The sequence below is a fragment of the Daphnia magna genome, linkage group LG3 (assembly GCF_020631705.1).
Source record: "Daphnia magna isolate NIES linkage group LG3, ASM2063170v1.1, whole genome shotgun sequence".
NCBI lineage: Eukaryota > Metazoa > Arthropoda > Branchiopoda > Diplostraca > Daphniidae > Daphnia > Daphnia magna.
This window is the reverse complement of record NC_059184.1, coordinates 3,064,593-3,199,608: the sequence shown is the minus strand read 5'-3', so window position 1 is coordinate 3,199,608 and position 135,016 is coordinate 3,064,593. Positions and strand designations below refer to the sequence as shown.

Below are 135,016 nucleotides of genomic sequence, written 5' to 3'. Positions count from 1 at the left end.
AAAAGTTAAATTTGTCCGGTTAAACATATCCGAATTAGAAGAAAAGTTAAATTTGTCCAGTTAAACATATCCAACATGCAACAAGTATTCGGTAGGCAGACCTGCCGTTCGATCAGCAAAATGTGATCGGTGATCTTGATCTCGATCAGCCTCAAAACTTGATCGATCGATCGTTCAATCGATCAGTTTTCGATCAGGAAATTTTTTAAAATCCAAGCTTGCCTTTTCTATTCCCACCAATTATATGTGTTTGTGTATTTCATGAATCAATAAGAAGAGTGTTACAAAAAAATTACTTCTTGGAAGTTTTAGCAGGATCATCTGCCCAAAATCCCCTGTTACTTACACTTCGTCTTCGACATCTATACTTGATAACGAGGTAGCTTCAGCCATAATCAAAGAATTAACCAAAATGATTGTAGTGAACTCTGAACTATTCCTGAATCCTGACGGAGAATTCAGAGCTTTTGACAGACTCTATGGCTTCTTCCCAATAAAAAAGAAGAAGTTCTATTAGCGAATCATAGATGGCGCTGCGGACGCTGATCGAACTGATCAATGCATTTTCGATCTCGATTTCGATCTCGATTGAGGGAGTTGATCGATCTATCGTTCACGATCAGTAAAAACTGAACGGAAAAGGTAATACTAGGGGCCCTCACTCCGTTCAGGAAGTTCCCGATAGGCTCCGTCCTGGACTCCTGGTCGCCAATTCGCCATAGAATCTCGGAAACCGTTTGCTCTCCGGCAAAACTGACTCCGTAATCCGTATCCATGTACTATAAAGCGTACCGTGAACATCTGTGCCTTCATCCCACCTTGGTGGTTTTTAACGTTTAAATCAAAAACTATAAGACCAATAGAAAAATAAACCTGATTTTCGTGATTTTCATTGAATTCTGAATCGAAATCATGTATTTTAAGCAAAATTTGAAATTTGGCCAAAAATGAAAAAGTGGGAAGGGTATAGCCTTCCCACTTTTGTCAAAATCGGCAAAAAACGACATCTCTTGAATTTCTCCCAAAATCACATGGCATATTCGAAATTGAACGCTGATTTCGATTTAGTCATTGGTTTTCCTCCTTAAACCAGCCGTTTTTTAAATTAATGAAAACAGTGCTGTTAGCGCATCAACTTAATTTGTGGTTTTTTACGTTTAAAACAAAACTACAAGACACAAAGAGAAAAATAAACCTGATTTTCTTGATTTTTATTGAATTCTGAATCGAAATCATGTATTTTAAGCAAAATTTGAAATTTGGCCAAAAATGAAAAAGTGGGAAGGGTATAGCCTTCCCACTTTTTGTCAAAATCGGCAAAAAAATGACATCTCTTGAATTTCTCCCAAAATCACATGGCATATTCGAAATTGAACGCTGATTTCGATTTAGTCATTGGTTTTCTCCTTAAACCAGCCGTTTTTTAAATTAATGAAAACAGTGCTGTTAGCGCATCAACTTAATTTGTGGTTTTTTACGTTTAAAACAAAAACTATAAGACCAAGAGAAAAAATAAACCTGATTTTCGTGATTTTCATTGAATTCTGAATCGAAATAAATGTATTTTAAGCAAAATTTGAAATTTGGCAAAAAGTGAAAAAGTGGGAAGGGTATAGCCTTCCCACTTTTTTTTGTCAAAATCGGCAAAAAACGACATCTCTTGAATTTCTCCCAAAATCACATGGCATATTCGAAATTGAACGCTGATTTAGATTTAGTCATTGGTTTTCTCCTTAAACCAGCCGTTTTTTAAATTAATAAGAAAAACGGGCTGTTAGCGCATCAACTTAGTTTGTGGTTTTTTACGTTTAAAACAAAAACTATAAGACCAAGAGAAAAATAAACCTGATTTTCGTGATTTTCATTGAATTCTGAATCGAAATCATGTATTTTAAGCAAAATTTGAAATTTGCAAAAAATGATTAACGAAAAAGTGGGAAGGGTATAAGCCTTCCCACTTTTGTCAAAATCGGCAAAAAACGACATCTCTTGAATTTCTCCCAAAATCACATGGCATATTCGAAATTGAACGCTGATTTCGATTTAGTCATTGGTTTTCTCCTTAAACCAGCCGTTTAATTTAAATTAATGAAAACAGTGCTGTTAGCGCATCAACTTAATTTGTGGTTTTTTACGTTTAAAACAAAAACTTTAAGACCAAGAGAAAAATAAACCTGATTTTCGTGATTTTCATTGAATTCTGAATCGAAATCATGTATTTTAAGCAAAATTTGAAATTTGGCAAAAAATGAAAAAGTGGGAAGGGTATAGCCTTCCCACTTTTGTCAAAATCGGCAAAAAACAACATCTCTTGAATTTCTCCCAAAATCACATGGCATATTCGAAATTGAACGCTGATTTTGATTTAGTCATTGGTTTTCTCCCTTAAACCAGCCGTTTTTTAAATTAATGAAAACAGTGCTGTTAGCGCATCAACTTAATTTGTGGTTTTTTACGTTTAAAACAAAACCATATAAGACCAAGAGAAAAAATAAACCTGATTTTCGTGATTTTCATTGAATTCTGAATCGAAATCATGTATTTTAAGCAAAATTTGAAATTTGGGGCAAAAAAAAAAAAAGTGGGAAGGGTAAAAGGGAAGGGTATAGCCTTCCCACTTTTGTCAAAATCGGCAAAAAACGACATCTCTTGAATTTCTCCCAAAATCACATGGCATATTCGAAATTGAACGCTGATTTCGATTTAGTCATTAGGTTTTCTAAACCTTAAACCAGCCGTTTTTTAAATTAATGAAAACAGTGCTGTTAGCGCATCAACTTAATTTGTGGTTTTTACGTTTAAAAAAAAACTATAAGACCAAAAAAAAATAAACCTGATTTTCGTGATTTCATTGAATTCGAATAAAATTTTTTAAAAATTTTAAATTTTTCAAAAAAAAAAAGGGGGAAGGGTATAGCTTTTTAAAATCAATCTCTACAAAATATCGATTAGCATGGTTTCTCCTAAACCAGCCTTTTTAAATTAATAAAAAGTTTAGCCACAACAATTGTTTTAAAAAAAACAAAAAATAAACATTTTGATTTTCATTAATTAACAAATATGTATTTTAAGCAAAATTTAAATAAATGAAAAAGTGGGAGGGAAGCCTTCCCACTTTTGTCAAAATCGGCAAAAACGACATCTCTTGATTTCTCCCAAAATCACATGGCATACCAAATAACGTTTTTTTTTTTTTTTTTTTTTTTTTTCCCTTAAACCACCCTTTTTTAAATTAATGAAAACAGCTGTTAGCGCATCAACTTAATTTGTGGTTTTTTACGTTTAAAAAAAAAACTATAAGACCAAAAGAAAAATAAACCTGATTTTCGTGTTTTTTATTAAATTCTGAATCGAAATCATGTATTTTAAGCAAAATTTGAAATTTGGCAAAAAATGAAAAAGTGGGAAGGGTATAGCCTTCCCACTTTTGTCAAAATCGGCAGAAAACGACATCTCTTGAATTTCTCCCAAAATCACATGGCATATTCGAAATTGAACGCTGATTTCGATTTAGTCATTGGTTTTCTCCTTAAACCAGCCGTTTTTTAAATTAATGAAAACAGTGCTGTTAGGGCATCAACTTAATTTGTGGTTTTTTACGTTTAAAACAAAAACTATAAGACCAAGAGAAAAATAAACCTGATTTTCGTGATTTTCATTGAATTCTGAATCGAAATCATGTATTTTAAGCAAAATTTGAAATTTGGCCAAAAATAAAGAAAAAAGTGGGAAGGGTATAGCCTTCCCACTTTTGTCAAAATCGGCAAAAAGACAATCTCTTGAATTTCTCCCAAAATCACATGGCATATTCGAAATTGAACGCTGATTTTGATTTAGTAATTGGTTTTTCCTTAAACCAGCCATTTTTTAAATTAATGAAAACAGTGCTGTTAGCGCATCAACTTAATTTGTGGTTTTTTACGTTTAAAAAAAAACTATAAGACCAAAAGAAAAATAAACCTGATTTTCGTGATTTTTATTAAATTCTGAATCGAAATCATGTATTTTAAGCAAAATTTGAAATTTGGCCAAAAAAAATGAAAAAGAAAGGGTATAGCCTTCCCACTTTTGTCAAAATCGGCAGAAAACGACATCTCTTGAATTTCTCCCAAAATCACATGGCATATTCGAAATTGAACGCTGATTTCGATTTAGTCATTGGTTTTCTCCTTAAACCAGCCGTTTTTTAAATTAATGAAAACAGTGCTGTTAGCGCATCAACTTAATTTGTGGTTTTTTTAAAACGAATTTTAAAACAAAAACTATAAGACCAAGAGAAAAATAAACCTGATTTTCGTGATTTTCATTGAATTCTGAATCGAAATCATGTATTTTAAGCAAAATTTGAAATTTGGCCAAAAATGAAAAAGTGGGAAGGGTATAGCCTTCCCACTTTTGTCAAAATCGGCAAAAAAAGACATCTCTTGAATTTCTCCCAAAATCACATGGCATATTCGAAATTGAACGCTGATTTAGATTTAGTCATTGGTTTTCTCCTTAAACCAGCCGTTTTTTAAATTAATGAAAACAGTGCTGTTAGCGCATCAACTTAATTTGTGGTTTTTTACGTTTAAAACAAAAACTATAAGACCAAGAGAAAAATAAACCTGATTTTCGTGATTTTTATTGAATTCTGAATCGAAATCATGTATTTTAAGCAAAATTTGAAATTTGGCCAAAAATGAAAAAGTGGGAAGCCTTCCCACTTTTGTCAAAATCGGCAAAAAACGACATCTCTTGAATTTCTCCCAAAATCACATGGCATATTCGAAATTGAACGCTGATTTAGATTTAGTCATTGGTTTTCTCCTTAAACCAGCCGTTTTTTAAATTAATGAAAACAGTGCTGTTAGCGCATCAACTTAATTTGTGGTTTTTTACGTTTAAAACAAAAACTATAAGACCAAGAGAAAAATAAACCTGATTTTCGTGATTTTCATTGAATTCTGAATCGAAATCATGTATTTTAAGCAAAATTTGAAATTTGACATGACAAAAATGGAAGAAAGAAGGTATAGCCTTCCCACTTTTGTCAAAATCGGCAAAAAACGACATCTCTTGAATTTCTCCCAAAATCACATGGCATATTCGAAATTGAACGCTGATTTCGATTTAGTAATTGGTTTTCTCCTTAAACCAGCCGTTTTTTAAATTAATGAAAACAGTGCTGTTAGCGCATCAACTTAGTTTGTGGTTTTTTACGTTTAAAACAAAAACTATAAGACCAAGAGAAAAATAAACCTGATTTTCGTGATTTTCATTGAATTCTGAATTGAAATCATGTATTTTAAGCAAAATTTGAAATTTGGCCAAAAATGAAAAAGTGGGAAGGGTATAGCCTTCCCACTTTTGTCAAAATCGGCAAAAAACGACATCTCTTGAATTTCTCCCAAAATCACATGGCATATTCGAAATTGAACGCTGATTTCGATTTAGTAATTGGTTTTCTCCTTAAACCAGCCGTTTTTTAAATTAATGAAAACAGTGCTGTTAGCGCATCAACTTAGTTTGTGGTTTTTTACGTTTAAAACAAATACTATAAGACCAAGAGAAAAATAAACCTGATTTTCGTGATTTTCATTGAATTCTGAATCGAAATCATGTATTTTAAGCAAAATTTGAAATTTGGCCAAAAATGAAAAAGTGGGAAGGGTATAGCCTTCCCACTTTTGTCAAAATCGGCAAAAAACGACATCTCTTGAATTTCTCCCAAAATCACATGGCATATTCGAAATTGAACGCTGATTTCGATTTAGTCATTGGTTTTCTCCTTAAACCAGCCGTTTTTTAAATTAATGAAAACAGTGCTGTTAGCGCATCAACTTAATTTGTGGTTTTTTACGTTTAAAACAAATACTATAAGACCAAGAGAAAAATAAACCTGATTTTCGTGATTTTCATTGAATTCTGAATCGAAATCATGTATTTTAAGCAAAATTTGAAATTTGGCAAAAAATGAAAAAGTGGGAAGGGTATAGCCTTCCCACTTTTGTCAAAATCGGCAAAAAATGACATCTCTTGAATTTCTCCCAAAATCACATGGCATATTCGAAATTGAACGCTGATTTTGATTTAGTAATTGGTTTTTTCCTTAAACCAGCCATTTTTTAAATTAATGAAAACAGTGCTGTTAGCGCATCAACTTAATTTGTGGTTTTTTACGTTTAAAACAAAAACTATAAGACCAAGAGAAAAATAAACCTGGTTTTCGTGATTTTCATTGAATTCTGAATCGAAATCATGTAGTTTAATAAAATTAATGAAAACAGTGTTGTTAGCGCACCAACTTAATTTGTGGTTTTTTACGTTTAAATCAATAACGGCAATTATGAAAATCGACTTTATTTTTACGTTGGATCTATAGTTTTAAAGTTCTTTTAATTCAAAGTGGTTGCGCACGAAACCACTTTGATTGCGTTTTATTCTAAAATTGCAATATTAACGAGAAAAACTAAGATTTTATCCGAAATCAGCGTTCAATTTTGTTTATAATTGGTTAGGGTTGATCAATTTACAAGTCAATGATATTTTGTTATATTTGTTGTTCTTAAAAATAAGTCTGACAAGATAAGCCCGACATTTTTGCCAATCTGAATTTTTTTCCTATACTTCAGAATAGTTCGAAAATAGGTGAATCAGATAAAGAATTTATCGAGAATCAAGAAATTTGACTTTGTTTTCTCGTGGGACTTAAAATTTCTGAATTAAACGTAAAAAGGAACTTAAAAGAACTTGCAGAGGAGGAACCGGAACCTATAGACAATAAAGGGAGGGCCCCTGTTATAAATGGTTCTTTACGAATTGTGTGCCGAAACGAGATGTTACTTTGCCTTCTAGCGGGGTAAAAATACACTAGATGAAATATGGCAGATACTGTTGGCGAGTTGTTTTCTTATTTCCCCAATTTTGTAAAATATTGTTTACGTTTTCTATTGACATGGAGTGTAGTGTTGATGTGTTTGTAGGAAATACAACCGTCATCGACCCAGAAATATGTAACTTTGACACACCCAAATTTTTATGTCAAACATTAAAATTGGTATTCATTTTCAGATCAACTTTGGGTTGATGGCAATTCCGCGCATGAGGCCGCTGATGTTTTACAAAAAAGAGGAATTCTTCAACAATGGGGAGCAAATATGGATCTGTTAATGTCAGATGTCCTTGATCATTATCGAACATTTCATATGTTAGAAAAGACCTTACATACTCCACTCAAGTTAACAGCTACTGGGGAATGGACATTCCAGATTGACGGAGATACTCAGCAGCTGCTCATTGAAAAGTACACTGAAATTCTCTTATTTCTGTCTGGCTTACCATTTTATGTCTCCTCTGGAATTCTCAGATATTACGAATTGGATGATGTAGTTGTTAGAGAAGTACTTGGAAAGAAACTCTCCTCTAGGCATAGAAAAGATCTGGATGAAGTAAGGAAATGAAGAAATAGCACAAACATGATAAAATTTAGTATATATATTCATACCTAGGTGTCAGAGAAAACGGCAATATCCCTGAGGTGTGGGTAAAGTTATTATCCAATGGTTCCAGGTTATCATTTATGTATTTGTCTCATCAGGTCATGCAGGAGGCAGTTTGATAATGTTAAACGAATTCACAAGCTTGTTGAAGAATTACCAGGCCATATTGTGAACAATATTCAGCATAATTTCCTTCTCTCAACTGAACTGTCAAGGTGAACCAGTCAATATACATTTTACCTTTCATTATTTATTTATTTTAAAAATCTTTATCACTATTTTTCACAAGGAAATATGCTGCAGTTGTATTTATAGCTGTTAATCGTTTCGAAACAACCAAGAGAAAACTACAGTATTTGAATTTTTCCGATTTTTACCACTGTGCTCATCAGATGATTGAACACTGGTCTTCGACCTCTTGTCATGCTACTTCGATGAGAAATCAGTCAGAAACAGAAACGGAGATTGAAACCGATCTTGATGTTGATAGAGGCTTTTTGCACGACTTAAGAGAAGTACGCATACTGCTTGACAAAGAAAAAGAACTCAAACATCTAGTTTGTTCTCAGCTAAAGGTAATCCATTTATTGAATTAGACTCCTTGTATCTTGTCTGCTTCTGATGTTATAAAATATCATTTTAGGGACGCCTAACGGACAAGATTTATTCCGATATGGAGTCGTCTTTTAAAACCCATTCACGTTCACTAGTTCTGTTGGCTGGCAATCTCAATCGATCAAGAGAACTGCGATCGCTCTTCGTAGACTTGGTGGAGCGCTGTGTTGAACCACTTAGGCAAGCCAGGTGGACATCAAGAGATTTGAGACTATTTCTTGATTATTATACACCCGCCGGAGTCCAGCTGTTTAAAAGGTTTTTTACACCATGGTGGTCGTCAAATTGATAACAGTTTACTCATTGTTTTATGTTGATCCATCTAGCGATTCAGCAACAGCGTTGGTGTGGGAGCGTTATATGAAAGTAATCTCCAGCTGCCTAGTCAAAATCTATCATAATTAGTTGTGTATAAATGCAACGCTACCTCTTTTTATTATGCTGTAAACCTGTGAAATAATATTAACTTCTTCATTTTCTTTCGTTTTTTTATCTCACGAAACTCTGTAAAAGAAAACCAGGTACATTAGCAAACAAACATTTTAAACTGTGGCGCTCACTAAAACCACGATCAATCAACGGTTGAAAATCGCGTAGATAGATAGAAACTTGTATTGCTTGTAACTGACTAGGTCGGGTATTATATACAAAAGTGAAACGATTCGTAAAGCAAAAAGTATGTATGTAGTACGGAAGGTTGGGTAGAGAATGTGTTAAATAACCGTGTTGTAGTAAATAATGTTAGTGTTTGATCGATAGGCGAGGATTTCTAAACAAAACATACCCGTCAAGTATTGTTCTTTTTTGTGCGGGTTACTTTCAATACGCGATTCGTTATGTTAATTTTTTTTTTTTTTTTTTTTCAACATATTTTTTTATTATAATTATTTTTTTGTTGTTGTAATATTTATAGATCAATTTGCGCTTTTTTTTTTAATGCGACATGTTCACCGCTTCTTGACGAGGCGGGAACAAGTGCTCTCGGGATTAGAGAAAAAGACTTCACGTTTTTTTTTTTCCTTTTTTTCTTTTTTTACGATTACGTGTGTGGTTGTGTGTCTGTTTGGCAAAGTAAAATAATCTAAATGTCAATTACAAAGGAATTGCGCAGTGTCTTTCCACTGGGCAGTCGACTTGATGTCATCAAGTCAAACGCAGAGGAGGAAGGGGATGATTCGTTGAGGTAAATAGTAAACAAAAAGATTGCACTGGCTTATTCTCAAGATAAAGAAGCAACAAAATTAGTTTTCATTATTTTTCCCCCCTTATTTTCTAAAAGAAATGAAAACGAATAAGAAAAAAACAAAACAAAATAAACAAAAGAAGGAAAAAGCTATTTCGCGTCGCCTTGCAATTTACCGATTATATGTTTGACCCACCCTTTGGGCAACGGAACAGCGTTGGCCGATTCGGAAGTTGTTTGCGGTGATTCCATCCCTTTCCTCATCTGCGGCTGAATCATCCCGGTGGCGCCCATCCGACGTTGATGAATGGGCGAATGAGGGTCAATGGAATCGTCAGCAAGGCCGCCACCGGCTGGATGGACTTCCACCACCGTGTTGACCGTGGACGTCGAGTGCTGAGAGCTGGTCTCGCTCTCGTCTCCCGGTTTGCCGAGACGACGTAAACGCCTGGGTTAGCTCCATACGACGTTGGCTGATGGATTTCAAATTTTCCAGCGACGCGCTGGCGGAAACCTCTTTGCCGGAACACTTAACGCCGCCATTTTCTTCGAGCGATCGCATCCGATCTAAAATGGCCATACCTCGATGGCGACTGTGCTGCTGTTGGTGGTGGACTCTTTGCGATTTGGACGCAACAGGGGGCGGTGGCGGTTTGGTCTTGACGATGGCCGCTTCAGTCACACTGCCCGTTTCGTCCCTGTCGCTAAAGATCGCACTGTCACGACAGCACCAGTCGGCTGCAGCTCCATCCAGCAATTGTTCCACGGCCTCAAAAGCTCTCTCGTAAAAAAATCCATCCATGCCCGTAGCAGAATCTTCGTCGTCTTCTTGTTCGCTGCCGGAATCGTCAGAGTCCATCATCATCATTTGCATGGCGGCATCTCTCGTCGATTCTAGCGTCCCGTACCAGGTCGTCTTCGACGCCAGGGATACCGTTGATTTGGAAGACGATAGATCCGAGCGCGATGTCGAATAACAGCTCTATTAAAATGTGACACAAATACACATTCGATTAGAAACATGGTAGAGTCTTTTTGATTTGATGGACCTACGGGGGTTGTGGGCGAGCTATACTTGGGGATGACGTAATCGGCCGAATCTGACAGATTAGCTATACGAGCCCCAATGACGGCGCTGTGAGCTGCCGCCGCCGGATTGCTATTGTGTTGCAGACTATTGTGGCGCTGTCTCAACAACAGCGCGTAGCGGTTGGCAAGATAGTGAATCACTTTGCTATGTTGCCGGCCGGCGGAAGAGGGCGAAGTGACGGCACTATCGTCGTGACTCAGACTGAAGAGCGATCCCCAAAAATGCTCCGATCCTGAACGCAGTTTAGAAGACACGGAGGACAAAACTGTTTTCAACGACGATTTCGATGCACTCCTTCGGTAAATTTTGTAATCAGGATGGACGTGGATGTTGTCTGTACTGACACGCGGAGTACTGGGAATGTCGGTCAAACTATCGTCGAACCTAGCGCGAAAAGGACGGAACATTTAAAATCAAAAGTCTGTCTTGAACGATAGAGATATATTTTACCCTTCGTTTGCCGAGTGCTGGTCAGTCTGATCGGATGGACGTTCTTGTTGTGAGCGGATGTACAGCTCTAAAGCGTCCGTTTGAAGGTCTATGGGAGCCGGCCTATCAGAAGCGATGGTGATTGGTCGATCCATCCAACGCGATTTCAAATCGGGCGGAGTCTGCTCAGATTGATCATCACAATTCGTTAGTTATCGATCATTGCTATAAGCATATGCCTCTTATCCAAAGTTTCAAGAATGTGTACCTGGAAACTGCGAGGAAGTGAACCGGATTTCTTGCCCGGCTCTGCTAGATGCTCGCTCTGCAACTGCAGCCATACGGAAGGCACGCAAGGGCTAGTGGATATGTTCATCGGATCAACATCTAAATCGATCGGATCTCTCCTGGACCGACTCCTGCAGCTGCTGGCATCTGGTTCAGCGGGTGTAGTAGTGCGACGTTGCGGTGGCGACAAGGAACGGATCCAGTTCGACCAGTGATCTGGCGAACCGATGTGGTTCAAAAGCTTTTGAATGCGACCACCGACTGCCGCCAGAGATCTGTTGCCACCAGCACCGGAGCTCTCGGAGACGGACGCCTCAGATTTCTTGACCACTCGAACGGCTTGCTGGCCACGCGCTGGACAGGACAGCGAGCGGCTGAGGGTGGCCTTCTGCAGCTGTTGCTGGGATGGAAAAGCCCCACTGCCGGCCAAGTGTGACGAGTCGACCATCCTTTCTGGTGTCTTGTTACCAAGAGAACGGCGTAAATGACATCGACTAAAATGTCCGTCTCCCACGTTACGTATCATGACGTAATCTCCGTCAATGTCCGAGAGGACCCCTTCAACAGCGTCCATCATGCCGGGCGCGGAGGGTGACATGAGCGTGTCGTAGATGCCCTCGTCTAACGTCGTCGATTCCGAACGGATGTAAGGGCGAGAAGAGGACAAGGATGAAGACGAAGCAGACGGCTGGCGTTCGGCTGCCCTGCGCTTCTTGCGCTGCAGGATCCGTTGGATTTCGACATTCTGCAAAACTAGTTGTTCGACGATGCGTTCCAGGCTCTCCGGTACCATCCGCTGCGGTTGCTGCAGTTGTTGCGGTGAGCATGTTGGTTGCATTAAAGGTTCCGGGTCGACTACCAGCGCCCTGGACGATGACGGACTGGCAATTTCAAGCCTCCCGCTCACTTCCCGTGGTTGTTCGTCACGCACTTTGCCATCGCCAGTAGCCGCATTTGTACTCGTTGGTTCCGCTTCAGTCTGGTCCACCACCAGACTCGTTTCCCGACAGGGTTCGGAACGACGCCGCCACGCTCCGAATTTTCGAACCTGAAACGAAGCGGTCGGGCAAATGAAACGAGAGCCCCAGGTATAAACCACGGCAAAAAGAAAACGCCGCTAGAGTGGGTGATATACCTTGTTTTTAGCTGTTTCCGCCGCCGTCGGACAGCTATTTGTGCTAAATTTACGTTCATGATCGAGATCGCTCCTATCTTGACTGACGCTCCTATCGCGAGAGTCCAAACTCCTGCGCAATCGTCGTGGAATGAGCGGCGACTATATGGTAGAATACGGCGCAAAAATGCCATCTCAATCAATTAAAAAAACAATTCACGAGAATTGGATTTTTAAAAAATTTATACTTCTCGCGGACTGGATCCATCATGGCTCGATTTGCGGCCTTTGCGACTCCTGCCTTTGGCCGTCAAGCCTGCGGTCGAGTGTTTACGCCTTTCTAGGTACTCAGGAGCCGAATGTTGGTGTCTCTTAACGTGGTGGACAGCCGACGATGTATTGCTGTTGCTTCCAGCGTTTGCGGTGGCGCTGTAAGCGTAATCTCCGCGCTCAAAACTCTGACCGCCGTTGTTGCTAGCCGGCCGTTCTTGGTTGCAGCGCTGATCTTGGCCCAGCTGAAGGACCAGCTGACGAGCGTGATGAGGAATGACAGCATCGTAATTTTCCAGGATGACACGTTTCAACTGGAGCGCCCATTCCCTTTTTTGCTCCAAATTCCTAGCCTGTTTTTTTTTTTTTTTTTTTGGCAATGCAAACAACAACAATGTCAATGACAAATACTTATCTAAGGCAAGCGAACCGTAAAAGGTTTGTTTTGCGTGCGTGCGTGCGCGCGTGTGTGTGTGTATAATTTGCATAGAAAGGCAAATCATTTGCATTTTTCGCTAGGGTGGTCATCAAACGAGATTGGTCAACTTGCTTTTTTTATTTGTTGACCTTTCATGTTCATTTACGTACCTCCAGGGTGTATTGCTGGCGCGGGTTGTCAAACGGGATGACGTGGAAACTAAGCGGCTCTCCTGGAACACTTTCAATCAGCATGAGGTTGGAACACTGCATTGCAGAAAAACAAGTATGGTAATAAGATCAAATCAAGCCGTAAAGATACGAAAAAGAAAAAAATTTAATTCATTAACAATAATAACAATAATAATGGCCAAGACTGACAGTGAAAAAGTAGCCCCAAACGTACCATAATGTGAACTTTGTAGCCCAGGGTGCCGTCCTCTTTGCGTTTGACGATGAGTAACATGCGATCGAGTAGGAAAACGTGGCGGGGAGCTTTGGCTCCGTACATGCGAAACGAGCCTTCGGCCACAAGTTCGCCGTAGGTGGTCAGATCTTCGCCTGGCCATCCGTCCAGTAGACTCTGCACTTCTTGGACCCGCACGGCATGTTCGTGTTTTCGCTTCATGTCATTGATGTGATGAGCGATGCCCGTCATGGCAGACAGAGCCACGATTATGTCCGAATAGCCGGGCGTTTGCGATCGGTCGCAATGTTTGACGATGTTCTGCAACAGCAGGTGGTACTTGAGGATGCGCTGGACCGGTTTGAGCAGGTACGAGCCAAGCGGCAACGTGTGTTGCAATTGCGTCTGTCTCTCCCGACACGCCCGACTGGCCGCCTCGTTCCTCATCAGATCTGTCAGCACCGACACTTTCCTAATTTGAATCAACAAAATGAAACCCCAATGAATGAATGAAGAGGGGAATTTCTTTTTTGATAAAACGAAAGAGGCGTTGCGAGGGAAACGGGGAAAAAAATAAATAAATAAATTGATGGATCGGCTATTTGTTATGATGCGGTTGGTGAAATGGGTGGGCATCGGACAAAAGAGATGGGATGTATTCTTGGTCATGGTTTATTATTGTTGAATGCGGGAAAAAAATATATATATAATAATAATCTAAGCAAGAGAGAACGGTAGCCCACCTGGGGTAGTTGGTGCAGTAGTCGGTGTAGATGGTGAAGCCGGAATTATTGCGAACAAAACAGCGGGCTACCTCGACGGGATCGAGTCCGCACGACTGCAACTGCGTCAGGAATTGGCTATTGAAACGGTAAATGTCATCAACGTTGCCAAATAGGGCGGTCGCTTGTTCAGGGCTCAACGGCGCTCTCTCGCCTTCATCCCGCCAAAAGTACAAATATCCCTGCGAATCATAATGAAAAACGATAAACATTCAAACCAAGAAAGCAAATATTTCATTTCAAAGTCTTTTAAAGAAAAAGAATAAAAATGAACGAGCGCTCAAGTCGTCCATCTCCAATCTGCTTACTAAAGTAGCCAATCATTTGTTTCCATTATTATTTATAGGCCGTGTAGTAATTTGTTTTTGTTTTCGTGATTGTTCTTTGTCGCCCCGTCAGATTGTTTCGACAATAGAGGGAGGAGAGCAAAGCAGAGGAGGTGCTTTTCACAAGATAAAAAAAAAAAAAATACATTACTGAGAGAAAACATGATTCATTATTATTGGGATGTGTCGAGAAATTCCCTGAAGAAACGAGAGGAACGATTTACGACATGTTGCACGTCTTGTCGTTGTGAAGGGGAGGAGAAAAAAATGGGTGGGCCACACACACCGTACAACACACACCTGGATCATCAACACTAATCGCCATAGGCTAGGGTTGGGTTGACTGTAATTTCAAAATTTCTCTTTTTTTCTTTTTACACTAACACAGACGAGGCATTCAATGCGTTTTGTTACTTTTTACCTCATTGCTTTTTTTTTTTAAAGCATTCCCCTCCCCCCCATCTTTTTTTTTTTTTTGTGTATCTCCATCGATTTCGTTTGAGCGCTTTAAACCTTTGAGTTTGTGGTGGTGGTGGGGGGGGGGGAAGGAAGTCAACGAACTCGAAGAGAACAAGGGACCTCGTTTTCTTTGGAGATATTTATGTGTTGTTGATCCGAAGAACTGAGGGGAAAAAAAATGCATCGTGATGTGCTCAGACCGTAGAACGAAAGATAGACGATGAATAAATGATCAATTCCATTCTCCCCGCTTTTTTTTTTGAAACGTAAGAAGAAGAAGAAGAAAAACGTACGTAATAGCGGTGGCGACGAACACGGATGTACGGAGGATTGTTGAAGACAAGTCTTGTCGACTTTTACACATACGTTTCCCCCAACTGTGGCATCTACTTTCTCGTCGTGAATAATAAATGATGATGGAATAGATCTCTACCTCCGAACCGTTAGTCTACCGCTGTATATGGGCATGTGGTGCTCAAAGAAAAAGACGAGATACATCACCAAATACGGATAGGCCCATAATATACTCGCTTCGGATTTTGATTTCTTTTTTCTAAGAAGAAGGCCATTTTTTTTTTTTTCTTTTAACGGAGAGAGCAACTCGGAGGCATTTTTACTCAACTCTTTTTTTTCTTTATGTTAAAATGTCAGAGATGAGCGTTCAAAAGAAAGAGAGAGGTAGACCAAAGAGAAAGCGACCGTGATGGCTATATGGCAAGATGTAGTAGCATATTGTAATTTTCTTCTTTTTAAAGCTTCAGCCAATGACTTCATCAACGAACGGCCTTTGAGTCGGATGTTTTGAAACCCAAATTTTGTGTTTTGTTTTATTCTTTTTTCCTTCCCCTTGAGCTCATATTCCACAAACAGCGTTTGTTAAGCAAAACAACAAAAAAATGGCTGTTCTAACTCTCTCTCTCTCTGCTCGTTTAAACGCTCATATTTCATCTAAATGTTTGTTGTGTATGTGTAAGCGGCATTGTGCCATGCAAAGTCACGTTTCTTCACTTCCGGCCGGATGGCAGCACCACCCCCCTCAAACACCGGTTGTCCGTTAGTGTTTAAAAAAACTTCCTTTGTTCTTATCCAGATGATGAAGGAAAGCTTATGGTTACATGATGATGATGACGGTAGTGATGAATAATTACACGAGGAAACGCCCTATAGATGGCGTTGGGTGTAGCATCAAAACACAAACAGAAAAAAAAACAAAAAAAAAAAAACAAAAAAAAGTTTGTAATATTTTTGTTTACCTCCACGACTTGTTGCAAGTCACGAACGTAAACAGCTTCAGATTCGACCACTTCCATCACGACGCGGTCCATGTAGGAAAGATTGTCGCTGCATCCATCGTCGCCATCGTCTTCCTCCTCCTCGCCAGAATGCTTCTGCTCCGATGCTTCCGAGCTGGGCGGTCCGGGACTGCTCACGCCGCTGTCGCCCGAATCGCCCGAGTGCCTCAAGTGATGGAGATCGCTGTTGACGGCGTTGCTCCTCGCTCTTCGGCTGGGTGAACCCGAACCGGCCCCGACCGTGGCTGCACCACCAGTCGATGCGGTGGCCGCCGCCAGCGTGACGCCAACGCCACCGGCGTCGTCCAGACTTTCAGCCGAAGTCAAATGGCAGGAGGAGGAGGCAAACGACGAGGTCAAATGGCCCGACGAAGTTGACGATGTCGACGAAGACGAGGTGGCCGAATGGACACTGGTCGGCGCCGCCAATGACGTCAACGACGACGAGGAAGACGAACTGCCACACCTGGACGATGCCGTTGATGTAATCGTCCCTGTTCCAGCTCCGCCTCCCGCCGCATTGCCTGGCGCCAATTCAGACGAACGGAAAGACACGGAACGGCGGGGAGACGAAGTCGTCGTTCCATTTCGAACGCCGCCAGACCGTGTCACGTTGTTATTGATCGGACCTTTAGTGTGGGGGGGAAAGAAAAAGAAAAAAATACGTACACAAACACATTAACGGAGAAGGCGATATGAGGTGATTAGCGAAGGGGATCAAGTTGAATGAGAAAAGAAGAAGAAGAACGAAGGGAAATAGAAGAAGAAGAACGAAAATAAAATGAATTTGACTAATTACCATTGGTGAGTGGTGGCAACGGATCGCCAGGCTCCACGATTTTCAAAACGGGAAAATGGCGCGGCTGTGGATTCGATGAAAGATGATTATTATTAGTAGCGGCCGGTTGGGCTGTCATTGCCGGTGCACACGAGGAATCCGACGTCGGTGAGGGCGGCGACATGTTGTGCTGTTGGTTCCCAATCATCGAGTCAAAGATGTCCATTAGCGTCGGAACCAAATCGCTAGACGAACCTGTAACGTAGTAGAACGAACGAACGAAAACTATGAAAATAATGAAGGAAAATGTCAATCAAAAGTTGATTCGTCCAACTCAAAATTGTTGGAAGAATGCCCCTCTTTTCTTCTTCTCTCTCCATCGCACAGACACACATTTTAAAAATAAAGAATAGAACTCCATCACATTTTCATGATGGATTGTTGACAAGTTGACGGTGACTGCTGGTTGGCGTGTCACTGTACTAGTAGTACCCAACATTCCCGAATTATGAACAAAACAATTTTCATTTTTAATTTATTCTTTCCTTTCCCCTTTTTTTCTGGTTTCGCGTCATGTTTTTTTTTTTTTCTTCTTCTTTTGGCGCTAAACTAAACACTAAAGTCTAGAAAGACACGAGCTAATCATTTCGTGACCGGCATGCTAATGTCAAAATCAAACACGAAAAGGAAACGCCCAACGCTAGTATATAGTGTCCTAACGTTTGTTGCAATGGGTGTTGGAGCTGCGTACAGTAAATATAACCTTCGGCTCTCTTCAAACAAAACCACACAACACAAAGAAGAGGTCGTAATGTATTTAGAGAATTTAAAAAATAAAAAGAGCCCAAAAAATTATAAAAAAATAAACTCTCAGTAAAGTTCTGAGAACCCCTTCGTTTTTTTTGTTTTCTTTTGTTTTCCGTTTGAAGTGGATCTTCATTGTTGGAAACGGAAAAAAAAACTTGTCTTCAAGAGCTTGTATAACGTGTTGGGAAGAGTGCCCTGGACGAATGGATTCGAACGGATGAGTTGGGGTTGAGGGGGGGTAGATGAGTGTACAAGGCAGAAAAAAAGGGAGAGAGACTAAAAATAACGGTGAATATTACTCTACTAGATAGAAACTGGTTGTGTCGTCGGGAAGTCTGTCTCCAACACACAACATATAGTACCCCCCCCTCGAAAACATTCGAAAATTAACGGGTTTTTCTCCTTCTTCTATCCCCCAACATTCTCTAGAAAAGACCTAAAAGCTGAGCCTTTATTATTATTTCAAAACAGATATACCTGAAAGAAAATAGCTGCGCCTTTGACAACATTCATCTCTAGCCGTATTTTTGTTTTTTCCTTACAGTTTGTGTTTGGGTAATCTTCTTTTCTGATATTCAAATTTCTCCGTCAATGCTGTGTCGTCGCCCGAGTGATAGCGAGCCCCTTCCTCAACTATAAAAGAAGCAGGTGAAATAAGCCAGACCACCCAATCACCCCTTTACTGGATTCTTTGCTTCCAAAATCTTGAAATAGAAAAGAAAAATCATTTCAAGAGACACTATTATTTCGATCCTGTTCCCATTGACGTCCCCCCTGTCGGACGTCGGACAATCAAGTCGTTTCCGCTCTCGACAAATTTCTAGTGGCTCCGTCATTTGTTTCAATGTTCGACAATCGTCCGTCACCATTTCTCTCCATTATTTAACGGAAAAGGTGTTAAAAGAAAACAGGATGGCCAAAAATAAAATGTTCTTTTGTTTCTTCAAATATCTGTCGGCACGCCAAAAGTATCGACAGCGCCAGTCCAAAAGAGGTAAACAAAAAGCTCGATAAAAAGAAAAAGATAAGCAACGCAGATTTCAAAAAAAAAAAAAAAAAAAAAAAAAAAGATTTAAATCGAAAAGCCAACATCCAGTCTTGACGAGGTTGGCTTTTTTCAGCGGGATGTTTGAATCAAATAAAAAAGAAAACGTGAACCAATCCAACAAGCATCAAAGTTGTTTTTTTTTTCTTCTTCTTTTATCCAATCGTGCCATCTAACCATGAAAAAGTTTTACAGAAATGGCCTTTTTTTTCGTGTTTTTTAAGAAACACACACAAAAAAAAAAACCGGGGAAAAACAACTGCCGCACGTTTTTTTTATGTTAAAAAAAAATTCTTTCAAAGGATTTTTTTTTAAACGTCAATCTCTAGGGCAGTTTACTAGCAGTACATTTTAAAAGAGGAAAGGTCAGTCAACACGTCCATTTTCGGACAAGACCGGGTGAACGAGCGTCCGTTCAAAGTAGACGCCCAACAACAACCAGAAAAAAAAAATGAATAAATTCAAACCTTTTTATTTATTTTTTTCTTGTTCTTCCTACTTTTAAGTCCCGCTTGTGTGTGTTCCCCTTTCACATTGAGATTGTTGTTGTAGTAGTTTGGGGTGTTATCAGTCGATCGAGATCCCAGATGCGTAACAGAAAAGCTCTTTAAAAGTGACATACCCCTCCCTGACCAAAAAAGAAACAAAACAACCAAAAAAAAGACGACCAGAAACTCGTTTTTCTTTTCCTTCTTTCTCTCGTCAAAGATCTACTTAAACATTATACGACAGCTAGCTACTTGAGATAGCGCATTTTTATTCTATTCCTGTTGTATTTGAATGCCTTTCTTTTTTAATGAACCCTGAAGAACAAAAAAAAAAACTTTAACCAAATGCATACAGACTCTACATCTTGAACTATTATCTATTATGTCATGTTTCCTGATGGGTTCGCCCACTTATTGCCCAATGCGGTGGTGTGGCATGGTCAGGAAAATGGTTCTCTTTTTGTTTGGTTTTTTTACTTGCACTTCCTACTAAAATCACGTACTGGGAAAGGGAACGACTTTTGGATGTGCGATAAGCAAATAGAAAATGAAACCAGGTGCGAGGACGTTGTTTTATCTACTTGCCGTAGTTGGCACGTTGCATTTGTTGTTGTTTTTTTACTTGATCATAAAAATCGCGCCATATTCGAATCGAGCACCAATTGCATTGAAAAAAAAAAGAACTGGTAGAAGCGCACGCGTGCGCCAGGCGCAGCAAAAAGAATAGACACAATAGCCTTTTTAACCTCTTTGAAATGTTCGATGGAACCTCATTTTTTTGTGTGTGTTGTGCGTGTGTGTATAAAGTCGAAAATCGTGCCGTCGCAATCCAAATCTTCAAAAACGCAGACACACAAAAAAGAAAAAAAAAAATATGAAACAAAGTCTTCCACTATATTCATCGGAATCTTCACATCCATGTGTGTCCTGTTACCGAAGAGAAAGAAAAAAAAAAGCTGCACGTCACGACCGACACGTGTGTGTTGCGTGGAAAAGATAATCGGTGCCTTTTGTTACGGGCGACGATAGAAAGAAGAAGAGAAAAGAAAAAAAGACGAAACGAATCATTGTCTTTTCTTCTGTTGTTGTTGGCTCTTCCTATCTTTAGATTTCTATTTTATCTTTGATTTTTTTTTACTAGCCCAAGTGCGTCCGATATCGCATTTGAAGATTATCTTCTTCATCCCCCTGGAACTTTCAAAAGATCCAGGACTCACAGGGGGGGGGAAGAAAATCAACAAAAAGTTGCAAAGGCCGACGACGCAACAGGCGGCACAGCAAAGTTACGATTGATTGTTATTTCCTTTGCAGTTGAGGGGAGAGGTTTAACATTTCCAGCGAATCCCGAACAAGGCACGACACACAAGATAATCTACGCATTTGGGAAGTTGCTTCCCCCTACTCCTCTTTTTAACGATTCCTTTCCTTTGTTGTTATTGGTTTCGTGACACGAGCCGCCGTGAAAGTTTCGCGCAGCCCCGTCGCACAAATAAAACAATTCGATAGTCAAATAAAATAAAGCAAAGAGCATAAAAATAAACGAAAAAGACACAAAAAACAAACAAAAAAAACGGAAGAAATCTTGTTGAAATCCTCGCATTAACTGCATCTATTATTATAGATGTATATTTCTTATTAATGACGGTCGGATAAAAGGAGGGACAGTCGATTACGGGAGATTAGGGGGCCATTTAGTCGCTCGTTCACGCTTGCTCCTTAAGCATTTTGAATACATAAAAAATAAAAAATAAACCTAAAGGGACACAATGTGAAATTCAATCACGATTTTCCGAGATTGTTATATAAATAACCTCCTCGTTGTGTTTCGTTTTGAGTCGTTAATCGTTTTTCAGTGGGACGGAAAAGACACGTGCGTATAGCGGTGTGCCTATTGAAAAATAAAATGAAAAATAAAAGACAGTCGGGGGGCGAGAGACCCGACATGCAGCCGAAATGAAAACACGCACGAGCAATGGATGGTTTGTTTTGTTAGTTTTTTTTTTTTACATCCCCCCCCCCCTCTTTTTCGGGGTTGATTGAAACTAGTGATGCAATTCGTGTCGCTTTAACTTTTACACGGCGTGGCGAATGACCGTGAAATCTCATCGTTTTTTTTTTTTTGCTGTACGACTCTTCCACACCCCCTATTCCCTTGGAAGAGAAAATAAAAACTCGTATTCATCAAACACAAATTAAGGAAGTGAACATTTTTTTTTTTTCAACGTGTTGACTGTATGGACTCGGTGGAGTTTTATTTATTTATTTTATTAGAATTCAACTGGAGAAGAAGCTTCAACCATCCAGGCACATCATTCCCCCCCTCCCCTTTTATAATTTTCTGGTTGTAAAAATAAGAAAGAAATCCTTAAAATAAATAAATAAAATAGTTGGCCCTGAAAAAAAAAAAACGACTGAATGCAGAATCAACAACAGAAAAAAAAAAAAAAGAGTCACGTCAAATAGATGGAACGTTGCTACCCCTGGCGCGTCAGACGGAGGTGCTAGCCCGTCCACACTTTCTCTTTCCGTCAATGCTCATCAAAACAAACACAAAACGCAAACGGAAAAGAAAATCGAAAAGGGCACAACAACACAAAAGGTGAAATTCTACGGCCGTCGTCGTCGTCGTCAAAGAGATCGATCTTCTATCGTAGAGATTCATCAAGTCACACACTTTCCAGGTCGTGTTATCTGAAATGAAAAGTGGCTGGTCGTTGTTGTTTCTTCGCCCCTCAAACTCTCCCTCTTAACAGTTTTAACCCCTCACCCCTTAAGAAACAAATCCCAAGGTAGAAAAAGAACAAAATATCAACAGCCAGTTTGGCCGCGTGTCACTCGACAGTGTCAGTTCAATTCATTTCCAATTCCCCCTGCCGTTGGCTACGCGTGTCTCTAGTTATATCACGACTACCCATCTCTCTCCATTCTTCTGTTTTCTCCCTCATCTCATCCGCCTTCCGTCCAAATCCAAACCAACGGAGGTGTGTCTCCAAATCATTTCCTCTTTTTTTTGTTTTTGAGTGTGCCGAACTTAAGGCAACGAAAATGATTTGATGACCACAGGCATTCGGGTTTTCTCTTCCCGATTCGGCCCCTTTTTCCATTTCACATGGTGGACGAAAAGCCATCGATTTTAACGCCCATTTTTATGGCTGTCTCTTCGACGATGACGGCAATGGAAACATGACACATACACCTGGGCTCATTGGGAACAATCAACCACCACCGATGATGAAAAAAGAAAAACGAGTTCTTTTTTTCTGGTACCAAGGTGGTAAAAGGATTACGTTGTCTCTTTTGTCATTTAAACAACCGCCACTAACAGCATTTTCCCTTTTTTTTTTTTTACGACAACTAGAGACCAAGAGATTTGTGCTCTCAAACGAGAAAAAAAAACTCTTTGGAACGGGTTTCGGCAATTGGATGAAGACCGGAAGGAACGAATTCGGTCGTGATCATTCGATAGCCGCTACATTATGTACAATAAAAGAGATAAAGCCTTTTAACACACATATGGAGACGTTTTCTTTTTCAACGTGAAAACATCGGGCCCTCACAAGACGAAAAAGAAAAAAAAAAGGAGAGACAGTGACAAGGCGCATCCCCTTTTAAGGTGGAGAGATGAGCTTTAATTGATACATTGACACCGCGCGTCCGAGGGCGGATGTTCTGCTCCCGTCCGCTCCTGCGGCTGGAAATAACTCTCCGCCTAGTCCGAGTCCCCGTGTGTCCTTTTTGGCCTATCCTCATTTTAACTTTTTTTTCTTTTTCTTTCTCTCTTTTTGGGCCTTTGCCTCATAAATAGACGAGACCGAATATCCTGTCTCACTCGTTTCCAAGTCTCTCCGACGATGTAACTCAAAGGAAAAACAACAACAAAACGCACGACGCTGCGAGAGTTGGATAGGAAACAACAAAAAACCAATAAAAAAAAGAAGTAAAGGAAACCAAGACGGAGAAAAAGAGAGAGGACTGGATCATCAGCCAAAGTCAACGGCCTGTGCTTATCCATCCACGCCGCCTTCATTCTTTTTTTTTTTTTTCGCTTCTTTCTTTCCTCATTCAAAATTATCTTATTTTTTTTCTTTTCTTTTCTTTTCTCGGCCATCCATCGCCGAGTCTTGTTCCCCTTCTTTTCATGTGTAAGTTCCGTGAACTCTCGAAATTAACCTGGAAATGGATCGGTTTCGACCAAAAAAAAAAAAAAAAAGGGCCACGAACTTTTGTTTGTAGACGCACGGAAGATGAATCGACATGTTCACATAAAGCTCCGTTTGCCATTGCTATTAACGGCAGAAGAGCAATGGGAAAAGAACATATTTTTTTTTAAATGTGTGGGGGTGGATGTATCGTCCCACCAGAATAACGGCTGCTGCTACTGCTGTTTTATTTTTCTTTCTTTTGTTCTGCAAAAGAGAATCCCAAAAGTGTCCCCAAGAAGATGGCCGGCCTAAAATACAAGAGATGGGCTTAGTATCCAAGGCCGCAAAGAAAAAAGTAAGCGGCTTCTCTTTCTCTCTCTCTCTCTAGTTGGATGCGTTCATCCGAGCTGCAGCTACGCCGAAGGAGGAAGAGAAGGAAGTGGTCGGCCGATCGGAAAATTAAAAATAGACACACAGAGAGAGACAGTACTCTAGCCTTCCATTGGTTTTTTTATCCTCATCGAGAATTGAAAGGGCCTGAAAGAAACTGTCCATTTTGTGTGTGTGTGTGTAGGTCGTTCCAGCTCGACACAAATAACAGCCCCTCGGAAAGAGATGGGCATTTCAAATCTAGGCAATATTCACAAGGCCTACACAATTTTTTTTTTTTTTACAAAGTGATGACAAGTCAGTGTCAAAAGGGCCCTGGCTCTTGTAGTTTCATCGGGGTGGCAGTTTCGTGGGCGGTCTATATGTGTGACGGAACACTGAACCACTAACCTACCACCCACAAGAGGAAAACAATAAAACAATATAAAATCAACAACAAGCACAACAATTTGTTGGTCGGGTCAGAAACGTAGAGAAACCGAAGCAACAGCCAGTCCATGTTTATTGCAACAACAACAAGCGAAGGCCCAGCTTCGTTTTCTTTTTGATTGATCTTCCGTCAACGGCAAAAGATGCGAGTCGTGGATTGCGAGAAGTTGATCGATTGACCACACACCCAAGGCTCGCGCCCAAACCTCATCACACACATCCAGAGGGGGTGTGTGTGTGTGTGTGGTGGGTGCTTGCGGCCAACGAGCCACCGCATCCACCACACGACAACAACAACACACAAAAAAAACGCCATCGAGTCAATGGACTTTGTGTAGATAATGCGATCATAAAGACAAAACCGAGAGAAAACGGCAAAAGAGAAGATTGGATAGGTGGGGACGTAGGGGGGGGAGAAATCTACGAAGTCCACGACTCTCGGACACACCTGGACATGAGGACAAAGAAAAGAGAGAAATATGGATAGCTTTAAGAGAGGGGGATTGTGATGTTTGAACGCGTCCCGGGTGAAGGAAAAAAAATGATAAGATAACAAACTATTTCAAGTCTCCCCCTCCCGCACAATTCCATCCCCCTCGGTATATCCAACACGGTACGACAAACACAATCTATGCGTTTCAGGTAATAAGAAGAACGAGAGGGCTCTGAAGACGAGCAACGTACATTCTTAATCGGCTTAAGTACAAAAAGATAAATGACTATAAATTCCAACCCTAAACACACACACACACACACACGCACAAAAGGCTAACGATATACGATACATTGAACGCTGGGTCCTTCATTTTTTTTTGGACTTTTTTGAAATTTATTTATTTATTTTTTCTTAAAATGTATCGTTACTATTGTGCATATGTGATGTAACTCGATCACGTCATTTTTTGTTTTTGAAAGCCACCCTCTCTCTGAAAGACTTTCCAAGGGCAAAAAAAACAAAAACAAAAGGAAACAAGAAACATTTGAAAAGCAAAGACATTTTACACACACACAAACAAAACCGGTCATGCTTGCTGAAATCGCCCTTTTTTTGTGTGTGTGTTTCTTTCGTTATTTGCATTTCCTCAACAACAACAACAAAAAAAGCGAGATTTAAAAAAAAACGAGTTTTCCCTTTTCTTTATGAATTTTTGAGCCAGGGCCGCTTGTTGTTTGCCAAGACGGCAACCAACGTTATAAACTGGACACCACCTGAGAGATGGAGGGATCACCGCAAGGCAAGAAGCCACTTGATCAATCGACAGCCAAGTGTTTTCGGTTGACGTGACATCGGGGAATACCTTTTAGCCTCTTTTACATACCAAATTGGGTGTAATCAATTCCAATCCATGGGGCCGCCGCGTTCCTTCCACTTTGAATATCGTCCAAATGAAAAGCCGATGATTTCAAACGAAAATAACTGAAACAAATCTCTTGATCGTCGTGTTCAACTTTCAAAATGGCACGTTTAGCACCGTCGCACTCAGAACACAACACAGTACACACACACACACACGCGCAGACACACACGCACACACCAATGCAGGTATAAAAATATATTTTTGAAAAAATTGTGCGGTGTGCTTGGTTGGAGCTACCAACGTCGACTGAGCTGGCTGGACCCAGAAATGTTTAGAAGAACCCCCCCTCTCTCAATAGCCAACTGCACTCTCTCGTGTCTCTCTAGTTAGTCCCTTCAAAGTCCGTCTGTCTTTCTCTTTGCCCCCACATAGTGGTGGGATTGGCTGTGGTGGCGAACGGGCCGCGGTCGGGATAAAGCCGTAGAAAGGAAGAAAAACTGATGGATGAATGGAGTTGTTAAAGAGGAAAAGGCCAGATGAAACGCGAGAGAAAGAGGGGAGGAAAAAGAAAAGAGAAGAAGAAAGTGGTTCGAAAAAAAACCTGGGAAATGTGCCCGTCTTTTTTTTTTTTTTTTCTTTGGGTTCCTTATTTTTCTCTCCCTGTGAGCCCGGCGCCTACACCTCAACCACACAGATGGCATTTCGTCAAATGGGGGGGAATGGAAGAGAAGAAGAAGAAGAAAACAAAAAAATTGGGCAAAAAATAAGCCGGACCACACGACACGCCGGGAGAGAGAAAGAAAATCCCGTTTTATTTTTTTCTTACGCAATGAATTTCGTCTCTTATCTTCAGCTGACACAATTTTTAAAAAAAAAATGACGGTTGTTATTATCTTATCCTATTCTTACTTTATCAAATGATTGCATCCAATTTATGAAAAAAAAATAAAATTAAGAGTTTCCTACGTGTTCACAATCGTCCATGTTGACAAATCAGCACAGACACACTTCCGAATAAGGTGGAGGAAACAAGTTCGGGGAGGAATGTACGCATGTAGACCATCTTTAGAAAAGATGACCACCATAAAAATGAGTTTTAAAAAAAGGAAAAAAAAAAATTATGTACTAGAGAAGAATGCACCCAATAATATTAAGATGCGTTTTTCTTTTATTTTTTCCCTGACTTTTAGACTTGCGCGAGGTTTACCGAAATAAATAAATAATAAAAAAAAAGGACAACCTCTTTTCTTTCTCTCTCGCCTCGGCTAGAGAGAAAAGAGCTTTCTTTTTTTTTTTTTTTTAGTGCGAACCCTTACAACAAAAGGCCAGCAGGCGGGCCGGCTCTCTCCCCATTTGGGGCTCTTCCTCGTGCGACCTGTGGCCGGTGTGTTGTTCGAACAGGCCAAAAGGGAAACAAACCCAACCCAACCCAACACACACACACACACGCCTTATAAATATTATACACTTAAAAACATATCCAACATGCAGACAACTACGGGGAATCTGTTCCCGATAGTCATCGTTTCTCCCTTTTTTTTTCTTCTTCAAACCTTCGGCTGATGAAAAGAATCTCATTTGAGGAAAAAAAAAATGTGAAAATAGAAAAATGGGAAAAATAACATTTGAAAAAAAAATTTAGTTTTACGTATGAAAAGAAAAAGCGGAATGAAATCAAGTCTCTCATCTCTTGAAATTGCCTACAGCCCAACATTTAGAAAATATATCGTAAACCCCCGCGTGTGTGTGTTTCACCCGTATATAGGGGGGGGTCGGTTTTGGGTTTCTCTTCTAACCAAAAAGGACAATTTGACCCCAAGAATAAAAAAAAAAAAAAGAGATACAATAATAGATAATCGTCGTAATGGCATTACGCTAAAGAGAAACAGAAAAGGGAACGTCCAACAGATTCAAAAAAAAAAAAAGACGCTCGAGAGCGCGGCGCTGATAACAAATCTACCGTGAGATAGAAAACATTTTCAAACGTACACAAATATCACGTGACTGCATAAATAATACCAAAGATTCTTACTCGGTCTCGCACTTCCCAAAGAATCCCCCCCCCCACCCTCTCTTGTGATCTAGAAGAAAAATCTCTTTGGGTGCGGTGTCACACAAAACAGATTGATAGATACAAGAATATAAAGGAACATTTCAGTTCAAGAGTTCGCGATAAACATCGAAATGGAACACGAAGAAAATTAACGCACCGTGTGTGTGTGTGGGCGAACCATTTTTGTGTGCGACCTTTCGAACTGGTGCGACCCTTGCACGTCTGTACATTATTTTCCCCCTTAACTCTACCCTGACATCTTTCTCGACTGCATCTCTCTCCCCCCCTGACTATAAATAGATGGATGGTGTGTTTCATCCTGCACCTATAGGTTACACGGATACAGCCAAGGGTGTGTGTGTGTGTGTGTATCATCGGTGTTTCAACGTGACAAATGACTCGGCGCCAGCTGTGTTTTCTAGTCGCCTATAGGATCAATGGCGGCAAAGGTATGCAAAGTCTCTAGGTCGCGCATAATGCAATTTGTTATTCTAATTGCCTTTTTTGTTTTTGTTTTTTTAAATACATCCCCTAAGGCAAATGAACATGAAAAATTCCGATAACGTTGCGAACGTTAGTCCGAGATAATCAACAATAATTCTAGAGGCCAATAAAAATGAATTAGTTAGCGAAAAATGCGGAAATAACGATATGGTTTGCAATTCGCAATGACATAACGGCCATGAATGTATTTGTTTTTTTGTTTTTTTTTACTGGAATTTCAAAACGAACGGATCGAGTGTGAGAATAAAAGCCACTGCGGGGATGTGCGCGATTTTTTATTTTGGAATCCTGGAACGCGTGAACACTACAGCTATCGAAAAAAGAAAAAAGTTCCAGGACACCGGAGCTTTTACAACCCCTTCATCCTCATAAAAATGAAATGTTTTTGGGGTGAAAAAAAAAAAAGATCGGAATTTCCTTGCTAGTTTACGGTATGTTTTTTATTTTATTTTATTTTACTTTAAATATAAATAAAAAAAAAAAAAGGGCGCGGGCGGAATTCTTCTTCTTTTTTTCCTGTTACCTTGCGGAGAAAGAAACCTTCCTCTCTTTGTCAACCGCTTTTCATTGGGGAAAAAAAAAGAGAGGGGAGAAAAAGAAATACCCCGGCCATATAACAAGGTCCAATACGTCCAGGAAAACTAAAGAATTTGGAAAATAAAATAGAAATAAAAAAAAAAAAGGACACCCACCGCACAAGTCTATCGTTTCTCCTTTGTTATGGTTTTGTGTCAACCCGAACCAGTCGTCCTCGTCTACCAATCAAAGGCAGCACAAGGTGATATATATACACTCGTCAGAGAAAACAAACAAAATAAAAGCGAAAAGAAAAAAAAGAAGAAGACCGCCAAGTTGGATCGACCACCTCAAGTACAACTTCCGGCTTCAACTGGAAGAAGATATCATTCCAATCAAGTGCTCCTCACTGACTATATAAGCTCTCACAGTTCTCTACATCTCCATTTCATTCTTCTTTTTTTTTAAATCATATATTTTAAGTAAAATAAATAAGAAACCTACCAACAACAAAAAATTTGTATTTAAAAAAATATATATATTTTTTTTTTGTTAGTTGTCTGCACGAAACGCCGGAAAACATGGTCGGCTTGGTTCTCGTCACACCCAAGATAAAGAGTGGGGGGGATGTATTTTAAAAAATAAATGAAAATTTTGGAGAGGCAAAGCGGGTGGTGCATGTATTAGATATATAGGAGAGGGGGATATAAATAGGCCTATTATGTTTCAGGGTGGAAATATTTTCTTCGCTTCGAAATTTTATCTTTAACGAGGCCATTTTCTTTGTATTTGAAAATGATTAAATCATTTTTTGTTTCTCGTTTCAATCATTTAAAATGAATGAGCATGTGGGAAAGATAAAAAGGTCACGTCAATGTCAGACACAAAGAGAATGGTAGAAAATAGAGTGCAACAAACGCCGTGAAAGGAGGTAAGACGTGATCGTGTCACGGACGATCAATTGCATTTTTGCAAAAAATAATACCCTTCCCCCCCCCCCAGAAAATTGGCGGCAAACACACACACAAAAAAAAGAGAGGCTGTCCATCAGCTGAACGAGACGCACCCGAATAATAAAAAAAAACGTCGGGAAACAAACGGTACACAACAACAACAACAACAACAACAACAACAAAAATACCGGCTATGTTGTTTTTTTAAGAGCTTTTGCCTGCCGGTATTAAGGGGTGTGTGTTTCTTTTTGTTCCTTTTATTTTCTTTCAAGTTTGTTGAACCAGTTTCGTGTACTGCCTTGTGTGTTAATCATCGAGATTGTTTGGGCTCTTTTTTGTGTGTGTGTGTGTGTGCTCTTACAACGGGTAAACGGCGGAGGCTGTTGTTGGTCGAGCGTGTGAAAACTATCTGGAAGAGACAAGAGAAATGGAGAAAGACAATGATTGGTGGTTATAAGAAGAGAACTGAGGTTTCTTCATCTTTCCCAAGACACGCGATCTGCCAGCCCCGTGTGGTGGGTTTGTAACGGCAGATCGAATGGCTCGCTCTCTTCCTCAAAACAACAAAAATATGTGAGCTCACACCAGCAGTTATTCAGTTCACCACTAACCGACACATCGGAAATAAGGGACGACGTCATGTTGAGAAAACCGGCATCAAACAACAGAGGCTACACACAAGCAGAACACACCGCAGCCGGCAATCTTCTTCTTCTTCTTTTTGCACACACATCTGTCTACTAGTTTTGAAGCAGCAACACACAAAAAAAAAAGAAGGTCGCACAAATGAAAGGTCATCGGGCGTCGAAGAAAAACCTCCCGTCTTCATCATCTGCTGGAACGTGTAATTCGATGCGGCTTCAATGACTAAAAAGGGCGTGTTCTTTTAAACGAAATGTTTAATTTTTTTTCTTTCTTACGACTGTTTTTCTTCTTACAGGAAATTAGGAAAGATGTTTCCCCTCCAAAAAAAAAACGTATATACTCGGCCGCGATTGATTCAAGGCAGCTGTTGAAAGATTCCCAGAGTAACTAAATCTGGCCCACGGCTTTATTTGATCTCAATCTTCTTCTTTTTAAAAAAATTTCAAAGGAGAAAAAAAAAAAATGGACCTCGAAGAAAGAAAGAAAATCGTCAGGGGCCATCAGAGGTTACCATCTTCTTTACCTGTCGGCGGGAAAAATGGTTCCATTCAAAAAGATCCGCCAGAGGGGGGTCAAAACAAAGTCAACAATTACAACAGACGCGCACACACACGCGCCCATTTACCTCCCTTAGTTTCTTTTTTTTCTTAACAGGTATAATAACAAGGAGAAAAGAGGTCATCAGTAGTCGTTGGTGTAACCTAAGGTACACTTGCTGCAGTTCCCATCTTCACTTGTTAACAGTCAAAATGAGACTATAATAAAAGAAGGGCGGGCCTTTAAGAAAAAACCGTGTAATTGCTGTTGAAAAAAAGAAAAGAAAAGAAGTCCCCCCTCTTTTCTCTTTCCCAATCTGAAAGCTGATCATTTTTACCTGCGCCCCCCTGCACACACACACACAAAATGCTACCACCAGAGGTAGAGAACTAGGAAGGTCGATAAAAAGACGTTTTGCTTGGGAAACTTTGTGTTGACAACAGTGCAAGGCCAACTGCTTGCCGTAATTTCAATGTTTGGCATTGAAAACAGCTACAAAAAAAATAAATAAATAAAAGTGAAATTCAAGGAAAAGAAAATATGGAGGGAAGGGAGGTGATAGGCAAATTATATCGACGACCTGACAGCTCCGCGGTCGTGGGTTCGGCTCCAACGAATACGATTCATCATCATTTCAAAAAAAGTTTTTTTTTTTTTTTCCTCTGGTATCTTGAATTAATTAGGTCGGCGCGCCAATAGAAGAAGAAACAAAACCCCTCCAAAAAAAAGACAAGGATGGAACTCTAGCATTTTTTACGTTTGAGAAACACAGCAACTCTCGCTCTCACGTGAACTCCCTCCCTCCCAACCAAAAAAAGAAAGAGGGCAGGCCCGAGCCTTTTTGACTCGACTGTCGTATAATTATCGTAGAAAACGATTCACACCGAACATGTGAATCGAAAGTTAACACAAGGTCACGAAAATTTCTTCTTCATCTTTTCTCTTTTTTCTTTCTGCCTGTACAAGAAAAAAGCTCAAAGAAGAAAAAACAAAGATACAAGTCTCACTGCATATCTTAATGCCTGTCTGAATTGATCAGCTGCTGGAGGGTCACCATTAAAAGAAAATGAATTTAGAAAAAAATATAGAAGAAAAACGCACCACTGGCTTCATTTCGACAAATCAGAATGACGATGACGAGCGCTGTTACATCACACATTTTTTTTTTTAACGACATTTTTTTTTCTCCGCTTTTTATGCACGGTTTCTCTTCCCTTGTTTTGTTAGGGCATTTAATAAAAGGAGGGGTGAATGTCTCATTCGTTTTGCTCGTCTGTCGCTGCCTATGAGGAAATCAAAAACTGATTTGAAACGTTTCAACAGATGCACAGAGCAAGTACTACGTCAAAAAATCAGTTGCGCCATTAAAAAAAAAAAAAAGAGGGTACACACACACACGTACACACACAAGGACAGAGCGAATAAGAAATGATGAACGGACCAAAAGAATAGGCACGATTAACTTCGGATGTCACGCGGGTTCGTTCCACTTTTTCATTTCGATCTTCCCTCCCTCCCCTGAACTGCCCTTTTTTTTGTGTTAAATCCCGCCTATGCACACAAGTTGTTTTATTCGTTTTTGAAAATAAATGTATCCTATCTGATCTTTTTTTTTAAATAGTTATCGTTTTGATTTATTTTTCTCGTTTTCTACTTTTGAATCTCTATCCCCCCCCCCCCTGAAAATAACAGATGAGGGTGTGATTAAGGAGCATCTCCCTTCGAAAAGAAAACACAAGAAAATATAAAAAAAGGTGGATAGCATTTCCAATCAGCATCTTGTGTTACATCAACACACGGATGAAGGGTATATATCTATAGGGGCGTTTCTTCTTCTTCGTTCATCTTCTCTTTTTCGGCAACCCATCCCTCCCTTTTTTTAAACCTTCCCAACCATTTTTTTTCTCTCTCTCGTGTTGAACGGAAAGCTCTACAAATATATTTATTAACTATTTGACTGAAAATCATCCATTTCCCACGTGAAAAACACATAAAAACAAATTTAACAGCCCCCTTTACCAAAGCAACTAAATAAACTGATATCCCCCCCCCAAAAAAAAATATATAAATATAAATTAGAAAACCAACACAATAAACTACCAGTTTACTGTTCACGGCTAACTAGCTTAGCAAACTAGACGAGACGAGACGGGAATGTGTTTTGACGCGAGTTCACATCACCGGTGATGTGTCGTCGGTGGCGCGCGCGCGCGCGCGTAGCGGCGAGTCTTTTTCAATGAGAATACAAAATAAGAAAACATCAATTTTTCTGGTTGTTGTTTTCGAGAATCAATTATCAGTCAATGAGGACAGAACGGAATGTGACCGTCCAAAAGAAACCTGAGATCTGCTGATTCATTCACAGAAGAAGAAGAAGAAGAAAATAAAAGGAAAAATCCTTAAAAGTGTTTGGAAATGGAAAAAGCAGCTGCTCCATCATCTCTCTCTCTCTCTCTCTCTCTCTCTTTTCTTGACTCTTGGGGGGCTTTTAACGGATGCGGAATGCGGTTTATCCTCTGCACGATACCAAAAGCTCTCCTCCCTTATTTTTTTCGACAACAACAACAACAACATGCGAGTCCTGCGAGTTGTCAAAGTTTTTTGAGAAACGGATGTTGTCATTAGAGAGAGCTGAAAACCTTTTGGATCACAATCCATTAGGTGTGAACACACGCTTCAAGTGTTTGTGTGGGAATCAAAACCACATCAATTATCAAGAGCCTAAAACATGGCGGAGGGGGACTATATTATTCCTCCAGCTCCTATGGGTGGGGAGATCTTAACTGTCGCGTTGGCAAAGACTACAACATCCATCACTTGAGGGACACAGCCAGACAGAGTTCAAACGCACAAGTCACCCCCTTTGGTTTTCTGGTTGTAGTAGACAAGACACGCGGCCAATTTCGTCCGCGAGGGGTTCAAAAACTTCCAAAGAACGAGAAAGATTAGGACCCTAGAAGGAGAAAAAAAAAAAAAAAAGAAAAAACCCAACACCCCGTGGATATGGTACCCCCTGAAACCCCCCCGTCAGACACATTGGGGCTAAAAGGAAAGAAAAAAAAAAGTAAGCACGTTCCTTGTTGAACCGGAACACATGGCCGACCCTTCCGCAATACTAACAGGAGCCTCAATAACAAGTTATCGGTGCAGGCAACAATGAACATTTTTTTTTTGGTGGAGGGTGGTGGATGGTCCCTTCCCATCCAAGAAATCAACCCAATCAACTTTTTTTTCATTTCTCTCCCCTCGACTTTTTCTTTTCTGATGACCTACTACTGTGTCGGCAACTGATTGACTTTGGGCCAACCTAGTCAATAAACAAGATGTGGTCTCAATAAATAACGCAATTTCGGTTGGCTAACATGAAAAAAGTTCAAAGTAGGTCGCGTGGCGGCGCTTTGTTTGCGTGTGTGTCTGGGGGCAGAGGCAAAAGTTTGGGAGGGTCGATGTTAGACCCGTCGTTGCGTGTGCTTCGCGATGATGGATGAATTTGTCCCAGAGAAAGTCTACATCAATGTAATATGCATGCAATTGTATAAACCCCCCCTACCCATTCTTAACCTTCGCGATGGTTTTTATTCTAGACGACGTGCTTCGCACAAGAGTTTCCAGACGGCAAAAATGTCGTTCACCCGAGGATAGGGAAAATACACAGAATGAGAAGAAAAAAAAAAAACGTGACGTTGTTGCTTTTTCAAAGATATTCCCTTCTTTATCTCGCAAGTATTCCAAAGATTCAGCCCACCTTCCTATTCCAACCTGATCTTGTATCGTAGGATGAAATCAATAACAATAGAAAGAAGATTCGAGCCGACGATGAGCCTACAACAATGACACATCTTTCTTTTCCTACTACCATATAAAAGTCGAAGAATTTCTGTTTCAACCATTGAATTTAAATTATTGTTTTCATCCTATTCTTTCTGTTGGCATAGAAATCGAGACACGAAGATGACTCAATCTGTCAAAAGTCCATATTTTTTTTCTCTCTCTTCCTTCTGCTGCCGATACCGTCCCGCATCAAACAACAACAAACTGATGGATGCCAGAGGAAAATCAAAAGGAATTCTGTTTTTCCCTTGTATTTTTTATTTTTTTTTACTTTGGCCCACAACTTTATTCGTCAACGACCTCAATAACTATCCAGTAGGGGGGCATCTTTTAAGAAGAGGCTACCAATTCAAGGCTGCCTTATGATTGAAGGCAATAAAAAGGAAAAAATAAAACTAAACGAATGACAACGTTTAGCTATGGTCAACTCAATTGGTCAGTGGGGCCAGCAGATGCTCATTTTATGGAATGTGTTCCCTTTGATTTTTGAAAGATTTCAGAAAAAGGAAAAACATTTTCAATACATCACGATTCTCTTTTAATGACCTATTTGACCAGTTGGATGGAAACACACTTGTCCTAGATTTCACAACTCCGGGACTGGACAATCAATGTCTTGTAATCAAGCGTGTCTTAAGTTTTCTGGGGAAAAAAAAAGAAAAACAGTGAGGCAAGTTCATTGATCCGTGAGAGCTTTTAAGAGATTGTTTGGGAAAAATCATTAAAGGGCCATCAGCAGACATTGCGTTACGAGTTTCGGGTTGATGGTAACACAAGGACAAACAAACCACACAAAAATTAAGGTCTGCCACTGGTTTTCTTCTTTCGGCGCTCGTTGTAACACGACTCGACTTTTAGTATACACACAAAGAATCGTCGGTCAAGTCAATCATTCAGCACATAAAAACCGAAAGAAAGAAAAAATAAAGACTTCCCTTACAAACAACGAAGCCATTTTTTGTTCATTGTCGCCAAGGCTTTCAAGGTCAATCAACTCATACACGGTTTAAAAAAAACTCAATGAAAAAAAAATGGCCGAAAAATCCGGGGGTTTCACGATTTTTTCGGCGTATGTTCAATGAGAGCGTGTGACTGTTGGGATGCGGTGCCCAAATAAAATAACAAGAAAAAAAAAACTGGAAAAACAACATTTTTGTTTGTTTTGTTTCCCTTTTTTTTTTTTTACTGAGAGGGTTTAACTTCCGGTCGGAATAACATACACACATTGGAAATGGAAGAAAAAAAATTTTTCGTTCGCGCGTTTGAATGCAACCGCCAGAGGCGCTCATCGAAAATCGAACCCCCCCTTTTTCTCTTTGGTTTTCTCTCTCGTTTCCCAAGAAAAAACCTGACAAATACAAATTAGCGATAGAGTACGTGTGCAACCGGCCTTCACATGTTTGGATAAGCTGAACAGAAGGTTGAATTCTATCACATCTTTCATTAAATCGAACGTCGTAAACGAAGGGAGAAAAAATGTTGGTTTGCCTACCGTAAAAGTCGTCCCACGAGGCGCCGACGTCTAAATGGCCACCACGCGGTGGCTTCTGCACCGATTCCATTCCAGAAGGAAACTTTTTTTTTTCTTTTCGTTCAGGTGTGTAGATTAGTGGCAGTAAAAAGAACAATTTTTTTCCTTCTCACTCTTTCACGAACACACTTTCACTTCAGCACATGGTAATGCAACATCAGCAAATCCTCTTTTCAACTAGAATTGAAATGTACAACAAATAGAAATAATTGCAGCAGAGTGTTTCATTTGGGACTGTAGAAAGTCCGAAATTGGAAGAAAAACACAACAAAAGACAACAGATTGCAAAGCGAGGAAGCGATTGTTGGAAGCACGTCCGTTCGCTTCGCTTGCCAGATGGGTTATGGCTGTTAGGTGGTAGGTGTGTAAGCCCTGCCCCTGCCTTCAAAATGGACGGCGCGCGCTCTCTCGGTAGCACAGCTGTTTGCCCGCAGGCAAATCCGAAAACAGGGTGCTCTATGTTCTCTTGCATCCGCAACGTGAAACAAATGTATATGTGTACGTATGTAACACAGCGAAGTATATACAACGAAGAAGAAAAAAAGACTGTCGGAATGAAAATGAAACCATCAAATAAAGGGCCTAACCCGTTTGAAAGTCAAAGATGACAGATGTCGCGGTGAGAATGTGGAAGCTCATTGTCGAAGCTATCTGAAAATAAAACAAAGATGGCCGACTAATCAAACCGGACTCTTGCGACTAAGAGTCAAATTTAGTCGTGAGAAATTTAGAAACTCGGGTACGACGTCAATGGACGTCAGGTGCCGATGCACGTCCTTTTTCTGAATATATTCGTCGTGATGATCGTGGTCGACATTTTTCATCAAACATTTCCTGATAATCAGCCGCTGCAATCGTGTTTTTCTTTTTGCATTTTTTTTCTGTGGGTTTCGTCTTTTCGTTTTTAGAAAGTTTTAAATTTTTCTACTAAAGACTCCATGAAACCGAGCAGCTGTATCAGATGACTTTCTAAGCGACAAGGAGTGGTCGCCCGTTCAAGTCTCAAACGCTGCCTACATTTTAAAAAAATAAGAGTTTTTTTCGTCTGTAGATGATGATGATGATGCAGCCAAAACATTGTAATTTAACAACAACAAAGGAGGAAAAAGGCTCTATACTGCTGCCAATTTGTCCAACACTTTTGTTCGTCATCAGCATAGAATTAAAGAGGCAATAGCAGTAAAGTTTGGGAAAGCTGTGGGAGAATTCAGTCTTTTGCCACTACCATGTTTTGATTGTTTACCATCAAATGAACCGAAACAAAAGTTTTGTTGTTGTAAAGAAACGCTATTGCAAAACTAGTAGTTCTACTTGGAGAGAAATTTCAAAAGTCATGAATAATTCAGATGAAAGTGTGAGTGCTTGAAATGTCAAAGAATCATCAAGTGTCAGTTTCGAAAGTACGTATATGCACTAAATTGGCGCCTCTTTGCTTTGTCGATTAAAATCATGGCTATCGATTAGGTCTAGCCAGTTGGCATTGCATACATTTCAATGTTACAAGTGTGAATAATTTCAAAGCAGATTAGAAAAAAATGATTTATAGATTCCACCTTCAACGAAAAAAATGTCAAATTCGGTGAAAGTTGCTACTGTGGAAATGTCGTCTGTCTCGTCGAGTTTTGTTTTCACAATAAACCAGAATGGAGGTTAATGGTAAAAATAGGTAGTCTGCGTGAAATTTAAATGATGATTGAATAGAAAAATGAAAGTGTCTTTGTAATCCTGAGAATCGTTAAGTGTCGAACAAAAAGCCACCGAATGCAAAATGCAGTCGGGTCGTTGCCTGTCACGCCTCATTTCCAGTTTGCTTCAACTATTTTACAACAACAAAAAAACCAGAATGTTCACATGGAATCGGTTTTCTGAATCCAGTGCTAACAAGAGAAATGAACAACAAACGGCGTAATAAATGTGTAAAATCTGGTTTAGAAAATTCAAATTGGCTTACGTGCAAAACTCGTACCTTTTCATATGACGGATCGTACTTTACTGTTTGATCTTCTTAACTTTAAATTTGATGTTGATAAAACAAAGAAAACCACCGTGCCAGATAACACACACACACCAGGCTCCCTGGGTGTGAACATTCGGACGTTGTACTCTGTTACGATATAGGATGTTGCAACATATATCCATCGAGCCGGATATGCTGTGCACGTGTATCAGCATAACCTGGACGCCTAATGATTTGTCAGTATTGAATTCAAAAACTGTGCAACGAGTGAGAGTGCAAGGAACTTATTTTTTTTTATCGCTTTCTTGGAATCCACTTGACCAGTTCTTATTTTAGCGGCCAGTGAAATAGAAAAGAAAGAGGGAAACGATAAATTGGGAATTTTTCTTTTCTTTTTCTCCTTCTTTGGTTTCCGCGTGTACTAATTTCCCGACCGCAAAATAATGCCGTCGTAAATATCTTAGACGAAACCAACCATTTCCAAAGCAGGAGCAGGTGTACGAGTTCACGCGAGATTTCGACCATGATGCCGCCCCTACAACTGATAGACCCTATGCCCCTGAATTCAATTTGGAAAATACATCAAAACACGAACACATAATGAATATCTGGAAAAGAACGGATTTTGACGTCGCCAGTGCCCACGTGCACACCATCAAGCACGCTTCATTAATTCCTGCTGCCGGTTCTGAGAACCAAAAAAAAAACTGCGCACACGGCGCCATGCAAGATTTCAATTAAAATTTTTGTAGAGCCTGGCAGCGTGAAAAAAAAGGAGGCATATGAATCTGATGAATAATGCAGATATATTTCGCCTCAACTGACTCAAGCCTATATGTGTCTGAGTGATGCAATAAACAGCGACAGGCGTGTGCGCTGACACGTCCTGCCATCTCCACCCGAACACATAATTCACTCCTTCTGAATTATACTCGACTAAAGATGATTTCGCAGCTCATTTGACTACGCTTAGTAATAGCGTTAGAGGCAAAAGAGCGTGAGAAAGCGCGTCTCCCATCGGGCTCCAAATCGGCGATTCAAACTTTGACGTCGTCAGCCGCCACAAAAGATCAAAAAGGTCGGCAGACGGAAAAGAACTAAAATACTAACCAAGACGTTAAAAGCCTGACTTGACCTAATTTCCCAAAGTTGTGTATAAATGGTTTCTCTTTTTTCGGATTCGTTTGGCAATCAGCAAAACAGGATTTGATTGTTCTTCGACTTGATAAAGGCACAATCACGACTCAGTAGATTCTATACGGATATAGTTAGTTCATAAACTCACTGACGATTTTAGCAATCAATCGTGACGGCGACAGTACGGCGGCAGCTAAAAGATCGTAGCGATACACATAATAATGTATTATATCCGCAGCAGCAGCACGTGAGTTGAAACAGACCGAAACATGGCTCACGCCACTCATGCCAGCGTGTATACTATTTTATGAGATGCATATGATTGCTGACTTCGTGTCGGTGCATCAGCCAAGCAACTCTGAATTTCTTTGCTCGTTAAACAGTAGCGTCATTCAAACAAGGAAACTAAAAACAACAACACAAAATTGACGTTGCAGAAATTCGAGCGACAACAGCTGCTGTTCTCAGCTCTCCAAAAAGAATTATAAAACAGAATTTATCTATTAACAAGAAAAATATATAAACAGTGAACGCGAAACCGCCGCTATACTTGTGCGGTCACCGACTCTAGCGAGCCGCTCCGAATGGCGGATAATGGATTGGCAAAAACAGTTTCAAAGAGGAATGAACTAGTTTATTCGAATAATCCCTTCCGGTTAAAAACGAACGTGAATTTTCCCATCAGTTCAAAATTGTGTATCTAGTATTTTTGGCTCATGAAAGCCAAATAGCGTGAACGTTATAATGATGACGAACGATGTTCCAAACAAAAATGACTGCTACACCTAAAACGGATCAATGTTACCATCTAAATTAAGACTGCAGGCGAAATAAGGTCCCCCTCCGCTCCCAGCTCGTAATTATAGCGAAAATTTCTAACAGAAGCAATAAGAGTCCAGAAGATGAAAGAACTGTAAACAGTTGGAAAAGTAGCAATCTTTTATTCAGCAGTAGCAGTCACCGCGACACGTAAGACTGTGATGGATGGATTAAAATTAGATTGGCTTTTGCGTTCTCACTAGCTGCAATATCACCCATGTTTTCATCACAGGGGAAATACTAAACCACAGGCGAGGATTGCTTCTTCTACGAGTTCTACTTGATTTTCTGACGACTCTCCCTCTCCCTCAAACAAGAAACTTCAAGGTTAAATAAATTTAAACAATCAATCAAAGTGTAAGCTGCTACTCTTCGTCATTATCCTTCTAATATTCATCGACCACATCATTTACAATCGATAAAATGAGAGCGAAAAGGTCACAGACCTTTTTTTGACAGATATGCGTCTGCGCAAGCACTGGTAATTTTTTAAGTAGACTAGAACCACCGCTTAAATTTGTGGCATTTATGCGTTTGGGTGCAAGCGACTGTCAATAGGCGTTTTACATCTTTTTGTCTTTTGTGAAGTTGGTACGTTTTCTTTTACTTATAGAAACACGTACGAGGATTTACAAATGAAAATTAGCGACGAATCGCCACCTTCCATGCTTCCGGAAGAGCTGGCTAGTACCATGCCTCCGGAAATGGTAATGCAACTCATCCAGGTCTCTTCGGCTTTTCTTGTTACTCTCAACTCGTATGTCGCGTCAACCCGCGAGATTGATCGACGATCGCGACGCCTCAGACGATCTAGGATGCTGCTACTCATGAGATTAATGCAGCTTCGCGAAGATAAATCTCAACGTTTACTGGCTGCACCACCTCCAGTTCCAATCCCGCTTCCAATCCCTCGAATAGTGAAACCACCACCAGCTGGCAACAAGTAAGTCTATTGTGATAGTCCTCACTGCTGGATACTTACCAACCCATTCTTTTCTCATTGACAGGTTCTGGGAGAGAGAAGTTCCTCGCTTTTCAGAAGCTCAGTTTCAAAAAGAGTTCCATGTCAGTAAAAGAACCTTCAACTACCTTTGCAATGCTCTCAGACCCACACTGTCAAAACGAGATGCCAATTTAAGAGCTCACGTACCACTGGAAAAGCGTGTTGGTGTGGCCCTAGGATTGCTGGCTTCCAAAAATGAATATAAGAATGACTACAGTGTCATTGCACACACCTTTGGCATTAGCAAAAGCTCAGTTGCCATTATATTTAAACAATTTTGTAATGCAGTTGTGGATATCCTGTTTGGCAAGGTTGTCCAGTTGCCATCGGGACCAGGTTTCCGAGAAGAGGCCGATAAATTTGAGCTCAGGTGAGTCATAACGAAATTTAAAACACATGTTTTTGCTGTTCTGTGATAGCTTTTAAAAACAATGGTATGATGTTAACGGGTTTTCCTTGTCCAGGTATTTATTCCCGGACACGATCGGAGTTGTCGGTGCCACTCATTTACCTGTGGCGACGCCGCGTAATTGCGGAGCAGGTTATACAAATTCATCCGGTTGGAATTCCATCGTCCTATTGGGTGTGGCTGGGTATAATAACAAACTTGGCTACGTTTGCATCGGCCAACCGGGTAGTACGGACAACACTGCAGTACTCAAGGCGTCGCAATTGTACAAAACTGCTCAGAAAGGCAAACTTTTCCCGGCTGACGAAGATCTGCATTTCCTTGCCGACCACACCTTCCCTTTGCAGAATTGGCTCTTAACGCCCTATCGAATGGATGAAGTCTGCGATAGGGAATCATACAAGACACTCAATCAACACCTAAAAAATGCTCACAAATGTGTGGAGACCAGTTTTGAAAGACTAAAAGGTTTGTTACTAATACTCATCCACTTTTCCACTCTCCTTTAATCTTTTGATACGTTTTGATATGCAGGTCGATGGGGGCTTCTGCTTAAGGGTTGCGATTTGGCCATGGACTTTACCAAGGTGGTTCAGGTCTGTTGCGTCTTGCACAATTTGTGTGAGGAAGCGGGTGACATGTTTTTCGAACACTGGTCAGTCGATTGGAAATCCTGTTTTGGTTGGAGACCACACCATTTACATATTTTGCAATTCACACAGGTACGGAACAGTGCGGACTTTTGATGCAGCGCACCCGCAACCCAAATCGAAGGCAGCACCTGCGCACATTCGAGACGAGGACGATGAAGACGAAGAGGACGAAGAAGAGTATGAAGAAATGCTTGCGGAAGCAGGTGCCAAACGTGATCGTCTATCGGAACGTCTCATTGTAAGCGCCGCCGCTGCTGCGGCCTCACAAGCTGCAACAGCTTTACCTCCTTTGGCGCTCAGTCGACCGGATGACAGGCGGAATTCTTTCCCGTCTCCATTAACGGAGCACAGCTTCTCACAAGACGATTCGGATATGTATTGAGTAGACCTGCTGAAGAAGAAAAAAAGAGAACAGAACAAAAGAGAAAAAGAAACTTTTCTAGTTTGTTTCTAATCTGCCATTTGAGATTGTGTTGTTTTGTTTGAGACGTTTGATTTTTGGTCAGTATGGTGACGATTCATTGCAAACATAAAAACCCTTTAATTTAAGGAAACATGTTGTTCTGATTTGGTTGTTTTTGCGTGTGATTGTGTGTGTGTATAAATTTCAAAAAAATGAAACTTTACTTGACGGAAGCAAAATTTTATCAATTTAATTTTTTTTTTCTCTTTTTCTTTTTTTTACAAACGGGTTTATTTTCGCCTTTTTTATGCTGTATCATTCGTATCGTCCGTACATAAATGACAGCAACACTTTTAGCGCGCACAGAAAAAAAAATTTTCTTGATTTTTTTCTCAAAACAGGTTAGAATTGAATAAGGGGTAGGGATTTTGGGTGGGGAAGAGACGATCTGGCCTTTCTTTAGTTTTTGTTTTTATTTTTTTTTCAAAATTTTGTTCACTTTTCATCTTAAATCTTTTTAAACGACGTCACAGTACAAACTTTCCTGTCTAAACAGCTAAATGGCGGCGTGTTGTGTGTTTTGGGTGGTGGAGGAAAAAAGAGGAGCGAAAGAGGTCAAGTTGCGGGGCAGTTCAATAAAGTTTCAAGAACAAAAAAACGTGGAGCGATTAAATGATGATGATAAACTGAAAAATAAAAAATAAAACGAATGATTCAAGAAAAAATACAGTCAAACAATCCGCCAAATTGGTAAGATAATAATACTGCACACTCCATTGAAATCTTGTATCAATGAGAAATGAATCAAGAAAATAAGACGGCGAGAGGAAAAGGGATCTTTTTTCTGCCTGCGTGATATAAAAAAGAAAAACAGGATGGCATCAACATTTTCTGTTTTGTTACCAACGCAAAAAAAAAAAAAAAAAAGGCGAATTTTTCAAAAATGATTGGCTGATCGACGCGGTTGGGGGGGATATTTACCGAAACACGGAAGTTGAAAGAAAGAGCCGGAAAAAGAACGGAACGGAGGGGGACGAGGCGGTTCAACAAGTCAAAAATTGCACGCTGTGAAAAAAAAAATTAGGTATAAGAGAAAGAGTAGTAGTAGTAGTACATGGGTATACAAGAATGATCAAACGGAGGTCGGTTTTTTCTCATGTCATCGCTAGAAACCTGCTGCAAAAATCAAAGGACAGACTTGAAAACAAAGAAATTTATAATGGGACACGCGGTAGAAAAAAAAACATGACGAAAGATAATATAACCATGAGTATTCCTTACATTAGCGTTTGGTTAATGCATGCGTGAATACACGAGATATTATTGTTAATTATGGTATGGAGGGCTAGGAGGTGAGAATCGAATCAATTGGAGGAAGAGAAAAAAAAATTGTGGTTCGTGTTGGTGGCAGAATGGCGTCAATTTTTTCACGCAGCACAGCGGTGGCTTGAATGAAAAAAAGGGAGGGACATTAGAGTAAAGAATTGAAAGTGACACAAAAAAAGGGAGGAACAAACATCAGCAGCAGCAGCAGCACAGTGAGAAAGGACATAAGGAAAGGACAATTTTTGCACTTTGCATAGTACATTACACAAAGCCGATTGTTTTTTTCTAAAATTTAAACAAAAAAAATTGTTTTGTTTTAAACTACTGCATCGATATAGAGATAGATAGACGAGGGCGTGGAAAAGACAAAAGAAAAAGAAAAAACAATCTTACATAATCGTTATAGATCCACGGCCGAAACACACGCACACACACATTCTTTGTGTCACCTCCTCCTGTCCCCTCAAATTGAACCTCTCTCTCTCCTCCTAAAAAAAGGAAACCCTTCCTTTTTCCCCCAATAAAGACACACAGATAGAAGAAAAACACATTTGGTTTGATCGGCTTCGAAATGAAACGTCAATGGGACAAACAATAGCAGCTGAGTTGATTTTTTCGTTTGAAAAAAAAAAAAAGAAAAGAAAAAGGAAATCGACGATTACTTTAAAGCATATCCACGTTGTTCTGTTTAGACTGTAAATTCAGGAGACACACAGGGGCGAGAAAAATTAATTTTAAATTATTGTTGAAAATTTTGTGTGTAAATGTGTGTTTCCGGAAGCGATGGATAACGAGGGAGGGGGAAGAACTAGGTGCAAAACATTTTGAACTAACCGTTTTTTCCTCTTTTTTGGCCCTTTGGATCTTGGCGAAAAATAAACAAAACTTCGGCTCTTTACGATATAAAAAGCTGCCTCTTAAATTTGACACAAAAGTATCGCAAATCAACGAACGAAAAATATTAATAATAATGATAAACGGGAGGAAAAAAGGAACCAAGAAAAAAGAGACGAGAGTACGAAGCGGTCGAAAGTGATGGACTTTGGTTACGGATTCAACTAACCAAAAAAAAAAAAATGGGATAATAATAACATTCAAAGTAGACTGAAGGGGTGGGGTGTTTAAATTAGAAAATAATTTTAGGTTACATAAAAAAAAAAAAAAAAAAATGACAACCCATCCAGGCGGAGTGTGCTGTTGTGTCCAACAGGCCAAAATAAAATACACACACACTCACACACGGAAACAAAAACAGAAATTTGTTTCGGAGTCCCAAAGACACACAAAAGAAAGAGAGATGGATAGAAATTAGAACAATAGTACGAAGGGAAGAGTCCGGACACACTCCACACAAAAGAAAATATTAGTTTTTTTTGTTTTTCTTTTTGTTTTTCTTGTTTTTTTCTGTTTTGTTTCTCTTCATATGCTTTTTCATACTTGTATCGTCGTCGTAGTGTAAATTCATCATCACCTTCCGGAAGCTCCGTGAGTGTGAGGCTGGAAGGGTTTTTTTTTCTTCATTTCTTGTGGTATCTTTTTTTCACGGTGTAGTCTATTTTGTAGTATAGTGGTGGTAGTTGATGTTGCTGGAGAGAGACGAGATGGACCACACACACACGCACACACACGCAACAACTGGAGTGGGAGATGAAGAGGCGATGGTGGTGGTGGATGTAAAACAAAATCCCCTATTTTTTTTTACATGGTATCGTGTCTGCTCTTGGGAATGCCCAGAATGTCGCTGGAGAAGGGATGAACGGCCATTGGGGCATTGGAAGATGAAGCGCCCTTGCCGGATGAACCGTTATTATACCAACCTCCTCCACCGCCTCCCGTTCCGCTGTTGCCTGCGCCCATCATCGTATTGACGACTCCTTGCTGATAGGCCGGTGAGAGTGGATAGGAAGCAGGACTGGCCATTTGTCCGGCACTGGATGGCGATGGTGACGGCTGGTTCATGCCGCCGTAAGGGTAATGATGGCCGGCCGAGGCTGAACCCATATTACTGGAAGCGCCTGGCCCATCCACCATGCCATGCATCTTGTTCATCCCCGAGTTACCCACCATCGGTGGATTGCTGTAGGAGTGTGAGTATGCAGGCGAATTGGAACACGAAGAAGACGGGTTGGATGGCGTCTTGGAACCAGTTGCCTGGTTGTTGTTGTTGCCACCTTGTGCCCCTACTCCGCCAGAATGTAGACCGCTACTTCCAGCTGTCGTTCCACTTCCTCCCGCTCCTCCTTGCGAACCTGCGCTGTTGTTATTTTGCACCTCCGGCTTGGAAGAAAAACTGGGCATGTGTCCTCCAAACATTTGCGTCATGTTTGAAAAGAATGCCGTGACGGCTTGCATCATGGCTGCTTCACTGGCCGCTCGCTCTTGCTGCAGTTTCAGGTGCTCCTCTTCGATCTTCAGCATCGCCTACACCGTAAAAAGAAACTAGGATCAAATATTTGGGTAAATTGAAAATAAAAATCCGTCGTACCTGCATCAAAGAGAGGAGCATGGTGCTCGTTCCATGTTTCGGTCGTTTTGCTGGTCGACGAGGATCATCGACTGGAGAAACAGGTCTGCGTTTCATTCCGGAAGGCCCGAGTAGAGGCGGATGGTGGCCACCAAGGCCATGAGGCAGGTCAGAGGGACCCATAGGGCCCGCCATGTGTCCGTTTGGAGGGGCGTCGTTGTGCTCACTGCCGGCCGATGAGCCCGACTCGGGCATTGAAACAGAACTATCGTCATCGTTCGATCTTGAAGATCCACCACCACCTCCTCCACCCATACCCCGCCGACCACCATCTACGTTGCAGGCGAGTGGCTCGTTTGGCTCTTCCATTGACATACTAAGAAACATACCTGAGGGCAGAAAAACAATAACATTAGAACCATGGATGAAAAAAGGAAAAAAACACACAATAAAAACAACAAATAAAACAACTCTCACCTGGGTGATGGTGAGAGGCTCCAGGTCTTGCTTCTGGTTCTGTGTAGGAATGGGATCCTGCATCATAAGAATCCCCAAACTCTGTTCTTCCTTCTAGGAATTTGGCTAGGACTGGGTAATATGGCCAATCTGGTACTCCTTCACCTGCAGGGTAAGTTGGGATCAGAGAATGGAAATAAAAAAGAAAACCAACAATCCAATTTAGTAATAATCCACAGATATTTTGTTTTTTTTCTTAAAAACAGAACTTCGAGTAAAACAGAATCAAGGGTTAGGAAAGCAGAAGCATTCTGTCTCATCTACAGATTCAAACAGCCCTGCCAGAATGGAAGGAATTGAATGAATCGAACTTCAATCACACTGTCACTCTTTGCTCAGGTCGGGCATGTGTGATTTGTCTCAGACAGCACTTGTGTATGGCCGTTACAGAGAGAGAATGGATTGTAGAGTCCATGTGCACTGAAAACTTCGGGTAGGATGATGTTGGGAGTGAGAAACTGTGAGATGCAGACACAAAGGAATCGTGGACTAGGCTCTCTGTATAGGGGGTAGCCAACACAGGAGGTGCTGCGTACAGATGCCTGGATGGAGGGAAAAAATCACACGAGTTGATAGATGCTAAGTCTTCACCTGAAAGATATCCTCTCTTGAGTTTGGTGTATTTGGCTCTGAGGTTTCCGACGCGCACTTTGCATTCCTCGGGCCCACGGTTGTAGTTCATGGCCTTCATTCGTTCACTGATAACGAGCCACAGCCGGCCAGTTCTGTGGCCTTTGCCCAGTTCGGGGTGCGTCCCACCGTTTGTGTAGTGAGTCCATAGTTCCAGCAGCCGGATTGTTTCTTCATAACCGAAATTCTTCTTGCGCGGGCTGTGTTGCAGATGCATTTGAAGGGAGGTGGCGGCAGCCATTTTTCACCTTTGGCTGTGGCTGCGTGTGTCTGTATGTGTGTGTGTGTATACTCTTGCTCTATGTATGTATGTGTGTGTGTGTGTGTGTGTGTAGTGTGTCTGTTGTATACGATTCCTTCCCCTTTCAACTCGCCACTTCTTTTATGTGCTTGCCTCTGTGCTTGCTGCACAGCGCTCTCAAGCGCACTCAAGCCAACGCCAACTCGGCGGCGTTGCCAAGTTCCCAAACGACTCCACCTTGGTTCTCCTTTCTCTTCTCCTTTATTCTTTCTTTCGTTCTCTTCGGTTTCCCCCTTCCCCTACTACTACACACACTCTCACTCACTAACACACACACGCGCGTTTCCCAGAAGAAGAAAACCACAATGGCACACAACACGAAGGCTCACAAATCTCTCCTCCCTTGCTCTCAACACCAGAGCGGGAAACGGCTAGACGAAAAAACGAGTCACAACAATAGCAGATTGTCACTTTTTCTAAATTTTTCGGGTCTTTCAATTTATGTCGAGTGTTTTAAACAAGACCAGCTGAATAACAAGCGAACACCAGTACACACACAACGTTTTTTTTTTTTTTTCTGCCGTTAAAGTTTTAATCGGTCGTCTGGTTCAATCAAACCAACTCGGTCGGGATTTTCTCAAAAAACTGATGAAGATCATGAAGGGTGATGGCTGGTTATATATTCGAGGGCTCCAGACGAGGCTAGCAGCCCATAAGCTACGCGCGGTTTTCCATCTATCACATACACGCGAAAGCAGCAGAAGAACGAACAAACGAAGAAGAGAGTTGGCGTTGCACGCACACTCAGACCACCCTCTTTTTTTTGCCTTCCACCCTCTTGACACTCCTCCCAATCCCACACGCACACACAACAGAGTTTCTTCGTGTTCTCGTACGCTTCTCTCTTTTCAAGTCTCAAAAAAAAAACCTTGCCACACGCACTCTTTTACAAGAGCTTTTCTTTCTTCGTTCATCGTCCATTGATTACATCATTCGATAATGACAGACATTGATCGGAAAGGATGTTTTTAACGCACTGCAACGACGAAACACGGAAATCTATGAACAAAAAAACAAAAAGGAGAGCCTGTACAGGCGAAAAGGAAAAATAAATGTACTTTACGTATACGACTTCAAAAAGCTATGCAATATACATCCAGTTGCTGGCCCAGTAAATACACGACAATGTCATAATACCTTATCGAATTATCTAGATACCTTTTGCAAGCGGCCAAGAAACGTAAGCTCCGAACAATATGAAAAAGTATACCTAAATCGATTATCATCTCAACCTATCTATCCTATATATTATATGTGTGTCTCCTTGTTTGGTGTGTTGGTAAAACTGCGTCTCGGCAAGAATAAATTACGTGCGCGGTTACATTTGTTGATTGGGAAAAACAGAGAAATAATGCACTGAAAAGATAAGAAAATGGGGCATTTTTTTTTAAATCCGACAAATGACCTTTAGTTTTATTTGTTAATATTCAGACTTAGGGTATGTGCCAACATTATAGGCGTCATATCCTTAAAGTAACAAACACTTTATCATTTAGAAAAATTATGCTCTATACTGTAATATTAGTGAGTAAAGAAAATAAGGAAAGGACTCTGTACTCGTATCATCACCCGACTCCTTCATTACTAGGGAGGAGCCAAAACTTAAATGATTTCTCTTGCCGGTCAAGTGAAAAACGAAACAATTACACAATACTCTAAACATCCGAAACAGTTTTTGTTGAGGATAGTGTGCAAAAAATCATGTACATAGCAAATCTCGACTCGATTTCCTGGAAGTTCCATTTTAAATTGAATACTGGGGTCAAAGCTTGAATTACACCAAACTCGCTAGCAAGCTTATTCTTATTGTACAGACTACATTCTTTCTACAGCAATAGTACAAGGTACATTATTTGACCATGTTGGGTGGGACTGAAAATCAGCGTCTCTCTTTCGGATTTCTTGAAATTGACTCCCCGCAAGTCGGATACAATTGGAAACCCCATTACCAAAATATACTTGTATCATTGTTTTCCAGAACAAAAAAAAAAAACAAAAGCGAAACAAACAGTTGAATATCGAAAACTCTTTTCATCTTTGTCGTAAATGTCACAGTGAGGATGTATCACAAATGGAAGCGTTAACCTTTTCTGAAACGTCCGGATGATACATGTTTTAACAAGTGTACCGCCATCACGGCATTCACGGGGGCGATTTGCATACGCAAATCGAGCAAGTTTGGAGTATACCAGCAGATGCTAAAAATTCCCAATTCCATACAAACTCATCCACTAACTAGACACAACGATGCATCAATCAACCAACACACTTTGGAAGCAATGGGTTTTCACCGGGATCCGGAAGTATCGTGTTCGGGACATTGAACTTGAAACAACGACGCTGTCTATCCTTTCTCTCTCTACCTTTTTTTTGTGATCCATACTCAACGAGTTGCGACCTTTGACAAACGAAATTCACCTGCAGCTATACATCACACATGACATCACGATACGGGTTCAAACGAAGAAAAACAAATCCGTGCTGCTGCGCGTCTCCTAAGCCATAATTAGGAAGCAGGTGTATACCTACCACCAGGTGCTCCGCGGCTAACAGCACACGCTTCATTCTCTAACTCATAGTGGTTACACACAGCAAGCAGTGAGCGCACAATGTCTATAAAAATACTAGAGGAAGACCGGATGCTTCAATCATTCCATCGTTCATTTCACGCTGTGTACCACCATGTTTACACTTGTTCCCATTTTGGTTTTCATTTTCCTTTTATCGCCTGGTCAAGCTTCGTTCCTCAATGGTAGGTAGATTGTTTTAATTCAGTGGTATGGATTACCTGTTAAAAATTTGTTTCATCACAAATACCATCAGCAACTAAGGTGGCGTGCGGACGGAGCAAGTTGTTGACTCCTCTGGCGGGCGGCAAGATTGTTGGCGGAGTAGCGGCTGATTGGGGTCAACTTCCGTTCGTAGTATCTCTGGAATCTCCTCGAGGACAGCAACTCTGTGGGGCCGCCATCCTCAACGAACGATGGCTGGCTACGGCCGCTCACTGTATTGGCAGGTACAACAACCGAATAATTACTTGAATGAATTTAAGGTCTAGTGGGAGGCGAAGTTCATTATACTGCAAAGGCCTGATTTGGTTATATATTGGGTTCCTCCTTCTTGAAAAAAGAGTAATGTTTCGATTAAAGATATAGATATGTCTAGCGAACTCTTTTGGATATTTAGACCTTTAAAACAAGAAAAAGAAGATGAAAAATTCAATTACTTTTTGCGTTCGATGATGCACGTTGCCTATAACTAATTTACTAGAATTTTTTGAAATGCGTGGCGGGGATAGCAGTATTTTTGTAGTGCACGCCCGCTTTTTCACGAACAATGGAACTTTGATTGTAATATTGACAATAAGTCGGTCGCCATTCCAGGCATTATTTTATTAACTGAAAGAGAGTAAAAAAAAAAAGGAAAAAGCTTTCCTTTTTGCTTAGTATTTAAATGATTTAAGAGAAAAAGATGAACGTTTTTCCCCCCCTTTTTTCAGCCCATTCCTCAATTTCCCAAGTTCAAAAGCTAATGAGCTTTTTAATTCTGGATAGCAAAAGAGAAAAAAAACGCAATTTTTCTCATGTTTTGGGGAGGCGCAAGACGCAAAGACAATCGACTTGAGCGTTGACGTCAATAGGGACCGCCGCTTATTCGCTCGTCTCTTCTTCTTCTACGCAAGTTGTCGAATGAATTCAATTCCTCCCCTTTCTCTCTGCCGGCGTCTCTTCCGTCCCTCTCTTTTACTCTTTTCTTCCACCCTTTTCATTCGCTCTCTTTTTTTTATATTTTTTTTGTGTGTGCTCCGGTACACTGAGAAGAGACAGACGAGGATAAAAACGAGGACGTACAGAGAGAATGTTTAAACAAAAGAGGCGGCGGCGATGCGGTGCGGTCGGGAGAGCCGGAGCAAACATCAACTCCCGCTGTCAACCCATGCACCAGTGTTCCACTGAGATCTTTTTTTTTTTTGCTCTTACGTTTTGAGGCTTCTTTTATCCGATCTATGCTTTATATTAAACAAAAAAGGGGATAAAAGCTTCCCATTTTTTTTCCCTTTTCTTCAAAGACCAGTTTTTAGGGTTGTACAGCGCAATGAAGGACTTTTCATTGCAGGACCCCCTCTGTCTTTTCGTCGCCAAACGATTCGCCAAAGTCTGGCTTCACTTCGTCCGTCTTTGTCGTTTCCAGGTGAACGCATCAACACTTTTTATTTGTTGGTAGAACTTCTGTGTTGTTGTTTTTACACTTGAACGGGGCATTGATTTCCATTGGGCCGTATAGAAAGTCCGTCAGTTTTTTTTTTTCTTTTCTCAACACTGCGTTAATATTCACGTACGAGGGATATGCACAAGATAACACCATCCATCTAGCCGATTTAAAAGCGGAAGATTTTCTTGTTTTTTTGTTTGGTGGTGTACAAGCGTCAAATCGCAGAAGCGAGTCGAGTGGCTGAACACAAGAGCGCAGAGAGAATGAGAGAGGGGGAGAGAGAGCAATCAAACTCATTTATCGATTTTTCGCTTCCCTTCCTTCTTTCTGTGCTACCATCAACACCAACACACACACACACACACAGAAAAGGGAGGGGAAAACGACGTCGCGGCTGCGGTGGTAAAAAAAAAAGGACTTACGGTGTCGGGTTTTTTTTCCTTTTTTAAAACTCCCGCGCGACCCTTTTCTCTTTGCCCTTTTTTTTTTCTTTTAGATTTGCATTCTCTTCGTCATCAAAAGTCTCTTTCTCTCCGCGAAAAATAAACGCGATGGGATTTACGTGTGTTGGTTTTGTTTTCCAACTTTTTTGTTTCTTCTTTTTTCGTTTCTTGGGTTTTTTATTATTCACGTTCTTCGATCAAGGATGTTGGGCGAGCGACGAACTATTACAAACGGAAGCTTCTTCCGCTGTGGTTGCGAATCTATTGATATCTGCGCCTCTCCCAAGCAGTCAAAATGGAGCGCTACATAGCGGTTGATATGATAATGAACTTTCCCTTCTTCTTTTTTATTTTGTTTATCGATTCAACCGAGCACAGCGTGCGGATAGCAGCTATTGCTGAGAGAGATGTGCTCAGATAACATGTGTAGCTGTAATGTAGCGAACGGGAATCCTACCAAATAAAGAGAAAGAGATGAAGCATGATGTTTATAAAAAAAAAAAAATAAAGTCTAGAATTATTGATTAGCTAGAGCTACCGGAAAAAGTGCTTCTAAAAAGGCTTGGTGGGTTCTCGTGTCACTCCCGTGATTGTGGCTCTTTCGTTCAAAGACTCAAAGCGAGAGCGAGAAGAAGGCATCTTATTTTCCAAGAGACCAGGCATCTCCACACACACACACTGTTGCGAAGCGTTTTCTTCTTTTTTTTTCCCTATGCGTCATTGTAGAGTTTTTTTTTCTTATTTTTTCGGTTGAGCGAAACCTATGTCGTTTCACCATTCGGTAATATAATTGGCTGCTATTCTTTCGTTTCTTCGTCCTCCTGCCTGAGTGGAGAAGTGAGGACACATCTTAGACATCCATCGTCTATTAGGAAACGACGCATCATTGAATCTATAATTTATTAAGAAATCAATGCGCCCAATTAAAAAATCTGGCAATCAATAGCGAAAAAAAAATCGACCGGTCAATTCTTAAAAAAAAAAAAAAAATTTCATTTGTTTTAACGACTTACCGTTTATATGTGCAGTAACAAAGCCCACCAAATTGTGGCTATTGCGGGTTCACTGGATCCGTCGTCGGCTTTGCAAGCGTCCAACCGTCAAGTGTCGGAGGGCGCTGAGGTTCGATTGGCTCCCGGCTACATTGAAGGAACGCAACTCGATCTGGCTTTGATCCGGCTCAAGCGACCGTTCAAGTGGCGCAACGGCTTCGTTGAGCCCGTCTGTTTGCCCCATCTTTCATCTTCGGTTGCTTCTTCACGTCATCTCGTAGCAGCGGCTGTTAACGCCCGCCCCAGCAAAACTCTTCATTCAAATCAAACAGGTAAAGCTACTACGCAACATTCTAATGCACCGGACCTGGCTTTTTAATTGCGCATTTTTCTTCTTTCAATGAAACAGGTTTTCAAAACAAGTTGGCTACCGTAGAGGAAGGCGATTCACAGGTGAACGAGGATCGGATGGGCCATCAGGAACGGAGAATGGGCTTAGTGGCCGGTTGGGGCTGGAATGACGAGGGCGGTGTGAATATGAGCACGAAATTACATCGAGTCCAGGTGCCTTTGATGAGCCGATCCGAATGCGAGAAACGTTTTCTTACTGCGGGCTATTCCGTCCCCATTGACAAGACGAAAGTATGCGCTGGATGGCCGGAAGGCGGTAAAGATGCTTGTCAGGTACGTTCTTTCTTTTGTGTACTCGTTTAAACTTTATGTTTTCCACCGGTTTCCTTTCGCTGATAGTTATTGATTTCCTTCTTTATGAATACTGGAAACATGGTGACAGAGAGAAACTTTTCTTGATTAAATAATATGCTTCAACGTTGTGATTGTTGGATCGTCTACACTCCGACTCTTTTGTTCTTTGAAAAGAAAACTTTACCAATGAGTTTTCTTGTCGTCAAAAAATCCGTGAGCTCTTTAAGCCGTCTAGTCAGTCAGAAAAAAAAATCTATAAAAATAAAGTTGGGGTAAAAAAAAAAAAAAGTAAGTGCGATGTGGGGATGTTTTTATAACTCATTTCGCCCCTGCAACGGCGTCTGAGAAGTGCCATCAGGTGTGAAAAGAAAAAAGAATAGCTCGCGAGATTTTCTTTTTATGAAGGGCGGCATGTGCAACTGTGTTATTGGGGTCGCATTCTTCATGAAATACGGTTATAACTATGCAATCCTCTCTAGGCAACAAGAATTATATATCATCTTAATTGCCTTCTCATCATTAAATCGTCAAAAATGTCTATTGCTGAAAGTAGCGCTGAATAATAAATACGTAGACGGGATTGCAGTTAACATTAATACCGATTTCCGTGCGTGCGTGTGCTGACGATTTCAAACCATTGATGTGAACTGATTTCTTTTTTCTTCCTGGTGTGGAAAAAAACAAACAGGGCGACAGCGGTGGTCCCTTGGTTGTGGAACAGGATGGTGTCATGGTCCTAACAGGTGTCGTTTCTGGTGGAATAGGTAAGCATCTTTCTACGTACAATTTTATTACCTTTTTTTTAAGGAATGATGTCCAAATTACGACTTAGATCAAATAAAGATGATTTTTCATTTAATGAGGTTGCGCTCGGCCTGGCTTGCCTGGATTGTACACTAACGTGGCACACTTCCTTCCCTGGATGCTGGACATTATCAAAAAGAGGAAGTGAAACACTTCCTCTTAATCATTTACGAGTACAATAAATAAATAAAATAGAATGTTATTGACATAAAAAAGTGTGGGGGCGGTTTCAGACACGGTGGGAATATTGTCAGGTTTTTTTCCCCCCTCAATACATTCAAATGTTAATCGTTTTCTTTTTCCTTTTCTCTCTTGTCCTTACTATTATTATTCTTTTACGTCTTCCAGCTATGCTGTCCAGTCAGCAGCTTTTGTGAGATGACTACTTTTTTTTTTTTTCCTCGTCGGGATAACAATCGGAATCGATAAGTCAAACGGGTCCGAATTCAAGTTTTCGGGGAAAAGGAAGAAAGAAAAATCACCTGAGAGTCTAAAGCGGTGACGTATTGATCGATCGTTGTCGTTCGTATCACATAAAGAGTAAAATGTGTGAGAGGACCAAATGGATATCTGCTACGGGTGACGAAACTGACTGGCCAAAGTTCTATTCTTTTTCCAATGGATATCCGGTCGATAGGATGTACCATCGGCGATGGTACTCTGTGAAAGAAAAAGATATATAGATACCGTGTGAATATCGGGTCACGATACACTTCACAGTGACGTCAGTTTCGGTCCTCTGCTTTTAATGCTCCTTAAAAGAAAAAGAAACAAATATATATAAAAAAAGAAAGACTGTGCGGAAAGAAAAAAAAAAGAAAAGGGCAAGCAGTTGTGCGTGTGTACTTTGGAGGGCAGTCCCGCCGGGACCAGCTCACGACTCACGCAATGTTTACTCAATCGATAAACGACAGACACAGTAGAAAGAGGAAGCCGTTGTCGTTGTCGACAAGGAAAGTGAGTGGAGAGGAATCACGTAGCCTCTAACTAATTGGACACAGCCCCTAAAGGTGAGGCCGCGACGTCTCCTCAGGAAAGAATGTGCAACCGCAACCGGTCATAACAGACACCCCAATGTCAGCCCATTGGACCCAGCCCACACAAAAGAAAAACAACATAAAGAAGGGAACCAACAAGTTCTTGAGAAATTTGTTCCCTACAACCGTCTCAACACTGATTAGCTACTGTCAGCGACGCATGTAATGAATAAATAAATGAACTGGAAAATCGGAAGAATCAAGTCTCACTAGAGGGCGAAATCAAATCGAGTTAAATTATTCAAGTGTCGCATTCGACGAACTTCCAGGGGGAAAAAAATCGCGCATTTATAGGTTCCGCGTTATTCAAGTTGAAATTGGCCTTTTTCATTCCTCGAAATCGAGCATTTTCTTCTTTTAATGTTCGTCGGCAATAAAGAGCCGCTTTAAAATCCGGAAGGCAGGGACGCAGCAATTTCGGTTTTTTAATCAAGAGAAAATTCATCGCGATGGCGTTTGGACCCGACAAACACACAATCAGCTGATTATGAGCGAGATCACAAGAAAGAGATTCGTCAATTTCTCACCAGAATACATAACCTTTTCTTCTCGATTGAAAAACGCTGGCAGCCCGAGCACCCGTTTTCCAATTAAGAGAAACGTTTGATCGCTTCTAATCAATCTGTACATTGTAGATACAAAGCGAGAACAAGGCATATATAGAATAAAATGATGAGACAAGACACAAAAATGCAAACAACAGACGAGAAACGTATAGGAGAAACAAAGAGTAGAACGAAAGCCCAAATGGATTCCACGCGTCAATGTTTCAATCGTTTGCTCATCCAAGCGGAATACAAAAGCTGACGAGAAAAGTCGCGATGAAAACCAAGAAAATTTCTATCGACAGAAAGAACGTTTCGAAAAGGAAACAAAGCAAAAGCTAATCATAAAAAGAAGGGGAGGACTCGTTTTAAACTGCGCTCAAGACCCCAAAACGACGTCGATGTAAATGTGAAGAATCCAGGGACTTTTGAGGGCGTGCGGATGAGAGTCATCGCGTACCACCCAACTTAAAATTAGCTCCCCTCCTATCCTCAACTGCCCCTGGTAGTAGCCCAGTTCGGTCACGATCTTAACTCGTGCGTGGATCGATGAACCACGAACAAACGAAGAGAAAAGAAGAAAGAACGTGAGGGAAGGGGGGAAGTCATTCGATTAGTTGACAAGAGAAATTCAAAAGAAAGGAGAAAGGAAGAGAAGATCATTAAGAGAACACAACAATTAAAATAAAAAGAAGAGTTTCACCCCTTGGTCGGTATTGATCGCTCTACTTCGGACTTGCTCGTAATTATCATAATAAGGCAGCCAATCATCGCCTTTCTTTCTTTTTTACTTAACTGATCAGCAACTAATTCTTCTTCCCCCAAACAATGGCTTCCTATATTATTAGTCTTCAAAAAATGCTCGATTGAAAAATAGAAAAATGTAATAACTTGTTGGAAATTGACAGGAAATTATTTTGTATATTGTCATCTTCTTTGCCGCGTCGTTTAAACTTTACCTTTGAATTTGTAAAACTTTTCAAAATGTTCGTACTCGAGTCGGAAGAGCTCGTGGATGCCGGATGGCAAGACGGACAGCAGGTATCTGTTAGCGTGATCGTCCAACAAATCCATCAGGTGGTACAGCGCGGTCGTGAGCTCCTGTTTGACGGTCGGGTACAGCGGTTGCTTCTTCAGGTCGTTGAGCAGGTCAACAATGATGTAGGCTGCAGCACGACGATACCGCAATTGTTGCGTGTTGATCACTGACGCAAGACGGGCCAAACGATTGGCCGAATCCGTTAAACAGGCCACTTCCGAATCGCCGGCTGAACGCCGCGAGTCAGAGCGTGAGCACGTGCACGCCATCAATCGTCGGTAAACTTGGAGCAAAACAGGAACACGATCCGCTGCCACTTCCTGATGCTTTGTCAATAGATAATGAAGCGTTTTGTAGATGACGGTGAAAATCGAATCAAAATGCTCAGCGGACATTTCCACGTTCATCGGCAGGGCCAGACAGGCATGAAGGGATGATGTAATGTCGTGCGGATAGGCTTCAGAATCGTTCTTGTTCAAGAGTGCCAGGTAAATACCCATGGGTGGTAGGCCCAAACGGACGACACGATCGACGGATGTATTTGAATAGTTGCGACAAACGGACAAAATCAGATGCTGGATCACAGGCAAGACCGTCTGAATGACTTGAAGTCGAACACCGAAACGATCTTCCTTCGGAGGTATATCCGCCGTCACAAGATGGCGAAAGAAACAACTGATGCGACGGATGTCTACCTCGCAGGCAACTTCATCCGGATTGTCTTCCTCCTGTAAGGCTTTTACTGAAGCCGCTTGCAGGTCGTCAATCATGGCGTTTGTGATCACGTGAAATTCTTTTAAATTTGATTTGGCAATCAGTTGACAAAGGAGACGATCGTCCCATCGGGAAGAGTTGAGACTGGCGCGATAAGCGTTCCAGGTACTCATTTTAATATCACGACCGTGATGTTTGGCCGGAAGTGTTAAAACAAGGCTGAGAAATCTAGCGCAAGATAAACCCACTGCTTCATCAGTTGAAAGTAAACCTTTGCGAGCAGCTTCTAACAGTTTGGGTAGACTCTGTAGCAACTCCTTGATTTCCTGTGGTTTTCCTGTTTTCTCTTGTTTTTCAGCGTCTGGAATTTTGGCGGCTTCAGTCAGGTGCTCCTTATACATTTCCAGAAGGCAATGGGCCCCTTCCATCACATCAATCAATCGGTCTTCAAGTTCATTTTCAAATGTTTTTAAGAATCGGTTTCGGATGATGTTGAAAATCTCTTCGTCGACCTTTTTGTGTTTGATCAGCCTCTTCATGGATAGAATTGTGACGGGAAGGGCTGTCGCTGATAGATCAGCTGTTTGAATCCAAGCAAAACTATTTTTCGATGACTTGGGTGATCGAAGCATTTCGTCAAACAAGGTAGAGAAGATGAGGGCGCAATCGGGTAGATTTTTCGTGTTGGAAACGGCCCAGTTCATAAAATCTGTGCAAGGAAAATATTCGAAAATGGGGGAATTCTTTTCCGTGTCCAATAGCCGTACGATCATCATCCAAAGCCGACTCTTGATTGGCTCCTGGGTACAACTAACAAGTAGACTGAGTAGACCCATCAGAATGCCGGAATGAACGGGACCAAGAACGTATTCGAGTGGTAACAATTCCAACAAGTCCAACGGGCGCAATAATTCAGTTAAATCGTGCTCGGCGGTGGTCGATTGCACTTGACGCATAGATTCTTGAAGGTACTCGGCTGACTGACGCAGCCAGCCAGAGACTTTTTGGTTTCCTCGATCGACACTGCCCACCCACATGTCAACACGCATTGAAAACAGTTGAAGCACAGACAATGTGCTAGACGAAAGGGCTAAAGTATCTTCTTCTGCTTTCCGTTTCCTGCAGTGATCGTGAATAGATCCAAATACAGCACAAACCAAACTCATTTGTAATGTGCGTTTTTCAGTAATATCTGGATCCGATAAGGCATTCTTCCACAGTTCGGGTGATTCACTAATCTTTTTGCCAAGGCTTCCTATTTGCTCTTTAGCCATGAAGGGTAGGATGTACTTGATATTGTTGAGCCAAAGTGCCTGACAACAGTCAAAGTGCTCCATTAGGTAGCCAATGAGTTTCTTCAGTATTTTCTCCTTGTTATTTCGATCACGGCCACTAAAAAGAATCAAGTAACGGATTTTCTGTAACACAAGAGGAGCCCAAAAGTCGATATGGGATTTTAGCGTTAATTCGGCCAATTGCAACCACTGCTCTTTTGACGCGTAAGTGTGGAAAAAGCTGAAATCCCAAACATCGTTTTGGAGATCCGATACCACGCATTCTGGTTTTGCGGACTGTCTCTCTGCGTACAACGGGCTGTACAACAGTAATAGCTGATGAAGCTCCCCATAAGCAAATGCTAGTGTCAACAAAGGTGAAGTGAATCCCTGTTTTGAAAAGCATTAAGTGGTAACCCAAAATTGTATAATAATGCAATTGTACATACCTTAGGATTTTTTAAAGCCATTTCTGTAAGTGATTTTTGCCTTTCGCTCACAATGCTAAATATTTTGATTGCATCATCCATTGTTTCATCACGGATGGAATAGTCTGCTAATTTAATGTTTAGCAAAAGGACACCTAGAACTTGTGCTGCTACTCGAGGTTGAGGGTAATCTCCTGCACAATTAGAAAAATGTTATCATTACCAGATAACCATATTAGAAGCAACACTATACCTTCAGAATCCATGTTTTGTGTCCAATCTTCCTCTAGCACTGTGCAAAGCAAATTCAACAAGTTCAAATTCTGGGTGATGGGTAACTTCACTGTGCATTCACCCATACATTCAAGCAGGCGTGGGTGAAGTGAAAAACCACATAAAGAGTGCTTACTAGTTTTAACAGCAGTTATCAACAAAGTAACAAATTTCTGAAAATTTCTTTGACGATGAAATTTCAATGCCAAATAACAGAGAATATCTGCACATGTCTCAGTGGGGATTTTTTCCTGTATCAAACTTCTTGCTATCAGTAGTAGAACAAATGAGTCATCGTTCCCAAAGATGACATCGTCCAAGATTTCAAGAAATACAGTCTTTTTGCCTTCTTCTGAGCTAGGAAGCTTTAAAACATTCATTAAGAAACTGCTTAAAAAGCAATCAACTGTTGTGTCAGTGACATATTCTTTCTGAGTGAACAGTGCATGAAGTTTGTTAGCAGCCGCTACATGGGTGATGGGTGAATCAAGTACAGTTTTGATAACTTTGGACACGGCATAGACTGGCCCGTGCACCAATAGCTGTTGGATAGTGTCCTCCGGTTCTGAAAGAAAACGAAGAGTTAAACAGAACTTTTAGGATACTGGCTAATAAAATGTTGAAGGAAAAATCTGGCAACTAAAGGCATTAGGATCACATCACATCACACAAAAGAACAACATCCCCATAGAACTAAACCGTCAAGACGTAATATAATTCCTTGTTTCATAGTGCAGTAAAAATAAGCAAGCTTTTTAATTTGGTACATTTCTGGAAAACAAATTTAAAATTTGTAACTCACGTGGCTGTTCCATATTGGAAGTGGCATTAACACCGTCTGCCGTTTTACAGCGTTGCCATTAGTTTTTTGCTTACGCCAACTTCCGCTACGTGAATTCTTATCGTCAAAAAATATCAAAATATGCATCAAAACAAAATATGTTGGTAAGCCTCATTTCATATTCGTTCCACGCCATTCCCAGTTGTATCCCACAATTTGAGGTGATTTGAGTTCCAACTAGACTTATCATTGCTGCTGCCTTTGGCATTTGAAGATTCCTAAGGCAAAAACCAGTTGAGAATGGTCATAAAAATGCAATACCAAATTAGAGTTGCTCTTTGGCTGTCGGCAGTAGCTGCGAAATTGTTAATATTTTTTACTCAATACAAAGTCCGAAATGTGATTTCCTCTTTCCTCTTTTTTTTTTTTTTTTTATCGGAATATCGCACTCGGTTGTTTGATCTGTTTTCAAATATAAAATATACAGTAGGTTTTGCACTAACTATTTGGAGTAGCAAAGTTCTTGATAACCTATACGCAATTCTGACCATATTGGGACGGACTGCTTTATGTGGAGCGCCAAATAAGCATTCAAGGCTGACTGGAGCGCAGTCTTCGGAAGAGAGAGTTAGTTTCAAGAAGAAACTAACAATTTAAAACAATGGTCCAACGAAATATACTTTAGAGGGCTCGAGGACCTTTGTAGAAACACAAGGCGTCCAACTCTTGCAGTTGTACTTAGTTCCCTAGCTGCTAGAATGGAATTCAGTCGCAAATTCAGCCGCTTGTGTTTGTTCCACATCCTCCCGTACTGGAGGACGATTTTCGTTGTATTAACGCCCATCCTGCTTCTGCCAGTTCCTCTAATCGGGACTCAGGTTTCATCAAATTTATTTTTAATTTCATATCACTTTAAAAGGCCTTATTAATTCATCGGTTAAATAGGAAGCTTTAACTGGATATGTAGTTCTCATAATGGCGGTTTATTGGATGACCGAGGTACCGAACATTTACATAGTTGAAAACATAACGAAAGTTTAAATGATGTATGAGGTTTCTTAAAATTTTTCTGCTGGACTACATAAGGCACTTCCTTTGCCTGTCACCTCATTGTTACCCATAATAGCCTTCCCGCTACTAGGCATCATGAATACAGGTCAGGTTTGCATGAATTATTTCTCGGAGACTGTTATGATGTTCATCGGGGGACTGATGGTGGGACTCGCTGTCGAATACTCAAATTTGCACAAGCGGATTGCTCTTAGAGTTTTGATGTTAGTGGGAACCGATCCAAAATGGTAAAGCAACAAATCACCCGCTGTATCTATCACTGTGCAATTAAAAACTTGTTGTTGGGTATACAGGCTGATGATGGGCTTCATGAGCGTGACGATGCTTTTATCTATGTTCGTGTCTAACACTGGAGCTTGTGCTATGATTTGTCCAATTGTCGAAGCCTTGGTTCAAGAACTATTTCATAAGGTAATATCTTTGCGCTTACTTTCTTATGCACTTACTCCTGGTTAATTAAAATTACAGAATTCTAGTGACTGCGAAGAGGGTAACAATACTCAACTTACAGCCGAAGAAAATGAAATCGACCGCGAATATACCGAAGCGTAACAGTTGTGATATTATAGTTCCGTTGTTACATTTTTTTAAGGAACACATTTTTTTCCAGTGAGGTAGCCTGCAAAGCGCGACGAGTTCGTGTCACTCTTTTACTTTCGATTGCTTATTCAGCTAATATTGGGGGCACTGGGACGCTGATAGGCTCCACCCCTCAGCTAGCCTTGAAGGGAATCGTTGAAGAGTATAAGGAAACGGTTGAATAACAGAGCGATTTGCATTTCTAATTTATTCAATCCCAAACTTAGATTATATGGGGAAGATAACGACCTATCCTTCTCTTCGTGGATGGTCGTCCTGATGCCGGCCGTGCTGATAAGCACTTTTCTAACTTGGGTTTGGCTGCAATACCTTCTCTCCGGCTTTCAATGGTAGTAGAAAATCTATGGGTTTTGGATCAGGCATTTTTAGTCACCTTGAATTAATATACGATGATGTTAACCGTATATAGCCAGAAACAAATTGAGAATGGACAAGGGAGTCAGAGCAGCCGAGTGAAAAACCTTATCCGGACCAAATATCGAGAATTGGGATCGACTAGCTTCAATGAAAAAGCCATCCTTGTCCTTTTCCCCATTTTAGTTTTACTTTGGATGTTTCGAGATCCCAAGTTCATCGCAGGATGGGGCTCCCTATTCTCAAAGTAACGGATAAGAAATTCCAAATCGATTAATGACCTGATCGCTTAACTCTGGTGTTTTAGGAAAGTTGGAGATTCTGTCCCAGTTTTACTTATCATTTTGATCTTGTACATTCTTCCTATACGACCGGATTTCTGGTGTTTCAGAAGGACTGGCACTGAAAACGAAAAGCCCAAAGCGAATTCCGCCATGCTCACGTGGGAGTTCATGCACGAAAAATTACCTTGGGGATTAGTTCTTTTACTTGGTACTTCTTAAACAATACCTATGAGGTATTACTAAATTTACTAGTTTACTTTTTCACTCACTTTGCTAGGAAGTGGCTTTGCTCTGTCGGATGCCTCTAAAACATCGGGCCTGTCGAAATGGCTTGGACTTCAACTATCAGCTCTAGAAGTCTTACCTCCTTTTTCCATACTAATTATTTGTTGTATGCTTACTACGTGGATGACTGAGATTGTGAGCAATACAGCAACAGCCAACATTGTTCTTCCAATATTGGCACAAATGGCAGAGACTATTCATGTCAATCCACTCTACTTGATGATTCCAGCAGCTGCTACGTATGTTCAACATTCTATGAATTATATATATTAGTAAATTGTCTATTTTTTTTTCTACAAAGATGTTGTTATACCTTTGTCCTCCCAGTTGGCACACCTGCAAACGCCATTGTCTACAGCAGTGCCAAAATGAAACCATTAGACATGGTAAGTGTCAAGTATTTTATTTAATTAACTTACCTTTCGTATTGATGCATGCCCAGGTGAAAGCTGGGATCGTGACTAAAATTATGACTGTTCTGATCCTTTGTGCTGTAATGGAAACTATTGGCAAAGGAATTTTCCCTGTGCATATCGAGTCTCCCTTAATGATGAACGATACTTCACTTCAAAGCCTTCCGACGTTTACAACGACAACCTTACCATAAAGATATCAAATATAATTGTTTGTTACATGTACAACGAATCTACCGATTTATACTTAGCTCAAATGAAAAGATGTTCAGTGTTCACCACCTTCTTAAATATTCGAAATAAACGACATTTAGGTTTGTATTATGGGCACCAGGTGGCTCTTATGTACAACAACACCATTGTCGGCAGGAATCGACGGATAAATTCAAGTTGCGATTGAACATAATTTTTAGTCATGGACAAAAAAACGAGTTACTTCCAATTAGCGAGCCAAGAGGAAAGAGAGAAAAAGGTACGGTTGGTCAGAGTACTTAGTGCAACCGAATATTTAGGGTTCTACTTGTTCTACAGATTGACGAGCTTAAAGTGCTGGAGCAAGAGCTGGGAAGTTTGAAGAAAAATGCGGTCTGTATATTTCAGATTAGAGAGCAAAGAAGTAGAAACTAAATAATAACTAAACAAATCTATTTTTTCTGCAGAAAGTATACCAAAGTCATGGGAACAGCAACCTTCTCTTCATTGCTGATAGAGACAAAGTTCATTCTGAAACAAAGATGAGCATAACTAAACTCACAGAAACTCACAAGAAATTACAGAAGTGAAGACAAGGAAATCTTAAAGTATTGTGTAAGGTGCACTGTGAAAGACACTTGATTGCAAATTCCAATAAATTGCTTGGTTGAAATGGAAGGCCAAATAAGTACTAATAATACCACAATTAATTCATTGATAATCAGTTGGAAATATTTTACTTGAAAGTTCTGACAGAGATCACTGGATCTTCCAGAGCCCAGGGTTGAAGTAGAATTTACGGTTGAAACCCCTCTTGATGATCTCCAAGGTTTGCTTCCCATTTCTTGTTCCAGTCCAATGACGAATCTGCTCGTCAACCTAAAATATGAACAAGTTACTTTCCCACTCTACTACAAAAGTTTTGTCTTTCAAATACTATTTGCAGCAGACGATCGACGTGGCATTCATGGGCATCTCTCATGAATGTCAAACTCAGGGCTTTGATAAACCAAGTACCCTCGCTTTCCTCACGATAGGACACGTAACCTGCGATACCAAGAATATGAACAACAGCCACGGTGTAAATTCAGTAAATTTCTCGGAATACCTGGAAGTGTGGAATATGTAATGAGCATGTCACCGTAAGACCTCTCGATTTCTGTTGGAGACGTTGGAACAGGATTACCGTCGGTAACCGTTCGGCCAGACTGGAAAACTACAGGAGCAATTCGATGGCCAATGTCGATGTTATCACCTCTGCAAACGGGAAAAAAAAATGGTGCGATGATGAGCAAACAGCTATCCAACCTACTGTACTCCTTGTTAGTCTTAAAATCAAGAGTACCGGCAAAATTGGAAAAAGAAAATCTTCGGTTTGCCTTTGAGCAATGGACAATTTAAATTATTGAAGCGACGGAGCAGGTCTTCGGATGAGAAGAATTTGCAATCCTTAGTGTATATAAGAGTTCCTTCGTCGTGAGTTCCACTTTTTCCGTGACTCATGACAGCCACAACCACAGAGTCCGCTTCAGTGTGATCTTCGCTTTTCGTGAACAATTCCAACTCGTCATTTGTCTCCTAAAATTGCGACCCAAAACAGAATACGACTGAAAATGGTAGAAAAATTTTTTGGCTTTTATTTTTGGAGTTACGTTCCACGTCAAATCAGATTTGATTATGACTTTGTAGCCAAGTTGTTGGAGCAATTGGTCTAGATGAATTACGTCTTTTTCTGACCCAACACGGCGACCAACAATGTCGCCGTTAAATTTCTCAAAGTTCATAATCAAAGCTAGACCCCTGGGAAATATGTTTCGATTTGGATAGATATCCTGTCCAAGGCCTTTAATTTCGTCTCCGATCGTCACGCGAATATCAAGCAAGTTATAATCAGGTGGCAAAGCATCTGTCACTGGAGAACCTCGGAACGAACTGCTGCGTTCGCGTGGGGCGGGTTGAAAAGGATCCACTTCGATGTAATTCGGAGGCTGAAGTACTCTTCTCCTGATTTACACAACACAATTTAGCAGTCAACAAATTTTTATTTTATGAAACTATACAATGGTAAGTTTAACTCACCTGTATTCATCACACTGTGGTGATGATGATGAGTAGAGTACATTTGACAAATTAAAGTCTCCATTGCTGATGTCTCTGCTTTCCCCACTTTGATTTCTCCTTCTTATGGGAATAGCGTTTGTTTCCCTGGAAGGAATAAACTGGTAAGCAGGTTGGTTCAAATTGGAACGGGTAACTTCCAAGACAGACAAAACTTCCAACTGATTTGTCTCTCTTAAAGCACCCACAAAATTATTGTAGGCATTTGGGCCTCTTTTGACAAGCATGAAACACAACTCTAATGCAGGAGTTTCATTTTTCTAGAATTTAAAAGGCAAGATTAGAAAATAATAATTTGCAGACTTTAACTACTAAATACCAAAATATCCTCAACCATCTGTTGTGAGAAAACCCTATATTTTTGTTGCAGAAGAGAGAGGAATCTGGGGTTCAAATCTAGGAGCTTTGTCAAGTCTACCAATGAGCGTAATATTGTGTCCTGGTCACACTGCTCCATTTTTCTAAAAAGAATGACAAAGAAAACAGTAGTCATATATATAACATTACAATAATAAAAAAAATATATACATAGATATTCTAGGGGTGTTTCTATATGCAAATAATACCTGCCACTAATAGATACCACATGAGAAAACAAATGACGAATCAGAGTAAACTTCTTGGCGCGATATGACTACTTAATAAGAAACAAGTGAACTGCTCAGTTCCCGCTCGATTGTTTCGAAGGAAATGGGTTGCACCTGCTATTATGAAATGCGTATTGGGGACTTCGGACTTGTGCGTCTAGACGACATGTTTGATCGTGTTATGGGCCTCCAGGCATTGTGACGAAATCAAAGTGAAATTTAGAGCTGCATCAATGCACTACCGTCCTTGTTTCAATATTCTGGCCTAAAAGATGCTGAGCCTTCAACGGGAAACTTAACTGTAAACTGATCTGTCAGATCTTGTTGTTGATAAGTTTTATGGTTTTTTCCCCCACATTTTTAATTCAGTTTCGATTTTTCCCTCCAAGATGGCCAAGCATATTTGTTCAAGCAGACGTTAGATGGCTTCGCATGATCACTGTCAAATTTGAATTTACCGGTCCGGACTGAACAGGTTGGTAATTGGATAGTTGCTCAGAAAGATGACTGAGGTTGTTTGACAATAACAAAGCGATTCGAAAAGAATAGCGCGCGCGCGCACTCCTGGCTTTCTATGAGAAGTCTTCAAACAAGAGGAAGATGATTTACGTTTCCAGTCAAGCACTCAGGTCAGGTATTTTCTTTCCTGTCAGCTTCTTCGTTTTGCTCACCGACTTAGCCTTAAAAAATGAAAATAAATAATTCATATTTCATTCATTACACGTCTCGTGGTCAACGTCACAAGAATGCAGTTTTTTCTACTTCTTCGCTTTTTCTGTGCTCTCCCCCCCAACAAAAAAAAACCCAAAAATAAAAATATCACATGAGCTATACAATGATTCCAACCCGATTTTTCTCCGAAAAAGAAAAACATGAATCCTTTGACCACAAGCACCGAAAAAAACAAAAAGTAAGCGTTCATCAATTCTGAAATGAAGAGATTGACTAGGATGTGGAAAATAATAATAATGACTCGTCACGAATTGCCTTGGAATATTTGTTTTTCTCCTTTTTTTCTTCCGTGTTTCTACAATTTCAAAGGAATAGCCTCGACTGTTGGTTTTTCTTTTCCCGTAAATTAAGCATTGAAAAAAAAAACTACAGCAGCGTTTGATGTCTTGTACAGAATGGGCGGCGATCGGAGTATTTGTCAAGGAGTCGCCGCCAACGGTCGCCGCCGCCCGTTCGTATCATCCCCGCCCATCTGTGGAGCTCTCTATCTCTTGTGTAAAATATAAAGGGCGAGTAAAAAAAAAAAAGAAAGAGGGGAAACAATTTTGAAATACATAATCAACGTGACTTTCATCATCATCACTATACGTATGCAAACGTTCAGAGAAAATTTCCATTGTAAAGCCGGAAACGCCCATCTTTCACATCTCCGTCCACCTATATAAAAGTATATTATACCACATACCATATGAACCAGACAAATAAAAAAACAATGGAGAACGCAATCCACTATAGTTTTTTTTAAAGAATTATTATTATTTTAGATGGACGCAGTTCGTAAGCGTAATTAGATTCAATCTGGTACACACGTAGGCAGCATGATGTCCATCAGAAATGATCAGAAACTCGTTCTGATGATGTTGCAGATGCTGCCTATTACTGGAGTTTTAATTTAGTCTAAACATAGTTACGAGGGTCAATCTTTCTAAAGGGTAGGAAGGGGTTGGTTTGGAAATCAAACGGGAAAACAGGTTTGCTGTGTTCTGATTACCAAATCGATACGTCTCGAATAGATGTGGTTTCATTTGAAATTCACACGTTCCGGATGGAGAAAAAAGAGATTTTGTCTGATATGTCAATGAAATGTGGGCAGTTGAAAAAAGTACAATCGAATGGGAACGCAAATTTAATGAAACGATACACCAGTTAGACTTGTGATGCTGAGAACATTTTCAATTATTATCTGTCGTCTCTTTTGTCTGCTATCACCGACGTCAGGTCTGAGCCTGTCGGCAGTTTTCTGCATTAAAAATATTTTCTCCAATAATTTCAATCGGAAAAAAAGAAATAGAAAACTGGTTAGCACAAAACGGAGTTAGACATCTGCATTAAACATTGACGCCACTTCAATCGACCATATGTCAATTTATATAATTAACTAGTCGAATTTTTTGTTGTTGAGATTTCCACCCAACAAGTTTGTTCCGCCATTGATTTCCCGTTTGCAAGAGATATCTAGATTTAATGAAGACTCGATTGAAACAAGAATTCCACAATCTCGACTAACCGTAATTGGTAACCACAGGCTGTTTCTACATTAGTATAAATCTAACGTCAATGCAAATTTAACATAGCACGTGAACGTACGTTCGTCGTCCTGATTTTCAATTGTAATGTCGTATTTGAAAAATGAGCTGATTTTTTCCAAAGAGAAAAAATATAATTCTCATTGTTTTTCTGACCGCCATCATGCACATCTCTGATGAACTTCAATGAGGGCGGGCCACGTTTTTCCCATTTTCTAATGTTCAGCAGGCTCATTTGTTATATATTTTGTGATGTACACACATCGCCATGTTGAATGCCAAACAAATGAGTCTGTAATTACCCCGTCCTCAGCACGGCAGTAAAAGGATAAGGGAAAACCAAATTCTGTGATCAACATGGAGGTAAGAAGAGATTTATTCGAGAAATTTGTTTCCTTTTGGTCTTGGATTACCTATTCCCCCCTCCCCCCTATACACGGTATAAGGGTGGGGTCTGCAACCGAGCATGGCGCATGCGGCAGCATTTTTAATGCCTATAGACGTGATAATGGCCAACAACAACAACAACATGGAAATTATTCTTTTATTTCAGAAAAAAAAAAAATGAAATCATCTCATCAATATTCCCGAGCGGCGATCCTTCATAAATGCGAGAAGAGCTCGCGCCATGTGTCAGAATATATTTTGAAACACCCAAGAAAAACCCGCGCTATACAAAAGAACGTGAGAGAGTTGGGGTGGAGCCTTGTTTGCATACTAATCGAGGGAAGAAGAAAAAACAAGAAATAAATTGGGCATACATATATTGATGGTCTCCTTTTTTTCCACATAACAAAAATGCATTGCAGATGCATTTTTGGGAAAGCAGCCAAATAAAATCGATTGCAAATTTTGAATTCGTAAGGGTATGATTGAAGTAACTGACCTTGGAATAAAGACGTTTTCTTTCCTGCAAAAATCAAGGTTTTTTTCTTTTGGAAGAGAGGGGGGAGGCAAGAAAAATCTATTTTAAATATTTAGAGAAGGGGCAACCAAATTAGGTGATGGTTTCATTCCACTGTGTGTCTGTTGCTGGTGACCTGCTTATTTCAGAAGCCATAACATTTGATTTGCAATTGGAACCGGGTGTTTTCTTCTTCCACCAGCTATGAACCATCACAATGTCTTATTGCTGCTGTGCGGGATGAATGTGAGTGTTTCTCGTTCGAATTGGACAGCTGAAATGGCTTCTTTCGTGTATTCTATTATTCTAATCAAGCCAGTAGCAGACGACGAAGCCAAAAGAAAACTTCTAAATTGTTCCACAAATGACTTGTCACTTTGACAAACGACAATGTACACCGTATATAATACTGTAATATTCTTAATCACACATAACACTATATCGTGACTAATTTTAATAATCATCATTACTAATTAACTCGACAATAAATATAGCTATGGCAATGCCGCAGCCCGTTAAGAATTTTGCGGTATAGAAACAACTGATGTTTAGAATTGCAAACGCTCGTCTAGTTCGTTGGGAAAGGAGCCTACTTCATTATCTTGTACACACATCATTTTGTGTTTTTATAATAACAAAGGCCTTCTTTTGCCAAGAAACGTGACAATTATAATAAAAGCTGACACCCGCCCTGTGAAAAATGCCTACCTCCCTTTGGGAGGCAACTTTTACACGTACGTCAATGGATTTCCATTCGTCACACACTGTGCAAGAGAAAAACAAAAAACATGCACACCATATGGTAATGAAAGGATTCGTTTCCATGCAGAAAGGAAGAACACGAGTGCTATTCAAATCTATAACTATTGTGTGAATATAAAATGAGGAGATCATTACACATGCTTCACATCTTTTAAAGGAATTTCATGACCCTTTTGGCACATTGTCCGGATTTCTAGCCATCTGAAGCGTAAACAAGTTCAACCCAGTATGCATCGCAGCCGTGCAACATGTCCAAGTATTCCTACTAGTTCGAGTAAAGCTATTAACCATCAACAAAGATTATTATAAACACATAAGGACAGTAATAGGTCGAGTGGAAATCGGGGGGGTAACGTAACAGTAGTTGCCTTCGTGTTCCCTTTGAATATACACTTGGTTTTTTTCTTGTCAGACTTATTCAAGTGTGTGTCTTGTTTAACAAAAAAAGAAGTTGGGAGACCGCCACGGATGCAACATTGATGTTTACGTCTATCTCGATCGTTTCGAGATAACGAGCGTCTGCAACATGTTACAAAACAGCTCTCTTCAATTGTGTTTTCTTTTTGTATTATCATTATTGTTATTATTATTATTATTATTTCTTTTTGCAGGACCCGTTGAGAAGACCAGACAACGATAAAGCAATCTCAGATCAAGAGGTCATGTGTTTCAACAGAGATGGTTTTGATGTAGGTTACTAAACAACACAAATATTACGTGGTAAAGAATTATTTCCAGGTCAGGATTCCATCATTTTTTCCCTTCCAAATAATTCTTTTTAATTTGAAGTGTATAATTTGATGGCTTTTTCTTCGATTTCAACTATTTAACGTACATGCAAATGACCCTGAAAGAAGCAAGTAATTAAAATTACATGCGCCTGGATATTGGAGCTTATGGTCCCACACATTCTCCGCACAAATGTAATTAAAGTCGAAGACATAAAGATATGCTCATTGTATATCTCACTGGTCGTTTAAACTAAGAGTCAAATTAAGATACGTATCTCTAATAAAACAGACAGCATAACGAGAATCGTTTAATCAACACTAAATGACCTTCCAGCCTTTACGCCTATCACATTTTCAACTGGCATACTATGTGAAATCGAAAGAGAGACGAACACGATTGAATTGAAGTTGTTTACAAGCACGCGATACTCTTTCAAGAAAAAATACAATCCCATACATTTTGAAAAATATTCATTCTGGCGCCATCCTTTAACCATCCCCCCTATAAAAATATTTTTAAAAAAGCAGAGCCACAATACAAGAGGCGCTCTCTCTGTCTGTATATCCGATAAGAGATCAACTGTATAGATATAAAAAGCCCATCATGGCCGACAGATATATCTGTGGTGCACTGTACAAAAAGAAAGAGCCTGCTGTTTTGAGATGAAGAGCAGAGACGCCCTCTGGGTTTTCGGCTTCAAACAATAAAAAAAGCCAAACCATTTTAAAGCGGTAGTAGGGAAAAAAGATTTCTTTACCCCACCCTGTGTTTTTCGGGTGACGTCGAATCGTAATAGACCTGGGCTCATCAATTCAGATAGTCAATAGCTCCTCCTTATATCCGATTGTATCGGTTCAATCTCAACATCTTTCCATCTAAAAGGGTTGTGACCAGACCAGCTAAATCACCGATACGTTTACTGTCTACTCAAGTCTACCTACAAATACAATAGATTATTTTCAGTTTGCATATTAATCATCTAATATACGACAGGCAAGAACACGAAGATATGCACTAGAAAGGCCAATGATTTGATAGAAAAGTTCAAATATTTGAACCAAACGACAGAGGATGATCTTAACATATTGACCGATTGTGTATATATATATATAATGAAAAAGTGTATACAAACTATTTATTACGAAGAGGCTTCGACATTTTACCACACGCGTTTGTCTATACATATAAAGAAAAGGGACAAGATATTTTTGTATTCACTGGTCGGTCGACTCTTGAAGAAATGAAACAGACGGAGGGTGAAACGAAATGCAATCAGGTCATCGTCAACCGGCTATCTGAAGAAATGTATTTTTTATTTTTCGGCTGCTGCCTTTGACCTGCCTCGTACTGTTGAATGATATAAATGACTATAGACCCCCGTCTGACAATTTTCAGGTAAAAAAGCACCGGTCGTAAAAGAAATAAAAACTTTAGCCAAAGGTGGGGGAGAAATCTTATAGTTTCGGTGATGTCTCCATCCACTCTTCTCTTGGGTATATTTTTTTCGTGTCCCCTTGACCGGTTTGACTAGCCCTGTTTCATGCAGCAGCACACCTGCGTCGATACGCAATTTCGTTGCATTTTTGCGTGTGTTTTAACCATTTCGACCTCTTGGGTGTTCAGCAATCATCAATCAGTATGGCAGTTGTTGCATTCTGATGAGAAAAACTGGTCAGGTCAAGCTTTCCCCTTCGAACGTGAATTCCAATTTTTCGTCTGACCAACTATGTTTATCGTTTGTTTTTGGTTTATTCCAAAATAAACGATGAAAATTCCTATCCGCGATTTCATTTAAAACCCACAAACCAAGTGGCATTTTTTTGTTGAATATATAAACGAATGAAATATAATACCCACACGGATGATGGATATTTTAATCAAGAGTTCTCAGATATTCACAACAATCATAGATGATGTGTGGAATGTTTCGATAGGATATTATGACTTTTTCTCCAAAGAAAACCATTTTCATTTTATTTATATTCGATTTTTCTTTTAGACCTAACTATATTTATGTATCTCGATTCTTCGTTGTTTGTTGGTCTGTGATAATATCGAGATCTATTCGGTTGATGTCTCTCTTTCACGGATTCACAGCCGAGAAATGGGAGGCTATAAACACATTTGTGTATTAAAGAAATCTGATTTTTATAAGGGTATTTTTATAAGAAAAAAAGAAATTCGAGTTCATTCTCCATGGAAGGGAAAGAGATCGGATCAGACTCCTTTCAGAATAACAGATAGTCTTCCATCAGAGCCGCCTACTAATGACCTCCTCATGGCGGTTGACTTCTTATTCTATTTTTTCCCCCTTCTACCTTGTCCTTTTAGATTATTATGTGGCCTCGTCACAACACAACATGAATAAAAATAAATAAAGCTCTCTGATCATTTCTATTTCCCTTTTTATTATTTTTTAAGAAATAATTTAATATTTAAATCCTTGGGGTTGAAGGACTTTCGAAAGGCATACACGATTTCTCTAACAAAAATAATGATGATAATAATTTTTTTTTTAAGAATTAGAGGAGATATGCAAATATCGGTTTTTATATCACAATCACCATTGAAGAAGATATCGGAAATAGCTTTTAATGTCAACTTGATTATAGCCAACAATCAGCAAAGGAGAAAAACAAGAGCCACCACTTAATAAACAAGGAAACCGGTTAAAACAAAATCTTCTTTTTATTTTATTCATTACAAAAAACAAGAAAACTTGTTCACATAAATAGAATATGAAATGTCCAAATTACACCCGTACGCACAATATCATGGGAAACAAGAGAAGGGGGTCAAAATAAAGGGGGATTTACCGAGATGTTCACATGCTTGCGCTTTCGTGCCTTTGTGTAATCCACATAACATTTAATGGTGGCCTCAAAGTTATAAACGTGGCGTTTCCAATTGTTTTTTGTCCCTTTTAAAATCGAAAATAAATTGGTAAAGTTATTTCGTGTCTTATAATAAAACGAGCTCGTTTATCGTGACGATTGGTTAATATAAGTATTTCACGCAATCATGCGTTAACCATTTGGAATGCAGTAAGGATATTGTAACTTATTTTTGTGACCAGACTTTTTTTCAGTCTGACAGAATGAAATGAAGATGAAGGCAATCATACCGCCACATTACGTCGTTTTCTATCATGCAACGATGACAAATGATGTCGAATGGAAAAAAAAAAGCGGTGGAATTATGTCCAACATTCGCACGGTGACGTAATAATAAATGATGATTATAAAAAAAGAGCTACTTTTACTTTCATGGAGGTTTGATTTATTATACATAGTCCACAAATATTTAAATAGTTTTTAAGGAAAAAAAAATATTGCCATGTAGAAAAAGAAATTTTTTGAAAAATAATAAAAGTTAAAAAGAAAACATTAAGAGAGGGAAACTTAGATAAAAGAAGCGTTCCTCTTTCAAAAGAAGGGATTATTACTTTTTTCCCTCAAACTGTCTTATTAGACTAACGTCTGTTTTTCCTTTAACCATTTTTGGTCAATGTTCTTCCCCCTTCTCCCCATCTTGCTCGTTTTCCACCTGATGTGTTTCTCTTTTTGGTGTTGGTAGGGATGCAAACATCTTCATTGTGTCTGCTGTTATTGTCTGCGTAAAGGTAGAAAAGGAATAAAAAAGTATGATGAGGGTTGCAGTCAGTATATGTTATAAATTACAATCTTCTTTCTTTCTCTTTTAAGGGATGTTGTAAAAACACATCTCCTGTCGACGAAAAAGATGAAGAGATTTTGCTAGAAAGAATGCAACATTATTCCACTCAAAATAGTGTTACAAAACGCGTTGGGGGAACAACGGGCCTAACAAAAAAAGGACACGATGTAAATTAGCATTTTACCAATGGTGAGCAATTCTTCTTCCGCGTTTTATTTGACGTTTTATTCATGTATTAATACTACGCCATTTGCGCGTGAAATTATCGCCTCGACAGACAATACTATCCCATAAATAGTCGAGTACAGCACGTTTTAAAATTGAACAATGTCATTGCACATCTGCGGTCGAGTGAATACTGGTCTACCATGCCCCTTTTCTTGTTCCAAACAGCCAAAAAACATCATCTTTAACTGAACCATATGGTGTGTCGCCATTGTCTCTTTCGAATGACGTAACCTTCAGAGGGGGGAGCAAACTGTCCCATATAATCTACTATTAGATTAACTTCTTTTGCCTCCCCTCTTGACACAAAAAAAAAAGTTCCAGCTGGTAGACAATGAGGCACGTCGAATGACGTGTTAAAAGTTGACACCAATGAAACACGCTCCTAACATTTTCTTTTCTGAAAGAAATTCATGTGGAGCAATTGTATTGGTTGTCGTATAAAATAATTTGTGAAATAAAATAAAAAAAGCCCATTTTGGGGTTTCTTTAACAGAAGGCGAGACCAATCATTTTGTCATCCAACGTCAGCATCACTGTCTTTCGCCGGAATTCTCCGCGCTCCGGAGCGTGTGTGTATACGCATGGCCTGCGTTTGTTACCCGGCCAAAAGGAATTCACACGTCTCCCTAACAAACACGTACGCCCTAAATAAAATAATTTTTTTCCACAAAAAAAAAACGGGGAGTTTTTATTTTCAATGCCTTTCTAGTTATAAAAACGCCATTAATCGTCAAAGTTTTAAATATGGAGCCAAGGAGAAAGAAACACATTTTAAAAACTCAGCACGCAGTTTGAAAATGATAATAATAAAAAAGGAATGCAGTTTTGTAATTGATCCTTGCGTGTTTCCAAACCATTTTCGAATCCTTTCAGCTATTTGCCTGTCCGCCAAAAAAAAATTAAGAACGGGCAGCAGTTGCTACTGAAAAAAGAGACGTATTCTTCTTTAAGTTTTTAATTTAAAAAAGAAGTCATAAAAAATTGAAGAAGAACACACTGACTTGCCGCCTCTTGTATATTGCCCAGCTATTATTATCATCCTTTGCTCCTGTTGTTTGCATCTATAACTGGCGTTAGACTATGAGGCCAGTTTCCCCCTGAGGAACATTTTCGGACTGAAAGAACGCGGATGAGGGAGACGAAGGGAAGAAGAACCGGGCAAAAGGGAAACTATGGCTGAAAAACAGAACAAAAGTGTCAATGACGAAAAAGTAGCAACTGGTGCGCCATTTTTCGACAAAACAAGAAGAAAAGACTTGAACGGATGAAAGAGGGGTCACATCCTAAATACATTTGCTGTTCTTCCTTCCTTTTGACTATAGGACGAGGGGAGCATTATATAGCCAGGTCAAACTTTTTCTTTTTTTGCGTGAGATCTTTGCAAAGAACCTGATGGATGTCACCAACTTAAGAATGACAAGCGATCAGACCCCCATTCAGCGGGCACATAATCGCTGTCAGGGTTTCTTTCCTTATACACACGCCCATCATCACAGCAGTTTACATGGCATGCAATTTAACTGGATATAGTAGAATTGGATAGGTATGTATTTAATTTGTTTGTTCCATACAACCTATATAAAATGGGTTGATGTTACAGAGCTGCCAGCAACTTGATATGGCAGCAATAAAATATTATGGACAAATATAAGAGTTCTCTCCAATTTCAATCCACGAAAGAGTATCAAATGCTTTAGCCCTTTATATATAGGAAACCCACACAACCAAGTGAAAATTATACCGCCTCGTTTGCCCTCTTGTGATTGGGCAACTGAAATAAATCAAGGACAAATGCATTGAATGCGATGACTAGAAAACATGACGGCTTTTTGATTTCATCAGTGCTGCCTTGGTAGATATACACCCAGGCGCAACTGTTATCCATAAATCACGTAGGAGGATATGCACGAAGGCGTGAATACCTCCCGGAAATACACGAAAAAAGAACCATTAACATGCATGAAACTATTTCACGCCGGTGGCTTTAGATTTTTTGATGAAAACTATATCTTGCTCGATCTGCTGGGTTTCGGTTCTGTGCAAAACTGGAACAATTCTGGCGACATGTATAATACAGACGCTCTCCGCACACTTCTATTTGTAGATTCGCTCCAATTTCTATTTTCTGCATTTTGATTATTTGAGCTGGACGCGTTCACCGCTGCCCTCACCGTGACCAAGTTTAATAATAGCGAATTTTTTGTAAATATTTGTTGAATTACATCATCGTCACGTTTTTTTTTTTTTAATATTCCGCCTAAATAGCCGCAAGTGCACGTCTTTTGTGCCTGTTGTACTTTATTTCCAGTCAGACAGACACAAAGGAAAATGCACATCAGTTGAATCATTGTAATGGAATCTGTTGAAAGAGTCTATGGAACTGATGCAACATGATAAACCCACACATTTCTTTGCTGCGCCTTATTTCTTCTTCTCCATTCGACTGGAGATTTTTCATTTTTATTCGTGATATTTTACTCCCGAACGTGATATCTGTGAGTAATGCGTTTTGAATTTCGTCAAGCTCGGCAGTTGTATGGTTTGTAACTAAAAATGTACACAAAAATGGTTTTTCTTTTGTGTGTGTTTGTTGAAAAGTGTTGTGGCGTCGCTGCTTCCACGGAGAATTTTAAAATGTGCTGGGCCAGAGTCGGCCACTGTCAAAAAAGAAAACGCCCACCAGGACTTTTTTGTCCAGCCGTAACAGAACTGATGCAGCCCTTCCAACAGAAAATGTGTTTTTTTTTTCTCTCTCTAAATTTGCCTATCATCTTGATAGAAAAACTAGTGAAAAATTCAGAAAAGGCCAGATTGTATTCAAAGTTATTCCATTCGTCAAACAAGAAAAGAAAAAAAAGAGTGACGTCAATTCGAAATTCCGGGTGGCCACGTCGTTTTCTTCGCATATTTCTCACGAGGCGATGAACGATTTCGATAAAACAACTGTCATAAAACTATAGAAGCTCTACATTCAACAAATATTTTATTACAAGATGAAATGAAACAAGAGCAATCTGATTTCAGCTGCTTTTGTTCCACGTATAGTATCGTAGGTACCGAAAAAAACTTGTTCTCTGCATCGATAGTTGAACATCCAGCTGGAACACTGGTGGTCCGTGTCGTGTAACGTTCGCCCACCAAAAATCTAGTTAGCCTCAACAAAAATTCTTCAATCGTATGAATACGTCTGTCAAGAAAGAGACTTTGACTCTCTTAATGATTGTATAATGACTGGGAAACAAACATACAGTCCCGCCCGCGTGAGAAAACTTTGAAACAACAACGCAGTCCGATGACATACGTTCAGGGTAAAAAGGGTTTGTTTGTTTTGGGTATAATCACCTGTGTACGGTGTGTGTAACCAAGTTTTTTTCGGGGTCAACTAAGAGAATTTTTTCCAAGTGGAATTTTTTTGAAATCATCTTTATTTTTGGATTTGTTTTAAGTTTTTTTTTTCTTCTAGTCGAGTCTAAATTTTCTTTTTCTCTTGAAATATTCTAAATTGTTATGGCGCCTTCCATGGGTTACACACAGCACCAGTTATTCTTGAAAATATTTTTCTGTGGAAAAAAAAAATATATAATTATGAAAAGCTCAGTGACTGCAAGGATTTACATAATTGATTGGCTCCAAGGGAAGAATTAGACATAACATCGCGACATCTGATGATCTCAATTGCATTTTTCTCTTCCAGTTTCTGTGGTTATTATTCAGGTAAAAACTATTCCAACTCTAATTAAGAATATTTCTTTTTGCATTGGCACCAGAAATTCTTATGTTTGAATGGCATTAAGGTTTAGCATACAACAGTAGAGACATTTCTTCATCAAAATGCTGGGGAGCAGCATAGCTAATGAGCCAAATGAAATTCAAACCATTTTTCTGAAAGTATTTAATTATTTACTTTGCCTCTGTTCTTCCTTGCACATGGATTTGAACAAATAGAGCCTCCCCGACATGTCTGGAGTAGTGGGCGTGATTGCAGCTGAATTGCATGTAATAATTTGAGCCGTGAACTCGAAACCTTCCCGACCGCTTAAGAAAGAGACATCAACATGTCTGAGACAATGATTACGGCTTCGTATGGTTGCCAGTTCTTCTCGGGAGTTGGAACAATTTCCTTTTCTTTTTCTACTCTGCTGCAATTGAGTACGAGGGAAAAGAAAAAAAACCCGCCTTCAACAACAAAAACGGTAATACGAGCTGAAAGAAATCATAATCACCGTCGTAAAAGGTAAACCAGAAGGAGGAAAAAGGAGAAGAGAAAAAAAAAACAACAACAACTCAAGTTGTTCTTCTTCATTCTTTGTGTCGGCTGAGACCCCAACTGTGCCACGATGCCATCATCCACACACGGGGGTACGTTTCTTGCATTTTCTTCAAAAAAATAGTAGAGGAAAACAAAATTGTTGTCCCGGTGTTTTTGTCTGTTAACGAATGAAATTGGATTTTTTTTTTCTATACAAAAAATCACTTTGTGTCTGTCTGAAAATGACTTGATTTTGTGTACCAGCATTTGTACATTATGGGCAATGCCGTCAAACAAACAACAACAAAAAATTTGGAGCGAAAATTGAGAAATATCGAGTTGCCACATCGGGCCGACTGGTGGCGCTAAGGTCGGGAAGCATGAAGCAAAGCCACATGATGAAAGTTCTGGTGGTGTGGAAAACCTTTTCAGTCGAGTGTTGAACACGTTGTGGTACGGTTCGGAAAAGAAAGTCTATTCGTCGAGGAAGAATTTGTTTTTCGAGTTCAGGGAAATTTGGGAAAATTTTGTAACAGTTGTGTGTTCATCTTTTTTTGTTTTCTCACCAATATGGTTGAATGACTATCTGGACGCCATTGTTTAGTCCTGAATTGTGTGACCTCGTGCTGCACGTGTGACCTTGGTTTGCAAATTTCAGCTGATTTTCGCATTGTAGGAACAGGAAAAAAAGAAAACGATGATTGTGCAATTGGTGAACACGTTGTTGGCGGGCGTGTTGTTTTTAACATTGGCCAATGGCTTTAATTTGGAGCCGAGAATTCCGGTCATCAAGAACGGCATGGCTGGCTCCTATTTCGGATATTCCGTAGCAGAACATCAATCCGTCAGCGTCGAAACAGGCGCCGTGCTCAACAATTGGTAAGTTTTTATTTTTTAATTCCCATCATTCATTAAGCGAATTTATCGTTCAATTGACTCACCTGCTGAGTCGACCGTTATTACATTAGTTCATCCATGGAATAGTAAATTCAATTTAATGTTGAATTGTTCAAAAAGACTCTTGTGGTCATCTAGTCGAAAGTAACGTCGTAAAACCGTTCAAGGTCGTGCGCTTGACCAATCGCGTGTTCCATATTCTTTTTGAATCTCTTTTCACATGTAATTTCTTGTGTATGGCACCGTTTCCTTAGTTGAATTGCCATTACAATAATTAGTGATTTTTTCTATCCCCATTACGGAGATCATTTTTTTTTTCTACACAAATCCAATAAGGCAGCCATATTAGATTTTACGTACCTTTTTGGCTTTTGTTTTATTTTTCTGTGTCTGCTTGGTCGACCACATCGCCGGGGAAAAATAGTAAAAAAAAAAACAACTCCCTCCTCCCTAAAGCCATTTCCTTTTAATAACGAGCTTTTAACACGAATGAGAAAAGACTTTCAGCGTTTATTGATGATGATCAAACAATGTTTTCATTTTTAAAAAAAAAAAACAAATGAAAGTGAAAGTTTTTTTTTCGGGCAAAATACGTCAAAATGATTTGACGCACTGACGATCACAGTAAAGTTATTCGTCATCTCCACTCCCGCGGTCCGATGACTGCACGCCCCCCCCCCCACCCTGAAGGGCTACACGTCAGTTGTCAGTCACCAGCTCACACAATCATTTCGTTTCACAATTTTCTCTTTTTAAATTACTCATACGCACTATTTCGATTAACGGTTTTATTTAAAAAAAAAATGGTTCATTCATTAAACAATTAAAATAATGCGAACAAAACAAAAATTACCATTTGCTATTCGTAAAGAAAAAATTCTTTTTGTTTCGTTTTCTTGGAAAGGGATTGGTCTTTTTGGCGGAAGATTCCGGTTTTTATCCCCCCCTCCTTAGCAGCTGAGCAGAAATAAACCGCTATCGTTTCTTCTTTGACTTTGCATAGAAGGATTTACTTTTTTTTTTTTTTCCGATGGTAGATCTTCTTCTTAACCAACGAATCTTTTGATGCAGAACCGACTCTCCCGTTTCTTTTTCCAGACAATCAAATTGTAATTTGTTTCTTTTTTTTTTCCTTCTGCTTCTTTTTACAAGGGGAAAAAGAAGAAAATGTGGGGGGAAATTTCTTCCTTCTTAACCCCCCCTTTCTTCCAGGTATCTTGTGGCATCTATTCCATCGAGATATTCGATGCTGTAGTTCTTTTAAACTAACCGGTAAAAAAAGATTAGGGAAAAAAAAAAAGATGGGAGAAGGATAGTAAAAGACTATATACAAAAAGATCATCCCACTTCCCTAGGAGCGGGGGTTCTCGTACCTACGCCAGGTATTGTTCCCCCTTCCTTTTCTCTCTCTATCTCACGTGTAATATTATTTTTCCTTCTTTCCCCTCCCTTCCCACCGCAAGCAAAATCGCTTTTTTGTTGAATTTCCTAGTGAAAGAGAGGGGGCCAGACGACTTTTAAGTCTACAATTTCACGGGGCATCGCCATCGAATTACGTAATAATTCTGCCATTTTGTGATTGTTTGTGGTCGTATCGGCAATTGGTCTCCGGTGAAACGCACAGTAGACGTCTATTGTTTTTCACGGTTATCGGGAAATGTCTTCCATCAATCTCTTTTTTTTCTTTTGGAATTCCAAACGGATTTCTTTTATGTCGAGGGGCAAAGCATTTCCTTGGAGGGGGTTAGAAATGCTGTCTAAGAATATAAAAAAAAAAAGAGGTAAAAGAAGAACTTGTCGTCTACCAGTTTCCTCCTTTTCAATATTCTCTTTTTTCGTGTTCATGTTCTTTGACATGTTGTGTGTCGCACACATGGATGGCTATATACCTCGTCTCTTTCTAGCCTTCAATAAAAGAAGGAATTCTTTGTTGTTGTAGGGCTTTCGTGTTCTTCTCCTCCCTCTTGCTTCACCTTTAAGAAAACACCACAGGTAAAACCGCTAGTGCGTCCTTTTTGCTCTCACCTTGACGATAGTTCAGACTGGGGCTCAGAGTGGAGGGGAAGAAATACGTTTGTCCATCTTCTTTGGAAATGCAAAACGAGAAATTGATTTTACCTTTAAATGTTTTGACCGTGAGTCACAAACGTCGAAAGGAAAAAACACTTTGGCAGTTGCTCAAGTTGCGTGTTTATAGAGTGGGACAAACAACAGACGGACATTTTGAGTGCTAGGCATTTCTTTTTTTGAAGTTGTAAACGTTTGTTACGACCTCTTGTGTGTTTGGCGTGAGAAAAAGGCGTCGTCTACCTTTGTCTGGGGCCTGTCAAACAGTTTCTTGTTCAATAAGCAGGAGACAAAAAAATCACGTGGTCCCTTCTTTGTTTTGATGGACTTGAAGGTGATGTTTGCGTGTTGTGATATTTATTCTTAAAAAGAGGGAAAAATAAAGGAAATCAAATCGTTTGGAATGAGATAGAAGACGAAAAGTGAACGAAGAAATGATGGATGGTCTGGTTGATCCACTCGATGAATTAAAGATGAAGGGTCACCAACATTTTCCAAACCTGAAAATTTTGAAAACCCCCGAGCACCTTAAATGGATCCGACGCCATCATTTCTTTTAGTTGTAAAAAAAAAAAAAAATTTGGGGCGTGCGGAAGAGGAGCCACTTCAACTGGCAACCTAGAAAGAGGGGAGGTGATGACAAGTTGTTGTTGGCATCAAATAACTTTGTCATCGTTTTCCAAGAAAAATAACAACAAATCAGTAACAGAATTCAAGTACCAGTAGGAGGACGTTTGAAATTTGTGCATGCCCACTAGCAAACTAATAACACTATTTTTTAAAACATGGCGTAATGGTGATGATGTAAAGGATAATCACACGTAAGGGATGCACACATCGAAAGGGTACCAGGTATACAGGAGTACACAGGTAGATTGATAGTGTTACACGCGACCCAACCCTCCGTGACGGTGCGAGTTTTTGTGGTGTGGTCGGTTGGTGCTATATCCTCTTGGTTAGACACGTCAATTGGCCCAAGAAACCACTACCACCGCACTAGGAAATAAAAAGAGACGACAACAACAACAACAAGAAAGCAAAAGAACAGATTTTTCTTCATGACTAATGCAATTTGATTGTCAGCGAAATTCTTTTGGGAATTATTTTTGGATGTTAGCCGTGACGAAATAGACACACGTCGCCATTGCCGCCAAAAGCCGAGAGGGAATAACAAAAAAAAAAAAAACAGAGAATAGAACGGGAATAATGTAAGATGTGTCGGCAAAGCCTGCAAGAATGGAGTCTGAGAGTCAGTAGTCAGTTAAGCCAAAAAAGAAGACACACACACACACATTCTTGGATATCTTTCCAGATGGCCGCCGTTACGCCATTTCGTATTGGGGTCTGTCCTTCCCAACAGTCCAGGAATATAAGAGAAAGAGAAAAATAAAAAGGCTAGCGGTGCTATTTGGAACGAAGAGGACGGGCCAGAATTATTTGCGCCGTTGTTTTTATGAATCTTTTTTAAAAAGACGTGCCAGATCTTTTTTCTATTTCAGACAACGGAGGTGCCCCAATTCCGCTCGTCTTGTGAAAATAGAAATTTATTTTTTCTTTCTTTTCCAAGTGACATCACCCGCACAATTGAAAGCGACTGTGAAATTCTAAACATTAAATTTTTTGTCGGCATTTAAATTGTTTACCTAGTACGAGACAATCTCCTTTTGATAAATTACCGGTTATACTGTTTTATCAGATTGTTTTGTCCAGTACATTGTACAGTGTGTTTGGGGTTGGCGGATAATTAAAGAAATGAAGAAATGAATTTTTTTTTTGGGGGGGAACACGTTCGTCGACATTCCTTTTTGTTTGTTTTTCGTTTTTTTTTTTTGCGCGTGACATTGCATTCAAATATAGCGCGTAAAATAGGGGAGGTTGAAACAACGAATTTTACCTGCCCGGTCTAAATTCCTTTCTTATCCTTAGATATTGATTGATTGCCTTGTTGTAAAAAGAAACAAAACACTAAAAAAAAAAGATTGGACGTGTCGGTTTGTTTCCGTTGGATTTTTTTTTTTTAAATAAAAAATCGACAAAACATTCCATTTTTTTTTTTTTTTCATAATCTCGAGCACGTTGTTGGTTGCATGGCGGAAAAAGGGGGGTTTAGGGAGGTATGATTATACCGTTCTGGAAAGCACGTTCCATGCATTATGCATTGCTCGAATAATAATCTAAGAAAACGGGTGTATTATGAATCGGGTAAGCCATCAACCCCTCGAGTTAAAATGCCTCTGAAATGGACCGGAGCAACATTTTCTGATGAATTATTGTAATGTTAATGGGAGAAGAAGAACCCCCCTCAACAAATTCTGGGTTTGAATAAATCACTTTTTGTTTTCTAAGAAAATTTCGGATTTCAAAAGTCCGCATTTTTGTCGATTTGTCCGGGGGGAAAACAAATTCGTGAGAAACGGGGTTGGTCAGCTCGTTCTTCTGTGGAAGGAAGTCTAGGGGCGTCTCTTCCGGTCTCTGTCGATGAAGCTGTTCGTTTTGTACCGGCAACCTGCCCACCAAAATTTATGCAACTTAAACTATTTTTTCTTTCCAGACTATGTTTAATGTGGGAACATGTTTTTGTTATTGCACGTTTTTTTTTTTTTTACCTTGTGAGAAGAAGAAGAAGAAGAAAAGGAACACATTGGCATCAATTTCTGACTAATGAAAATGGAGCCCTTATTTCTTTTCCTTGTTGTTGGTTAGGTTTCCATGAGTTGGCGTTACACACGAAAACCGGCTGTCACGCATCTTGACGAATGGGTCCCTTGTTTTCTGCATTTTTTTTTCTCTCTCCGCTGCTTGATTTTTCCAACATTTCCCACCTTTTTAATGACTATTCGAATTGCCGACCGTGATTTTCTGACTTTCGAAAGTTTTGGGGCCCGTGCAATGATATTTTTTTTTTTGGGGTCACAAAAAAATCTATTGCCAAAACAACATCCGAAAACAAAAGAACAGGAAAGAAAAAGAGAGTGAAAGCGAGGGGGAAATAAAAAAAAAACAGCAGCCAAAAAGGCTCGTCTTCTTTAACGTTTCGTATACAGAAGGTGTACACGATCGTGCGTGAAAGTTTTTCCCATCCACCATTCAGCCTTGGCTTGGGCTTTTTGTGGTCCCGTATTTCGTTCGTGATCGGCAAAGGCCAAACGAATCCCCACCTCTCTCTCTCCCCGATCACTTTCGAAATCTTGTTGTATGTGTTGCTTTGTTCCCCCTCCTCCCATTTTTTGTTTGTTATTCGTTCTCCGTTCCTTTCCATTCGCCGGCCTTGTGCTATTATGAATTCTCCGTTAAAGCCCAAGTGTCTTTGCGTCACGCGTTTACGACTGTACACCTCGAAAAAGCTGGCCGATTTTGTCCTGACAACACGTTAGCAAAATGTCCATAAAAGGGGAAATTTGTTATGTCGTCATTGACTTGAACGCGGGACAGCGAAAGTTTAGCGATGATGACAAAAATGATGATTTCGCACTAGTTTGGATGACTCATCCGCCTTAAAGGAGCTAACGGAGATTTTTTTATTTTCTTCTTTGGGGCACCATCGTCAGATGGAAAGTCTGGAACGCAGACAAATCGTACCAGTTTTTGGCAGCCGACAGCCTCTCCCCTCGAATTTTTTTTATTCTTCTACTCCATCGATGTTGTTGGTACAATCAAAGCTAGTGCTTGTCGTTGTTACACTTTCCCCCGACGACAAGACCAGTCGTCCTTTTTATCTCCGACTATTCATCTTCTAGTCCTTTCTTCTTCCCCTCCATCAGTTTGTTTTCTCTTCCTGTGTTCCTTATTGGAAGCGAAAAGGAGTCTTCCATCTTATTCCATTGCGTTAGTCAATGGGAGGCATCTAACTGGAGAACGACAAGCTTCCAGTCGTTGTTCACTTTCCTAGTGTATCGATCCAGCTTGTTTATTTGAGTAAAAACAGAGGCATCTTGTGTGTGCCCGGCTAGTTCTCTCTTGTTGTGTTTGGTTGCTTGTTTGTTCCAGCCGACGGAGCCGTTAACGAGCTACTTCCGCGAGCGAGGCAAAGCCGCCCCGGACAACTGAGAAATCACTTGTGTGTCAAAAGCTTTCTCTATCGTTTACCGTTCAAAGCGATCGATATAAACCGAATATCGAATATTTTACGTGTCTATGCGGGCATGTTTTTGTTGGCCCAGTATCAAGAAGAAAATACCCGCACCATTATCCCTTTTTTTATTTAGGGGTTTTTGGAGACACGCTGTGTCACGAGCTGGAAGTGATTGACCTTAGATCGATATTTTTATTTTCTTTCTTGTTGTTATTTATCTTCTGCGTCTTGCAACAAACGGCGGCCAAGATGCCAACGAAGGCCGTAGTCAAATGGGGGGGAAGGACGTCTGTTTGTTGGGTGTTATTACGATGCATCAGTGGCGGAGGTTTCGACAAGCGACACCCGATATCTCCCTCCACCCTTCAGTTAAGTCTCTTGTCCCGAAAATCCCCAAAAAAAAAAAAAAAGATCCACGCCCTTTTTTTACTTCTTTAAAAAGAAGAAGGGGATTAAGTTTCTCCACCGTGTCGCGTCTAAAGGATCTCCTGCATAGCAGACGGTTTGGATTTCACGTTTGAAAGTCTCCGCGTTTTCTCCTGCGGTAGTATCTTTTTGAATTAAAAAATATGCACATCCTCTCCTGTTTCCCTATTGCCGATTTTTATCCATTGAAATTGTTTGCATTTTGTATAGAAAAGAAAAAAAGATGTTGGGTGTTTGATAACTACGGTCGTTGAAAGTGAAATAGGGAAGGAAAATAAAAAGGACGTTTTTGTATGTTGCTCCACTGCTGCCGGTTATTCAACTAGACCTCCGTGGGGGAGAGTTTTAAAAAGGGAAAATGATTGCCCAATTTTTATCTTTTTTTTTCTTCTTTTGCTCGCCTTGAGCGACTTCAAGTTAAGAGTGGTACTAGGGTACTTTACACAGCGATGATGATATCGGAACGAAAATGTCTATCATCAGACGGAATCTTGCGATGTAAAAAGGCAACCTCTTTTGTTGGTGGTGACCGACCGCTTCGGTTACGCGTGACCGACTCTTCTTTTGTCGACACCTTAAAAAAAAAAATAATTCTGTAGAGGCTTTCAATTGGTTTGTGATGTCGTCTGCAACGGATTTTCTTTTTCAAGGAGAGAGCTTAAAGTGTTGAAAAATGTTTCTTCTTCTTATAGGGCGACTTGGGCGTTGTCTCGCATCTTTTTCTTTTCTCTCTTCCGCGTTTTGTGTGTCCACCACTTAAAAGATCCATCGCGATCCATTCCTCAACCTGCTGGAAACATTGCGACTAGGTGTAGAAAGCAATAAGAAGAGGGACGTACAAGAGCCGCCCCGTAAAACTCCACTTTCTTCTTTTGCCTTTTCTTTTTTTTTCTTGGCTGGGTGGAGTGCATCTTTTATTTTTTTGGGACCAGCCCCCCAACATTTTTTCACCCGTTTTTCTGGGGCGCAGTTTCTGATTTATGTACGACACGTCGTTTTTCACAGAAACGTGTGACGTAAAAAAATAAAATCTTGGATCTTCTTCTTTTTCTTAAAAAGAAGAAGAAAAGTAATCAGGTAATGAGGTATTATGTTATTGTTATAGAAATAGCCATTAAAAAAATTATGGAATGGGAAATGTTGTAAAAATGGCTTGTCTAACTTGCCATTATTCAAACTGATCGTTTACCTTGTATTGTTATTTTCTTTTGGCTTTATCGTTCGTTCGTTTATTTGCGGTTTCACAACCCTCGTCACGAACGAGTCGGTTGTCATTTGGATGTTTTAAAAAAATTTTTTTAAAATTTGTATGGATACGTTTAAGCTCCTAATATTTTGTGCTAACGACAAGTCGATAAATAACACGAAACCATCAAACACGTTAAAGAAAAGAACCAAAAGAAGTCATGAAAATGGGTTTTGGAGTTGCGACGGCCCAGCACTTATTGCAACAAGATGAAAAATGGCCTTTTCTTTCCTTTAGCAGTTGTTTGGGACATCTACTGTCTGTCTGTTTCCTTCTCTAGACAGGGGGAAGATCCGTCATCGTTTGGCGGGCGGGAATCGTTTGAACGGGAGTCCCCCCTGGCTTATTCCTTCTTTTCCGTTGCACCTTTCTCTTTCTGTTGTTGCTACGGTCGATTTCTCTTTTTGTGGGCCGCTTCTTTTTTTCCCTCCATATCTCAAAGAAAGAAGATGGTGACGGCCGTTATTTTCTTGTACCGAGGCGCCCACCCGTCGGGACGGTTCGAGCCCCGTTTTCACATGAGTTTGCTAGTTCTCGTCACTTTGTCCAATTCTTTTCTTTCTAGCAACAGAATTAACGGCCCTTGTTTTTTGCCTATTCTGTTCGTGGAATGACCACTCTGTACACACGCGGTCTCTTGTTGCGCCGGCCATGACGTCAAAGGCCGTCGAAAATGGCCCTTCTATCTCTACAACTCTCGAGCTTGTTTTTTCTTCTATGGGCTGTTGTTGTTTGTTCCAGTCCCGATCGACTTTGACGGATAGACTTTGACCGAGTCAATACTCAACCGTCGGGGGAAAAAAAGGTCGAGTTGGTTAACCTCAATCTCTTGTTGATTGTTTGACTTTTTTTTTTGCCTGATTTCCGCTGATCGCATCTGCGTCCTTAACTCATTGTGGCAATTGATCTGACCATCTGCTGTTTTGATCGCTCGCACTCGTTCCCTTTTTGTGTGTTCCCTCGGTAGCGACGTCTCTCAATTACTTTCCATTCGTCGATGTCGATAGGTCCGACTATAACAAATATCCAAGCCAATTGCATTGCCATTGCGGGCGGATGAGAGAGGGGGTAGTTTGTAGTCTTGTCGCCCCATCACCAATAAAATAAAAAGAGAGATATGAACCGACTGCAATTGTCTCTTGTTCTTGGTGGGTCCTTTTTCCCAGTTTTCTTTATTGACCCTCGTTTACAAGTTTCACGTGACTTGGCCGACCGTCTCTCTCCGGAAGTGCGTTGCGAATCATCCAATCGAGCGGAATGGTCATTTTTCTCTCCCAAATTTTTCAGATGCGATCGTGTTTTCGAAGTGGACAGGAAATGGAAGAGACTGAAGGGCAGTCAGGCAATGGTCTGCATGCGTGGGAGTGGCGTTTCAACAGTCCGGTTGTGTTGTGCACTAAAATTCACGCTCCATTGGATCCGTTTCCAAGTGAAACAAAAGCCTTGCGCTCTCTCCCCCAACAACAATAATCCTTTTTGTGGCGTAGTTATGCGATCCCCTTTTATTTTCAAAAAGGTTTTTTGAAGGTTCTCAGCTGTGTTTGTACCCGCCCAATCAGTTGAATCAAACAATAGACAAAAACATCGTGACGGAGGAAAATGCGGCCGGAATTAAAGAAAATGTTTGAAGAAAAAAAAGGGAAACACGGAAGAACTCTGGAAAAAGCGTTTGTTGTTTTTGATGGATGGGAGTAACACGAGGTGCAAAAAAGCCTCTTCTTTTTTTTGGGGGGTGGGGGAGACTTCTTGTGACCCGAGTCACAACTTCTCGTAAAACTCGCCAGTCCCGCACAACACACGCGCAGCAACCGACTGCGTGTGTGATGGCACATCTCAAGAGTCTGATGATGGATGACTGGCCGTAACGAGAGAAACATTCGTTCGTTAGAAGCGTAGCTGAAGCGGTAAGACTACGTAAGCAAAAAAAAATATTCCGGGTCGTCCCTTTTCCCATTTTTTTTTTTCCGAGTGAAGAATAATATTGAAGACTGTCGGAATTCATCTACTGGAACCAATTGGAAATGGTTAGAAGATGATCCTTGACGCGTCTTCTTCGTTGATGACTCCACACGCGAGAAACGTCATCCTTTCGAAAGATTCCCTCTTGATTGGATTTAAATCTAGAGGAAAGAAGAAAGACAGACGCTGATTCACAAAGACATCGCATTTTTTTTTTCACGCAGGAGCGTACAAAATGGGGGGAGGGGGTTACGACCAGAGGTCATTAGCGTTTGAGGCTATGTACTGGGTGGGTGCTGTCATCCGTCATTGTCGAGGCATAGTACACGAGGGCCATGGTTCGGGATCAAGATTTTTGTCAGACCCTGCCTTAGCCTCAGGTCATCATGGCGTTGTACTTAATCAAGATAGGAATAAGATAGACCGTAGGGAGGAGAGAGAGAGAATTAACATGAAATGTTGGGGAGAGAGAGCAATGACGACGAGACATCATCATCATTATTATCCGTCATTGGCTTTTGATGGAGGGGCATGGATTGACTGTCTTGTCATTGCGTTTTCGTGACTGGAACAACAGCGTTAAACACTAGTGGCTCCCGGTCACTTAGTACGGCGCACCGTGTTCAAGAAAATGATAGGAGGCGAACAAAGGCCTCACCTTTTTTTGTTGTTTAATAATAGAGCGATTCCGGTTGGATGAATCGGTGTCAGAGAAAACCAGCGGGCGATTTCAATTCGTGGAAATTTCGTATGCAAAAGTTGCAGTCAGATGCAATGGACGAACGTTTCGCGGTGAACGCGAGAGAGTCTGACTTTTCATGCGTACCATAAACCGCGATTTACGAACCGCTGGCTGGAGATTTTCGATTTCTTTATATTGATGCTATGTGTGTGTACATCGCCGTATCCGATGACATCATCTAAACATTTTCTACCCAATAAAAAGCATTTGCAAAAAAAAAAAAAAACAAAGAAAAACAAGGGAGAAAGGCAATTTTATTTATTCCGTCATCCGGTTGGGGGTTTGCAAGACCTTTTCTGGTTTGGTGAGGGATTGAACAAAAGGCAGTTTCTTTAATTTTCCGTGTTTGGTTTGTTTTTTACGACCATCGACTTCCGGTGTGTCACGTTACCTTTTACGTTGATCGTGACATATCGGACAATTAAACGCAGCAACAATACCACTCAAAGATGGCGCTAACTGATTACGTCACTGCGGCTGTTGTTTGGGCGGGGAAGAATTGCATGACATCACATATAATAGTCCAAGTCCGACAGTCTTGTTTTTGTGTGTGTGCGACGGGAAATGCACTATTTCGTGATCGGCCGGTATTAGAATAAATGCAGCGTGTCTTTGTGTGTGTTTAGTGCGTACGTGTACACATCCCGCCGACAGAGATTGACGATGACAATCTTTTGGCGCAGCGTACTTTCGTGTGTGTAATGATTCAGACATCCCTCTTTTGTTGCTATTGGACGGACGAATGCATGCGGATGTAAAATAAAATGCAGACTCTGCTGTTATGCCACGCCTGCCATATTTGGATGATAAATTAACCTGTCCTTTTTCGTTTTGTTTTGTTTTGTTAAAAGGTTGTTGGTTGGAGCTCCGCTGGACCAGAACTTGCAACCGGGAACGAATCGCTCGGGTGCGCTGTGGAGATGCCCCATGACAACACGAAGAGATGATTGCGTCCAGGTCGTCACCGACGGGAAACGAAGTACATACAACTCGATCCAATCTTTTCTCTCTGTTTAATTCTTCAATTTAAACTTTTGGCATTAATCAAACATGTTTAATCATTTTCTTCGGAATTTATATTTATACGCTGAGCTTTTTATTAGGCAGTTGAACAGAAAAAAAAGTATTTAGTATTTAGTCGAATTTTTTAACACCCAATTATTTTCTTTCTCTCGCGCCGATTAATGACTTACCTTGACGCTAAATATCGATACTTTATTTTTTTTTGTCTAAATTTGTTTAATGAGGCCAACTTTCATTTAAAAGTTATTAATCAAACAGCTAGTCCAAACAATATTTACATATTTTCGGCAGCATTATTAATCATTTTCAATCATCGCAGCAGTAGTGTTTGTTTTCCATCTTCTCTAGACTGTCGATTTGTTTTCTCGCCAGTACTCATTAAGTCTAGTGTGTGTCGATACATCTTTCATTCGTTCTTAATGGCGATACGTGTTGATTTAATTTGTTTCATTGTATACCACCTTCATCTTCTCTTTCTCTTTCTTTCTTTCTTGTTTTTTTGTTTCACGATAAAACAAACAAAAACAAATCTGTCTCAATGTTCCATCATCACAGACGCCGAGAGCTACTTGTACGACGAGAGTAAGTCGATCCGTCAACCCATCAACCGTCTGTTTATTAAATCCTTATCACATCCTTTGATTTCCATCTTTTATTTATTTTTTTTTTATTTTTTAAAAATAAATTTATTCACCTTCACGTTCTGACGAAAGAAGAAGAAAAAAGAAAAAGACTATCGATGTGTTTGATGTTTCATCTTTCTGGCACACGCTCAACGGTCACAACCTGAAAAGAATTTTCTTCCTGGTTCAGGTGCTTTTTGAAACATGCAACATCAAACACATTCGAGAGACTAACGTAAAAATAAAAAAACAACCTTCTTCGTTCACTTTCCAATTTTTTTTTTTTATTCATTTTTCACATCTACCCTTTACGCAGACGACTAGACAACACCTGATTGGATTGGATTTGCATTATGTTTTCTTTCACATATTATTTATTTTTATTTTTATTTTTTTTTCTATTTATTATTTTATTGATGGACGTGAAAAGCATGTCGTTTGTTGTTCTTCTTTCACTATCGTCTCGCATACTATTTTTTTTTTTTAGAAATTCACTAGCCCTATTCCGTTGATGACGCTTACGCTTTGAATGATTTCACTCGCTTGGCTCTCTCCTGTATTCAGCTTTTATTCTTTTGGCCAGAAAAATCACACACGCACAACTTTCAACACGTTTGAAAAAACATTCAACTTCTTCCATGCCTGTCGTTTTTTTTTAAATTCTTTTTATCTTGAATTCCTATTTTGATTTATTCATTTGATGCGCAGACGCGAACAAAAACAGACCAAAATGGTGATTCTTTTTTCCCGGCCCTATTTATTCGTTGTTGGGCGCAATCCAATCGTGACGTGCACTGTTCCCATTTGACACCAAGTTTGACATGCCTTGTGTGTTGTTGACAACAAAACAAAAAATGGGCGAGCGTACGACACGATTGTGTGCATTTTCCCCCTTTCAGAAAGGCATGAAAAAGTTCTCTCACTTCCTTATTTATTTTTTGCTCGACTGTTTATTTATTTTTTTCTTGGAATATTTTCAAACAACCAAGAAAAGATCCCAAAGATGCACAGACAAAAACACATTTACAAACACCACCAACACTTCCAATTTTGAGTTCGAATGTCTCTGCATTTTTTTGTTTTCATTCCTTTTTATTTTCTTTCTTAGAAAGATATTATCCCTCGATCCTCCCTCTCTCCGTTAGTCTTCAACGAACCCATGTATATAGTCGATAACAAATGCTGATGATGTCATGTTTTCTTTCCTTAAATGCGACTTGCTGCGGATGTGTTGCTGACGATCAAATTAGATATCCGATCGAACCAGTTAGTGCCTCCGCTGCCTGACGAGATCAAGGACGGTCAATGGTTGGGCGTCACCGTGAGGAGTCAAGGACCAGGTCGTAAAGTCTTGGTAAGTTTGGCTTCATTTTCTTCGCTATTGAAACATGTTATCTCTCTGGTACACACGTGGCCGTCGTCTGGCTCTCTCTGTTTGCCTTTCTGAGTGGAACTTTCCTGTTAAATAACGCGCTATTGAATCTTTTTTTGGAGGAGTCTTTGCGTTTGGAGCTTGTACACAAGGTAGAAAAGAACCTGTTGTGTGTGTGTGTGTGATATATGGGCTTGTTCAATCAGTCGCTTTATTTGGGAGCTTTTCAACTGCTGAGTCAATATTGGAAATTCTCGACGACCTCCAGAAGATGTGGCCTAGCAAAAAAGGAGGCCGGCCCAGCGTTCCATGTTTCTCCGGCATCCAACTGAATCAATATTGTCTCCCTTTTTTTGCTGAAAAAATATGGAAAGGCAAGCAGATGGCGTCCAATTCTTATCGTTTTAGATACGTCCGTTTGAACCAATACGAGACCCCGTAGATTTACTAAGGGAATGGATGCAAGTTTTTACTCGATTCGAAATGCACTCCGCCTTGTCGGGTTAAGAAGGTCGTTTATTTTTCGGTTCTCCACCCTTTTCGGGCTGTCCACCCTTTGTCAATACGCTTAACTGCACTTTCTCCCATTTAGGTAGATTAGTTTAAGCGTATCTGATTTTTTAAAAAAATGTGGCAGAATGTTTTAAAAACTTGCGGACAGTTTCATTCAATTGATTTCATTTTCCAAGGTTTGCGCTCATCGCTACATCCGCAAAGGCGCCGACTACCAGGTATATTGAATTTTTTCCTTTTTTCCCCCCGATTGCCACAATGCCAATTCATTTGTTCTTTTGATGTGCTAATTTTGTTGTTGATAGTGGGGCCAAGGCTTGTGCTACACGCTGACCCAGAATTTGGACTACGATGAAACTTGGGAACCATGTCGTGGCCGGCCGACTACTTGGTATGCCAGATTCGTTTTCAACTACTTCCACTATCTACGCGCTCGTTTGTTTCACGCGAGCGTCTACTTTTATCTCCTTCATTTCGGGGCCTTTTGGAATGTTGCTGCTGCTGTTTTTTTTTCTTGTATTTCCTTTGGGGCCCAGTGTGTTTAGTTCCAAAAATAAATCAAATGTTTTTAACTACCCCTATCACATAGGGCTCATGAACAGTTCGGCTACTGTCAAGCTGGAACGTCGGGTATGCTGCTGGACGACGATACGGCGCTGATTGGCACGCCCGGACCGTACACCTGGCGCGGCACCGTCTTCGCCGTCTCCGTGTCGGACGACTTCCTCCACCGTGACAAGACGCTTTATTACGGACCGCTAACCCAGGATCATTCGCCCGTCGACAAATATAGCTATCTCGGTATGGCCATCTTTCCTTTTTTTTTCTTTTATTTTTCCCGTCTTCTTTCTTTCTCGAGATTCTTCGTTTTTTTTTTTTTTTTTTTTATTGTACGCTCCAACACTTGAGCCTGCTTGAGCCGGCCTCGAGCGGCTCCCGCACGAATAGCCAGCTCATAAAAACAAAAGCTCCAATAGCTTAAGATGACTGTATCTGCTAGTGTCATCTTTTGGGTTTTTTGTTTTCCTTGTTATGCCACGTCGTTAAACGTTTAATCTTATCGCTTCTTTCTTCTTGTTTTGATTTCTTATTTTCGCGCTTCTCCTCCCCCCGTGGATGGAATGGCACGAAAACACAGGAATGAGCGTCACTTCGGGCAAGTATTTCGGCAGTAAAGTCAGCTATGCAGCCGGAGCGCCTCGCTCGAACGGAACGGGTCAGGTGGTCATCTTTACCAAAGTGAAGAAAGCCGAAAGTCAATTGCGTGTCCAGTTGGTCCTCTCTGGCGAACAGTTTGCCTCCAGTTACGGCTACCAAATTGCCACAGCTGATCTCAACGGTGACAGGTGAATATATTAGTTAGTTCGATTTCTCTTGATTGTTGTTACTGCCATCATCTGCCATTCGTGTTCAGCAGGAGTGGTTTCTTTTTATTTATTTCTCTCCGCCTTAAGTGGGATGCAAATGTGTCATTAGGATGTTATGTTTCGACGTCGATGACGCCCCCTTTTCTTCCTTTCTGTCGTGCACATGGCAATGTTTTATTCATTGCGGTGATTTGATGGCCGGGCAAGAATTGGGAAAAGGGTAGGGGGCTTGGGAAGGAGGAGGCACCGTGGCTAGGAGAAAATTGAATTCACTCGATGATGATTTACATAACTATGAAGAAAGGATGCCATCCTTGTAAGACGTACATAAGAACATCACGGGCGTGCGTCAAGTTTCTTTGATTCCCCATCTTCTATCGCTTTCCACCCTCCTTAGACATGTTGATAATGAAATAGATAGTCTAACCGGAATATCGCCCTGGAAGGATGAGGCCATCCCAAAAATGGGATGTGCTGGTTGCTTTGACGTCCAACCAATTTGTTAGACGATGTGATTCGTTTTTTTTTTTACATGCATTTTGTTCATTTCTGGCTTTGTGATGTTGATTTGATTGTGTTTTCTATTTCTTTTCTATGTTTTTCCTACGCACTCGCAAAACAGCCGAGCCGATCTGATTGTAGGCGCTCCGTTTTACTACGATCGAGAAGCGGGCGGTGCCGTCTATGTCTATTCTAACCCGCCCGATGGTGGTTTGACGGCCAACACGCCCTACGTCAAACTAGTAGGCAAGCCTGAATCCAGGTACGATCATCATCTTCTTTTGTTCACTTGAATTTCACACACGAAAACATTCCCACCATCAATTCTTTTTATTTTCTTGTGACTCTCTCTCCAAACTTTCAGGTTTGGATTCGCGCTGGCCAATCTCGGAGACATTAATAAAGATCGCTACGAAGACTTGGCCGTGGGCGCGCCTTACGATGGCAAGGGCGTCGTCTACATTTACCTCGGCTCCAAACATGGAATCATTACTGAGCCCTCTCAGGTATTGTATTGTAGAGGAACAAGATACATCTGCCTTTTAATATTGTCCCATTTATCTCGCAACTCCCGTCCATATAAACACTTCCACGCAAACCTTTTGTCCCATAGAAATAAATGTTTTTGTCTAGCTCGCAGGGGTTGTGCAACTCTCCTTTTTTTCTTTCTGTTTCTTAAAATAAAAAAAGGAAAATGCACAAATTTATACGTACTACTGGACACGTTGGAGTTGAGAGTAATAGTCGTTTTTTTTCCACGGGGGTTCCATAAACTACGCCAAACTGGTAACGGGGGTTGCTGTTATTGCCGCAGTCTGCTGCCGTGTTTTCCATCTTTTTTCTTTTTTTTACGAGTTACCTTTTTCTTGGTGTTGTTGTATTGGCCTCCGCGCTTTCACGACGGGATAATAATGATAGGAGAAATAATGCCGCTCTCTCTTTCTTCACGCCCAAACTTCGTGAGCGTGTACGGTACTTGTCGCGCGGTCGAACAAGTTTTCCCAATCGGATCCGTATTATTATTCACCCTACTGGGAGACGTAGTCGGTCGTGTCTGCATCGTGTCCGTTTTATGGATTACTGTTTTTTTTATTTATCTGTTCGAACACGAAAAAAGAAACTCGTAACCTTTTTTTTATTATTATGTACCAGCAACTGTGCTAAATCTTTCTATTTTTATTTTTCTCAATTCGATTGTAAATGCAGATTTTGAAAGCGGAGGATATACCGGGCATTCCTCCAACGACCTTTGGCTATTCGTTGAGTGGCGGCCTCGATATGGATTTGAATGAGTATCCCGATTTGATGGTGGGCGCTTATGAAGACGATCGCGTTTTCCTCATCCGATCGAGGCCCATCATCGGCATCTTGACCCGCGTCCAGCCCGAAGAGAGTCTCAAAAATATCGACCCCAACACTGCCGGATGTGAGAAATATCCCAACTCGACCGAAGTCTGGTGAGTTTAGACTCTCGCCTTCAACACGAGATAACCTTTTGATTTCTTGTTTAAAAGAAAAATGTATACATTATTTTGACGCCCATGAGGTCATGATTATATCGAGCATGTTTTACATCATGTCCGCTCTAGTTTCTCGTTCAACGCCTGTTTCGCCATGGATTCCATGGAGGGCTACTTGCGAGCCAACAATCTGGAACTCAAGTACCGAATCGAGGCCGAGACGTTCAGCGGACGCAAATTTTCTCGCGTCCATTTTGCTCATGGTCTGGCCGAGAAACCCCATGTCGTCGAGAGAAACATCCAACTAAGGGGCGTCCGCAACGGGACGGAGCAGTGCTTCGAAGAGACTGCCTTCGTCAAGGTTTGTTTTCTTTTCTCTTTCTCCTTGGCCTATGCCCACCATCTTTTTCTTTTTCTTTCTTGTAATGGAATTTATCGATCGTTTTTCTCCCTCCTTTCATCTGCCTATCGGAACCCAAAAGCAAAACTAAAAAAAAACAACAACATTGGAATCAAATTTGATTATGTATGCAGGAGGGGACTCGAGACATTCAATCGGCCGTAAAGTTCCGCATGGGCTACACGCTGGTTCAGCGGGAGCCGAGAAGTCCGCGCGACGGCGACCCTTTACCCAACATAAACCAATATCCGATCCTCAACCAGCAGGAGGCATCCAAAACGTTCCAGGCTACGTTCGAAAAAGACTGCGGCGATAATGATGTCTGCGAGAGTAATATGGTTACTGTAGCCAACCTCGATCTCCCTCAAGGTATTGTGCTGTAATGGATAACCGAAAGAAAGGCCGACTTCATGATTCACTCGCCACCCCACCATTTGTTTTACGTGACGTGAAAAACTGTTTCTGTTCTCTGTGTGTTTCAACCTCAGGCGAGGAGGGAGTTTCCATTTTGGAGCTGGGAGAACTGCAGGAAGTCGTCCTAGACATTTCGGTGACCAACACGGGAGAATCGGCCTACGAGGCCGGCCTCTACGTGTCCCATCCGCGCACGCTGAGCTTTATCGGTCGAGTTTCCGAAGCCAATCAGCTGCTCTGCAATTCGTACAACAGCACCATGGTCACGTGCTTGCTGGGCAACCCCTTCAAACACGGGTAACGAGAACAGATTGCCACTTGAATCTGTTTTGCCAGAAATTTTGAACTATTTTATTTATTCTCTTTTTTTTGTATTTTCTATTGACCGGCAGCTCTGGATACGTTAAGCTTCGTTTCAATCCCAGCAATGTCGAGGACTCTGAAGCTCGTCTGGTTTTCTTCATCTTTACCAACACAACATCTCAAGAGCTGGATCCTCAAGGAGAAATTCCCGTCTATGCTAACGTGGTCAAACGGGCCGAAATTTCAATTAAAGGGTAACTAACAAGAGCCCCATTTTGGAGTTTATTTTTCTCATCAGACATTTTTTTTTTTTTCCCGTGCGTTCAAATTTTTAATTTATGCGTTGGGCTGATTATTTAGACTCGGCCGTCCGGAGCAGGTCTTTTTCGGTGGCGAAGTCCAATCGACCATCAAGTACCGTGACGAAATCGGGCAACCGTTGCTTCACAGCTACGAAATCTACAATGCGGGACCGTGGAAAGTTCCATTTCTGTCGGTTGTCGTTTCGTGGCCTTACCAAGTGGAAAATGGAAAGCCCATCGGCAAATGGCTCCTTTATATGGACGAAAACCCTAAAGTCGACGGTATACGATCCTTTCATTAAAAAATACCCTTTGTCGTAAAATGCCGACGCTGATGAGCGTTTCGAAATCAAATTCAGTCCGGAAAGACAATCAACTGGGTTTTTAAACTATCGTTTAACGCGCAGGTGATGGCGAGTGTATCATGGATCCGAAGCAAGTTAATGTGCTCGACCTTCCCAAACGACCCGGCTTCGTCGAGGCTCCCATTGAACATCTGGCCAGGCATTTGCCCGTTCCCACCATCAGCGATATTGATCAAAACGAAGTCGACTCCATGTCGATCAATTCAACTCGTCGGAAACGGCAAGCAGGCGTCGTTATTCTGCCTGAAGCTATTGTCGATAATGAAGGCAAAACCAGACACGTCGTCACCATGGTAAAGACGCAGATCTTGATCCTCAGTTGCGCCATTATTGACTTTCTTAATTAAATTTTGTATTTTTTTAAATTCAGGATTGTGACCGCGGAACGGCTAAATGTTTCATGTTTCGTTGCAACATAAGGAACCTGCAACGCAAACAATCAGCTGTGATTAAAATCCGAGCCAGGTCATTTGAACTTTGTTTTCAAACCAGTTTTGCGTCGTCAGCGTCCTAACTCAACTTGCCCCGTTTTTTAATTAGATTATGGAACGCGACTCTCGTAGAGGATTTTCCGGGAATCCACACAGTCAGGATACGTTCCAAAGCCCACATTTCTTTGGATCCGTCATTGGAAATTACCCAGCGGATCGAAGATGACCTCGATTACGTGAGTTCTTTTTAAAAAAATTAGTTATATTGATTAATTTCGTTTTAAATCATTTGGTTGATTGATTAATATCTTACATTCCTATTATTAAGGCTGAAACGATGGCGTATCCAGACAGACTGGACACAGGCGAATCGCCGGCCGTCCCATTGTGGATCATCATCGTCAGTGTATTGGCGGGCATTTTGCTGCTAGTGCTCCTCATCCTCATGCTCTGGAGGCTGGGCTTCTTCAAGCGCAAGCGTCCTGATCCTACCCTGAAGGGCAGTCTACTGCAGAAAGACAAAGAACTCAACGGAGAATACATCTCATAGTGTTCCACATAAAAGCGAAAGGTGAGAGCGGCTTTCCATATGTGCCTTTTTTATTATCCCATTCGTGAGCGGCTCTGATGAGTGTGTGACGTAGTGATCTCGCGCAAAACCAACGAGTCGTTGAGATGTATAGGAGAGAATCATATATTGTATACAATTTTAATTTATAAATGACAAAGAAAAATGTTGATGCGTTGTATTGAGTTGATGGTGCAATGCCAACTCAATCGAGACGAACTATCAAGTGCCATTACATCAACCCGCTGAGTGCCAGACGTGCACGTGTCTGAGCGTTCAGTTGTGGTTGTTGAAACACAGTCTGACGAATTTTGTGCCCTCCACTGTCCATCAAACCACCACCGTCGAACCCCATGTTGTGTTTTTACCTGTAATTATATATGCATAGTTATATTCGTGATTTTAAAGAAGGCAGACAAAAGAGGCGAGAGAAATGTTCGGTTCGTTCTTTTATTGGGTGCTTGTTTCTGTGTGACACTAACCCAATATTTCTGTAGACATATTTTATTCCTTTTCAAGTTAAAGAAGAGCAAGTAAAAACAAAAACAAAACAAAAAAATGATATCGTGATTCCATATCGCACTATTTTTTTTTTCGTCTGTCCACTTTTACCGTCAGTTTGTTCGATATAAATATTGCCGTTTCACCGAATTTTTTATTTTTTAAAACTGTCTCATGATACAGTGTCATTGAATTCTAACAGTCGTCGTTCTTTGTACATAATCAGTTAAAAAGGAAATACAAAAAAAAACATTAGTTGGTGTACAATTAAAGAGTACATTTCACTGCACGTAGTTTTCCTCAGAATGTAATTCTAATACATTTCTGAAAAAAGCCGTCGTCAGTCATGGACTCTTACGTCATCCTAACAGTTTAAACGGTCCCCAATCCGGCAATTTTCTCGACTATCTTACGAGCTGCAGTCGAAAGGCTGGCATTTCCAATCGTGACAAATTGCGTGATCAAATGTGGCCTAGCACCAAACCAACAGCTCGGCTTGGCTCAAAAGAAGACAGAGACGATCTAAACAAACGGACATTGGAATTCTTGGATTTTCAAGTCGAATCATTTGACCGTCTTTACAGCAGCTGAATTCCGATCAGGAACCGTCACAGAAAAAGATAAGTTGTTTGTTTGTTCTTCCTAATCATGTAATTAATTATTTCTTCTCAACACTAGTGGTGAAGATGGATTACAGCCATTACGATTGTCTTCTGATGGTCGTAGTGTCACAAGGTAAAAATGGGAAAAGCATCACGTTCGATACACACGACGCTGAGGAAGTTTGGACTCGCTTCACACCAGATAGCTGTTCCCAGCTAATCGGCAAACCCCAACTTTCTTTCGTTCAAGTTAGTATTACGATTGAAAATGTTTAAAAGATTCTATAATAATTTGTTAAATAAAGGTTTGTCTTGGATTTAAAAATCTGAACGGTCAGCACGACAAGGCAATTCTGGGGACTCGACAACAAGTGACAGGCCAGAAACTGCTTTATTCGATTCCAACGTAAGTAGATTTCCTGTTTGTTTATTCAACAATTCCAGATTATACTGCTAGTTTTCCCTAAATTCAGCCTTTATTTTATTTAGCCTTTAAAAACAAATAAGCTCTGTCGGATCGTATGGTTTTCTAGGATAACGGTTTAGCAACCAAAAAATTTTCTTGGGAAACATTTTTATGGTAGTTTTTAAGTACGAAACAAAATCCGTGATAATAATAATGTGGCGCAAGAATATGGTAACTGAAAAGCTGCACCAAGACACGATACTTATCAGAACGCCATTCCGCGCTATTCCAGAGCGCACTACTTTAAATATTTGTGTGTCGTTTGTAGCTCGCCTTTGATTAGATTCACTGGGTGATTCGCTGTGATAACAGTTGTTTCCTTTTATCTGTAGAAGTCACTGGCTCATACATCGAAATACGAAATATCGTTCGAAACTGAGACTTCCACACTTACCTACAACGCGAAGATGGACCTAACTGACGCAAAAGCTACTGGGCAACAAATTCCTACTGCTGTTCATCCTAAAAACAAGTTTGACATTATTAACAGCTTTTTTAAAAATAGCATTTCAGAGCGAACTGAATATTTTCAGGGGACCATCCCGCAAGATATCCAATCCAGTCGATCGTGATTCGCGTGTTTACAACATGCAACACCGGTGTAGAGGTAAAGCCTACATTTTCAACCACGATCTTTTCGACGCATCGCTGAAACTTTCTCCACGAGTTGGATCGAAAACGGACGTGTCGAATCTGGAACGTGCGTTATCCCAACTAGATTTCGAGGTGTTGTGTTTCCACAATTGTGACATTACTAGTGTCCGCAGGAATATCAAGCAATGTAATGTTACTTTACGTCTTTCCTCTGTAAGGATAGTGTTTTAATTTTGAACTGTTAGTGGCAGAGCTAGATCACACTGACAATGATTGCGTCATGGTCATCGTGCTGTCACATGGAACGCATGGTATGATTTATGCATTGGATTCGTACTACCATTCCGACGAGCTGTGGCTTCCGTTCACGTCGGATAAATGTCCGAGTTTGGCAGGAAAGCCAAAACTGTTCTTCATCCAGGTCCAATCAATCAATGTTTGAATAAACAATTCTCGTTTAATTCATCATACATCTAACAGGCATGTCAAGGTAACAAAAAGGATGCGGGATTAACTGTGCAGAGCGATTCTAGTCAAATGGATTCAGTTGCTCCTCAAGAATATTCCATCCCAACAATGGCAGATTTTATGATTGCCTATTCTACTATTCCCGGTGAGTGTGAATCAGCTTTTAGCTGGGGGGTAGTAACATAAATTTATTGTCTTTGTTTACTTTTTTCAATAGGCTACGTGTCTTGGCGCAACACGACAAATGGCTCATGGTTCATTGAAGCTCTTTGTGAAATACTGATCACATATGGCCGGCAAGAAGATTTGCTTTCGATGATGACAATGGTTCTACTAAAAGTGGCCACACTGGGAAGAGACTATTCTCAAATCCCATGCGTCGTAAGCCAACTCATACGTCGCGTCTATTTCCCGCCCAAACAATAACATTTGTAAGTAGTTCTTTAAAAGAACATGAATTCCCATACCATAGTTCCAACTTAGTCTCACTTTATGCGATCTATTCTAAGGCTAATTGTAAGGCGTTTCAATAAGGTCTTCCGGTGTTTAAAAAGTATATATTTACCGCAGCCTGTGTAATTTACCGTGATCGTATTGCTGCATCAGAATGCACGCCGTTTATTACTCGGAAATATTCGAATTTATACATGACATTCTATTCGTCAGCGTATTTCGAGGCTTTTCCTTTTGCGTAAAGTAAATTTTGCGGGTGAGCAAGCTTGTTAGAGATGGGATCTGCTTGTCCCCAAGCTCGCTTTCGAATGAAATGGCGACTTCTCTTTGGACGGTTGTCATCATGGAAAGGAAGTCGTCTTTCTGGTTTTCCTCCGAGTCCAAGACCTTACAAAGAGCTTGGAGGAACCACGTTCGGTAAGCGGCGTAATCTGTCGTAAAGACAATAATCGATTAAGATATTCGACGACTGAAGTAGGTTTTTTACGTAGTACTAGAAACAGTAGCATATGCAATTAAAAAATCCGCGTGTGTTGATAATTTGTAAGGAATGCTTGGACCATCCATTGCACTTGAGCTAATGCGACGATTGGGACAAAGAGGAATAAGGGTTCCCTCGTCCACCAAACTACCTCGACACGCCTGTTGCCCGATTAGATTAATTAGAAACGAGAAATTTAACTTCCCTCTGTAGTTGTTAAAGGAAAAGCAAACCTGAATGATGAATATTTTTGGTTTTCCTGCAAGAGTGCGACATTTTTCAGATGTGAACAGGGATCGCAATGGATCGAGAGTGTAGTGCGTGTTACGGGCATACAGTTTATCATTGGATCCGTGAGTCATGAAGACAAATAGAATGCAGTCGCTATTCTTGTGATTTTCGTGTGCCGCTGAAATGAACGGGAAAGACAAAGTATGGTACACACGTAATAGAATTCTTAATGCACCTACCTTTCTTTATTTCCTCTTCGATTTTTTTATATTTTAAGTCTTTAAAAACTTTAACGTTGAACTCCAAACGATCAGCTAAAATATCAGACAACTTTTGGAGCAAGTCCTTGTCATCTTTTCTTTCTCCTAACACCAAATTGGAATCGAATTCTGTGTGGTGAAAAATGTATGCATCGCCGCGTCTCTTGTGGTGCATATTGTAGCATTGGGTGTCTTTATTCACAGGTACGGTGATAATAGGATAATCCACGCAGTCTTGGCTTGAAAAGTTGGTTCTCGAGCTGATAATCAGAATTTTTGTAAACTAAATTTGTAAAAGGTAGTTTTCTACTTACTGCTGTGGCCGAGTTGCTGATGATGTTTCGTTATCCGTTTGGCTTACAATTGAAGCCTCTACGGGAGGGACTGGTTGGGCGTCCACAAAATCATCTGAACTCATGCTCCAAGTAAAATTAGTTTATTTAAGGGAGTTTGACAAAATAGGATGTGACCTATCCGAGATGTTTTCGCTGAGTGAGAACTCACTTGAGTGGACAAGTTAACGCAGGAAATAGTTTTTACTTGCCTGCTTATCTGAATAGCGTTGCTTCATATGTGCATTTTATCAATTAAAGGCGTATCTGTTTACATTTTCTGTTTTATACTATTTGTAATTTAACCCGCTTTGCCTTCTTGGAAATTTCTGTTGCATTTCAGTCAAATATAAGCAAATCACAAGAAAATCAGTAAACTGCATTAGACGAAACCTTTCGTGCTAACAGCGGTGCAATTGTTCACCAGAGACGACACAACATAGTGACACAACATGCTTTATCAGCAATTCTCGAATTGAGCAATGTATTTGAATAACGAGAAAAAAATGAAATAGCAATAAAATGTAGAAATTTACTAAATCAAATTTAAAGAAATTACTACATCAATTATCTGGTCACTATTGGGTACCAAACTTGTAGACGATAGTACGGTGATACACTTCACCTGGTTGAAGAACGGATCCTGGAAAATGTGGCTGGAAACGCGGAGCTGACTTGTACTTGTTATCGGGCATAGCGTAATTGATAAGAAAGCGAAATTACCTGATTGATAGCGTCAGGGAAATTTTGTGCTTCAATGGCCAAGCCAGCGTGAGTTGAGTAAACTGTGCCGCCTTTGCCAACTAACGAACCATCTGCTGGAAAACCATTACCCGTATAAATTTGACAACCTGGTTGATCACTGAATAACTCCATTATTCGACCGGACTCCGAATGCCAAATTTTGGCTACCAAGGGTAGTTTGTTGTCGAATTTGTTCTTGCTATCGTTGATAACAAAGTTGTGATCGTAGCCACCACCCGGAATTTTCGCGATAACGTCTTTCAGTAGCGTTTCTGACCTTAAGTCAAAAACCGTACCGTCCACATTAGCAACCCGTCCAGTAGGGATCTGCCCAGAGTCAACGGGGGTGTACTGATTAGCACACAGTTGAATGTGATGATTCAACAGTTGCTGACTTCCAGCGTTATGACCGGCCAAATTGAAATACGAATGATTGGTGAGATTGACCGGTGTTGGCCTGTCTGTCAGCGCTCTGTAATCTATTATTAACTCGTTGGAATCGGTTAACCTACACCCACCAATCGTTAATAGCATGTTTCATTTCACATCTTCTCAAAGATTTTTTACTTTATATTTACGTGTAGGTCACTTGAGTGAACAGATGACCGGGGTAACCCTCTTCCAAATGGGGACTCGAATGAGTGAAAGTAATCCTACCGTCTCGGTGAGCGTAGGCTTGCCAAACTACCTTATCGAATCCCACAGTTCCTCCGTGCAGGTGATTATCGCCGTTGTTTTTTGCCAGTTGAAATTCAATACCGTTTAAATTAAAATGCCCTTTTGCAATTCTGTTGGCTACCCGCCCTACTGTAGAGCCGAAGTAAGGGTTTTCATGTTTTAGATACCCTATGGGAAAGCATTCAAATGTAGCATGCATAAATATTCAAAATTAACTCATTTACCTGCCATATCGTCAAAACCCAGTACAACATCATGAAGTTCTCCTTTCTTGTTGGGAACGAAAACGTTGGTAACTGAGGCACCATAGGTGATGAATTGCACCTTAACTCCAAGTGGATTAGTCAACGTGAATTGGGTAACAGGTTGGATTCCGTCCGATGTTCTTATTTCACCGAATGCTTCTTGTGTCACATGAGTTGATGAGAAACTCATTATTTTCTTCGTTGTAAAGCGGCAGTTATCTCCGTGGTAGTGTTGGCGATATATCTGTACTCGAATAGATATATCGCTTCTTTTAGATATTTCGATATCGTTTACTACGATAACGATTGTCTATCGTAGATATAAAAATAGATAACGCATCGCCATCTATCGCTAAATACACGAACTAGAAACGCCATCTTTCGTTCACTGAAATAATGCTCTCCGGTAGGTCCTCAGGATTAACATCTCTTTGGGGGAGTGGAAACAAATTTTTTTCTTTGTTTTATTTTCCAGCCTCCTCCGGCTCTTTCCGCCATCTTCACTTGAATTCACCCTTCCTTTCTTTTTAACAGTTGTCCATAATCTTTAAATTCCCATCAAGTTCTTTCACTGTTAACGTTGTGCGAAACTAGAGATTCATTATCGATAAAAATACTTAAATCAGCACATAGTAAATTTTACTATTTCTGCCTGTACTAAGATTCGAACGTTGAACCTCGATTGTCACAGACTAGAGCTATACCGTTATACCATACTGGTACAACTTATGCAAGGCAAGATTAGTACTCGGTGCGAAAGTTATCGAACATAACCGATACAGATAAGTCTGAAAAATAATACCGATATCGATATATCGAATGTCTATACTTCGCGATATATCGCCATCACTACTACGTGGTATTTTTCTGCAGGAGATTCTAATAGAATTACTTTTGCCACCGTGAGGAAACGGAAAGAATTACATATAAGGACAATGGTTACGTGTCTGCTGTTCTCTCCAATTAGAAAACACTGGCGCCACCTAACGCACATTACTAGTTTCACACTTATAGCTCGTTTTATTCAAAAACCGATTTTTACTTCTTAATAATTAATAATTTTATTTGGGTAATTTATAGGTAACTTGAGATGCCATGTCAAAGTTGACGACCGCACTAGTGATTTGAATAGACCTCGCCCTCAATGGAGGAGTCTACAAAATATTGGATTTGTCGATCGATTGTTATGCTGTCCGTGTCCGTGACACAGAAAGCAGAAGTCTCGCGGGATCGTTGCAGAGTGACGTATTCTCACTAGTAACAACGCTCATAAGTAAAAATAAAATTTCGTCTGTTCACAAGTAAATGTTTTCAGAAATACAATGTTCCATAAATAAAAATTTCCATTGATACAAATATTTATAAGTAAAGCTATATTATTTTTACAAGTAAAAATGTCCATTGGTAATTAATGCCATAAATAACAAAATAAAAATTTTCTCATTAGTAACATGATTCACAGATAAATATATCCACTAGAACTTTTCCCATTGCGACTATGTTTCAGATGTAATTTGTTTTACAAGTAACACGAAATAACATCATTTATACTTAACATTTCATAGGTAACATTATTTACAAATAAATATATCCACTAGAACTTTTGCCCATTGCAACTATTATTCAAAGTAATTTGCTTTAGAAGTAATTTGTTTTACTAGTAAATGAAAATTAATTATTTTTACATATATTCATAAGTAACATATTATCACAAGTAAGTTGTTCAGTAATAATAATTTTCATGAATAACATTATTCACAAATAACTTTATCCACTAGAACACTTGCCCATTGCAACTGTTATTCAAACGTAATTTGCTTTAGAAGTAATTTGTTGCAGTAGTAACTCAAAATGAACTTTTCAAAATATATATCCATAAGTAACACTTATCACAAGTAACCGGTTCAATAATAATTTGTCGTCCCAACAACAACAAGTCCCAACTCATCGGGAATGATGAAAAATGTATGCGGCAGTTGACGTGGTAGAAGCCGTTGAAGAAACGAAGAAAAACCTCAAAGTCGAAAAAAAGTTGAAAATTTTCTAAGTCCCAACTCATCGGGAATGATGGAAAATGTATGCGGCAGTTGACGTGGTAGAAGCCGTTGAAGAAACGAAGAAAAACCATAAAGTCGAAAAAAAGTTGAAAATTTTTTAAAGTCCCATCTCATCGGGAGTGCTGAAAAATGTATGCGGCAGTTGACGTGGTAAAAGCCGTTGAAGCAACGAAGAAAACCGTTACCATCCAACCATTATTATTTGACAACCAGTAGAAAAATCTTTCCTCTTGGGATGGGACTGTCATCTAGGATCTAGCGATAAATGAATTTTTTGCGTGGAGGAGAACCACACACCCGCAAGAGGCGCTCCCACCGGGTGGAAAATCACTCTTTCGCCCCGATCCACAACCCGGGTATTTTTTATGGTAAATCCCACAAGAGGGTATCCCTTTTCCGAGAGGAAATTTACCCATAGACCAAGATCGGATGCTGAGTTGCCAAGGCTGAATTCCGACCTGGGGTATTTTTCCTCTCGGGCCCTATAGGAGGAAATGAAAAATAATATATTTAATTAAGTGTAGTTAGTTTTTACAAAATCTTTGGAATCGTGACTATACCTCTGTGCTGATATAATACAAAAATTTTATCTCCAAAAAGCGTTATTTTCCAGGAAACTTTTGAAAGGTACTGTTTACCTTTCCACAACACCCCCTCCCCGTATTACAACTGTAGAACAAGAAGCAGACGTTTTCTAAGTAAATTCTTTTCCTTATGAATAAATCCTTTAGCATAATCAGATAACTTAAAAAGACTAACTGTGTCAAATAACTCATTACTGACATCACAAACTACACTACTCATGACATAAAAAACGAAAACAGTTTGACACTACAGTCACTAGTCACAGTCAATCACTTTACGTCTGCTACGGTACATTGTAAACAAGTACCTTTCAAAAAGTTCCTGGAAAAATAACAGCTTTTTTGGAGATAAAATTTTGTGTATTATATCAGCACAGAGGTATAATACACGATTCCAAAAGATTTTGTAATAAAACTAACTACAACTTAATTAAATATATTATTTTTCATTTCCCTCCTATAGGGCCCGAGAGGAAAAATACCCCAGGTCGGAATTCAGCCTTGGCAACTCAGCATCCGATCTTGGTCTATAGTGGTGGATCAACCAGGGGTATATGACCATGCAAAAACTTACTTATGAATTATTACTTATGAAACTTGTTATCAATGGTTAATTTTATTTGTAGCGTAGATTACATGTGAAACATTTTACTAGTAATACTTTTTAAAAATGCACAATTTTATCTATGTCATGTATTACAATTACAACATTTTACTTATGAATTATTTCTAAATTTGTTTCTAAAAAAATTATCTTACTTGTGCAAAAATTTAATTTTGAATTATTACTTATGAAACTTATTATCTACGGTTCATTTTATTTGTAATATTAATTACTTGTGAAACATTTTACTTTAGATACTTTTTACAAATGCACCGTTTTATCTATGACATTTATTACAAATGAACAACATTTTACTTGTAGTACAATTTAAATACGCACCATTTTATCAGTGATATTTTTACAATTGAAACATTTTAATTATGAACTATTTATAAATTTCTTTCAAAAAGTTAATTTTACTTGTGGTGATATTTAATAATGCAACATTGCATTTGTGAAAATGATTTTATTCATAAAGGTTCTAATGAACATTTTTACTTGTAAAACATTGTGCTTCTGCAACAATTTATTAAGGAGCATAAGTGTCAATGATCAATTTTATTAGTGGAATTTTACTTGTGAACATTTTTATCTGTGAGAATACGTTCTTACGCTACGCAGCCAAGTCTCGCCAGTTGTTTTATTTTCTCGCGGAGTCGATTGAGGATGATGTTGGAAATGGAAGTCTAAGGAAATAGAAATTTCTTTGCTTATTCTCTCGTATTCGAAGTAACTTTTTGTTATTATTTGCCGTAAATGTATTCCAACCTGTTCAACCGACATAGGTATCTAGATTAATCTGTTGCAAACAGCTTTATCTATGGAGTTAATCAAAATTTGATAGGTATTAATGTAAAAATTTTACTTATTGTCTACGTGTTTACAGTTACGTTTAGAAATCAGACTTTCGCTTCCGTGACAGAATATTGTGAAGCACTCATACTCATGGCAACCTGATGTGATCAATAACAACAGTAATGTGACAGCCAAGTTAGTGGATGTAGCTGAGCTAGAGCTACTAAAAGAAGAAAACTGAAGAATGTATAATAAATCGTTAAAAAAATGGAGAAACGACCATATTGTGAACGGATCTTCAAACTGTTTGGGCAGCTATGGGGAAAAGAGAGATTGAGGTGTGTCAGTCTCCTGACACACTCCAGTCTAGCCTCCTTACACACTTCAATCTAAAAGAAAATTAATTCAAATGGATATACAGTATTCAAAACAGCTGGAAGCATTAAGACAGAGTTGAAGTTCAAGGATTTTTTCTTTTCATTTTACCAATATTATTTAGTCTGTGTAGAAAATGGCAAATTGTTAAAACTTTTTAGGAATTAGATTTCGGCAAATTACATAACAAGTGTGAGCAACAAAAGAATACAAAATACTTCCAACCTCTGCCCACAAAGATGTTTAAGGTATTTATTTGTCAAATCTGTAATCATGTTAATAAAGTGATTTTTTTGGCATTCTTATATTTGCAGGAAAAACCTAAAGTTGGAAGTTAATACATTTTTTCTCATTGCAAGTTTTTTAAACAAATTGTAAACTGATAAAATGAAACAACAAATGACCTATTACTTTGCATCAATTGTTTTCCCAAATGGAGATTTATTCCACAATCTTCAGGTTCCCAGGCAGACACCCATCCACAAAGCCATGGGTGATAGATGATATAAAAAATTTATTAATTAAAAAACTTATATTTTAAGTTATTGATTGCAGAGTCAGTGAACAATGTGTGGAATCTGATATTCTAGCCCTGGAAACCCCAGGTGCCCTTCTGCTTCAACAAGGCTATAAAGCAATAATAATTTCAGGAGGTAAAGATTGAAACAAAAAAACAAATCATAGACATTTTTTAGTTGGCTTTTCTGCTTAATGTATTGTTACCCTTAACTTTTGGAAACATGGAAATGTATGCATATGTTCAGGGTCAAGTTAATGAATGGTCGAGTAAAAATGAATTTTACGTTACTTTTGAACAGGTCCCAATTCAGTTTACGCGGCGGAACGGTTTACGTTCGTTACGCATTGTTACGTTGTTACGCGTCGTTACGTCAGAGAAGCCGTCCATCACAAAGAAGCCGTCCATTAACGCGGCGGACGAGGTCGATGCGAGTGGATTACGACGATTATAGCGGCGAAGTCGATTCCGCGGTTTGTGCTGCCCTTCTCCATAAAGCACTTCTACAGGGTGACGACTCGTCGCGAATGCAGGCCATCCATATCGATAACGGTTTCCTGCGTAAAGACGAATCCGAGCAGGTCGTCACTAGTTTACAGCAGCTCAGGCTCAATCTTCGGGTAATTTGAGATACTTTTCTAGACCGTTCAGAATCTTATGATTGGCCAAAATTTCCAAAATACGTCGTCTTGTCACATCTCGGAATCTGTTTGGGTTTAAACCCTTGCAGAATTGAATTACTACCTTTGTCGAATGATTTATTTCGTTTACATTGATTATACTTCAACCCTTTACAAGTGGGAAAAGGTTGCCTTTAAGCAACAAGAAGGTATTTTGCGTGCCTATGTACGAATCATGGCTTAATGGGTGAGCATCGGATTGTGGCGCTGGATGATTGTGGATCAAATCCCATTAGAGGTATTTATAGAGGTACACAATATATTTGCTGATTCACTTTATTGACGGCATCACTGACAGTTTACAAGCGTTTTAGTAACGAACCCTGGGCTACTTTAAATTGTTATTACAAGTGTGAACAAATTACCTTTAAGCTCTTGGTAAAAGTTGAAGCTTGGAATGTGTGACTTATGGCTCAATGGTAGAGCATCGGAGCGGTACGCTGAAGGTTTAGGGTTCGATTCCCAAAAGGGTCACGTTACATTTCATTGTAAAAATAAATACCATCGCGAAAATAAAGCGTTCGCAGCATTTAATGTCTTCAGTTATAGTTCTGATTTATAGGTTAAAAAATCTCTAACAGTAAAATTACAGCGCCTTCACCAAAAATCTGTAAACGGTGTTATTGGTCGCACATACTAGAATATTACAGCTTAGATGAAGAACGTATAGTATGAACACATACTATGGAGTTTGGACTACTCAATCTAAAGTTTGTTAATTTAAAAAATGTTTATATAATTTCATTACAACTATTTAACCATGGATTGCATACTGTGAAGTATGCCACTTTATATATTATAGATAATGAATTCCACTACACCTGAATGGGAATCGAACCCAAGGTATACAGTATTCCAGTCTAGCGCTCTACCATTGAGCTATGAGACATGGTATATAGATATCTAGGTCTTCAACCGATTGAGATAACTGTAAAAAGTTGTATATACGGGATCAAATATCAATGGGGGGGATGTAGGGGGGGTTGCCAGGAAGGCATCGCATCTGCCTAGCAACTCCAAGGTTCGTGGTTCGATTCCCAGGTAGGTTCCCGATGTCCTGGGCTCCCAACCTTCCCAGGTGTCCACCTCCCACGTCTGCCAGTCGGGTCGAGAAACTTCCCCATTACGAAGTAATGGGACGGATATTTTGGCAATGCCCAACAGAATATCCAATAACAAATTTTAATAAATTGTTCATTTTGATTTTCTGTGTGAATGCGTATTTTGATACTCGAACACTTCGCGATTGACTTTTACCATTGGCATCCCCTGCCGAGGGAACTCATACATATTGCTTGACCAATATTAAGTGTATATAAGATTATAACATATGTTCATTTAACTGAAACTGTTGATGGTAGTAGCAATACTTTCGACTCATGTGGGATTTGAACCATTATCCATTGGCGTACCTTGCCGATGCTCTACCACTGAGCCATAAGTCATTAAAAGAAATTGTCTATATTTACTTGTTAATTGAGTCCAACAAATTCGGACTTACAATAATTCTTGTAGCATGATTGAAGATAATTTCCTATTAACATGTCCATAATAAACACACCGAATAGAAACGCATTGAAATTACAACGTACGTTTTCATTTAATATCGTGTCCTTCAACCGGGATTTGAACCCGATACCCTTAGATCTGTAAACCAACGTTCTACCACAGAGCTGTCATCCTTGTATGCAAGCACTTCAGGTTAGCATATAGTTTTACGAGCCTATAAAAATTACCGTTATTATCTTTTTTGCCTTCTAATATTAGTTCAATATTAAATATAACTCATGGCTCAATGGTTGAGCCTCGGCAATGCCCGCTGAAAGTTTGGGGATCGATTCCCGAAAGAGTTAAATTAAATTGTGTGAAATAAAAGTGAAAATAATACATCTGATAAACCGGTATATACATGTATATTAGACAAGTAAAATACGACTACACAGTAAAATAAAACTGTCGTATATATGAGATTCTAGTATGTACAACAGTAAAATCCAACTCCAGGATTGGAATTTCATCGGCGTAATTCAATGGCACTCAGGAATTCTCAGTATAAGAATTGCACATCAGTAGCCAGCTCAGCAGTGTTAAAAGTACCATCTACAAAAGAAAAAAAATTCAAAGGTCAGAAATGTATAGAGTATGAACACAAAGAAAATATGAATGATAAATATTTCAAAATTAATGTAACATAAAATTTGTATTGACAATTTTCCACATAATGAAATATTTTGCAACTTTTAAAAGGCAAAATAACCATTTCAAAAGTTGCTGTCAACCAAGGCAGGGGGAGACACTGCCTCAATTGACTCACCGGGGAGATTACCCAGTGCTTGGCTAAGAGAAGCCGGAAGAAGAGCCGAAGAAATGGAACATTTTTACAGGAGCGATTAGCCTTTAGTTCGGATTTGTGGGTAGCGACATAGCCCTCCATAAGCATTTCATCAAACTATGAGGACCCCCACGTCCCCTTTCCGGCCAGAGCCCTCCAAACCTCGATATATGTTGTTTTTATATATACCGTACAGTAGGGGCATGACCCCCTACGGGCTTATTATGAGTCAAGGGGAAACGGGGCTTCAGAAAAGAAGGGAGCCCAGATATGCACTTAAATTTTTTTAACTATTAATACCGTAACACACGGGAATACGACTAAAGAATGGAAATTCGGTTTCGTTCTTCCAATCATTGTCATTTTTTTCGGTAACTTGCCCCAAACAGGTCAAATCCACTATTTTTATCCAACTATAAAAATAACAAAAATTCATAAAACGTAGATAAGCATAAACATTATTAATTGTATAGCTTAGATAACATTTAAATTCATCATCCGGCTTATTTCCGAAAAAATTCTGAAAGAAGCTTCTGAAAAGGCACAGTAAAAGATCATCACAGCAAAAACTTAATATAAGAACTTCGTAAGTACCTATTGCAAGCTTTTAACGACGAAAGCATCAAAACGGACTCCTTTCCTATCAGTCAACCAGTTTTTGTTGATGCAAAAGATTTCACTGTGACAACTCATCGTTTCCGAAAACAACGCGACGGACGATCGTCACTTATGCTTTGACTTTTCATTGTATACCGTTTTCCTTTATAATTGTGGTACGCCTGAGTGTTTTTTTGTTCACCCTGCATTATTATAAAAGTTTTAAAACTAATTAAAGAGATAGAAAAACTTCAGTTTACTTGACAACTCAAATTTCCATTGTGCTAAAGACATCCAGCATATTGTTTGAAGTGGTTGACGTTCCTTGAACCCCGTAGGTCATCATCACTTTGCCGATGTTTTCACTCTCTATAAGGTAATATCAAGGCGATTGTGTATCAAGGATGTTGATGACAGCTCGCTAAAAGTTGGCAAGCCACGAAGGAGAAAACAATTAGATAGGCATGTTTGCTTACAGAAATTGTAAGGCGCCCTTACGAAAACATCATGAACAAACTGAATATCTTCAGTGAAATTTCTTACAATTCTTCATTGTAACCGGGAAGGCAAAGCAGCTGACTTATGGCGAGAAGACAAATTTTTTTGTCGCAGCCTTACCATTGTCCCGAAGTATCTGTTTTTCTTCCAGCAGTGTTTCACCAAACATGACGGAATGATAAAAATTAGAAAACTAAACAAACTCCGTGAAAAAGCATTACCGATGACATCTTCAATGACGATGGAAAATCCTCAGTTCATCGTGTAATAAGAATCTACAAGGCAGTTTCCACACAGCCTCGATGGCGAAATCCTGTCCGTAATGACGCAATAACACATTTAAAAAATTGATAACCAGAGCCAATTGAAGATTTATCAACTCAACCTGCTGGCACCTCTGAATTACGAAACAAAAGAAATACATCAGTGATGCAAAAATACAAGTTTATTTTTTAAGTATTGTTTTCCTTTAGTTCTCAAATTGACCACCATTGAATCACTAATGTGATTCCCAAGTGTGGGTCAAAGAATAAGACTAAACATCTGTTTCCCTGACCAAAGGGCTGTTGGTTTTTCAATACATGGAGATGGATGCTTGATGACCATACTAACACCATGGTGCAAAAGGAATTTTTGGGTTCCTTAATTTTAATCAATAAATTTGTCTCTTCTTGACGTTGAAAAGAACAGAAAAGCATAGTTACTACTGCCTTTAAACAATCAACCTGAGAATCTCAAGTTCCAAATTGGTGTTTCTGGCCTACACATTCTGTGTAGGCAATGAATGGCACTGGCCTTTTCCGGTGTCTCACAATTGAAATATTTTACACTCGTCCCCTAAAAAATAATATGCAAATAAGGGATATAATTGATATTTTTGGATGTTAGTGTACCATTCTGCCAAATATTCCAGACTGCATAGGTGTTTGGGAAGTATCACTCCTGTACAAGTTTTGGGCTACAATTTGGATATGGTTCCGTGGTTGTATTTGCTGATGTCTCACTGTCCCTAAGCAGATCCTTTCCCGCAGATATGTTGGTCTATTAGAAGGACTTACGCTCTATACAAAGGACAATAAAACAGCGAAGAAAACTGCAACACAAAATGTTGTCGTTGTGTAAATCGAGAATGATGAGACAAGCCCACCGGCTGCGGGGGGAAATAGATTTTACCATGGATACCTCGACGTCTGAACAACAGCCTATAACAAAGAAAACTGACCCACCTACGCAACAACGATAGAAGATAACCTGGTGGTCGAAATGGGCACTAGTCCAAAATTTCTGTAACACCTGATTCGCTCACAGAATCGACTTCGTCTGCAGAAAACACCTGACATAAAAAAAAAAAAAAATCAAACTAGAGCAGACGCTTTAGTCGCGTTTTCTCCATTCTGTTCGCTGACGGTTCCCAACGAAGGGAAGGCGGGGAATTTTTGATGAATTGATCATTACTATTCTTGCGTTACTCTTTTAGCCGTCGTAAATGTGTTCACGCTCATTAACACAGTTTGACAGCGACAACGATGATGTTGAGGAGGAGCGGAACCCCCATGGTAAAATTGCATGTATTGCATTAAATCTATTTGTACAAATATGAATTGTTTTCTAATCCTATTTCAGAAACTCCAGAAAAGGAAATTCTTTGGGCTGCAGCTGAAGGAGATATAAATGTAATTAGAAATTTACTTCAAAATAATCCAGCTTTGGTGCATGTGAAAGATCAGGATGGCTACAGCGCTCTCCACAGAGCTTGCTATGAAAATCATGTGAATATTGTGGAATTATTACTGAAAAACAAATCCAACATTCATGCATTGACTAATGAAATGTGGCAACCATTGCATTCAGCTTGCAAATGGAATAGCAGTTTGTGTGTGACATTATTGTTGGAAAGGGGTGCAAGTATCAATGCAGTTACAAAGGGTGGGCTTACACCTCTGCATTTGGCATCATCTAATTCAACTGCTTATGAAACCTTAATTGTCTTGTTAAACCACCCATTAGTCAATCCAAGAATTTTGAGTAACAATGGTGAAACAGCTTGGGAAATTTCCCGTAGATGTGGTCCGTACTCGCGACTTTTTGATATGGTAAATGAAGCTGTCAATGAAATATAAACTCAATCATTAAGTCTGTCCTCAGTATCATTGTGTCACTTCTGAAGGTAAAGTACACAAGAAAGTTTTATAAAATAGCTTAAAATTTTTTGAATCAACCAATGGCTTTTTCTTGGGCATTTCCTCTGTAGAACTATTTGACCTGTCAAGTTCAGCATTAACTAAAGGTTTGGTAATGTTCTTGCCTGTGGAAATTCTAGAACAAAATAAAGATAATAGAAATTCTGTAAAGGTAGAGTGAAATTCCTATTTATTATTTATTTTATCTATACTACCTTTATTTCTTTTAAACTAGAAATCCTTAACTGCACAATCAGCAAGAGTCAAGGAATGCTTTATTAGAGACTGACTATCATTTAACAGTGCTTCACGAGCATGGCAATTGGTTTGATAATAAAAATAATTTTGTGTAACCTGTCTTGTTATTTAAAAAAACAGGGGGGGAGAACAATTGACATTGGAAAGGGATGAGGAGATTGGACAAAGATAATCTGAGCAATTTTCAAGGACACTTGGTATATCTTATGTACACAAGATCAAGATGGGAATCGACTTTACAGACCCTAGACACAAAAATAAGTCTTATCATGAGCCACATACATTTATATCTAGAGCGGCAAGCTGGCTTATTCTGTCTTAGGATATAGGTTTACTGGAGCATAAGGTTCTCCAGGTGCTTTTGAAGAATGAAATCCTTGACAGCACCGAAAACTTTGTTGATATTTTCGGTATCCACAGCAGTGGTAAAATGATGATAAAGCACTTGATGGCTATTACGTCGAGCAGAAACGAACATGTTTAATATGAAGGCTTGAACTTTAGACAAATCATATGGGTCGTCCTGCAAATAACATTAACGCAAATATATATTTTTAAAAATATTATTACATACAGTATACATTAATAAAAATAAAGGGATTGCATTACCTTGTAATCAGGGAAATAGTGAGCAATGTTTGACGCTCGTGTCGAAAGCTTGGCAGTGAGAAGATCTGTTTTGTTCAGGAATAGGATAAACGCAACGGACAGCAAATAACGAATGTTGACGATTGTATCAAATATGTTTATAGATTCCTCTAGCCGCTTCGTTCGTCTTAGATACAACAAAATATTAGCATCTCGAAGTAGGAATAAACTAGAATTTACGCATTTACCTGTCTTCCATTAAAACTTGGTCATACTCAGACGAGGATACCAAAAACAGGATAGCTGTTATTGAATCAAAGCACTGAAGCCACTTTTGCCTTTGTGACCGTTGGCCTCCAACATCTACGAACCGAAAAGGAATGGAATTGATGTTCATAACGAATTCTGTTACTCCTTTGGTTGCTTTGCGCGCGTGAAGGATGTCCTGATTATTCGGCAGATAGTCCTACAAATAAATAAAATAGTCTATTGAAAACGACACCAAATAGCACCGCGGATTGCCAAATGATAGCAATCCGTTATTTCCATCACCTACCTTTACAGCGATCCGTTCAAGATTTTCAAAAAAATACTTTACAGAATCACTCTGCAAAGAAAATGTGTCATTAATGTCATGTTAATTAAGACAATCTTGTCACTTTATGCGTAATAGATGATTATGACAGCTTGGTGTTACAGATTATGATAACAAATAACGAAGATACATGAAATTTGTTATATCAGTTTCAAAAACTGGAGAAAGCAGATTGTTTTGCTTAATGCTCCATAACTTTATCTGAATTGAAACTAAAATGGTAATGACATAAAATAAAAGTATGAACCTGGCTAGACTTACAAGTTGGAATTCTCTTCTTCTCTCATAAGCTTCTTGAATACCATGATCTTGCCACAGTTGTTGAATGTAGACGGCATACTCCATGAACACTTTGGTATCAAACTGCATCACATTATCTACTCGTAGAAGGAATGGTGCCAAATTTGCATTATTTTCACTCTCCCAAGGAATACATAATTTTTCCCTAGCATCCACCAGTACTCTCATGCCTCTTATGATATTCTGGTATACAATAGACTGAAACTCATGGATAGCTTCTGTTTCAAATTTAACGCCATGAATGATCCTCATCTGTTTAAGGAACGTGGATTTTCCCGACTCGCCTGCTCCAAGAAGCAAAAGTTTCACTTGGCGCCGGTTGCTCTGCTTCTCTCTTTCGATTGCTTTGTCGATCTTCAGGCTTCTCTGAATTTGTTCGATCTCTTCATCAGAATACTTCCACTGCAGACAGCAGTGAATTAGAGCGGCCATTTTTTTAGATTGAATTTCTTGTTTGTCACTTGCTCATGACACTCAAGCCGGAACAAAACGCAATTTGTTTACCCCGCCTATTTGTGTTGCAACTATCCAGAACAAGTTCAAAATGAATACGGCAATAAAAGCCAAGATATTGTTGTGTGGGGGGCGTTGCAATAGCAAAATCTTTCGCCACCATCTGGTGGCACGAAATAGCAACAATGGCCTTTTTATTTCGACCAAAACGATAGGATTCAATGAAAACAACAAAGTATAACAAAGACGAATAACTTTTTAGGCATGTTGCTAATAGATACGGTGCTACCCCTTGAGTACTTAGGCTTAGGGGGTGTGGTGTTGATCGTTTACACCCGATTTAGACCCGATCTGCTATTCAAGCAGACAAATGTATAGGCTCTTGTTTTGGGTTGGCTGGCTATAGTTCTCGTGGCAGGTTCAACATCGAAATGGATCTTAACTTCGTAGAAGGGCAAAGTCTGAGCGAAAACTGATCTGCTTGTTTGGATTGAAATGTCGCCTGTCGATCGAAAGATGGATTGCAAACTTCTACAATCTAAATTCATTCGAAATCCCTTATCTCGCACTGTCTTATCCATAATAACTACTGCAGTTACGATAATCAGTAACAAGCAACAGATTACGATACGGATACACAGAAGCCTGCAACATAAGTTGTTACATTTATTGATTCCTCGAGATGAGACATGAACTACCACTGAGTGTATGTGCAAAGTTTTGTAAGAAAACCGATAACCTGTGGACACCCACATTGGTTTTCTACATTCACTCGTACATTTTTTAAAATTGAGGTGTCATCGTGCAAACGCTTGCTATAACAGTTTGTTCTATATTTCATGGCATATGTTAAAAAGACGTAGATATGTTTTCACACTCTTAATAATTATGTATTCGAAGGATAAGATAACTTAACAACAAAAACGAATAGTGTGGAAATGGGGATATTCCGATAATAATATAGCCCCTTGTCTACAAAGTCGAATTAAAACCACGATTGCACAAAATACGTCACAGGTAACGAGATTAATCGAAGAATTATAGAAAGACCTTTCATGAATTAAAAATACCAAATAAAATACAGGCTTGAAGGACAAAAAGTAAAGTAAAAAAAAAAATCACAATACTATGATTGAACCATGTTATAAGGAAAAATGTATGGGTGAGAGAGGGAGAGAGAAACGGAAAAAAAGCATCGGGCAGGTGTCTCATCAGGACAATCGTCGGAAATGTAACATGTATGTATCACTAGTGGGTAAAATAACAATAGAATGATTATTTACTAGAACCTTTGGTACTAAGATTACTGGTATCCGGTTGGGAAAGGTAATAGTTGACGGCTCGATTGATGTCGCAGTCTGCCGCCAGGGCTAACCGTAAAAGCTCAGACCTCGACACTTCGCTGCCGAGAATATCCTCTAAAGCGGCAACGCAATTTTCCAATAGCTGTTCCTGTTGCTATATATTTAACAATAAAAAATGATAATAATAAATATATAATAAAAAAAAAAAGGAGAAATACTTTATTAGTGAAAAAAAAAAAAATTATTATCACATATTAAATTGCCAGTACCTCTTGTTCGACCTCAGCTACCACAATCCGCATTTCATTCGTCAATTCTTGTAAAAGATCAACACTCTCTTTACTACTGCTACTACTGGAACTGGTGCTGCTGCTTCGGCTACTGCTACTTCGGTCACTACTGGCGACTCCCCTGAAATGAGAATTAGTTTCTAAATGCTAAACGGCAACAAAATATGGGCATTTCCATACCACGTGTAGGACTCTCCGCCATAAGGCGACGAACTTAGCCAGTGATGCTTTGATCTAGAAATTACAAACACTTGGGTTGAACAGTAAGAAGAAATTAAATAAATACATGGTTGGCTAATACGAATTGGAATTTGACGTATGGAGCTGCACTTGCGATCGCAGATGAACAGGAAGATCTTCCAGTCCTTCCTTGTCTACCATATCTCCGTGTTTCCATATGAAGGCAATACAAGACTCCTAGTAAAAAAAAAAAATTATACAGTATAAACTCTACGCCCTTTTGTTTGATGCTGCATCACCAAAAATGACAGATTCATATTACATAATGCGAGTCGTTTAAGAAAAGCAATTCTTTATTACCTGAAGTTGGGTAGCCGACCATTGGTCAGCAATGGCCAGCATACACAACACGTTGGAGTTGTCTAAGCGAGACGTCAAAACTGTCTGACAACCACTACTGAGTTGTTCTACCTCAAAACGGTCGGCCATGATTAACAATTCTATTAGTTGCTCGTTGCTAATGGCTGTTTGATCCAAATGGTCGCCATAGAGGAAACGAAGAAACAGCGATAGCAGCTGAGCTGAACAATCAGGCAATGTAATTTTCCTTGTAATAAAAAAGCAGTATTAAAACGGTGAAATTTTCAAAGAACACATATGTAAATACCTATCAATTGCTTCTCGCATACCGGATAAGAGGGCACGATGGAACCAACGACACCTTGCAGCCAATACCACGCGATGTGCTTTAACCGCATGAACCACCTGGCTCGCATCGGCATCAGACGGAAGTACAAATTCTAAATCCGAGTTGTTCTTATTTTCCAGAAGTAGCGACACTTGGCGCGCAAGCGGGCTATTGCTTGCCATCGGCTCACGACACAATGGACCATACATACTTAGTTCACTATTCCTAAAATTTCATATGTCATGGAAACTAAATCTTATAGGTGCACACTATAATTGCTCTAAATACGTAGGCAAAGAGTCAGCTCCAGCGCAGTAGTCGGCATTAGTGGGAGAAGCTGCAAATTGTGTGGTCGACGGTCCAGAGTTGTCTAATAGTTCAAGTGCAACAAGTGACAAGTTCAGTTCTTCTCGTTGAACCAAATCGCAGACTTGCTGAAGTAAGGCGCGAACATTGGGCTCCGTTTTAAGCTCTCTCAAATGATTAATTGTTTGGCTCTGTCAATAATTATTTTCATTTAAACTAAATCGAAAATCGAAAATCGGAAAGGAAGTATGTCTTACTATTTTTGAAGAAACATTATAAAAGGTGAATTGAAATTCAGCCATTGTCAGAGATACGTCCAGGGAGGCAATTATTTCTTCTAAACGGAAGATAACTAACGGAATCTCTTCGACAAACAGTTTGATATTCCGCATAACAGAACGCACTTGTGAAGATACAGTCATTTCCGTATACTTTTCTCTAAAAGGTGTAGAGAAATTTTAAGCTGTGAATTACAATGTTAAAACTAAACTAAATAACTTTTTATGAGAAAGAAATTTGACGGCCAGTAAAAGCTTTTCGTGCAAGTTCTTCAGTTTGTGAGCTTCTTTGTCTAGCAGGGTATCAGCGATGCAGTGACCTGTTAAAGTTTGGGCCCGGAAAGAAAAAACTATTTGTTCTGTGATATTTTTACATTCTACGGCTAATGCCCAAATGACAGACAAGGCGCCCTCCACCTGAAATTAAAGCACAATGAGTTTAGTCGTGAGACAATCATGAGATGAACTATGAAGAGATAACCTCTGGTGCTATGTAGCTGGCTAGGACAAAGTTTTGACTTGCTGAAAGTCCACCAATAAGATTGCGGAAGCATTTCAGAAGGCGGTAAACCTGTGAAACGAAAATCGGTAGACGGGAACGAAAAAAGGTCACAATCTCCCGGCGTTCTTCAGATGAGAAATCCGTTTTATGTTTTGTGAAAGTCACGCACAACTGGACAAACCGAACAACAACTAGGACACCCTCTCTGCGTAAAGTATTAAACCAGTGCATGAAACCACGTATTTGATTTGTTAAGAGAAATATTGTTGTACCCTAAACTTTGTTTGACTGACTGCCACAAGCGAGCAGCATTAACAAGCATGTCTGCTTCATTGCTACTTTCAAACAATGAGATCATACGTTCGAGCGAAGCATGAATGTTTTTAACCAGGCAGTGAAGCTCAGCCCGTGCAACTGTGTTTTTCAGAAAAGATTGGCACAACCTAACCAGGTTTTCCAATGCTGGCTGATTTTGGAAGTGCTCAATGCACAATTTAGCTGTTTGGCTGCTTAATGTTGATGGAAGATGGTAAGAGTAGCTGAAATGTAACACTGTAGAAAGTACAGCTTCTGGCAATCCATCTAAGGATTGCCAATCAAAGTCACCTAGACTAAGGGAGAGAATTGTTCTGTGTACCTGAAACTATTTCAAAAATGAATTAGTAAAACTAAAAAACCACACATATTAAAACATACTATATGGCCATTTTCTGCACACAGTTCAAAGTCAGAAAAATAACCCTCTTCAAGTGCATGTGTAAGACTGAATGAATTGTCTAAAACACTTTGGCTCTTGGTAGTAATTTTTTTGCATGTTAAAATGATCCAGGAGTCAAAGCAAAGAATCAATTCTTGGTGAGAAGGTTTTTCTACCTAACATACAAAAAAGAATTGTAATAACAACTTAAAGTTTATTATATAACAATAACATCCTACTCGAAATTCAATAACACTTCCTTTGAATCCAGCAAAGCGGATGAAGGTTGAAAAAGATGACGAGTAGACTTCATAGGTATCACAGAACGAAGGAGGGAAATCAACGTTGCGTTCATTTTGCCAAAATACAGAACCTCCTTTATCTAACGAAAATTCGATTCCCTTTAAATTCGGTAAGCTGCTGCCGTCTGCTGCATGAGCCTGACATTCGACTATCTAACGAAGCGAATTTGCAATTCATTAAACATGTGAACAAAGGAATAACAACAGTAATACTACCAGCCAAGTTCCTTGAAGTTGTTTTGAACCAGAATATCGAGCCATTCTGCCGTTTGGTAGCTAGATGTCAAGGAAAACTTGGCCTGTCTTTGTGCCGACCATTTAAGTGTGTACTTTTTGACTTTCTGTCACGTCAACCGTTGCTACCATCTAGTGGTAAATTCTTGATTCGAGACATTTTTGCTTTCATAACAAAAATTAAAAAATAAACGTTGCTTTTAGGGTTAAAGGCCTCGAGAATTACTGAACGTTGGAGGAAATGATTAAAAGGGAGAGCTATTGCAAACCACTTCATCATAGGTCTATATGGTGATACAAGCAATCATGCATGAATCTCGAAGATACAAATCGTACGGGTATTATGGCTGCTTGCCTATAATACCTGCATGTATTACATGCATGAACGGTTTCAGGATACGGCATACATTATCTTCGTTTTTTGGGTTGTTTAAAACGATTAGATGGTTGTTTTCCATTATTAATTACAAAAACTCCTAGCTCAGCTAATTACTGTGTGATTCCTGAAAGATGAAGATTCCAGTCACGGTTCACGGATCGAAGTTGTGCAGCTATGTATATAATGGCTTCATTCCAAATATAGGACGACTGTAATTTATAGCTATCTTTTAATGCCTTTTATCCTTATCCACCAAAATTCAAAGATCACTTGAGGCAAAATAAATTATTTGACTAGCCTAAAAAGAACGTATCTATAAAACGCTAATTGGTTTTCCTGTTAATTCGCCAACAGTCACCCCAAGGTGATGCGAACAGCTAGAGCAATCTGTTCTCGGAGGGAGCAAAGATTAAAACCTCATGCAATTGTTTTTTTGTTTTTTTTTAACCTAAATTTTATGTTCCTTTCAAATTCGAGTATGTTTCTAGGATGCAATGGTTTCCATTTTATAAAATAATTAAATAAGCTAACTCCCAATTATATCGGAACTTTTTGATCAGAGACAGAAATACCGATTAGAACGAACAACGAACTTGTGCGGTTCACCTCAATAAAGTAAAAATGGCGGAAGGCAAAATTTTTGGGTATCAATTTAATATTGCAGTAGATTTAGGAAGTCGGATGAAACACAACAAGCGTTTCGGTTGAAATTAGAAAAGTATCGAAACATTATTAGAAGATGGAGTAGATACGATGGCTAGTTTGTAGCGATTTTTCAGTGCAATTTGGGCAAATAATAGAAAATGAAGGCCAACATGTTTGTAGATGCCAGATGTAGAGCTTATTTTTTGAAGTAACTTAGAAACCATACAGCTGCATTTGATTTTTCATGTCGTCCATAGTGGTATCTCCAAACTGGGCACTATGCTTTTGCATCAGCTTGTAGATAGCTTCCATTTGTTCACTTTCAACCCTTTAAAAGGAGCAAGGAAAAGTGGCAAATCATGAAAAGGTTATCTCATTCATGAATTATATAAATACTTGTATTATTTTCATTACTGTTTTTCCAAGAGTTTCACTTCTTCAGGAAGTTTTTCTTCCAATTGTTTGGCCAATTGTAGTGGTTTTCTTGAGCTCAGAAATTGAATTTCTTCAATTTTTTGCTCCTCATTGGTTGGAGGTGAACAGGGGATGATGTTTTTCCCATTCCAAAGACATGTCAGTGTTAAGCAGATAATGGCAAAGACAGTAGAGATGAAGTAATAAACAGAGGTATCTTCCCAGAAAATTGCCAACATGGTTTAAATCAGATAACAGTATTTGTTTTTGCGAGATGAATATTCTAATTCAAACTGTGGTATTAAAGGATGAAAAACTTTTTGGTCAAGAAAATCGAAAGCAGATTGCTGTATCCCTTTGAAAGTTGTGTGAATGTTCTCACTATCGTTTTCATTAATGGCTTTTAATAGGTTTTCAACAAAAACCCTATTGCTCAAGCAGCGATCAACCCTATCTTCAGAATCAGCTCCAATGGCAATATGCTTTTCAAAACACTCTCTTATGGCAATCAATTCATGCTGTTGATTATCTGGGGCTGAAATGATTTCATTCACAGAATTGTAGAATGTCCAATACTTGTTGAATTCAGGATGTTGGATCAAGTATGACTGGAAAAAGATTTGACCTTCATCTGAAGATATCAAAGCGCTAAGTTTGCACTCTCGCACAACCTTCTTCAGGGTTTTTGTTGGTATTGATTTCAGATCCGGATCAGCCATCAACCCTCTACAGTATTTGAATAGCGGTTATATGGTTAAGCAAGTTTCCTGCCCCTGGAGATAACGATAGGTTGTAGAAGGTTTAAGAAGAAATGTTTATCGCCGACCGTCTTGTTTAACCTAAATGGATCGCTTAGTATAAAATAAGTTTTGATCACGTTTGGCTAATTTTTCACGTTGACCGTCCGGCAACAAACTATTTATAAAAGAATGGGTTGGGCGTTTTTCTTCCACATTGTTTTGGTTTGGCTGAGCTAGCAAGTAAGGGAATCTAGCGGACAAAAGCAACAACTATATTTAATTAAAAATTACGTCGAAAATTCGTTCGATCACCACATTCACGAGACGTTCAAGTATACACGAATGATAGCTAGATTCTGTTAAGATAATGATGATGTTAAGTTAAGTTAGATTTTTTTTTCATGGTAGTGCTAGTCCAAACAAATGGTGAGAACAGAATAAATTAATATGTAATATGCATACTTGCATAGCAATATAGCATGAATCACCCCGCTTGATAGTGGTACGCGGAGTAGTATGCATAATCTATAACTTTTTTGGTCAAACTGACGGTTTCCAGGCCAACTCGTTCAAGTGAGTCGACTAGCCATTCGTACTCAATGCGGTGATAAATTATGAGTAGCTGAGATCCGCCTGGCTGACTTAACCACCACAGTTTGCGTGCATCTTTGAGCTATTTCCGAATGCGATTTGAAAGATATACAGACGGTGGTCTTGGTGTTATCGATCCAGTGAACCATTAATACCTGGATTAGAATGCGGTTTCGTAATTTATATATCGAAAATATTATATGCATTCCCCAAGAAAAGGTCAAGTCTGTCGTAAATTTATTGCTCATCCGCAAGAAACTGGAAATGATTAAGTTGCCAATGACAATTGTTGACAAAAGAGGGCGAATGGCAGTACACAAAGCCGTTTATTTCGTTTCAAGGAAATCAAAGTACATAAAAAACACACATCAATGTATCGGGGAGGGGAATGTATTTGTCGAGAATGGGTAAAAAAGTATGAAAAATTCTCCACCGTGCATCAGCGTATTACATTACTTTACTCCTTTTCCTATCAAATATGGTGAAAAAGGTTTTTTTTTTTCCTTTTTTTTTTTTTTTAATTCTGGGCCGTATATGAATAAACAAACAAACAAAAAAGAAGCAGTACAGGGCCACAGGAGGAGCAAATTTGTTTTTTTCTGAGGGAACTGCTGGAGAATGGATTCTTTATTTACACATCGGCACAATGGATTGTGGCCTGTAAGACCCAATCTTTAAACTACAGAAAATGTATTTTTGTTGTTGCTTATTATGACGACAAATCTGGTTAAAAAAACAAACAAAAAAACAATCGAGCATGGAAAACAAAATCTGCAAGAGAGCGCATCGTCCGGATTTAAAACATACTGTCGATTCGCTTGTTGGAACATGAAAAATGTAAAAAAACGGAAAACTGCATAGAGAGAAGGCCGTCGAGTCATTAAAAACGATCCTTTTGTTTGTATCGTGTTTTACTTTCTTTTCTTTTTCTTTTAGTAATTGTACGGTCCGTACTGCGATCCGTAGGCGTAAGGTCCTGGATAAGCGTAGCCATAAGCATACTGCTGTTTTTGAGGATAAACTGCCGTGGGGAGAAGCACATAAAAAAAAAAAAGAAGAAAAACATGAAACATCGTCAGTCCATTACACCACTAGGAAGCTTCGTGATCAATTAGAATCAACGAGACTGTGGGTGGGTGAACGCACGGGAGCGCAACGTTATCTCAAAAGTTTTTTACAACTCTGAAGTTTTCTTTTTTTTCCTACGTAGCCCGTCTGCCATCTGGCGTCTTTTTTTAAAACGTCAGACGTCTTGATCAAGCCACCCTTTCACTAACAATGACATGACACTATGTAGTACCCGCGTTTGTGCTACAACAAATCATCACGACCGAAAATCATCCCTTTTTTTTGCGTGAAAAGAAAAGACTGACAGTGGTCTGCTTATGGGAGCTACACAACATAGTAGACAGGATGTGCAGCTCTGATCGTGACAGCTTGACTTCTCACGGTAGTTTTTCTACCTTTTTTTTCCCCTGTCTTGTTTGACATTTTGAAGGAGAAACAAGAGCAATTAAAGAAAAAAAAATTATGGGGATTTAAAGACATAACTAGAATGACGTTGAGCAATAAATAAATATTAAAAACAATAATGTTACCAGGCATGAGGTATTGCATATTGACGGCCTCTTCCTTTTCGCGTTCACGGCGCAGGCAAATAGCGGCGCAGGAGAAAAGGATGGACGAGATGAGAGCGAAACCCACTCCAATCCAGGCAATCATGTACGACCTGTTCACGTAGACGATAATGGATTAAAAATAAGATTTAGTTTTTTTATTTTGAAACGTCGAGGGGGAAAGAAAGGGGTTTTACCAGTCGTAATCGATTTTGGAAGCATCTTTCAAGACCTGCGTGCAAAAAACGAAAATCAAGACAACTCCCGTTAATACATTGGCATTGAGCGTCTTACTGTAAAGTTCACGATTTAATGTTACACAGTCACACAATATAGTCTAGAGCAAAATCCGAATAAGGGAAAGAAACGGGACGATCCAAGCCCTAGCCAAAGTTGATTACGGTAGCCGAGTAAATCAAATCAAGTTTCTCGCGTGTGTTTCTTTTCTTTCCCATTGTCTTTTTTTTTCCTTCTTCTTTGTTTTCTGTTTTATAGGGCAACCATACCAGCGTTGACCCCATAGCGGAACACTACATTTTTTACGACCGGTAATTTTCTTTATACTAACAATTAATACCGTTGGATGAGGCGAAAATTCAGGAAAAGGTAAAGTCAAAGAAAAAAATTGCGAAAAGGCAACCTATTATTTACGGAAAAATAGATATATGTGTAACGGGGCAGTCAACTGTTATCGGGTAACAACAAAAAAGAGTAGAACCACTCGATAGACCGGTTCTTTACAATGAGGTCGAACGTGAGTCGCCAGCATGGCATTCTTCTTTTTTTTTCTTGCTCCCCTTCAAACATCAAAGTTGATTTAACAACTTCTTCCCTCTCTCCTTTACATCTTTTTTTGGATACATTATTTCGGTGCACTGAATGAACGGCCGTATGGAGAAAGACGTGACAGGACACACGAGAAATCGGGAACAAACACACACACAAACACAAAGAAAAAATCTGTCTCGATTTAATTCTTTACCTTGGGGCGGAGGAACTCGCGCTCACCAACAAGTTTCTCGTTTTCGTAAAATTCAACTCCGTGCCACAGACCCATGCCGCCAGCGCTAAACAGACCTGAAAAATGTAAAAAAACAAACAAACAAAATCAAAAACAAATACATTTCTTCATAATGAAACAACAGTTTTTGTTGCAGCCCTCATTCATTTCTTCTCTTTGAAGACAAATGCATAAAAAGAGAATCTAGATCAAATTTCGCAAAACTTATTTTTTTAAAAGGAAAGACAAAAGTTCAAACACCTTGAAGCTAAAAGTAAACGACTTGAAACGAAAATACTTACAGGCGAGGAGCATGAGGATAGCAGTGCTGGTTATGTTACCGGCGCCGCGGCGCCAACAGCCGACAACTCCCGTCCAAAAGGCCACAAAGTCAAAGAAGAAGGACACGATGAAGAGAGCAATCATAGCTCGTCCCATATCTGTTTTGAACGATTAAAAATAATTATAAAATGTCTGCAAAGATGCGGTTGAGAAATGTAAACTTACGAAGTCGGGCCATGGCATCTTCGCTAAAAGATTTAGTGTCGCCCTTATTGTCGGGAATGTAATAGTCGATGTTGGTGCAGATGGTCTCGACCGGCGAACGATAGGTTTCCACTAAATAAAATTCAAATAAAAATGCAAATTTTATTCAAAAAAGTCCAAAGCGTGAAATTCGAAAATACGAGAAAACTAGAATTTCGGGGATGACTTGTACAAGACAGGTGGGTTTCTGCAAACAGAATAAAAACAAGAGAAAATGAGGACACCATTTCCTGTTTCTAGCCCGCATCCGATGCGTAACGTCCATATACAAAGAAAAAACCTGACAGCCGACCAGGAACAAGTCGACCCGTCAATAATTTACGTCAGTGCCAAAGTCTGCACCCAAGCAATTCTAGCGTCTACCATAAATTACAGTTAACTCGACCATTGCACACAAACAACACGAAAGACGACGGTCATTTTCATTGTTCTACCTTTCAAAGTTTTTGTCACGCGGGGAAAGCAGCGGTTTGTGCTCAATTCAAACACCGTGACTTCTTCATTTTTCATTCTCGGTTGCTTAACAATTCTCTTTTATTTTTTATTCCTACGCAATTGAAAAATAAATAAAAGGCATTTTCATTCTACTGGGTCACCGAATTTGTATAGTCGACTTCCTTAGCGGTACAATATCCTCCTCTTCATCTTCTCCGTTGAATTTGGTGTTATTCTTCAAAGGTATCCATTAGTAAAGGAAATTGAATTGACGGCGACTCGAAGAGCAGCACTCGGGAGTGTTTTTGAGTTTCTCTTGTAACCCCGAAGACTCCCATTTGCCACAATTGCAGGTAGGAAAAGATTGAAGTACACCCAATTTAGCAGAGAGAAAGTGCGGAAGGGGAGCCCGTTTCTTTTTGTTTTTTCAAAAAGAAACATTTTCTTTCGCTCTAAAAATCAGGAATAAATCAAGTAGACACCTAGGTGCCCGACATACACCGTACATGCCCTTAATTTTTCACGTACAAACTAGCCAAAGGGGGTCATCTTCTACAAGAACCATCTACATTCAATTGGTGCATTTAAAAAACCCGTTATCTTGACCTGCAAACAAACAAACCCGACGAATATGTAGAGAAACTCTATACAATTGTAAATCCTCCTCTTGAAATTTGGCGACTAGAAAAAAAAAATTCTTGGAAATCAGGTACACCTTTTCTTTATCGTATAGGTATTTTTTTTTCTCACACTATTTTTTCGTATCTAACCATAGAGGATGTCTCACGATGTAAAACAACAACAAACAATTCGGGAGAGGAAAAAAAAAAAAGAATTTGTTAGACCGACAATTGTTATGTGTGTGTTTTATGTCAGAAACCGTGCGTCTGACCTGAAAAACCAAAGTCCAACTTAGCGGCATTTCGTTGCACAGAGAACCGGATGACTCTATACAGCTGTTCAGTTACTTTGGAAACCTTATAACCCAGTTGTAAAAAAAAAAAAAAGGCAAACAGTGAACAAACAAATCCCTCGGCGCATGAGATTATTTTGTTTGCTGTTTACCTTTTAGTTTCTATGCAAAGTCTATTGAACCCGACAAGAAAACAGAATTATCTTCCAAACACTTAAAAATGAAGCTAAGCATTTAATGTGACATCTTATTAATGTTACTCGCCATGGGGATAGAAATCACCTAATCAAACTTTTGAAAGATCTTATTTAGATAAAGCCCAAATGTTCCATCAAAAGATTTCAGTCCCGTACCGCGAGTCCTTTCACGGAGATTGTAACCGCCCTTGAACTTGAAAAGCTTTAAATTCAAAACGCCTATAGACGTGAATAAAAAAAAAAAGGGTTTTTAATGTTTGTTGAAGAAATACGACATCAAATGTTTGGCCAAGTCTTCCCTCTTAATAAGTCAAGCTTGACGAAAAAAAACTCCCATCTATTTAACAACTTCGCTTCTCTTTATTCTGAATGTTACGACTGAAGTAAAAAAAAAAAAAAAACTCCCAGGAAAAAAAAATTCCAAAGACCGTCAAGGTTTTTTTTCTTCTTCGGGATTCTCCCACTCCACCCACCACATCCTTTTCAACAGATTTTCTTTTTTTCCTTTGGTCGACACATACCTAGAAAAATACTGACTCGGATCTACACAAGACAAAAGAGTAGTGAAAACCACATTTTTCCCCCGGTCAATTATAATTCGTTTTAGAGCGAGCGCAAGGTCTTGGTCTGAGAACCGATAATTTTTTTTTTTTTTTTAAGGAATTCAATTTTTAACGAAGAAAGACATTGGATACTTTTTAAACGCATGCTGCTATTGTGAGCCACTTTTGTTATTTACACGTTTTAATGGGATAATAATCAACAGGTCGCTGAACTGTTTTCCTTTTTTAACTCTTAAGGTGTTCCTTGTCACCTTCCATTACCTTTGGAGATTACCCAATCGCGACCGACAGTTTGTTTTAAAAAAGGGAGGACAGAAAAATAAGAAATGTAAAACAAAAAAACAAAAAAAGAAGGAAACGTTATTCAAAAAAGGTACTGACCTCCTTTAGGGATTTTCTTGTCGTCAAAGCAAATACGGAAGAGTCCTTTGGTTCTGGAAAAATATAGAATGTTGCTCTCCAGTTCACCTTGCAACGCCAAATCGCCTCGTGTCACCTGAGGCTGTAATCAATCAACAACAAAAGAATTGCAGCCATTTTCTTACGAAAAACAAAACAAAAGAAAAAAAATGGTGATAACACATATGTGGGTGGTTAGGTATGATGAGATTTCACGTGAAAAAAGAAAATGCAATCACACTAGACACACCTCCAGTAGAAAAGTTTGCAATTCAATTTTTCCAACGTTCTTGACATTTTGATTTTAATGGCTGCCACTAGACCAAGCCGTGAAGAAACTTGAGGTTTTTAGTTGTTTTTTTGTCTTGAAAGAGAAAATAACTTGGCGTGCATCAATCTTTCACGCTAGTCTCTTCATTTTCAAAAGAAATAAAAATTGTTTTCGCCCTTCTTTCTTTTTGTTTCTCGTCTCAAAAGTGCCAACGCCCTCTACATGCACGCCATATGGCGCCATAGGTGCGAAGCAGAACGAGCCGCCATATTAAAGTCAAAGAAGCGAACAAGAAAATAACCACAACACAAATTTGTTTTATGCCCCTCCCCCCCCAAAAAAAACGAAATAATAATTTTAAAAATAAAATTACCTCGAGTTTTAGACGATCAATAGTAATCCGACTCCAATTATCCGTGGAGAAGGCGATGGCGATCAACGCCACTGAGATCACGGCGGCGATCGTAGCCAACGAGAGAGTATAAGCCGAACAAGGCATCTTTTAATTTGTTTCGTTTGAGTTCTGGTTCTCTTTTTTTTTTTTTACTACGCTAATAATTCCGTTTCCAGTTTTGTTGGTGGTTAAGAGTTTTTGGTTAACGATATTCCATCAAAGCCTCTCCCACATTTAGAAAAATACAACGAAAAAAAAACAAAACAAGATGGCGTACACTCAAGGTGATTGACGACGAGGAATTGAGACACAGATCGACGAGGATCTTCCAAGAAAGATTTTTCGGGTGCCAATGAAACTTTCAAATCCTTTTCTTTTAAGAAAATGGTGAAATGAAAAGTTTCTTTGCAAATTTTTTAAAATGGGACTATGAAATATCCTGAGCTAATAGGCTTCGTTATTCGAGCAAAGGAAACAACGAATTTTTCAGTTTAGCCAACGAAAAAAACTGAAGAGTTTTAAGAAAACACTTGCTGTTGGCTTCACAGTTGCTGGACGACTGATTCGAGGTCTAGCTGCCTCGAGGAATAGTTTGGCTCGATGCCCTCAAACTCCCTCCCAAAAAACAAAACAAAAAAAACACCCCCACCTTTTTTTTTTTTGTACCTGGAGATTCTTGAATGTTTTTCTCCCACTTTATGCCTCTCGGCTCTTCCTTATTTCTTCCTCTCCCAATTTACCCGCCCACATTCCACCTCTTCACCCACCCATCCACGAGTTGCCTTCGGGAAGGAGATAGTCCACCAGGTAAAACCACCTGAGGCTATGTTACCTGGGATGTAATTACAATTCATATGAACCTTGTTCTTCTTCTCTCCTAGTTTTTATCTACCTTCTTTAATTTTTTTTTCTTTTCCGCTTGGAGGCGTCCACCTTC

The 135,016-nt window shown here is 39.7% G+C and overlaps 17 protein-coding genes and 4 long non-coding RNA genes across 49 annotated transcripts; 8 read left to right on the top strand and 13 right to left on the bottom strand.

The window, feature by feature from the left end:
• Positions 1-6,841: 6,841 nt before the first annotated feature.
• Positions 6,842-8,575, top strand: LOC116919289 (acidic fibroblast growth factor intracellular-binding protein B). The gene is made up of 8 exons (XM_032925268.2): positions 6,842-6,995; positions 7,054-7,285; positions 7,349-7,430; positions 7,491-7,519; positions 7,580-7,696; positions 7,771-8,056; positions 8,125-8,354; positions 8,423-8,575. The coding sequence occupies exons 1-8, from the start codon at positions 6,857-6,859 to the stop codon at positions 8,499-8,501; spliced, it is 1,194 nt and encodes a 397-aa protein (XP_032781159.1). The 5' UTR covers positions 6,842-6,856; the 3' UTR covers positions 8,502-8,575.
• A 115-nt stretch (positions 8,576-8,690) lies between these two features.
• Positions 8,691-36,447, bottom strand: LOC116919283. The gene is given in 13 exon segments (XM_045171342.1): positions 8,691-9,711; positions 9,713-10,261; positions 10,333-10,753; positions 10,820-10,980; positions 11,067-12,134; positions 12,222-12,362; positions 12,449-12,823; positions 13,059-13,154; positions 13,294-13,765; positions 14,037-14,257; positions 16,114-16,781; positions 16,952-17,185; positions 36,061-36,447. Coding segments are annotated over 13 exon segments (4,758 nt in total). The 5' UTR covers positions 36,131-36,447; the 3' UTR covers positions 8,691-9,429.
• A 4,091-nt stretch (positions 36,448-40,538) lies between these two features.
• Positions 40,539-42,733, top strand: LOC116919286 (protein ALP1-like). Its single transcript, XM_032925260.2, has 5 exons — positions 40,539-40,955; positions 41,020-41,385; positions 41,480-41,892; positions 41,959-42,079; positions 42,147-42,733. Exons 1-5 carry the CDS (start codon positions 40,648-40,650, stop codon positions 42,457-42,459), a joined length of 1,521 nt encoding a protein of 506 aa, XP_032781151.1. The 5' UTR covers positions 40,539-40,647; the 3' UTR covers positions 42,460-42,733.
• On the bottom strand, positions 42,716-48,766 carry LOC116919287 (translation initiation factor IF-2). The gene is made up of 4 exons (XM_032925261.2): positions 47,378-48,766; positions 46,748-46,891; positions 46,292-46,659; positions 42,716-46,227 (listed from the first exon to the last, which is right to left on the bottom strand). The coding sequence occupies exons 1-4, from the start codon at positions 47,655-47,657 to the stop codon at positions 45,505-45,507; spliced, it is 1,515 nt and encodes a 504-aa protein (XP_032781152.1). The 5' UTR covers positions 47,658-48,766; the 3' UTR covers positions 42,716-45,504.
• A 1,090-nt stretch (positions 48,767-49,856) lies between these two features.
• On the top strand, positions 49,857-55,166 carry LOC116919290 (transmembrane protease serine 9). Of its 2 annotated transcripts, none has more exons than XM_045171341.1 (6): positions 49,857-50,469; positions 50,541-50,733; positions 53,401-53,696; positions 53,774-54,048; positions 54,758-54,833; positions 54,902-55,166. In XM_045171341.1, the coding sequence occupies exons 1-6, from the start codon at positions 50,400-50,402 to the stop codon at positions 54,967-54,969; spliced, it is 978 nt and encodes a 325-aa protein (XP_045027276.1). In that variant the 5' UTR covers positions 49,857-50,399; the 3' UTR covers positions 54,970-55,166. The 2 variants fall into 2 exon arrangements, with proteins under 2 accessions (XP_045027276.1, XP_032781160.2); XM_032925269.2 differs by having other exon boundaries at positions 49,861-50,469; positions 54,933-55,166.
• A 2,190-nt stretch (positions 55,167-57,356) lies between these two features.
• LOC116919284 lies at positions 57,357-61,137 on the bottom strand. The gene is made up of 4 exons (XM_032925258.2): positions 60,986-61,137; positions 60,164-60,748; positions 59,932-60,104; positions 57,357-59,872 (listed from the first exon to the last, which is right to left on the bottom strand). The coding sequence occupies exons 1-4, from the start codon at positions 60,996-60,998 to the stop codon at positions 57,404-57,406; spliced, it is 3,240 nt and encodes a 1,079-aa protein (XP_032781149.2). The 5' UTR covers positions 60,999-61,137; the 3' UTR covers positions 57,357-57,403.
• Positions 61,138-61,561: 424 nt separating this feature from the next.
• On the top strand, positions 61,562-64,841 carry LOC116919285 (solute carrier family 13 member 2). 2 transcript variants are annotated; one of them, XR_006644452.1, is made up of 14 exons: positions 61,562-61,842; positions 61,910-61,963; positions 62,051-62,262; positions 62,329-62,446; positions 62,504-62,583; positions 62,646-62,777; positions 62,842-62,964; positions 63,045-63,236; positions 63,297-63,481; positions 63,551-63,797; positions 63,860-63,944; positions 64,001-64,443; positions 64,503-64,556; positions 64,631-64,841. XR_006644452.1 is itself a non-coding variant. In XM_032925259.2 (12 exons), exons 1-12 carry the CDS (start codon positions 61,723-61,725, stop codon positions 64,163-64,165), a joined length of 1,713 nt encoding a protein of 570 aa, XP_032781150.1. In that variant the 5' UTR covers positions 61,562-61,722; the 3' UTR covers positions 64,166-64,841. The 2 variants fall into 2 exon arrangements, 1 of the variants encoding a protein (XP_032781150.1); XM_032925259.2 differs by having other exon boundaries at positions 64,001-64,841.
• On the bottom strand, positions 64,600-67,232 carry LOC116919288 (caspase-2). 4 transcript variants are annotated; one of them, XM_045171338.1, is made up of 8 exons: positions 66,810-67,232; positions 66,601-66,742; positions 66,243-66,541; positions 65,816-66,167; positions 65,509-65,741; positions 65,272-65,420; positions 65,101-65,210; positions 64,600-65,042 (listed from the first exon to the last, which is right to left on the bottom strand). In XM_045171338.1, the coding sequence occupies exons 2-8, from the start codon at positions 66,736-66,738 to the stop codon at positions 64,923-64,925; spliced, it is 1,401 nt and encodes a 466-aa protein (XP_045027273.1). In that variant the 5' UTR covers positions 66,739-66,742; positions 66,810-67,232; the 3' UTR covers positions 64,600-64,922. The 4 variants fall into 4 exon arrangements, with proteins under 4 accessions (XP_045027273.1, XP_045027272.1, XP_045027274.1 ...); XM_045171337.1 differs by having other exon boundaries at positions 66,848-67,232; XM_045171339.1 differs by having other exon boundaries at positions 66,983-67,232.
• Positions 67,233-67,707: 475 nt separating this feature from the next.
• Positions 67,708-68,764, bottom strand: LOC116919291. The gene is made up of 3 exons (XR_004391825.2): positions 68,592-68,764; positions 68,189-68,257; positions 67,708-68,084 (listed from the first exon to the last, which is right to left on the bottom strand). It is a non-coding gene; the product is annotated as an uncharacterized LOC116919291 (long non-coding RNA).
• Positions 68,765-78,222: 9,458 nt separating this feature from the next.
• Positions 78,223-79,759, bottom strand: LOC116919298. The gene is made up of 4 exons (XR_004391837.2): positions 79,651-79,759; positions 79,332-79,566; positions 79,043-79,277; positions 78,223-78,987 (listed from the first exon to the last, which is right to left on the bottom strand). It is a non-coding gene; the product is annotated as an uncharacterized LOC116919298 (long non-coding RNA).
• A 337-nt stretch (positions 79,760-80,096) lies between these two features.
• Positions 80,097-101,483, top strand: LOC116919293 (integrin alpha-PS1). Of its 2 annotated transcripts, XM_032925270.2 has the most exons (20): positions 80,097-80,555; positions 91,937-92,064; positions 92,664-92,690; positions 93,982-94,085; positions 94,793-94,834; positions 94,922-95,007; positions 95,206-95,417; positions 95,755-95,962; positions 96,606-96,746; positions 96,849-96,990; positions 97,691-97,941; positions 98,074-98,305; positions 98,479-98,713; positions 98,833-99,055; positions 99,151-99,315; positions 99,422-99,645; positions 99,771-100,021; positions 100,099-100,193; positions 100,269-100,395; positions 100,488-101,483. In XM_032925270.2, the coding sequence occupies exons 1-20, from the start codon at positions 80,374-80,376 to the stop codon at positions 100,707-100,709; spliced, it is 3,297 nt and encodes a 1,098-aa protein (XP_032781161.2). In that variant the 5' UTR covers positions 80,097-80,373; the 3' UTR covers positions 100,710-101,483. The 2 variants fall into 2 exon arrangements, with proteins under 2 accessions (XP_032781161.2, XP_032781162.2); XM_032925271.2 differs by lacking the exon at positions 92,664-92,690.
• Positions 101,484-101,827: 344 nt separating this feature from the next.
• Positions 101,828-107,991, top strand: LOC116919294 (caspase-1). 4 transcript variants are annotated; one of them, XM_032925272.2, is made up of 8 exons: positions 101,828-102,079; positions 102,136-102,236; positions 102,629-102,768; positions 102,830-103,077; positions 103,136-103,311; positions 103,371-103,503; positions 103,576-103,789; positions 107,863-107,991. In XM_032925272.2, the coding sequence occupies exons 3-7, from the start codon at positions 102,704-102,706 to the stop codon at positions 103,782-103,784; spliced, it is 831 nt and encodes a 276-aa protein (XP_032781163.2). In that variant the 5' UTR covers positions 101,828-102,079; positions 102,136-102,236; positions 102,629-102,703; the 3' UTR covers positions 103,785-103,789; positions 107,863-107,991. The 4 variants fall into 4 exon arrangements, with proteins under 4 accessions (XP_032781163.2, XP_045027067.1, XP_045027066.1 ...); XM_045171132.1 differs by lacking the exon at positions 107,863-107,991 and adding an exon at positions 105,459-105,650 and having other exon boundaries at positions 101,829-102,079; XM_045171131.1 differs by lacking the exon at positions 107,863-107,991 and having other exon boundaries at positions 101,829-102,079; positions 103,576-104,028.
• LOC116919296 (caspase-1) lies at positions 103,961-105,446 on the bottom strand. 4 transcript variants are annotated; one of them, XM_032925279.2, is made up of 5 exons: positions 105,098-105,446; positions 104,763-105,043; positions 104,526-104,701; positions 104,306-104,453; positions 103,961-104,242 (listed from the first exon to the last, which is right to left on the bottom strand). In XM_032925279.2, exons 1-5 carry the CDS (start codon positions 105,199-105,201, stop codon positions 103,980-103,982), a joined length of 972 nt encoding a protein of 323 aa, XP_032781170.2. In that variant the 5' UTR covers positions 105,202-105,446; the 3' UTR covers positions 103,961-103,979. The 4 variants fall into 4 exon arrangements, with proteins under 4 accessions (XP_032781170.2, XP_032781168.2, XP_045027064.1 ...); XM_032925277.2 differs by having other exon boundaries at positions 104,306-104,701; XM_045171129.1 differs by having other exon boundaries at positions 104,306-104,701; positions 104,763-105,037.
• On the bottom strand, positions 105,586-107,077 carry LOC116919295 (galactose mutarotase). Of its 2 annotated transcripts, none has more exons than XM_032925275.2 (4): positions 106,762-107,077; positions 106,438-106,705; positions 105,839-106,367; positions 105,586-105,785 (listed from the first exon to the last, which is right to left on the bottom strand). In XM_032925275.2, the coding sequence occupies exons 1-4, from the start codon at positions 106,970-106,972 to the stop codon at positions 105,651-105,653; spliced, it is 1,143 nt and encodes a 380-aa protein (XP_032781166.2). In that variant the 5' UTR covers positions 106,973-107,077; the 3' UTR covers positions 105,586-105,650. The 2 variants fall into 2 exon arrangements, with proteins under 2 accessions (XP_032781166.2, XP_032781167.2); XM_032925276.2 differs by having other exon boundaries at positions 105,586-105,771; positions 106,762-107,072.
• Positions 107,992-110,471: 2,480 nt separating the features above from the next.
• Positions 110,472-112,925, top strand: LOC123470607. Of its 6 annotated transcripts, none has more exons than XR_006644391.1 (6): positions 110,472-110,871; positions 110,924-111,445; positions 111,512-111,690; positions 111,753-111,850; positions 112,016-112,334; positions 112,513-112,925. It is a non-coding gene; the product is annotated as an uncharacterized LOC123470607 (long non-coding RNA). The 6 variants fall into 6 exon arrangements; XR_006644394.1 differs by having other exon boundaries at positions 112,016-112,632; positions 112,693-112,925; XR_006644393.1 differs by having other exon boundaries at positions 112,016-112,644; positions 112,709-112,925.
• A 1,365-nt stretch (positions 112,926-114,290) lies between these two features.
• LOC116919475 lies at positions 114,291-117,103 on the bottom strand. 10 transcript variants are annotated; one of them, XR_006644396.1, is made up of 7 exons: positions 116,715-117,040; positions 115,822-116,658; positions 115,584-115,744; positions 115,321-115,526; positions 115,210-115,259; positions 115,027-115,139; positions 114,291-114,494 (listed from the first exon to the last, which is right to left on the bottom strand). It is a non-coding gene; the product is annotated as an uncharacterized LOC116919475 (long non-coding RNA). The 10 variants fall into 10 exon arrangements; XR_004391911.2 differs by having other exon boundaries at positions 115,027-115,259; XR_006644397.1 differs by lacking the exon at positions 115,210-115,259.
• Positions 117,104-117,164: 61 nt separating this feature from the next.
• On the top strand, positions 117,165-118,354 carry LOC116919474 (ankyrin repeat domain-containing protein 49). 2 transcript variants are annotated; one of them, XR_004391909.2, is made up of 4 exons: positions 117,166-117,377; positions 117,445-117,988; positions 118,073-118,173; positions 118,237-118,354. XR_004391909.2 is itself a non-coding variant. In XM_032925472.2 (2 exons), the coding sequence occupies exons 1-2, from the start codon at positions 117,308-117,310 to the stop codon at positions 117,939-117,941; spliced, it is 567 nt and encodes a 188-aa protein (XP_032781363.2). In that variant the 5' UTR covers positions 117,165-117,307; the 3' UTR covers positions 117,942-118,016. The 2 variants fall into 2 exon arrangements, 1 of the variants encoding a protein (XP_032781363.2); XM_032925472.2 differs by lacking the exons at positions 118,073-118,173; positions 118,237-118,354 and having other exon boundaries at positions 117,165-117,377; positions 117,445-118,016.
• LOC116919473 (guanine nucleotide-binding protein subunit alpha homolog) lies at positions 118,260-120,589 on the bottom strand. The gene is made up of 5 exons (XM_032925471.2): positions 119,704-120,589; positions 119,404-119,454; positions 119,096-119,313; positions 118,869-119,034; positions 118,260-118,782 (listed from the first exon to the last, which is right to left on the bottom strand). Exons 1-5 carry the CDS (start codon positions 120,172-120,174, stop codon positions 118,591-118,593), a joined length of 1,098 nt encoding a protein of 365 aa, XP_032781362.1. The 5' UTR covers positions 120,175-120,589; the 3' UTR covers positions 118,260-118,590.
• A 474-nt stretch (positions 120,590-121,063) lies between these two features.
• Positions 121,064-125,098, bottom strand: LOC116919472. Its single transcript, XM_032925470.2, has 14 exons — positions 124,959-125,098; positions 124,680-124,895; positions 124,440-124,616; positions 124,016-124,386; positions 123,723-123,948; positions 123,462-123,658; positions 123,221-123,401; positions 122,946-123,154; positions 122,637-122,882; positions 122,330-122,576; positions 122,091-122,206; positions 121,970-122,023; positions 121,769-121,910; positions 121,064-121,653 (listed from the first exon to the last, which is right to left on the bottom strand). Exons 1-14 carry the CDS (start codon positions 125,001-125,003, stop codon positions 121,471-121,473), a joined length of 2,610 nt encoding a protein of 869 aa, XP_032781361.2. The 5' UTR covers positions 125,004-125,098; the 3' UTR covers positions 121,064-121,470.
• An 894-nt stretch (positions 125,099-125,992) lies between these two features.
• Positions 125,993-126,661, bottom strand: LOC116918488. The gene is made up of 2 exons (XM_032924212.2): positions 126,415-126,661; positions 125,993-126,328 (listed from the first exon to the last, which is right to left on the bottom strand). The coding sequence occupies exons 1-2, from the start codon at positions 126,651-126,653 to the stop codon at positions 126,214-126,216; spliced, it is 354 nt and encodes a 117-aa protein (XP_032780103.1). The 5' UTR covers positions 126,654-126,661; the 3' UTR covers positions 125,993-126,213.
• Positions 126,662-128,052: 1,391 nt separating this feature from the next.
• Positions 128,053-134,660, bottom strand: LOC116918967. The gene is made up of 8 exons (XM_032924787.2): positions 134,059-134,660; positions 133,397-133,517; positions 130,869-130,979; positions 130,664-130,801; positions 130,344-130,438; positions 129,559-129,593; positions 129,344-129,474; positions 128,053-128,766 (listed from the first exon to the last, which is right to left on the bottom strand). Exons 1-8 carry the CDS (start codon positions 134,182-134,184, stop codon positions 128,678-128,680), a joined length of 846 nt encoding a protein of 281 aa, XP_032780678.1. The 5' UTR covers positions 134,185-134,660; the 3' UTR covers positions 128,053-128,677.
• Positions 134,661-135,016: the final 356 nt, after the last annotated feature.

Coding starts and splice junctions, on each gene's coding strand:
- LOC116919289 (XM_032925268.2), top strand. CDS start 6,857: ATGAAATATGGCAGATACTGTTGGCGAGTTGTTTTCTTATTTCCCCAA. Junction 6,996..7,053: donor CGTCATCGACCCAGAAATAT/GTAACTTTGACA, acceptor ATTCATTTTCAG/ATCAACTTTGGGTTGATGGC. Junction 7,697..7,770: donor CTCTCAACTGAACTGTCAAG/GTGAACCAGTCA, acceptor ATTTTTCACAAG/GAAATATGCTGCAGTTGTAT.
- LOC116919286 (XM_032925260.2), top strand. CDS start 40,648: ATGAAAATTAGCGACGAATCGCCACCTTCCATGCTTCCGGAAGAGCTG. Junction 41,386..41,479: donor GCCGATAAATTTGAGCTCAG/GTGAGTCATAAC, acceptor TTCCTTGTCCAG/GTATTTATTCCCGGACACGA. Junction 41,893..41,958: donor CAGTTTTGAAAGACTAAAAG/GTTTGTTACTAA, acceptor TTTGATATGCAG/GTCGATGGGGGCTTCTGCTT.
- LOC116919287 (XM_032925261.2), bottom strand. CDS start 47,657: ATGGCTGCCGCCACCTCCCTTCAAATGCATCTGCAACACAGCCCGCGC. Junction 46,660..46,747: donor AGCCTCTCACCATCACCCAG/GTGAGAGTTGTT, acceptor TTCTGCCCTCAG/GTATGTTTCTTAGTATGTCA. Junction 46,228..46,291: donor TGCTCCTCTCTTTGATGCAG/GTACGACGGATT, acceptor TTTACGGTGTAG/GCGATGCTGAAGATCGAAGA.
- LOC116919290 (XM_032925269.2), top strand. CDS start 50,400: ATGTTTACACTTGTTCCCATTTTGGTTTTCATTTTCCTTTTATCGCCT. Junction 50,470..50,540: donor TCAAGCTTCGTTCCTCAATG/GTAGGTAGATTG, acceptor AAATACCATCAG/CAACTAAGGTGGCGTGCGGA. Junction 54,834..54,932: donor TGTCGTTTCTGGTGGAATAG/GTAAGCATCTTT, acceptor TCATTTAATGAG/GTTGCGCTCGGCCTGGCTTG.
- LOC116919284 (XM_032925258.2), bottom strand. Junction 60,105..60,163: donor ACAAAACATGGATTCTGAAG/GTATAGTGTTGC, acceptor CTAATTGTGCAG/GAGATTACCCTCAACCTCGA. Junction 59,873..59,931: donor TGGCTTTAAAAAATCCTAAG/GTATGTACAATT, acceptor TTTTCAAAACAG/GGATTCACTTCACCTTTGTT.
- LOC116919285 (XM_032925259.2), top strand. CDS start 61,723: ATGGAATTCAGTCGCAAATTCAGCCGCTTGTGTTTGTTCCACATCCTC. Junction 61,964..62,050: donor CGGTTTATTGGATGACCGAG/GTACCGAACATT, acceptor GGACTACATAAG/GCACTTCCTTTGCCTGTCAC. Junction 63,945..64,000: donor AAATGAAACCATTAGACATG/GTAAGTGTCAAG, acceptor ATGCATGCCCAG/GTGAAAGCTGGGATCGTGAC.
- LOC116919288 (XM_045171338.1), bottom strand. CDS start 66,738: ATGGAGCAGTGTGACCAGGACACAATATTACGCTCATTGGTAGACTTG. Junction 65,742..65,815: donor AATCTGATTTGACGTGGAAC/GTAACTCCAAAA, acceptor TCGCAATTTTAG/GAGACAAATGACGAGTTGGA. Junction 65,211..65,271: donor TACATATTCCACACTTCCAG/GTATTCCGAGAA, acceptor TTGGTATCGCAG/GTTACGTGTCCTATCGTGAG.
- LOC116919293 (XM_032925270.2), top strand. CDS start 80,374: ATGATTGTGCAATTGGTGAACACGTTGTTGGCGGGCGTGTTGTTTTTA. Junction 92,691..93,981: donor GAGCTACTTGTACGACGAGA/GTAAGTCGATCC, acceptor CGATCAAATTAG/ATATCCGATCGAACCAGTTA. Junction 94,835..94,921: donor GCAAAGGCGCCGACTACCAG/GTATATTGAATT, acceptor TGTTGTTGATAG/TGGGGCCAAGGCTTGTGCTA.
- LOC116919294 (XM_032925272.2), top strand. CDS start 102,704: ATGGACCTAACTGACGCAAAAGCTACTGGGCAACAAATTCCTACTGCT. Junction 102,769..102,829: donor GCTGTTCATCCTAAAAACAA/GTTTGACATTAT, acceptor GAATATTTTCAG/GGGACCATCCCGCAAGATAT. Junction 103,078..103,135: donor CCGCAGGAATATCAAGCAAT/GTAATGTTACTT, acceptor TTGAACTGTTAG/TGGCAGAGCTAGATCACACT.
- LOC116919296 (XM_032925277.2), bottom strand. CDS start 105,201: ATGAGTTCAGATGATTTTGTGGACGCCCAACCAGTCCCTCCCGTAGAG. Junction 105,044..105,097: donor TCAGCAACTCGGCCACAGCA/GTAAGTAGAAAA, acceptor TCTGATTATCAG/CTCGAGAACCAACTTTTCAA. Junction 104,702..104,762: donor CGAAGAGGAAATAAAGAAAG/GTAGGTGCATTA, acceptor CGTTCATTTCAG/CGGCACACGAAAATCACAAG.
- LOC116919295 (XM_032925275.2), bottom strand. CDS start 106,972: ATGAGTTTCTCATCAACTCATGTGACACAAGAAGCATTCGGTGAAATA. Junction 106,368..106,437: donor TTCACTCAAGTGACCTACAC/GTAAATATAAAG, acceptor TGGTGGGTGTAG/GTTAACCGATTCCAACGAGT. Junction 105,786..105,838: donor TCCCTGACGCTATCAATCAG/GTAATTTCGCTT, acceptor AGTACAAGTCAG/CTCCGCGTTTCCAGCCACAT.
- LOC116919474 (XM_032925472.2), top strand. CDS start 117,308: ATGTGTTCACGCTCATTAACACAGTTTGACAGCGACAACGATGATGTT. Junction 117,378..117,444: donor GGAGGAGCGGAACCCCCATG/GTAAAATTGCAT, acceptor ATCCTATTTCAG/AAACTCCAGAAAAGGAAATT.
- LOC116919473 (XM_032925471.2), bottom strand. CDS start 120,174: ATGGCCGCTCTAATTCACTGCTGTCTGCAGTGGAAGTATTCTGATGAA. Junction 119,455..119,703: donor GAAGAAGAGAATTCCAACTT/GTAAGTCTAGCC, acceptor TTTTCTTTGCAG/AGTGATTCTGTAAAGTATTT. Junction 119,035..119,095: donor CAAGTTTTAATGGAAGACAG/GTAAATGCGTAA, acceptor GTTGTATCTAAG/ACGAACGAAGCGGCTAGAGG.
- LOC116919472 (XM_032925470.2), bottom strand. CDS start 125,003: ATGGCTCGATATTCTGGTTCAAAACAACTTCAAGGAACTTGGCTG. Junction 122,024..122,090: donor CATACGTCAAATTCCAATTC/GTATTAGCCAAC, acceptor TGTAATTTCTAG/ATCAAAGCATCACTGGCTAA. Junction 121,911..121,969: donor GGCGGAGAGTCCTACACGTG/GTATGGAAATGC, acceptor TTCTCATTTCAG/GGGAGTCGCCAGTAGTGACC.
- LOC116918488 (XM_032924212.2), bottom strand. CDS start 126,653: ATGTTGGCAATTTTCTGGGAAGATACCTCTGTTTATTACTTCATCTCT. Junction 126,329..126,414: donor GTGAAACTCTTGGAAAAACA/GTAATGAAAATA, acceptor CTCCTTTTAAAG/GGTTGAAAGTGAACAAATGG.
- LOC116918967 (XM_032924787.2), bottom strand. CDS start 134,184: ATGCCTTGTTCGGCTTATACTCTCTCGTTGGCTACGATCGCCGCCGTG. Junction 130,439..130,663: donor TATCCTCATGCTCCTCGCCT/GTAAGTATTTTC, acceptor TACATTTTTCAG/GTCTGTTTAGCGCTGGCGGC. Junction 129,475..129,558: donor TCCAAAATCGATTACGACTG/GTAAAACCCCTT, acceptor CTACGTGAACAG/GTCGTACATGATTGCCTGGA.